The following is a 144179-nucleotide window of genomic DNA, read 5'->3' on the forward strand; positions in this document are numbered from 1 at the left end:
GCCACCTCACCCCCTCGTGTGCCGTTCCGTGCCTTAATAGGTGCTCGCGAACAGCACTCGCCCCAACAGTCTGTTACAAGGCTACACAGAGTGATCTTTGTGTGTGTGTGTCACGGTCGTGTACACGCGGCCAGGGCTCTGAGCTCCAAAGCTGAAGGCAATTAAGCCCCCCCCCCCCCCACCGCGGAAACGCGAGAGGCCATGAAACACAAATTACAGAAGGCGACAGCGCTTCGCGAGTCTAATTGTTTGCAGGAGCGCGTTCGTGCGCCGAGCCTGGGCGCATTTGAAATGGGGAAAAAGCGATGGCAGAGTGGAGCTCCGTGAAATATGGAGCGTATTAATTATGATAATGTCAATTAGGTGTGTCGTGCCCAAAGCCGCCGCCGCCGTAACCCTTGTACCCGTATACGTTTCACTTTCAGTTTCTTTGAGTTTGGTGCCGTTCAGCGTCAGTTGCCCCCCGGGGCTATTTTACACGGGAGGAGCCCAACAGCAGCAGCAGCAAAAAACAAAAAACATCACCATTGCGGAGAACGCGTAAAGCATGGGGGGGGGGGGCTTAAGGAATATTGCGCAACTCGCATTTTGCCCGTCCAACGATGGGTGTATTGCAGTAAATCTGAAATTTGCAAGCGAAAGGCACAGACCGCGACGTGATATATTCATTGCATCAATTCGTGAGCAATTTGTAAGGGCGCGGTGACACAGAGCGATTTCATTTAAAGGTTATAATCCCTTGTTCATCGTGACGTCCTTTTTACTTTGATGTCTCAACAGCGTTACGGAGATCACGTGATGACGTGAGGGTTCTGTCTTTGTAGTGAGGGTTGTGAGTTGACGCCGAGGGGGGAGGAGGCGCCTCGCCCCCCCCCATGTGGAGTGACGTCACCCGCTATTAATGTTGGGGGGGTGTCCATTTGGAAGACGTCGCCTCTTTATGATTATTAATGTGGGGGGCTGTTCGATGTAGAGTGAAATAGCTCTGTGTCACCGCGGCCTTACAAATTGCACACGAATGGATGCAATGAATGTCACGTCGCGGTCTGCTTTTCGCTTGCAAGTTCCAGATGTACTGCAATACACCCGTCCTTAGACGGGCAAAAGGCTGGTATCGTAATGAAGAGCGTTCTGGACAGCAGCAGAGGCGCATCTGAAAGCACTCGAAGACGAGAAGTTTCAAACAACGCGCAGAAATATATTCACCTATTATGATGATGATGATGATTAGAGTATTATGATAACGCTTCCTTTATTCAAGAGAGCCTCACTAAGTCTCAAGGCTCCTTTTTTTCAGGAGGGTCATGCCAGGCTTTCGGAGCAGAGGTGCAGCCTGTCCATCGACACGTGCATCTAACCACCTACGCAACGGCACCGCGTATACACATATTAAAACAGTTTAACACATAAGCTTTCGAGACCAGTATTAGTCATAATAAATAAAAATTGTGTTAGATCGCGTTATTTATAAATGTGTCGCAACTCTCCACCACCCGACACGGCCAATCAGTAAAAAAGTGTCACGTTGACAAAAGACAAATAGTTCACTACTTTATGTTGAAGAGTGAAATCACAACATTTACAATTTGAGTAGTACGACGTTTCGCTGGTAATTACATCCGGCATCTTCGGGCGATTTGCCAGAAGAGTGAAGCGTTTTATTAACTAATACGCAACACATTGCAATTCCGTACAGGTGAGTCACATGCTAAGTGGCTGATTACTGATCTATTACATAATTGCATCCCCCCCCCCGCCTCTGATCTCGAAACCTGATGGGGTTCAATGATGATGACGTCGTCCTTCTGCACTATTTAAGACCGGAAGCAGGTGGATGGCTTCACTATTCTGGCAAATCGCCCGAAGATGCTGGATGTAATTACCAGCGAAACGTCGTACTACTCAAATTGTAAATGTTGTGAAATCACTCTTCAACACACCGGTGGGCTAAAGTAGTGAACTATTTGTCTTTTGTCAACGTGACACTTGTTTTTTCTGATTGGCCGTGTCGGGTGGTGAAGGGTTGCAACACATTTAAAAATAACGCGATCTAACCCAAAATTATTTATTATGAAATCTTAAAAACGTCTACAACTTGTATCTTCGGTTTAACAGGTAGTTATCATAGTAGTAGTATGACTTTCGCGACCAATATTATCCATAATAAAGCTTGTTTGGTTAGATCGTGTAAATATGAATGTGTCGTTAAACCCGCCACCACCCGACACAGCCAATTACTTGTAATTGCTGGCGAAACGTCGTACTCGAATTGTAAACGTTGTGGGTTTACTCTCCAACACACCGGTGTGCTGAACTAGTAACGAATTGGCAACGTTTTTCTAGCGCGACAAACCTTACTAATTGGCTGTGTCGGGTGGTGGCGGGCTTAACGACACATTTATATTGACGCCATCTAACCCAAACACCTCTAATTACTAACTCCATTTTCGCTCGGAGGTCATGGCTATGCCGCTGCTGCACGCGGGCTCTAATCCAGCACTGTGGAGGCAGCAGCGAGGTTTGGAGGATCACACACACACACTCGCACACATGCTGTGAAACTCTCTTCACCCAGCAAGAGTCTGCAAAGCGAATGTGGTGGGGCTCCCACCAGTTCAATCTGTACGGGGATCGAGCGTTGCCTCCTAGCGCGCGTGGGGTTTTTTGTTTTTTCCCAGTCAGCTCCGGTTTACGCCCCCGTGTATAAACAACTCCTTGATTGCCCGAGAACAGCTTCGTACATGGAGGACCGCAGAGCTCGGGCGATTGTGAGTGCCGGCTCGCCGCGTGGTGGCCGCTGCTTCCTCCTCGCATCTGAGTCGTGTTCTCTCTCTCACTATCTTCGTGAGTGAGTGAATTTGTGTGCGGTGCGTTACGAGTGAACATTATTGTAAATTTTTACTATTATACAGTCCATGTATACAATGTCAACTAAAAAATGTATGCGTGAACGTTTTGAATGACTTAGTCGTTATCCGAATGGACACCACATGTTACCATCGGATTGTGTATGGCACCCATCATCGTATTTATAACACCTCCGTCATCATTACCATCCTGGGTGTGTGTGTGTGTACATAGGATGAGCCGGCCTACAAATTATTACCAGGCATGGTGCGTTTTCAACATCAACAGTGGGGGGGGGGGGAGACAAATGCGGCCGGGCGTGGTTCTCGCCACACCCACCCCCCACTCGCGTGCCCGTGACGGCCCTAACAGGCACTCGCTAACAACATCCCTTTGTGCCCGCGACGCGTGATCGCGTCCTGTTTGTTGTTCAACTGAGCATCACGCAGGCCATGATGAGGAGCCACCGTGGGTGGGTTTAGCGATCTCGCGAAAAATCGAGATCGTGGTATCGATCGTAATTGTGTTTTCAGTTGGGGGTGTGTCGTTAACCCACCACCACCCGACACAGCCAATTACACCGGTGTGCTGCAGTAGCAATTCATTGGCACGTTTTGGTTTACGTGATCAACCTTACTAATTGGCTGTATCGGTTGGTGGTGGGTTAACAGCACATGTATATTTACGCGATCTCACCCAAAGCAATCATTATTGGCAAAAATTTGGTCGTGAAAACCGCCTGCGTGTTAAACGTGTTATTGGCTTCGTAAAAAAAACACAAGTGGGCGTTGGACAGACGCCTCTCTTAGAAGGGCACGACGGCCGACGGTGGAGACTGGCGACGGATCGACAGCCAAAAGAGGGAGGGAGCACGCCCAGGGAGGACCACCTCGGGATTGCGATCGGAGATGGATGGACCGCGTCATCGCAGCGCCGTCAGAGATGGTCACGGCTTGGGGAGGGGGGAGGGATGTCCACAATCCAGCGGTGGAGAGGCCGCGTCCTGTCACGATGACGCAAACGACGATTGCCGTCAATTGCGAGTTGCTCACAACAACAACAACAACAAAACAACAACAACAAAAAACGACGTTGGGTTTACAAACGCAGAGGCTCGCTCGCTCGTCCCAGCCACTCGCTCGCCGACGATGTCCTGTGGGCCCCCGTGTCGCTCTGCCATCGCTGCCGGCCACGTGGACTTCGCTCGTTGACTCGGTCCGCCCGCCCATGCTGATGAACTCGATCCACCCGACTGACCGTTGCGTCTCCACCGCCGCCCTTTGCTGAACCGCGACCGCACTGCGCGGGTCAAATCAGCACATCCACCACTCTCACATTCCCCTGTACATTGAGCAGCCCCCTCTCCTCCGTAACCTCCCGCCGCTCCTCTCGGCGTTGTAGACTAAGACTACCTGGCCGTTATAAATCTCCGCGCGATGATTACGACACTTTGTTGAGCTATCATTTGTGAAGGCCCGGTCGCTTCTGACAAAATAAAAATCAGCTATAAAGCTCGGTTGGGGGGGGGGGGCCTTAACATGGTGGAATAAAATATAGTTTCGTTAACATTCAAAAAAGCTGAACCTCGGGGCCGTTCGCGCTGAGGCCGATGCGAGGTGGCGAGGTTCGTATGTGGGGGTGTGGAGAGTTGGAGAAAGAGGAGGGGGGGGGGGTGTTCTCCAGGGTCGCTTTTGGGAACAAAGAGCGGTATTGAGGAGGGGGAGGCGGTGGTGCCGCGTGTGGTGAGAGCGGCCGCGTTTGTCAAGAGGGGAGCAGGTGAGATACAATGAGAACCCTTGTCATTAGCACACACACACATACTACGACAAAGATCCCCCGTGTAGTCTTTGCAGACTGTTGGGGCAAGTGCTGTTGGCGAGCACCTATAAAGGCCGGCACGGCACACACGAGGGGGTGGGTGGCCAACACCACGCCCGGCCGCCTTTGTCTCCCTCGTGGCGATGTTTACACACCGCATCAGGTACTCATTTAAGGCTGAGTCTTAACACACACATACACACACCGCATACCCGTACACACACGCGTGCACACGAGGCCCTACGCTCGCACACGGGGACCTGCCGAACACAGCGGAGCAATGCTCCTCTGCAAGCCGTGTGGTTTGCGTGCGGGGAGCGGTGGCGCAGGGGTTAGCGCGCTACGCTGCGCTACGAACTCCCCGGTGACCCGAGTTCGATTCCCGCTCACATCCATCGGCACCAGTGACGATTTATCAGAACCGGTCCTGGGTCTCCCCTTGGTCGACTCAGCTTCAAATGAGTACCTGGTGCGATGCCTAAATATTACCACTGGGGAGATAACGGCGGCCGGGCGTGGTGCTGGCCACCCACCCACCCCTTCGTGTACCGTGCGGACCTTCATAGACGCTACTGCCTAACGGCACTTGCCCCAACAGTCTGCCAAAGGCTAAACGGGGGGATCTTTGTCTTTGCGCGCGGTCAACAAGTTTCGAGGATCACGCTCTTGATTTAGAGCAGTCACAATCGTCACGATTGTCGTCAGCCCTCCTGTCAGTTCCCAATCTGCACGGAGGTCTCACGTCGCTCACGATCGTCATGAGCGAATGGTTTATCCACTCGCGGATGAAGCCCCCAGCAGCCCCTTGTCCCCCAACTCCGCCGGGTCGGTTGGGTGGAGGAGAGGCGTGACGTCGGCACGCACCAACTCGACCTCAACGCCGTGGGATGCGCGTGACGTCATCACGCAGACGTACGCCGTGACGTGGCCACCCAGCGCGCCCAGCCAGGGCCAGCCCAGCCAGGAAGGCCGCCAACCAGCCAGCAAAACTTTTTTTTTCTCTCCCGAATATTGTACAGGCAGACCTCACTTAGCGCGACTCCATAGAACGCTGGGTCGTTCATAGTGCTCTTTGTCCTGGAGACATTTTTCGTATGAACAAAAATAAAATTATTTTAAAAAATCTAAAAATCTATAAAGCGCTGGTCGAGGAAACGTACCCCCCCCCCCATCATCCTCTCAGCCAATGACAGCGACGCACGCTTTGAGTCAGCCAGACCAGATCACCCCCCCCCCCGACCCGCGATTCGATTATCACGATTCGTAAAGTTGGACGTGTGTGTGTGGGGGACGGGGTGCTGCTCATCGATAGAAACACGCGCAACGGATGAACGCTCCCAGATTATTTTTTTCTTTTCTTTTTTAAACCACCTGCCTCCTCGTAAATGCAAGTGAACACGGAGCGACGAACGTGGCTGTACCTCACGGGCCGAGGGACAGAGATAGGTCACGTCACGCGGTGACCCCAGCGGCCGCGTTGCGACGCGATAATATTGCCGGCAATGACAGCTCCTGTCGGCTGCGCTCATTAGTTGACATTTATCAGCTGCGCTAATTAATTGGCGTTTATCAGCTCCGCAGGGAGTTTACGTAATCGTCGCTTTACGAGGGCGCAAGCGATGATTTGTCCGTGACATTTTTTTTGTCAATAGTTTTTCTTTTTGGTGATCAGAATCAGAATATGTATTCACGCTCCTCCGGTTGGCTACGTAGGGTGCGAAAGAAGTTCAACATACATATAAACATACAATCCGATGAGCTATAAAGCTCTTTTTCGCGTTGGCAGCGGTGGTGCAAAGCCACAAACAACAAACAGCACCTCAATAACCACCGTTGCGGCCTTAAAAGGATTTATATATATAATAGGCGACGTTTCGGGCAATGGCCCTTCTTCATAGGTACACAGGTAGAGATGCCGGACAGGTTTGTCTCTCTCGTTGACGATAAAGCGGTGAGTGGAGGGGGGGGTTGAGGGGGGTGAGCGGGGTGGGTGGGTGGTGGTGTTACAATGGAAGGTTTCTGAAATAATTCATTCGACAACGAAGCAACGCGTTGCGCCTACGCTCGCTCGGCCTAGAGGTCACATGTACACGCGACTAGTCACCGTGTGCACGTGCCTAGAGGACACGTGTACACGCGCGCACAGCTCCCTCGGCGAACGCACTGCCGGGGGTGGGGGTGGAGGTGACGGCATTCCCCGCGCCGTGCGGCACGCTACGGTGGGAAGCTTCATTTGGACAGACGAAGCCGCGCCGATCCGCGCAGTGCCGGGGGTTGCTGAAGGAAGACGGTGGGGGGGGAGGTAACACAGCCGTGGGAGCATAGAAGTACTGCACAACGGTGGATTGTTTTGATGCTCCTTCCTCTAATGCCCACCACTGCGTCGCTCCCCGTCAGCCTGCAACGCCTCCTGTGCGTGGTAATTGGCCCATGTTTCGTACAGGCTCAAACACCCCCCCCCCCACACACCGCGCTGAGCCTTCTGAGATCTTAACGGGATCGGGTACAATGCGGAGAGACGGAATATCCACGGGTCGGGATATATCACGTACAACAAGAAGAAAAAACAAACCAGTCCATTAAGTGAGCAAGCTTAGACCCGTGTGTAAAAAAAACACACACACATATCCCTACAGGCATTCGCCAATCCCGCTGGTAGGCCAGAATAGCGTTAAACGCTTTTAAAATATTATATTCCTGGTTTCGAGATCCGTTGCCAATGATAATATTTCGCTGGCAATCTTTGGCAAAGGGAAGGGGCGTGGGGGGGGTGAAAGAACCACGCAGGCTTAGGCATTGGTGCTGGAGGGTTCCGTGGTGAGTTGGGCTATAGAGTTGGTGAGCTGTGTGATGAGTCTAGTATCGGTGATGGTGAGCTGCGTGGTGAGTTCAGTATTGGTGTATGTTGGCTTGTTGGCTTCCTATGAAACGGCACTTGCAGCAGCTGATAGCTGCCCACAGTGGCAACGAGAGGGCACTGGTAATGACGTCTGGAACAAGGAGCCCTCTGTGTATTTTGCACGGCTCGCTCTGCTGATGAGGCCTGGGAAGGCGAAGCCGATGCCAGAGTTATTGCGCTTAATCAAATGTTCCCGGTTAACATAAGCGAAGGCCGATAGGCTTCAATAAAGATCGTATTCATTTTAAGCTTTCGTGACTGCAGGAATCCATACTCTTTGGTTCCTTCGGTAAAAGTCACGTAGGTCGAAAAAATAACAGATCACGACGTTTCGATCGCAACACAAGCAATCGTCATCAGATCGTCATCGTCATCACCTGATGACGATTGCTTGTGTTGCGATCGAAACGTCGTGATCTATTATTTTTTCTACCGACGTTACTTTACCGAAAGAACCAAAAAGTAAAGGTTGTTTTGCTGAGGAGTTATGGAACAGCAATAACTAGTATCGCCCATAATATCGCGCTATGGATACGGCTCGTGGATGCTTTGATCCAGCGGTGGACTGATGTTGGCTAACGATGCATGCATTCTGAACTTTTTTCGCACCGTACGTAGCCCAACGGCGCCAATCGGAGGCGCCGAACCATGATGATGAATCATCAGCCGGGGTATGAAAAAAATAAGAATCGGGGTTTACCTTTTCTGGCAATAAAACAGTTGTCGAGATGTCAAACACCAAACCTTTACCCAAGCAATCATCAGCCGGGGATCAATCCACTGCTGGATGAAGGCCTCCCCACGCTCCTGCGAAGCACCCAAATGCTGTTGCATTCCGCACTGCAGCCGAATCCATCGCTCCGTCTCCGTGTGAGATTTCCCTTGTCGGCTCGCTCGCTCGCTCTCCCTGCCGCCTGTCCCTTACGTTGTCAATTTGCGTTACTTTATGTTCGTCTGACGCCATTGATTTATTTTAAAAAAAAACTAGTCACTTATTTTTTGCAAGCAACATTAAATCTCAAAAGTCTCCCTCCCCCCCCGCCCCCCGCGTCTCACCCAACCACACCCAACACTCCCCCACCTCGCAACCACCCACCTACCCAACCACTCACCCACCCACCTCCCTCTGCCTCACTCATTCTGCTCCCCTCCTCACCCTTATTCTTAACACCCCCACCTCTCTCGCCCCCCCGCCTCCCCCCTCTCAAGCCACCAGTGGAACGAGTGAGTTTAGCGAGCAATCCAACACACGCCCCATCTCCCACCCACCCACCCACCACTCTTCCAACCCCCTCTCTCCCCCCCTCTCTCTCAAGCCCCTCCGCCCACAAATTGCCGTGACCTCCCATGAATAAGAGGCGGCTCGCCTGTAGGAGCGTGGCCAGTGCACTAGCCCTGCCAGTCCCCCGCCAGGAGAGACAGAGAGAGAGAGAGGCCAGAGTGGAGACCTCCAGTTGTGAGCGCGAGCGCGCTGAGAACCGACGAACATCGCCCGACGAGAGAGAGATAGAGAGACGCGGAGAAGACAAAGAGAACGAGGGAGACAAGAGGAGGGAGAGACACGAGGAAGGATCCACGTGGGAAGGTGGACTGGCACGGCACGGCACGCGCGCGCACGCGTCCACGACCAGGGCTCGAGAACGCCCGAACATAACCCGGCAAAAAAAAATCGGTAGAATTCAATAATTGAAATTTCTCATTTTTTTGTTTAAGTCCAGCGCGCGCGTCCCCTGCACCAGCCCTGCGTCTGCCCCTCTCTGCTTCTCGCGTGACCCAGGTGAGCGCCTCTGTCGGGTGCATCTGTGCGGCTATGATGGTGATGGTGCTGATGATTATCTGTGACGATGTGCAACAGTGCATTATTCAACCAGGTGAGAAAGAGCCCATTCAAATGAGAGTATTGCAAAGGAGGCATTGGCTTGATTGCTGATGATGGGGGTGTTGGCATGTTGGTGAAGTCGTGGTGGTGATAATTGATGGCGTTGTGGTGGTGGCAATGGTGAAAGTGGTCGTGATGACAGTGGTGGTAATGATGATGTTAGCGACAAATGACCATAGATGAATGAATGGAGGATGATGGACAGCGATACTATTAACGACCGGTGCTAACTTTCACGTGCGTCAATCAAAACAGCCGTTCGTCTCCACCGGATTGTCCCATCAATGAATCATTGCCACGGCCACGCGCCTCGTCGATTGACGACGATTGCTCATTCGCGTTGGAGGTGGCGCGTGTCTCGGACCGCAGGGCACCCCCGGGGGGGGGTCCCTCGGCCGCTAACGAGAGGCGCGTCTCATTGCGATTTCACGGGGCAATTTGGAGAAGCCCCTTCACATCTGGAGAGAGCGGAGCACACTCAGGATGCAGCCCTCTCGATTCCGTCCAGGCCCTGCCGCTTCGCAGCGTTGAACATCTCACGCGGCCCAATAAGATCACCCCCCCCCCACCCACCACCACCACCACCCCCTACCCACATCTCGCGCCAAGTAGGAAAGAAGACGCGTGTGTAGTGATGCGTCTACAATGTACACACGTGCCGCATTCTCCGCGTGTGATTCAAATCGAACTTGCAGCTCGCGCGTTCTTTGGCCGTGCCCGTCCATCGGTGCCTCCATCCCTGCGGATGTGGCGCCGTGCCAGCCAGCCAGCCAGCCGGACAGACAGTGACACGTGTGTTTCTCATGCTGTATGAAGTTGCGGTTACGTCTTTATAATCCGGTAGATGTGTGCGTGTGCGATCAAATTGCGATCGCTGTATTGGACACCGGATGCACTTTTCGGGTGCGTCCAACTCTCCGGGGTTGTCTTATGATCCATAAAATACGATCATGAGGAAGTTAGTATTGCTATAATCTACAGTAGAAAACCCCGATGTTAATAGTAACTTTCAACAATTTTCCAATTCCACTGCTGGATGAAGGCCGCCCCACGCTCCGTCGGTCGTGGGGGCTGTTTGACCATACTTCACCACGCCGGCCAGTGTGGGGATTGGTGAATGTGGTCGAAAGAGAGAGAGGGGGGGGGGATTCCGAGGACTGCCCAGATACCACTCGCTGCCGTTGATGCGAATCCGAGGCCACGGATCGAATCTCACGTGGCCGGGTTCGTAGCGCGGTCACGCCAACCACAGCGCCACCGTCTCCCCACAGTATATCTCTCGCTCTATATATAGGCACACAAACACACACACACTACACACGATGAGATGTGCAGATTAAATTCCACCGCGTTCCTAGCAAAGAACCCCCCCCCCCCCCCCGAATTTAATTTCGGAACGAAACAAAGGAAACGTTAATTGGGCGGTGTTTGTTGGCCCGATCCGCGCGTAACGAGGAAGCCGTGCGCCTGTTTGCTCTTCTCGGGGGTGCTCCGATTTCAAAATTTGAAATTAAAACCAGGACGAAACGAGGATTTGTAGAGCGCGCAATTGCGCCCACCCACGCCGCCTCCCTCCTATCACAGGATGCGTTGAGTAAACCACAGCGGTCAGATAGATGTGTTCACTCGTACAGGGAGATCCACTCAGTCAGGCATGGGCAATAGATATGAGCGTGCATTTCTTGAGCTTGGACTTGGAAGGGGGGCAGGTAGTTGACAGCTCGGATGCCTGGGGGAGGGATGAGGGGGGGATGGAGCTTCCAGGCGATTGGGTGCAGCAAAATAGAAGCAGCGACCTCCCCACTCGTTGAGTGAAGGCTGATTTGGGGGAGCTTCGAGAGAAAGCCTGGGTTGCTGGAGCGGAGAGCACGCGGAGGGGATTGGAGTGAGATGAGAGGGGAGAGGGAGGAGAGTGCGTGGAGGGGAGTGGAGTGAGATGAGAGGGGATAGGTAGGAGAGTGCGTGGAGAGGAGTGGAGTGGAATGAGAGGGGAGACAAAGGAGAGTGCGTGGAGGGGAGTGGAGTGAGATGAGAAGGGAGAGGGAGGAGAGTGCGTGGAGGGGAGTGGAGTGAGATGAGAGGGGATAGGTAGGAGAATGCGTGAAGAGGAGTGGAGTGGAATGAGAGGGGATATGTAGGAGAGCGCGTGGAGGGGAGTGGATTGATATGAGAGGGGATACGTCGGAGGGTGTTTCACCTTGGTGAGGGTTTGTGAAGTCTGCAACTCCTAGGCAGGAACAGTTCACATCGCCGTGGCCTGGAATAGAACTCGGATCGCTGGGTCCATAGGGCGTTACGACAACCACTGGCGATGGCTTTGAGAGGCCTTAACCCAGCAGTAGATAGACCATGGCTGATGATGATGATGATGAATACTCTACCGCCCACGTGTGTAAGCGCTGCTGACCGAGACTCGCACGCACGTTGCCACAATTCATTGGTGATTGAACGAGTCTCAGTGAATGGGTTGGGGTTGGTGGATCAAGCACGGATTTAAGACTACTATGGCTGGAGCGCTGGCGAAGGTTGGCGAGATGTTTGGGGAGATTGTGTTTCTTTTTTAATCCAGCAGTGGATTGGTCATGTTTGATCGTGATGATGATAATGATGCCCACTCGGCTGGGCAAATAGTTGGTTGTCTGTAGTAGGCAGTACAGCAAGTAGGTTCGTGACACGTCCTGACTGAGAGGCCGTGGTGCGGACATCGTTTGAGCACGTGTCCCCGCGCATGCGAAGTGAATCGTCATAATCATTGATTCATCGTTAAATCAAAATTTTCAAGCATCAAGAATCATCTCATCATCATCGAATTATTAAATCATCATCACATCATCTTTATTAATATTGCACATATTGTAAGTATGTTGAACTTTTTTCGCACCGTACGTTGCCAACCGTGCTAATCGGAGGCGCGGGGGAGCACGTTCGTTGCTCGTTGCAGAATTCCGCGGTTCCAACCCAGCGGCCGCTCCGATTAATACTGCTGCGGGTGTTGTATTAACCGCAGTAGCACTTTGCGCCTATTTTTTCATCGGTGGACTTTTAAATATCCCCCTGGTGTTATTCGCAAGAGTAGGCCATTGGGTGCCAGGCGCCACGGCGCAAAATGTGGCAACGTTCGAAAGTTCCCCGCAAATTTTCCTAAATTGGGACCTCACGAACACACACAGCCGCAGCAGCAGCAATCAATGCCCCCTACTGGCAGATCCATGCTCCCCAGGTCACTCTCGCAAATTATTTCGTATGGAATTGTGAAAAGCAGCAGTGTTTTTGTCTTAACGATCGTCATAAATTAATGCAAAGGTTCCTCATCCAGTCCAATGAGGTGGTTGACGCAGTGTGGATTTCAGCGAAACCGCCAGGATGTGCATGGATGGAGCGTTCGTCGGTGCATTCGTCGCAAGTGAAACTTCCCCATCCCAGTCTCGTCGCCTTCTCGCCTGTGTCAACAAAAAATCAACTCGAATTTTCCGTAATAAGAGTAATAAAAAAACGCTCGCTTCCCTCCGCAATTTGAAATCAGCGCGCATTTCGAGCAGTGGTTCTTAACCTTGACTGCAGCCTTCACCCCCCCCCCCCTTGGTTCTCAGAAGAGGCATCTGGCAACCCCAGGTTAAGAACCACCGGTTTAGAGTTGTGTTGTGCTGCTGTGAATGGCCTCACACGGTGAGCCGCCTCGCTGAGCTCTCATCTGTGATCGCCAGGGTCGCTTCTGAATGAAGAACGTCATAACTCAGTGGGCCTTACCTGGTGAAATAAAGCAAAGAATAGTTAGACGCACTCACCCGCACCTCTCCCACTCCCCCCCCCCTCTACTACCCGCCTTGTGCCCTGACCGCAACACGAGGAAGGGGATTAGGGGGTGTATGGGGTCATGGGGTAGGGCTGGGGTCTCGGCCGCGTGTCGGTGTTTGTGTCGGATATTAAAAACGCGTGCATACTCGTCCAATCCAGGCAATCGGCAATCAAAGTAACAAGAAGAACCATGTTTTTTCGCTTCTTCTTTTTTAATTTTCCGCACGAAACTCAAATATTTCAAGAGCCGCGCAACGCACGTGGCGATTACGAGACGCTGACGTTCCTTCAATAAATCACCGTCACGCAGCGGTCCTTGAAGAGCCACACGCGTTTCCCGAGCTGCAGGTTGCTGACCCCTGGTGTCGACCCCCAACTTTGGATCCCTCTCGTGCCCCCTTCATCCTCCTTCTCCTCTCCGACCCTGGCTCTATCTCCCCCTCCCTCCACTGTGGCTTAACAGACGCGTCGATTCATCGATTAGTATCGATTATAAAAGCTCACGTCGCATCACGTGCACGGGGCAGCTTGCGCAACGAATCGCGCATACAAGTACGGTGCAGAGACTCATCTACTTACGAACACTCGACTTACGAACTTTCAGAGATACGAACAAAGCTGTCCGTATGTCCAGTTGCCTGTTCGGACCGAGAGTCGTAAAGCTCAACCGCCGTGCAATAGACGGCGGTGGTGGAATCTACATCTGCAGAACACGAAGAACCTGTGGCATCTATATCTACAGAAGATTATGCAACTTTTAAATCCATTCCTCGTGTTTAGTGTGCACGTCGTACAACACGTTTTAGAATGGACGGGAGTAAAGTTGGACTCAGGAACACATCGACTTACGAACAGACCTCTGGAACCTAACTCGCTCGTAAGTGGAGGAGTCCCTGTATTTATTTCAGCCTCGTGTGCGTACGTGACGAGTTTTTATGACGTCAATCCGCCAGCCACGAGAAGCCGCTACATTCATCGGAGTGTAGAAAACCAAAAAAACGAGAATCATCTGCGTCTCGACCGTCCGCCAGTAGAGGGCCGCTACGTTCGCCACAGAGCTGCGGGGGATTTCAATCGACGTTTCAATCGAATCGGGCCATCTAACGGAATGAGCGGGGCGTGAAACATGACAGACGCGTTGAGTGCTCCACAGCCTCCTGCCTCCTCTCCCCTCCCCGCCCCTTGCGGAGCCTCCCCACCTCCTCCCCTCTCCCCCCACGCCCTGCCAGGATCCTCACCCCGACAGCCACCGGGCTGCCGTGTCGTCATCAATCTGGCTGACTCGATAGGGCACAGTCACCGAGCTCGGTCGTGACGCGTTCCCTTCCCGTAATTATCACCCCCCCCCCCCACTCACCCCACTCCCCCCACCCCTCTCTCGACCCCCCCCCCCTCCACCGTTCCTCAACCCCCCCCCCATCACCATTACCCCCTCATCTCGACTCTTGCATCCATCTCTCCCCCGACCCGCGAAGCCAGCCGCGCGTGTTAAAGTGCGAGGTTTGCTTGCGGCTCCACTGAGCAGCGGTGGTTGCTGGTCAATTGGGGGGGGGAAGGAGGCTAAGGAAAATCCCACTCCCCCCTCTCCCCCCACTTTAAACGTATAAACTCCTAGTGAGATGACATGACGTCAACGTGAGTTCTCGCTTCAATTGAAGCGAGGCTCGTCTCTTTACATGCGCTGAGCCAGCGGGTGAAAATTCCGCAACAAAGTGGTACTAACTTTATCGACCCCTAACCCCCCCCATATTGATGATTGGCTGAGTCGATGCCCTAGCAGGATTTTAATTTGCAATCTTGGCATTGCGAGCCACCGCCTGGCCTGTGAGATGACAGAAGAGACATCGACAAGCAGTCCCCCCCCCAAGGGCAACAATCACAACTAAGTACACGCGAAGGTCCCCAAGGAGCTCAAGGGAATTTAATATCGCTCTCTCTCTCGCAATCCCCATCTCCTCTGTGATTTATTTTCGCTCGTCTCAATCACATATCGCGAGCTTTTGTCCACATTTCTCAAGACTCCCTACATTTCTCTCGTCGCAATGCATCACTGCCTCGTGTCTACATCTCTTCTGTCAACTCACTGCGAGTGTGTGATATCGAAAGAGGCCCCACCCCCGCCCGCCTACCCTCCCCTCCCCCCCAAAAAACAATTGCTGCATCCAGTGGGCCAGCACCACCACCACCGCTGGCAGAGAAATGCGCCTCTAAATCCTCACACGTTTTGTCCCGAGGCCGATGTTTGCCTTGTGCCAACATTTGCGTGCATTTCCAGGACCCCGATTGAGTTGACCTAATGACCCCTGCACGGGAGGGGGGGGGGGGTGTGAGGGATGTTGGGAGGGAGGGGAGGGGTCACACTCTGTCCACATCACGACGCCAGGCGACGGTGCCGCGGTGGCGCAGTGGTGGTCTAAAATGTCAAAAGGTTAAAGGCGCAGCCCTGCAATTGCGCGTGCCCATACCACTGCTGGCGGGAGGGCCTCCACTTAGAGCAGTGGTTCTTGACCTGGGGTGCACGCACCCACTGGGGGTGCGAGACGTGGCCAGATATTTTTTAGAAGGTAAATCATCGAAAGACAAATTAAGCACGGACACGTGAGTGCAACTTACTTTGTTGCACCAAATGCTACGTATTTATTAACATTATTTTTCTTAACGACTGAGAATCAAAGGGGTGCAAGGCTGCAGTAAAAGTTAAGAACCTCTGACTAAAGAGGGAGCATCCAGACTGTCGAGAACGCATCGCTCTAGGGTGTTTATTATTTTTGTTGCCTACTTTACCACGCTGGCCGCAGTGGTTAGCACGCAGAGAAAACAAACTCGTGAGACGTAAAACAAAGGCACGAAAAGCGGAACGAACCCACTTGCTGTACTGCCATCTGCTAGCTACCTCACATCCCAGTTACTTCTATTCACTGCCACTGTGTTCATCCACTCTTGGATGAAGGCTTCCCCACATCGTCATGTTACCGACCTTGCCTAGTATACAGCAGTTCATGGGTTCGACCCTGACGACTGCTGTATAGTTGAAGTTAGCGTGTCTCTCTCTCTCCCCGTGGTCGCGTGGATTTTTCTCCGGGCCCTCCCGGTTTTTTCCCTTCCACCATTTAGAATCAACATCACGCGTTTAGAGTATTTGGCTTGCTGTTAATGTCCACACGACAATACGCCACTTCGTTGAGCTATCACTTGTGATATCCAGGTCGCTTCTGAAAAAGAGCCATGTAGCAACAACGGGCCCTTACCTGGTAAAATACAAAATATAGATCTAATATACATTTAGGGTTGCTTGACCATATTTCACCGTGCATACTTTGGGGTCAGCGTGGTATGGTGATGGTGGGTGGGGCGACGGGGGTGAGAGAGAGCGGGGGGGAGTTTACCCAGCATCGGTTCAGATAACATTCGACACTGGCACGAGCTCTGGCCGGGATTCGGCCTCAGATCGCACGGATTATGAACCAAGTGTACCTCCGCTAAGGATGCTTATTATGCTCACCACAAATTCCCAGTGCTCCCACGCACGTGCCACGCGGCCCCTTTAAAATAATACGTAATTGCCCGTAGAGCTCGCAGCATTCAAAGCCTCTAAATTGGAATAATTTTCCTGTCTAGTTTTCTAGGGATTTTTTTTGTTGTTGGCTAAACGCGAACAATGAGAGCACTGTTGTTACGACCCCAGGACTATATCTCCAATTGGCAACTTGCGTGGAATGTAACGAACAATAAGCTCTGTTGTTTCGACCTAGGGACCATCTCTAGAATTGGCCACTTGCGTTGACTGTAACGAACAATGAGAGATCTGACTATTTCACAGCTCTTGTTAGGAGTTGGCCGTTTCTTGTGTGCCGATGGCTCGGGTGAAATTCATTAATTAGTTTAGCAGCTGCGTGCATCGCCGAGTCTCGAGACTCAGTCGCAAGCAGGGCCACAAGAAGACGTCTTCACAATTATCGCCAGTCGCCTGATGAAGCTGGTCGTTGTTGTACTCACCAGAGCAACGTCAGAGTACTCGAATTGTGAATGTTGTGGGTTTAGTCTCCAACACACCGGTGCGCTGAACTAGTAACTAATTGACACGTTTTGGTTTTGGCGACAAACCTCACTAATTAGATGTGTCGGGTGGTGGCGGGATTAAATACACATTTATTCTTACGCGATGTTACGAATTTTTTTTATTATAGTGCCACTGATTTAAATGATTGGCCTATGCCTTTTAAAAGTTATATATTGCTATATATTTGTACATTCCTACAGATTGATATCAGGGAGTTTGACTTTCAGGACAGACGTGACGTTAAATAATGACCAGCACAGCGATAGGAGAGCAGCAACTTCCAGCGTGCAAACAATTGAACAATCAAACACGGCAAAAACGCCACCCGGCAATTTGAAATGTTACAAAATAAATTATTTTCATAATAACCTCTGATAGTGTGGTCGGGGTTGTACCGCGTGTTGTTCGGCACATGGAACGAAACGTCGGACATCGTGCCAAACACACACGCGGTACAACCATCGGGGAGAGATACAGGACAACGGCGAATGCCTCCATATCAATTTGAGTAAGTATTACTTTTTTCCACCATTGGTACCTCATTTGCCATTAAAAAATGATAATTGTTTTTTTACCCTTCTATCTGGCAACAAAACTGACACCTTTTTTACAAGGAGTCATGTTTGCATAGACCACAATACCTGCAGTCATAATGCAAACAAAAAACACAACTCTAATAATGTATGCACTGTCCTTGAAGTTGATTGGTTCAAGGACAGTGCATACATTATCAGAGTTATGTTTTATGTTTGCATTCCGACTGCAGGTATTGTGGTCTATGCAAACATGACTCCTTGTAAAAAAGGTGTCAGTTTTGTTGCCAGATAGAAGGGTAAAAAAACAATTATCATATTACTTTATTATTTTTTGAGGTTATTAAAGCCATTCATGCTGAGGCTGTTTGTTGTCACCCCCCCCCCCCCGGCGTTATTGTACCTGTGCCATCGACGTCACGTGACGAACAATCCGTTTGGAATTCTCACGGAAGTGTAGGTGCAACGCCGCGCGTAAAAGAACGGCTCTTGCGGAGGCCACGGAACTACATCCGAGAGCCCACCACGTGACCCCCGATCCACATGCTAGGGGGCAGCACTTTACAAAGTTCGTCTTAGTCGCAGAACCAAATGTACGATCATTATTGTTTTTCGATTTAAAGCTTTCGTGACTCCAGGGATTCATCTTCTTGGTTCTTTCGGTAAAGTCACGTAGAAGGGAAATAAAAAATAATAATAATAATAATAAAATAATTCTCACGACGTGTCGGCCACAATGCAAGCAGCCGTCCTCAGGTGAAGAACAGGTCTGTCGGAAAGACAGCGTGTCTTTCCGACCTGAGGACGGCTGCCGAAACGTCGTGAGAATTATTTTATCATGTTTTATTTTTATTATTTTATTATTTCCCTTCTACGTGACTTAACCGAAAGAACCAAGAAGAATGATTGTTTTGTGTGCAGTCATTGGTGACCATCGGGATGACCCGGTTACACCACAGGCAGCGGCTGGAACTTGGATTCGAACCCAGGATCTCAACGGTGCTAGCTCCGCGCTCCGACCTCTGAGCCACCCGGTCACCTCCAAATCATGAATTATTAAAGGTTATAATTGTTCTTTGTAACAAAAACTAAATTGGCTCCAACACGTGCGCCCTTTATGTTAATTACTCGCAAATTATATTTTTTGCATAATTGCCAAATTTGACTTCCATTCAATGCCCGCAAGTAAAGTATTAGGGTGGGGGGGGGAACTTAACCCCCCCCACTCCCCCTGTCATCCCCCCCCCCCCGTCCTTGCCCTCTTTCTATCGACACTCACGCGCGTGTGTTCGCGTGTTCGTGCGCAGCGCGCTTGCCAACTCACTGTTGGCTAAGTTGACTCCCCACGCCGTTGCTGCGGGTCATGGTGGAAGGTGGTGGGAGGGGTGGGGGGTTTTCTGACCATACTTCACCACGACGGTCAGTGCGGGTTGGTGAAGGGCCTGGGAAGCCATAGGCGGTGGGGCATCGTGAAATACAACAATGGATTGTGATTCACTGCCATCAGCTGTCCACCGCATCGCCCCGCGGTATAAACAATGCACGCTGCTAAACTTTGTGGCAAGTGGGGGTAGTGTGGCTGGTATGGACAGGGAATTCACGATTAACAGGACAAATTTCCCCCACTTGTTCCCCAGTGCAGATGCACCGCCTGCACACTCGATAGCGATACCCCCCCTCCCCGCTCCTTTCCCCTCCCCGACGTTCCTCTCCTCCTCCTCCTCCTCTCCCAGGGCCGCGTCTGGGCTGACCGTCACCATTCCTCTTGAAACGCGACACGGACGGAGGGCGACGGGAAACAAGCGCAATTTTGTTTAATAATGGGGCCGAGATGAAATCTATCCGCTTATCCGACCGCTCCCGCCACCGTTGGTTTGTTCATTGGGCACAGATGTGGGGGGGGGAGGAAGGAGGGGAGTGATCAGGAAGAGGGGGGGGGTACAAAGTTTACATCAGCGCAATTACCGCCAGATCCCCTAAGCCTCCGGAACAACGCGACGCAGCTTGCGTCTGGGCGCGCGTTTCATTCTGCGTGGCCTTAAACCTCCTGATCTTCCTGATCTTCTTCTTTCCTCGTTCTCCTGGCCGGGCCCGAATGTCCTCGAAGGAAATTCCACTGGTTTGTAACACAACACAGAGGGAATGTATCTCTTTGTTTTAACGCCCCGGGGAACCCGTTCAGATAATCGTCACGGGTGTTGGGGGCCGTGAGCCGGCTTCGAACCTCGGGGTCGCCAGGTTGGTCCGTAGCGCAGCGCCGCAACCGCTGCGCCACCGCTCCCCGACACGCACGGCACGCGCGCACACCCAAACACGCACACGCGCACCCCACCCTGGCAGTGGTGAGAAACACAACTTTTTAATTTTTGGGGGGGAAGAAGAAAAATATTTTTTTAAGAACACAAAATTATTTGCGCATAAGCAAGCGTCGTGTTTTGCCTCGAGTCAGAGTTGGCGCTAACTACCTCGTTGCATGTCTCGTGGTCTCAAATGGGCTCTTACCTCGTTATAAAGGTCACATATTTGTCCAAACACATGCGCGCACATATATCACTAACACATGCGCGGGCACGCACAGACTCACTCACACACACACACCACACACACAGAGACTCGCATATCCTGTGCAACGAGCAGCCAAATGGCAAAAATTCTGTCAGCGTGCATCTATTGAGCCCGTTACGGTGCAGGAAGGGATGAGGTGGGGTGGGGAGTGGTGTGGCCAGTACCACGACTGACCACCCTTTGTCTCCCTACCGCTGATATTTTCACGCCACGCCAGGTTCTCATTTAAGGCTGAGTCGACCTAGGAGAGGCCCAGGACCGGTTCGGATAATCGTCACCGCTGTTGGCCGTGAGCGGCAATCGAACTCCGGGCGCCGGGTTCTTAGCGCAAGCGTAGCGCTAACCGCTGCACCTCCGCTCCCAATACCCACACACGCACGCACACGCGTGCGTGCACGCAACAGACTCTTCAATCTGCCATCAGGAACGTGTTTTTTTTCCCCCAAGCTCACTTAACTCTTAATAACAGTTTGAATAAAGTTAACCTGCGTGTGTCTTGTTCCCACCACCCAACCACCTCTCTCTCTGTCTGTCTCACGGTGACATTCCCAGCACCCACCCACAACTCTCTCTCTGTCTCACCGTGCCATTCCCAGCACCCACCCACCTCTCTCTCTCTGTCTCACGGTGACATTCCCAGAACCCTCCCACCTCTCTCTCTCTGTCTCTCGGTGACATTCCCAGCACCCTCCTACCTCTCTCTCTGTCTCTCGGTGACATTCCCAGAACCCTCCTACCTCACTCTCTGTCTCTCGGTGACATTCCCAGCACCCACCCACAACTCTCTCTCTGTCTCACGGTGACATTCCCAGAACCCTCCCACCTCTCTCTCTCTGTCTCTCGGTGACATTCCCAGCACCCTCCTACCTCACTCTCTGTCTCTCGGTGTCATTCCCAGCACCCTCCTACCTCACTTTCTGTCTCACTGTGACATTCCCAGCACCCTCCTACCTCACTCTCTCTGTCTCTCGGTGTCATTCCCAGCACCCCCTCACCTCTCTCTCTCTGTCTCTCGGTGTCATTCCCAGCACCCTCCCACCTCACTCTCTCTGTCTCACGGTGACATTCCCAGCACCCTCCCACCTCACTCTCTCTGTCTCACGGTGACATTCCCAGCACCCTCCCACCTCACTCTCTCTGTCTCACGGTGACATTCCCAGCACCCTCCCACCTCTCTCTCTGTCTCTCGGTGACATTCCCAGCACCCTCCCACCTCTCTCTCTGTCTCTCGGTGACATTCCCAGCACCCTTCTACCTCACTCTCTCTGTCTCACGGTGACATTCCCAGCACCCTCCCACCTCACTCTCTCTGTCTCTCGGTGACATTCCCAGCACCCTTCTACCTCACTCTCTCTGTCTCACGGTGACATTCCCAGCACCCTCCTACCTCACTCTCTCTGTCTCACGGTGACATTCCCAGCACCCTCCCACCTCTCTCTCTGTCTCTCGGTGACATTCCCAGCACCCTCCCACCTCTCTCTCTGTCTCTCGGTGACATTCCCAGCACCCTTCTACCTCACTCTCTCTGTCTCACGGTGACATTCCCAGCACCCTCCCACCTCACTCTCTCTGTCTTTCGGTGACATTCCCAGCACCCTCCCACCTCACTCTCTCTGTCTCTCGGTGACATTCCCAGCACCCTCCCACCTCACTCTCTCTGTCTCTCGGTGACATTCCCAGCACCCTCCCACCTCACTCTCTCTGTCTCACTGTGACATTCCCAGCACCCTCCCACCTCACTCTCTCTGTCTCACGGTGACATTCCCAGCACCCTCCTACCTCACTCTCTCTGTCTCACGGTGACATTCCCAGCACCCTCCCACCTCTCTCTCTGTCTCTCGGTGACATTCCCAGCACCCTCCCACCTCTCTCTCTGTCTCTCGGTGACATTCCCAGCACCCTTCTACCTCACTCTCTCTGTCTCACGGTGACATTCCCAGCACCCTCCCACCTCACTCTCTCTGTCTCTCGGTGACATTCCCAGCACCCTCCCACCTCACTCTCTCTGTCTCTCGGTGACATTCCCAGCACCCTCCCACCTCACTCTCTCTGTCTCTCGGTGACATTCCCAGCACCCTCCCACCTCACTCTCTCTGTCTCACTGTGACATTCCCAGCACCCTCCCACCTCACTCTCTCTGTCTCACGGTGACATTCCCAGCACCCTCCCACCTCACTCTCTCTGTCTCACGGTGACATTCCCAGCACCCTCCCACCTCACTCTCTCTGTCTCTCGGTGACATTCCCAGCACCCTCCCACCTCTCTCTCTCTGTCTCTCGGTGACATTCCCAGCACCCTCCCACCTCTCTCTCTCTGTCTCTCGGTGTCATTCCCAGCACCCTCCCACCTCACTCTCTCTGTCTCTCGGTGTCATTCCCAGCACCCTCCCACCTCACTCTCTCTGTCTCTCGGTGTCATTCCCAGCACCCTCCCACCTCACTCTCTCTCTGTCTCACGGTGTCATTCCCAGCACCCTCCTACCTCACTCTCTCTGTCTCTCGGTGACATTCCCAGCACCCTCCCACCTCACTCTCTCTGTCTCTCGGTGACATTCCCAGCACCCTCCTACCTCACTCTCTCTGTCTCTCGGTGTCATTCCCAGCACCCTCCCACCTCACTCTCTCTGTCTCACGGTGTCATTCCCAGCACCCTCCTACCTCACTCTCTCTGTCTCTCGGTGACATTCCCAGCACCCACCCACCTCACTCTCTCTCTGTCGCACTGTGACATTCCCAGCACCCTCCCACCTCACTCTCTCTGTCTCTCGGTGACATTCCCAGCACCCTCCCACCTCACTCTCTCTGTCTCTCGGTGACATTCCCAGCACCCACCCACCTCACTCTCTCTGTCTCTCGGTGACATTCCCAGCACCCTCCCACCTCACTCTCTCTGTCTCTCGGTGACATTCCCAGCACCCTCCCACCTCACTCTCTCTGTCTCTCGGTGACATTCCCAGCACCCACCCACCTCACTCTCTCTGTCTCTCGGTGACATTCCCAGCACCCTCCCACCTCACTCTCTCTGTCTCTCGGTGACATTCCCAGCACCCTCCCACCTCACTCTCTCTGTCTCTCGGTGACATTCCCAGCACCCACCCACCTCACTCTCTCTGTCTCTCGGTGACATTCCCAGCACCCTCCCACCTCACTCTCTCTGTCTCTCGGTGACATTCCCAGCACCCTCCCACCTCACTCTCTCTGTCTCTCGGTGACATTCCCAGCACCCTCCCACCTCTCTCTCTCTGTCTCTCGGTGACATTCCCAGCACCCTCCCACCTCACTCTCTCTGTCTCTCGGTGTCATTCCCAGCACCCTCCCACCTCACTCTCTCTGTCTCACGGTGACATTCCCAGCACCCTCCCACCTCACTCTCTCTGTCTCACGGTGACATTCCCAGCACCCTCCCACCTCACTCTCTCTGTCTCACGGTGACATTCCCAGCACCCTCCTACCTCACTCTCTCTGTCTCACGGTGACATTCCCAGCACCCTCCCACCTCACTCTCTCTGTCTCACGGTGACATTCCCAGCACCCTCCTACCTCACTCTCTCTGTCTCACGGTGACATTCCCAGCACCCTCTCACCTCACTCTCTCTGTCTCACGGTGACATTCCAAGCACCCTCCTACCTCACTCTCTGTCTCACGGTGACATTCCCAGCACTCTGCCTATCTCCATGCTTCTTTGGGCACATTTCAGGTCTCGCTCAACGTTTGTCGGTCTCCACGTTTCCCGTGTCTGATCGGTGCCCTCGCGGGTACCATGCCCTGATTGCAAAGCTGTCTTGTCGCCGTTTTTTCAATAAGAAATCCCAATTCTAAGGATGTAAATGGCAGCGCGTGGTTTTTAAATAACGCAATCGGAATGTTGACAAGTCGAATCCTGGTTAGGGATGGACCCAGACCGTCATCCTCGTAGGGTCGATAAAATTCGTACCACTTTGCGGGAAACTCAAAAGCGGTTGTCCTATAAAGAGACTCGTCCCCGTCCACGTAAGGTGGAATTTTCCACCCAGAGCTGTAAACGTGAAGTGAAACTTTGCCTTCTTTCGTACTTTTTTTGCTCCAATTCAGGTTCTCGGATGGCGGGTCCCAGGATGAAGCCTCTCCATTCTCCCCACGGCGCGAGCGGCCGGCCCCGCTCCTCTGCCGCCCTCATCATGGCCGTCGCCACTGTCGGCGTGGTAATCTTCAACGTCGCTGCCACGGCGGGTGAGATGCGCCCGATCCGCGTGAGGAAGCACGTGCATCAGCAGCGCGTGTTGCATTGAGTTGTGTGTATGCGTGTGCGCGTGTGTGTGTACCTAGTGCCTTCATTAGGTGCTCGCTAACAGCACTTGTCCCAAAGTTCGTTAAGGCTATACGGGGGGGGGGGGTTCTTTATATTTGTACCTGCCACGGTGTGTAAAACATCAGTGCCGGGAAGACAAAAGAAGCCGGGCGTGGTGATTGTCCACGCAGAATAGGCGCTCGCTAACGGCACTCCATTGGCTACACGAGGCAAGCATCAAGTATGTTACGATGACGTCGATAAAAAATCGATTCCCTGCACCGAACAACACGTCCATCGAATCGATCATGGTTCTAGCCCCCCTCCCCCCCATCGAGCCCCATCATCCCGTTTAAAAGTCTACAACCAATCGTGCGGCAGAGGCAAACCTTTGTCTTTGTCTCGGCCGTCACGTGTCCACGCATACGGGGGGGGGGGGGCGATGTGAGGGGGGGGGCGTGTGCGCACGTGCGCGCGCGCGTGCCTGGGCGCGAGCGAGACTGGTCACGCGGAGTGACTGTGACGTCATCACCACAGTGCCACGTCACCGCTCGCACCGCCTGCCGCCGCGTTTTGCAAATTGCGTAAACGGCCGCCGGAGCGTTCTGGCAATTATTATTTCTTCATCATCATCATCCTGATTGTTGTTGTTGTTGTTAAGAAGTTTGGTTGCAGCTGTCGCTGTAGCGGGGCGGGGAAGGGGTGCTCGCTAACAGTGCTTGACCCTCCAGCCTGTGAAGGCTATATGGGGGATCTTTGTCTTTGTTGTCATGAGTGCGGGTGAGACACGAAGGCGGAGGAGGGCGGATTTTAAGAAACCTGCCCCAGCACTTTGCAAGCGGCTGCGTCGGCTACTTGAATGGGTGCGCTGTGCGACCTCTGTGCATTGGAAGCCCAGCGTGGTGGTGCTGGTGGTGGTGGTGCTGCTGGTGGTTCTGGTGGTGGTGCTGCTGCTGCTGCTGAGAACCCATTCACACCGGCGGCATCCCCTCGTCCCGCTGCTGCTGTTACTCGAAACTCCTACGGACCTCCGCCTCGTGGTCGGGATCGCTTTACTCGGCGGCAAGCTGACGCGGCCGCATTGGCATGAGATGAGACGCATGCGCGCGCGCGCCCGTGACACGCGCCGCGCTCCGGGGCTGCTGCTGCTGTTGTTGAAACAGCTGGCGCATTACGCGCGTGCTCACAAACGAGCGGCGAAAATTATTTGGGGGGTGGGGGGAGTAGGTGGGGGGAGTGGGGGGGCAGGGGCACACAACTACATTGACAAAGATCCCCCCCGTGTAGCCTGTTGGGGCAAGTGCTGTTAGCTCGTAGCAACGTAATGAAGGCGCGGCAACCGCGGGTGTGTGGTGGTTCTGATGCTCACTACACACCGCACCAGCCACTGCTTTGTTTTTTCACCTAGAGGAGGCCCCGGACTTGCACGAAGACTTCGTCGCCGATGTTGGCCGTGAGCGAGAATCGAATTCGGCTCGCCGGGGCTCTGTTGCGCTGACCGCCGCGCGCCACCGCTCCCCACGCATCCAGAACGCGTCCAGCGCAGCGTATACAAAGACAAAGACCCCCCGTATAGCCTTAACAGACTGTAGGGGCAAGTGCTGTTAGCGAGCACCTACGAAGGCCGGCACGGCACACGAGGGGATGGGTGGCCATCACCACGCCCGGCCGCCTTTGCCTCCCTAGTGGCGATGTTTACACATCGCACCGGGTGCTGATTTGAGGCTGAGTCGACCTAGGGGAGGCCCAGAACCGGCTCAGATAATCGTCACCGGTGTTGGCCGTGAGCGGGAATCTAACCCGGGTCGCCGGGTTCGTAGCGCAGCGCGGCGCTGACCGCCGCACCGCCGCTCGCGCTCCGCTGAGTTGTTGTTGTGCGTCAACGCGAGCGTGGCAACGTCTTGGCAACGTCGTGGAAACGTCGCGGTGCTTTTATTTAATTGTTGCTGCCGGGAAGCAGAGGGAGGCACGCGCGCACGCACGCACGAGCCGCCGCCACCCACGAGAGTGACGGACGCAGAGCGGTCGGCTTTGCGGGGCTTATTGCAAACACGTGGTGGCCGGGCGCACATCGCTCGCTCATCGGCCATCGTCACGCAGACATCGCTGATGAGGAGAAGAAGTAGAAGAAGAATAGGCTGTAACCATTCCCGGCAATGGTGCAGGCGTTAAGGTCCTTGTTTTTTCTCATCATCATCTTGATATCGACCAGACAAAATGGGGGTCTCGTTGATATCGAAATCGCTGTCTCTGTGCCTTGGTGATACACTCCATCATCATCATCACTACAATAATCATAATCGCCATCAATACATTTGTAATCCGCGCATTCTGTCATCGATGATTATGGTCATTGGTCGTCATCATCACGACCTCGATTCAACTTGTTTTCATCGTAGTCGATGACGATAATGATGATAGTCGTCATCATTATTATAATTGACTCAATTCTACTTCGTAAACAGAGAACGCTGACGATGACTGAAGGGCGAGGTGGATAACGCAACGATCTGTGTTAACACGTGCTACGATGGTGATGGATGGATGGTGATTATTAAGACCATCACGAACATGTTACTGATGATGATAACGACGATGATGCTTTTGACGTTAAAGTTGCTGCGAATGATTCCTCTACCGCTGATGGTGATGATGATTGTTGCTGCTTCTGCTACTGCCACGGTTGTTGCTTCTGCTGACGTTGCTCCCGCTTCTGATGACGACGCCCACCATCATCATTATCATCCTCATCATCATCTTCGTCTCACCATCATCGCCCCCTTTCTCCTGCAGCCTCGGGCCACGTGCCCACACCGAAGGCCATGAAGGTTCGCGCGGCCCGGCAAGCGCCGGTGCGCGGCGTCCTCGCGGGGACGGTGACCCTCCCCTGCAGCTACGCGCACAACCCCCACGACGACGAGGAGGAGGTGGCGGCGAGCCACCCTCCTCCCGACCGTGACCACAAGCACCACCACCACCACCACAAGCACCACCACCACAAGCACCACCACCACCACCACGGGGACGACCACGTCGACCGAGGCACCGTGCCACCGACGCCGGCCGGCACGCACTCGCGACCGCGCGTCAAGTGGAGCAAGTTGGGCGCCGACGGACACTGGGCGGACGTGATCGTGTCGCAGAACCTCCACTCGCGCGCGGGTCCCGGGTTCGAGAGCCGCGTCTCCCTGCCGCGGTTCCTGGCGCCCCACGGTGGCGGAGACGCGGCGAGCGGAGACGCCTCGCTCGAAATCTCGCTCCTGCGCGACTCCGATCGTGGCACGTATCGCTGCGAGGTGATGGCCGGCATGGACGACGAGAGGGACGTGGTGGAGCTGCTGGTCGATGGTGAGCGGTGTGGTCGTCGTCGTCACCCCACGAGCAATTGTCGTCATCGATGTCGTCACCATCATCGTCGTCGTCATCATCATCATCAGTCGTTGCGATGTACCTTGTTTTACCCTTTTAACATCACAAACTCCCTCTCACGGTCATCATTTATCCTTCCCATCCACCCCTCTCTCTCTCTAGCTCCCTTCTCTCCTCCATCTCTTTCCTCTCCATCCATCCATCCTTCCCCCCCTCTCTCTCACTCTTACATCTCTTTCCTCTATCCTCCCCCACCCACAGCCCTCTCTCCCCTGTATCCCCTCCACTCTCCTCTCTCTCTCTTACGACTCGACGCTATGTGCCTCCCTCTCAACTCTCTCCCCCTCCAATCTCCAATCCTCTCTCTCGCTCTCTTACATCTCCTCCCCATGGCTGCCTCCCCTCTTCCCCTGCCCCTCCGCACTCTCGTCTCACCAGCGCCACTTCATGTTTCTGTTATCATAGAATATTTTCCGAGCCCCCATCCTTCCGGACCCCCCACCCGCACACCCAACTACCCCTCCCCCCCCTCTCCCCCCCCCTCTCCCCCCCCAATCATCATTCCATTTCTCCCACACCAACGGGGAAAGTCAGAGGGCAGCATTTTTTTTTCACCGGGTAAGGCCCGCTTAGCGACGTAGCTCTTTTTCAGAAGCCACCTAGACACAAATGATCACTCGACGAAGCGGGCTCATCACGTGGACATTTACAGCAGCCGAATACTCTAAACGCGTGATGTTGATTCTAAAATGTGGAGGGAAAAACCAGAGGACTCGAAGAAAAATCCACACGACCATTGGGGAAAGAGAGAGAGACACGCAAACTCAAAATATACAGCAGCAGGCATCGGGGTCGGGATCGAACCCACGACCTCCTGCATACCAGGCGAGGTAGTTAACATCTCCTAGCCACCGTGGTGCACAGCCTCTCCCTTCCCCCCCACCCTGCACACCCAACTCCCCCCCCCCACCAACGACGAAAGGCGGGGTGGGACAACATTTTCCAGAGCTCTGCCCCGGGACAGCTCCGGCTGGAACGAAGCAAGCCCCTGTCGTCTCCCCCCCCGCGTCTCCCTCCCGCTCCAGGTGTGGTGTTCCACTACCGCTCGGCGCAGAGCCGCTACACCCTGGACTTCGCGAGCGCGCAGGCGGCGTGCGCCCAGAACGGGGCGCGCCTCGCCTCGCCGCAGCAGCTGCAGGCTGCGTACGAGGACGGTATGGACCAGTGCGACGCCGGCTGGCTCTCCGACCGGAGCGTGCGGTGAGAGACTCGCTTTGCATCACGGCGCGCCGCCCGTCCGGCCAGTGGGCGACGGGTCGCTCGGCTGGCAGAGTCGTGCGTCTCTCAACTCGCCTGCGCTTCGCTCCCCCCCCCCCCTCGCAATGCCGCGTGCCTCTCACCTAGCGTCACCTGCACAGCCACGTGGCATGTCCTTAGTCTGCAAAGTCACGCATCGCTCGCCGAGCCTCGCCTGCAAAGCCACGTGGCATGTCGTTCGCCTGCAATGCCGCGTGTCTCTCACCCCTGTCTCTTCACCTGTTCAGCCACGTGTCTCTCACCTACGCCCGGCATGACGAGCCACGTCGCTCATCATGGCTCTCTCCGAGCATTGCTCGGCTCTGGAACTCCCTCCCCGCCATCTCCCTTTGCCGCAGGTCTCTCGATTGACCGACGCGGGCGCGCGTGAACTCGCAAGCGTTTATCGCACCCTCTCTAATCCGGCGCCCGCTGTTCTCCCTGGTGCCCTCAACCCTCCACCCTCCACCCCCCCCGTTGCCACCCGCCTCTCGCAGGTATCCCATCATCCGGCCGAGGCCCGGCTGCTACGCGGACAAGAACGGCAACCCGGGCGTGCGCTCGTACGGGGAGCGCGCCGCGCACGAGACGTACGACGCGTACTGCTTCACCGAGAGGCTCGCAGGTTTGTGCGCGCCCACGTACGCGCGGGTTCAACTTCTTTCGCGCCGTGAGTAGTCGACCGTGCTAATAATCGTGGGTGCGGGGGAAGGGCAACGCCACTCCCCCGAAGTCCGTAACGACAGCAGCCAGTTCGCCACTAAGTGACGGTGAAGTCACCACGGCGCTTGTGCCAGGATAGGTGCGCTTTGAGGCTATCGCTTGAAGCTGTTGTCAGGAGGTCACGGGAACAGACCCAGCAGATGGCATGGTGTTGACCGACTGAGATGACTGGATAGATGCACCATCTGTGCCCCCCGTTGTTGTTGTTAGAGGGCGACTGACTCCAACTGTCCAGTAGAGGCCTTCACGAACCTCATCCACTTACTCTCACTCGCTCTCGCTTCACCTACACACACCCATCACTCGACACAAACACACTACGATAAGAGACAAAGATCCCCGGTATAACTTAAACAGGCTGTTGGGGCAAGTGCTGTTAGCGAGCATCTATGAAGGCCGGAATGGCACGCGAGGGGGTGGGTGGCCAGCACCCATGCCTGGCCGCCTTTGCCTACGCACCTCGCCAGGTACTCATTTGAGGCTGAGTCGACCTAGGGGAAGGCCCAGGACCGGTTCAGATAACCGTCACTGGCGTCTGTGACCGTGAGCGGCGATCGAACTCGAGCCGCCGGCAGTGCCGGATTAAGCTAGTGCGGGGCCTGTAGCATATGTTATAAATGGGCCCTAAATTAAAAAAATATGCATAAATATGAAAACACAATTTTTTTACTTGCACAGTAAAATTATTGTATTCTTTAATTTGCTATACAGACAGATAATACGACAAATCGCTAACCTAAAAGTTGAAGGCGGTATAGTACTATAGTAATAGAGCAAGTGCAGAATCACTGATCCGGAATTGATAGCTTGAAAGCATTTAGCGCGTGGCCCTTGAAAGTGCGGGGCCCGTAGCTACTTCATATGCAGCTACTTGTGCTACTACGATAATCCGGCACTGGACGCCGGGTTCGTGGCGCAGCGTCGCGCTACCCGCTGCACCACCGCTCTCCCTACACACGGCGCCGCGTATCGACGCTCGCGCTCTCCCACCCACCCACCCCGTCCCGCCCCTCCTAGTCGAGGTGTTCCACACGACCTCCCCGGGCCGCCTGACCCTGAGCGAGGCCCGCAGCGTGTGCGAGGCCCTCGGCGGCGGCCTGGCCACCGTGGGGCAGCTGTACGCCGCGTGGAAGTTCGCGGGCCTCGACCGCTGCGACGAGGGCTGGCTGGCGGACGGCAGCGCGCGCTACCCCATCGTGTGGCCGCGGCAGAACTGCGGCGGGCCCGTGCCGGGCGTCCGCACCAAGTACCGATACGCCGACCAGACGGGCTTCCCCAGCCCCAACTCGCGCTTCGACGCCTACTGCTACAGAGGTGAGGGGTGTCGCGTGTGCGCGCGCGTGTGTGTGTGTGTGAGCGTGTGTGTGTGAGCGTGTGTGTGTGAGCGTGTGTGCGTGTGCGTGTGCGTGAGCGTGTGTGTGTGTGAGCGTGTGTGTGTGAGCGTGTGTGTGTGAGCGTGTGTGTGTGAGCGTGTGTGTGTGTGAGCGTGTGTGTGTGTGAGCGTGTGTGTGTGTGAGCGTGTGTGTGTGTGAGCGTGTGTGTGTGAGCGTGTGTGTGTGAGCGTGTGTGTGTGAGCGTGTGTGTGTGAGCGTGTGTGTGTGAGCGTGTGTGTGTGAGCGTGTGTGTGTGAGCGTGTGTGTGTGTGAGCGTGTGTGTGTAAGCATGTGTGAGCGTGTGTGTGTAAGCATGTGTGTGTGAGCGTGTGTGTGTAAGCATGTGTGTGTGAGCGTGTGTGTGTAAGCATGTGTGTGAGCGTGTGTGTGTAAGCATGTGTGTGTGAGCGTGTGTGTGTAAGCATGTGTGTGTGTGTGAGCGTGTGTGTGTGTAAGCATGTGTGTGTGTGTGAGCGTGTGTGTGTGAGCGTGTGTGTGTAAGCATGTGTGAGCGTGTGTGTAAGCATGTGTGTGTGAGCGTGTGTGTGTAAGCATGTGTGTGTGTGTGAGCGTGTGTGTGTGTAAGCATGTGTGTGTGTGTGAGCGTGCGTGTGTGTGAGCGTGTGTGAGTGTGTGTGAGCGTGTGTGTGTGAGCGTGTGTGTGTGAGCGTGTGTGTGCGTGTGTGAGCGTGTGTGTGTAAGCATGTGTGTGTGTGTGAGCGTGTGTGTGTAAACATGTGTGTGTGTGTGAGCGTGTGTGTGTGTAAGCATGTGTGTGTGTGTGAGCGTGCGTGTGTGTGAGCGTGTGTGAGTGTGTGTGAGCGTGTGTGTGTGAGCGTGTGTGTGTGAGCGTGTGTGTGCGTGTGTGAGCGTGTGTGTGTAAGCATGTGTGTGTGTGTGAGCGTGCGTGTGTGTGAGCGTGTGTGAGTGTGTGTGAGCGTGTGTGTGTGAGCGTGTGTGTGTGAGCGTGTGTGTGCGTGTGTGAGCGTGTGTGTGTAAGCATGTGTTTGTGAGCGTTTAGGGGGCACCTGCGTATTTTGCGCTCGCGTGCCACTGCCGAGCACAGTATCACCACGTAACTTGCAATTTCAAAGTGGGTAAATAGTTTGGCAATAAATGAACAACGACAAAAAGTGGGTAAATAATCGCAAGTTAATGCATTCCCCCCCCCTCGTCGAATTAATGCCGCGTTCCAAATGCGTGTCAGGAAACCAACCCGCTCTGCCGGAGCCAGCGCTGGCCTCTCGGGCCGAGGAGACGCAGCAGGCCCAAAACGTGGCCCCTCCAACTCCTCCTGCTCAACTCGCCAGCGACCCCGACCAAGACAAGGAGGTGACACCGCCGATGAGCTCCTCCTCTTCGAAGGAGGAGGTGGAGGAGGTGGAGGAAGAAGCCAGCGTGCAGGCACAAGCACCGCCACTCGCGGTCGAGCAGCAGCAGGAGGAGGCGACATCGCCACGAGATGAGGTCACAGATCACGAAGAAGAACATTCTGCTACTTCAGAGCCATCATCTCCGTTACCCGAGGAGGAGGAGGAGAAATCACCTGAAGTCGTGCTAACTGGTCATGAAGAACTGTCGTCCGCGACACCTGAAGAGACGTCGCCGGGACACGTGGTCGCAGATCATGAAGAATCTTCATCTCCTATACCCGAAGAATCGGCATCTCAGACACCTGAAGAACCATCACCTTTGACACATGAGAAGATATCGCCAGATGTGGTCACAGATAATGAAGAACCGTCACGTCTGACACCTGAGAAGACATCACCTGAGGGTGAGATCACGGGTCATGAAGAACCTTCCTCTCTGACACCCAAAGAATCGGCATCTCAGACACCTGAAGAACCATCACCTTTGACACATGAGAAGATATCGCCAGATGTGGTCACAGATCATGAAGAACCATTACCTGTGACACTTGAGAAGACGTCACCTGAAGGTGAGGTCACGGGTCATGAAGAACCTTCATCTCTGACACCTGAAGAATTGGCACCTCAGACACCTGAAGAACCATCGCCTCTGACTCCTGAGCAGATATTGTCAGATGTGGTCACAGATCATGAAGAACCGTCACCTCTGACACCTGAAAAGACATCACCTGAAGGTGAGGTTACGGGTCATGAAGAACCTTTATCTCTGACACCTGAAGAATTGGCATCTCAGACACCTCAAGAACCATCACCTCTGACTCCTGAGAAGATATCGCCAGATGTGGTCACAGATCATGAAGAACTGTCACCTCTGACACCTGAAAAGACATCACCTGAAGGCGAGGTCACGGGTCATGAAGAACCTTCCTCTCTGACACCTGAAGAATTGCCATCTCAGACACCTGAAGAACCATCGCCTCTGACTCCTGAGAAGATATCGCCAGATGTGGTCACAGATCATGAAGAACCGTCACCTCTGACACCTGATAATACATCACCTGAGGGTGAGGTCACGGGTCATGAAGAACCTTCATCTCTGACACCTGAAGAATTGGCATCTCGGACACCTGAAGAACCATCACCTCTGACTCCTGAGAAGATATCGCCAGATGTGGTCACAGATCATGAAGAACCGTCACATCTGACATCTGAAAAGACATCACCTGAAGGCGAGGTCACGGGTCATGAAGAACCTTCCTCTTTGACACCTGAAGAATTGGCATCTCAGACACCTGAAGAACCATCGCCTCTGACTCCTGAGAAGATATCGCCAGATGTGGTCACAGATCATGAAGAACCGTCACCTCTGACATCTGAAAAGACATCACCTGAAGGTGAGGTCACGGGTCATGAAGAACCTTCATCTCTGACACCTGAAGAATCGGCATCTCAGACACCTGAAGAACCATCACCTCTGACTCCTGATAAGATATCGCCAGATGTGGACACAAATCATGAAGAACCGTCACCTCTGACACCTGATAAGACATCACCTGAAGGTGAGGTCACGGGTCATGAAGAACCTTCATCTCTGACAACTGAAGAATTGGCATCTCAGACACCTGAAGAACCATCGCCTCTGACTCCTGAGCAGATATCGTCAGATATGGTCACAGATCATGAAGAACCATTACCTGTGACACCTGAGAAGACGTCACCTGAAGGTGAGGTTACGGGTCATGAAGAACCTTCATCTCTAACACCTGAAGAACTGTCGTTCCTGACATCTGAGAAGACATCGCCAGGAGATGTGGTCAAAGATCATGAAGAACCATCACATCTGACACTTGAGAAGACATTGCCAGAAGATGTGGTCACAGATCATGAAGAACCGTCACCACTGACACCTGAGAAAACATCACCTGACGGTGAGGTTACGGGTCATGAAGAACCTTCATCTCTGACACCTGAAGAACTGTCGTTCCTGACACCTGAGAAGAAATTGCCAGGAGATATGGTCAAAGATCATGAAGAACCATCACATCTGACACCTGAGAAGACATCACCTGAGGGTGAGGTCACGGATCATGAAGAACCTTCATCTCTGACACCTGAAGAATTGGTATCTCAGACACCTGAAGAACCATCGCCTCTGACTCCTGAGAAGATATCGCCAGAAGATGTGGTCACAGATCATGAAGAACCGTCACCTCTAACACCTGAGAATACATCACCTGAAGATGTGGTTGCAGATCATGAAGAACTGACACCTTTGACATCTGAGAAGACATCACCTGAAAGCGAGGTGATGGGTCATGAAGAACCTTCCTCTCTGACACCTGAAGAATCAGCATCTCAGACACCAGAAGAGCCGTTACCTCTGACACCTGAGAAGACTTTACCTGAAGGTGAGGTCAGGGGTCATGAAGAAGCTTCATCTCTGACACCTGAAGAACCATCGTTCCTGACACCTGAGGAGACATTGGCAGGAGATGTGGTCAAAGATCATGAAGAACCATCACCTCTGACTCCTGAGAAGAAATCACATGAAGATGAGGTCAGGGGTCATGAAGAACCTTCGCCCCTGACACCTGAAAAGACATCACCTGAAGGTGAGGTCATGGGTCATGAACAATCTCAGATACCTGAAGATCTATCACCTCTGACACCAGAGAAGGCATCACCAGGAGCTGTGGTCATCATTAATCATGAAGAACCATCACCCTTGACACCTGAAGAATTGTCGTTCCTGACACCTGAGAAGACATTGTCAGGACATGTGGTCACAGATTATGAAGAACCTTCGTCCCTGACACCTGAGAAGACATCATCTGAAGGTGAAGTCACCAGTCATGAAGAACCTTCATCTCTCACACCTGAAAAACTGTCGCCTCTGACACCTGAGAAGACATCGCCAGGAGATGTGGTCACAAGTCACGAACAAGAAACTTTCACGCCACCTTTGCCATCATCTCTGATACTCGAGGAGAAGACATCACCCAAAGATGACAGCGAACATCATGAGCAAGAACCTTTCCCCTCAGAACCATCACCTTCTACACCCGAGGACGATAAAACATCACTTGAAGACGAAAATCCTTCTTCAGAGCCACCATTTCCAATTTCAGAAGAGCAGAGGACACCACTACCCGATGACGATGATGACGATTCACCTCCTCATTCAGGGCCGGAGGTCGTCATTGCGGGCGATACGCCGGTGGAGGCCGAACCTCCCGTCGAAACGTCGACGGGCCCAGAAACGGCCCTCGTGGACGTGCTGACTGAAACGGAGCGACCCCATGACGAATCTTCTCCTCCTCCTTCATCTTCGGACGTGGCTGAACACACCGAGGCAACTCCCTCGGCAGCGTTGGTAGAAGAGGCAGTCAGCCACGTGGAGGGAGACCTCGCAAATGACGAGGTCGAAGCTACGACCGTCAAAGCTCTGGGGAAAGTTGAAGCGCCAGGAGGCGATGAGCCAACGCCGGCGGAGCTTCCCGAAACCTCGAACTTGGCGGGGGGAGTAGAGTCGCCCGGTGAAGGCTCACCAGTCGCTCAGCCGGACGTGCTTATCTCCCAAGACTCCGGGGTGGAAGAAGAAACCACGGCAGGGCCTTCGCATGCCAGCTTGCCGGCGTTGGCCGCCAGCACGGACGGCGAAGGTAGCGGCGTCGCGGTCGAAGCGGTGGACGGGGACGCAACGACCGAGCTGCCGGAGGAGTCGAACGCCATTGTCTCACTCGCCGAGCACCAGCAGGAGGATGACTCCGGCGATGCTGCTCCCGCTCCCTTGCCAGACGAGGCCAAGGGCCACGTGGAGGAGATGGTGGCGCCGACTCTGTCAGCACTGATGACGACCGTGCAGAGGCTGCCTGAGTCAGTGACCGCGAGCGACGACGACACGACTGACGGCTCGGGAGGCCACGTCGACTCCGCACCGATATCGCCGCCAGTCGTGGTCAAAACCGCGGAGCCCGAGGCGGACGAAGAGGAGGGGCCGGCACCGGCGCCCGCGTCCGAAGTGGCGGCGGGGGCGACGGCGGCAGCGGCACTTTCGGAAGAATCGCACGAACCGGAACGATTTGCGCCGGACGCCGACACGGAGGAGGCGCCGCTAGGCTCCGACGCCGATCACCCCACCACGGCGCCGGCCGGTGCTCACGCAGCAGCGGCCCCGGCGAGCGGCGAGACGCATGGCGCCTTCCCCACGCTGAAGGAGCAAATCGCAGCGCAGGCCCGGCTGCTGGACCCCGGCCGAGACGACTACGCCGGTTACGCCATCATCGCCGAGTCGACCGCTGCACCGGTGGATGGCGATGAGGGACGCCATCCATCGTCGCCACCAGAGACGCAGGACATCGACGAGGGCTTCGTACAGGTGCTGCCATCCGTGGCCGTCAAACCCACGCCGTCTGGTGCCACGTCTTCGCCGGCCGCTCACGTAGAGATGCCAGGAGAGGGGCCGGCCGGGAGCGAGACGTCTCCGGACGAAGCTCAGGAGCCGTCCACACTTCCCAGCGCCCTGCAGGAGTCTGCCCCCGAAGGTAACCGCCGCCCCCCCCACCCGCATCCCTCTAACCTGCCCCCTCCCGCCCCCCCCCCCCGTCCACCGCAGTAAAGGACTGGCGTTGTCAAATAACGAGGGCGGCTGTCTCAGTGGTGCGGTTGCTGGGCAGATTCTCGCATCGCAGGAGAAGGACAGGTGGCCGGCGGTTTGGGGGGGCGTTTATCCAGCAGTGGATTGACCATGGCTTCTTATGATGATCGTGGTGGTGACAGTTAGTCGTGTGCGGTGGGGTAAAGTGTAGGTTAGGTACGCCCACCTCCTTAAGATGTTCGGCAAGACGCGTGACAGATTGGGCCATTTAATTAGATGGGGGGGAACTGCACAACACGAATGGGCGCACACGGCGTAGGCTTGCGACCTGCTTGCCCGACCGTCAACTTTTGCATCTGCACGTACGTTGACAATTGATTGGACCACAAAAGTTGTTGCCTCCGATAAAAAGTTAAAACGACAATAAAAAAAAGACCGCATTTCAGCAACGGCACGCTCCATCCATCGCGGTGATCGACTCGGCTCTGCCGACGCGCCCTGGCGTCGTTCTCGCACCGCGACGCTTATAGGAGAAGGAGCGAAACGTCGGACATCATTGCCCGAACCACACGCGGTACGAGTCGGTGCGGCGTTGTAATGTTTGGTGAGGGAGAGTTATCCTTTAGTTTGTTTTAGTTTTCTGGGCATGGGCGGGGTGGGGGGGGAACGGGGGAGGTTGTTTTTTATTTTTTCCCAATTATTGTTTTTTTGCTTTGGAAAACCGCTCATTATTATTTTTAATTAATGCGCATGGCACATCTCATGGCGGCTGTTTGTTTCAATCTGTCAGCCGAAAGACCGAGAGGGGCTCCGCATAATCCACGTGGGAATTTAATGTTTTTCCTTCTGCAAAGCGCTGTCAGTTCTCTCTCCAAATAAACGGCTCCCGGCGCTGCCACGAACGGCGAACCTCGAGAGGGAGAGGCGGGGGGGCGGGACACTTCTGAAATCTCAGTCACCGGATAAACGAAGCGTCGGCGTGGCCATCCTTGTGGAGCACGACTCGTTCGCGACCGCTGTTTTATTCGCCGGTGAACATTGAATCGGCGTTTCCTGTTCCGTAGGTTCCGGAGACGTGGATGGGACGAACAAGGAGGCCGAACCTCAGCCTCCGTCGTCCAACGAGTCCAAGGAGTCTGAGGAGCTGTCTCCTCTTCTGGAGGCTTCGCACGGCGTAGAGAGCATCGTCCTGGCAACCCCTCCCACCCCGGTGGAGCCTCTTGCCCCAGAAGCTTCTGCGGGGATCGACCTCAACAGCGACGTGGTCACGCTGCCACCCGCGTTGCTCGCAGAGCCGGCGAGCAGCGGCGGCGACTCTTCTTCTTCTTCCGAAGAAGAAGAGAAGCCGGTGCCAACTTCACCGTCCGGGGAGGAGCAGGAGGAGAAGCAGGAGGAGGAGCAGGAGGTCGCATCGACGGAGTGGTCCGGTCTCCCTGAGCTGCAGCCGGGTCCCCGCATCTCCCCCGTCGCCGATCTGCCCGACGAGAAGCGCGCGGGCGAGGGCGGCGAGGGGGGCGACAACGATGATGACGCTTCGAGCGAAGCCTCCACAGGCAAACCCGAGGTGACGATGCCAGAGGACGGGATCATAGTCACTCCTCATCCGGAAGCCGCATCGGAGGCGTCTGGCGCAGAGTGGCCACACTTCGCAGGAGAGTCGGGGGCCGAGGGAGGCGAGGGAACAGACATCGCCACGGCCGCAAGTGACGTGGAGACGTCGCCCGAAGGCAGTGGAGAGCCGTGGACGGTGGCGTCGCCGCAACTCGAAGATCCTTTCGTCGAGCCTCGGGTGGAAGGCGCCGCACCTGCCGATGACACGGACGTGGGCGCCCCCGACAGAGAGCCGTCCCAGGCGTTGGAGGTAGCTTCGCTGACGCCGGAGACACCGCAGGGCCTTTTCATCTCGGCTAACCCTCCCGCCGAGAGGGGCAGGTCGCACGCCGATGAGGAGGAGGAGTCGAGCGGAGAGGGGGCCCTGCCGAACGTGCCGCTGGTCCTCATCGCGTCGTTCACCACCCCCGTTCCCGCGGCGCCGATAGAGCCGAACGGCAACAACGGCAACAGGAACGAACCCCAGGAGGCGGTGTCACCCATCCTGTCCCAGATCAAAATCCCCGACAAAGAGCATCCGGGCGAGCAGTACCCGCAGGGCGAGCAAACGGAGGGGCGGGCCGACGGTGAGCGCTCGACCAACGAGCCCCCTCCCCAAACGTCGGACGACGTTTTCCCAGAGGGAGCGCCGCACGACCAGCGGCCGGCCGAGTGGGTAGAGGAGAAGGCCTACGAAGGTTTTGTAGAGGAGGCGGATGAGAAAGAGGCTGCAGAGGTCGACAAAGAAGCGAACGGACCCGCCGGCACCGCGCCGACTGCTCGCGCCGACCGGGAGCCGGGCGGCGTTGATGGCATCACCGTTCCCGACGAGCCGGAAACGACTCCGGCAGAAGAGCCCAGCATCTCCTCTACGCACGGAACGTCCCCGAACGCGGCCGCGAAGCTTCCCGAGCACGCGCCCGCTGACGACAAAGAGGAAGAGGAGAAGGAGGAGAGGGGCGATGGTATCCCGTTTGGAAGGCCAATTCCCGCGGACGAAAACAACGCACTGGCGAACGAACTGCCGGGAGAGACCGCCCTAGCTTCCGCGGTCCCGTCGGCTGGACAGCTGTCTACTCAGTCGAGCGTAGACAGCGACGACGATGGCGAGAATGAAATCGCTGCAAACTCACCGGTCACTCCGGCCCCTCTGGGGGACTTCCACGAGCCCTCGAGCGTCGACGAGCGGCCACAGGGAGCCGAGACGGACAGCAACGCGCCGGAGGAGGAGAACTTTTGGAACTGGCCCTCCGTCGTCGACCCCGAGGCCGGGGTCGACGACGGAGGGGCGTCTGCGGAGGCCGCGGGCGTCCCGGCATCTGACACGCCGGCCGTCGGAAAGGACGAGGGCGAAGAGTCGGTGGAGCCATCGTCAGCGACGACCGCCACCGGGCCTCCGGTGTCGGGCCACGCCGTGGGGCCCTCGGAGGAAGACATCGCAGTACCCCATGCCTTCACGCCATATTCCATCGTCGAGTGGGAGGAGGACAGCTCGGTTGCCGGCACGCCATTCCCCGACGAGAGCCTGGTTCTCTCCCTGCCGGGTGAGCGGGGCGGCGTTCGAGAGGGCGGACACAGCGCAACCTCACAAACGACCCGGCGAAGTCGGTCACCCTCACTCGGGGGCCTCTCACGCGGCATCGGAGCGGTCGGCGCTGCTGGCGAACGTCGAATTAATCATTGGCACCATATCCCTCTCTCTTTCTGTCGCCTCCGCTAGACTGCGAGCAGAACCCGTGCGAGAGCGGCGGGCGCTGCGTGTCCTACGAGGGGCAGCACCACTGCGTCTGTGAGCCGGGCTACTCCGGGGACCGATGCGAAGTCGGTGAGTCGATGGGGGGGGGAGTTTAAAAAAAGTTAATAAGTGAATTATTCTATTTAAAATACATCACAGTGTCACTCACGCGACTCAGCGGCTAGAGGCTGCTACGTTTCCTCTGATTAGCACGGTTGGCTACGTACGGCGCGAAATAAGTTCTACATATCTTCTTGGTTCTTTCGGTAAAGTCACGTAGAAGGGAAGTAATAAAATAATAAAAATAAAACATAATAAAACAATTCTCACGACGTTTCGGCTACAACGCAAGCAGCCGTCTTCAGGTGAAGAATGAGACACTGCCAAGCTAGGAGCTTATATATAAGCTGAGTTGGAGGTGGAAGAAGAAGAGAGCCTTAACAAAAGAATGTGCATATCAAGAGGAATTTAGCATATTCATGGGAAATGCGTAGGAGGTGGGCGGGGGGGTTTCAAAGTCATATTATGCCCATGCATTATGCAGGATCAGCAGCACCAAAGGGAGGGGGGGGGGTAGCATTAACAAAGGGTGGGGCATGTTAATAGTATGTAGAAGCAATGAAACATGTGAATGGGAAAACGGTGGCAGGAGATCCGCAGCGGAGCAAATAATGCATTCCCTGTGGAGAACACAAGATACACAGTTAATGCCAGTGAGTGGACTGCGGTCTGAAAGTCACCATAAACGTGAACAACAATCAGTTAAGATCCGAAGTGGTTTATTACGTCCTTCCAATGATTGCTGAGCCAGAATCCATCTTCTCGGTTGAAATTGTCTCTGTGTTTGTATATGTGTTCTACATACACACATACTCTGAGTTGAAACAATTGATTGAACCGGCGGGTGATTGTTACTGCGCTAGTTTAATAACAATAAAGACAAAAGCCCGATCGCCCCTGCAGACACAGAGCCTTGACCTCGTAGCACTTAGAAGAAGGCAAGATTCACTGTTGGTCCCGTTACCAACAATGAGTCCAAATCAACAACCAAGGGCAAACTCGCGGACTATCGGTCCAATCGCCAACGAACAGGCCAATCGAGAACGATCGGGGCTAATCGCCAACGATCGATAACTATCGGTCCAATCACTAACGATTGGTCCAATCGCCAACAATGGGGGTCAATCGTCAACCGAGATGTTCATCTGGCCGAGCGAGGCACCGGGAATGGCGTCACCACGTGGGGTCCCCCCGCGCGCGCTCGCACGGCGTGCACGCGCAGACGATCACTCAGGAACCGATCTCGCTGCGTTCACAGAGGTGGACGAGTGCGAGTCCAACCCCTGCCACAACGGCGGCACGTGCGTGGACCACGTGGCCTCCTACTCGTGCCATTGCCTGCCCAGCTACGCCGGCAAGCACTGCGAGGAGGGTGAGTCCGAGATCTCTCGTGGGAGATGTTCTTTTTTCACGAAGACTGGCGCGACTTGAGTCCCCGCGCGGAAGGTGACGTTGAGAACAAACAAAAAAAATGCTCTATCGCCCCCTGCCCCTAACTCCCGTGAACGCAACACGCGTACCCGCAAGCCTTAATCGCTGCACTCGAAACCTGGGACTCGGGGACGGCACAGCGAGCCCGGGCAATGAATCGGACCGCTGCCACGTGGAGCGCGAGCGAGATTTCTGGCGCCGCGTGACCTCGGGACTCGCCAGGGGTGAGATTGCGCTCGACCCTTGCGACGGCGATCGGCACCCCCGCCCGGGACGCCGTAGCGTGACCAGGCCGTGATTCTGCAGCTATCCACATGACGACAAGGCACTCCGTTGACCTATCATTGCGTGTGGCCAGGTCGCTTCTGGGAAATAAGTTGATACCTCCAGTGGGCTTTACCGGGTAAGACAAAAACAAGTTTGGTATTGTTTGTACTTTTTTAAGAGTGATTTTGTATTGTTCTGACCACGTGCCCCTACTGGACATCTGTGCTGGGGAAAAAGTTGTATAGCTCGTAGGATCCCTCCGGTATAAATAAAAATTCTGATTCTGATGAGCCATGGAGCGGAGGGGGAGAAGGGGGGGGGTTCACTCGGGCGCTGATCATCGTGACTAACGCTGCCGCCGCTGTCTCTTCTCTCTGTCCCTGTTCGCTGTCTCTGCTCTACTGTCTCTGCTCGCTGTCTCTGCTCACTGTCTCTGCTCGCTGGCTGTCTCGACTCTGCTGTCTCGACTCTGCTGTCTCTGCTCGCCGTCCGTCCCACGCTCACTGTCGCCAGACACGGAGATCTGCGAGCCAGGCTGGCAGAAGTTCCAGGGCCACTGCTACCGCTACGTGACGGAGCGTCGTGACTGGGAGCGCGCCGAGCGAAGCTGCCGCACCTTCGGGGCCCACCTGGCGAGCGTGCACTCGCGCGAGGAGCAGCGCTTCCTCACCAGTACGCCTCCCCGGGGGGTCGGCGGGGGTCAGTCGGGGTCGGGGGGAACGGGAGAGGGGCGCTCGGTGTGTGGGTCAAGGAAGGGGTGGCACAGGGCGGAGTGGTGGTGGTGGGGGGGTCACAGTGTGGGGGGGCGGTAGTGGTGTTGCGGTCTGTTGAAGGTCACACGTGGGCATTTTTGTCTCTTGCTGTGTGTTTGCTGCACTACTGAACCCGGCGACCCGAGTTCGGTGATTTGTACCTGGTCCAGGGCCCCCACCAAGTCGACTCAGCCTCAAATGAGTACCTGGTGCGGTGTGTAAACATCGCCACTGGCGAGACAAAGGCTGCTGAGTGTGGTTTTGCCCCCCACCTCGTGTGCCGTGCCGTTCTTCACAGGTGCTACTCGCTAACAGCACTTGCCCCAACAGTCTGTTAAGGCTATACGGGGGATCTTTGTCTTTTTTTGGGAGTGGGCGGTCACAGTGGAGGTCGGCGGTCAGGGGGTCACAGCCACCGCCGATAGGCTCTTCACACGGCTAGCGCGAAGCCAAGCCGCCACTGCCCGCCAATGGAAACGCTCGCTACCCCGCCCGCCCGCCTTTGTCTCTCTCTCTCTCGACAGGTCTCGGCCAGTACCAGTGGATCGGCCTCAACGACAGGATGTACGAGAACGACTTTCACTGGAGCGACGGAAGCCACCTGGTAAGGGACTCCGTCTAGACGGACTGCGTGCGCGTGAGAGGCAGCGAGCGGGGAGAGGGGGTGGGGAGACACGTGCGGGGAGCGGGGAGAGAGGGGGGGAGTTGAGGGGGAAGAGGGGGGCGGGGAGACACGTGGGGGGAGCGGGGAGAGGGGGGGAGTTGAGGGGGAAGAGGGGGGGGGAGACACGTGCGGGGAGCGGGGAGAGAGGGGGGGAGTTGAGGGGGAAGAGGGGGGCGGGGAGACACGTGGGGGGAGCGGGGAGAGGGGGGGGAGTTGAGGGGGAAGAGGGGGGCGGGGAGACACGTGGGGGGAGCGGGGAGATAGGGGGGGGAGTTGAGGGGGAAGAGGGGGGCGGGGAGACACGTGGGGGGAGCGGGGAGAGAGGGGGGGGAGTTGAGGGGGAAGAGGGGGGCGGGGAGACACGTGGGGGGAGCGGGGAGAGAGGGGGGGGGAGTTGAGGGGGAAGAGGGGGGCGGGGAGACACGTGGGGGGAGCGGGGAGAGAGGGGGGGGAGTTGAGGGGGGAGCGGAGAGAGGGGTGCGGGAATGCACGTGGGGGGGGGAGCGGGGAGAGGGGGGGGGAGTTGAGGGGGGAGCGGAGAGAAGGGGGGCGGGAAGACACGTGGGGGGGGGGGGGGGGGAGCGGGGAGAGGGGGGGGGGTATTGATGATGGTGGTCGTGGGCCCAGGTCGAAATTTCGGCGACGGCTGGAAGGGTCCCCGTCGCAGCGGCAGAACTAAGTGGGGGGCGTGGGGTGGGGGGAGGGGTGATTGCCCCCCACCCCCCCCCACTACTTGATCCCCACAAATGGAGTACTGTCTTATTGATATTTGTTGAAATTCAGGGGGATGAACGACACCGAACGTGGCCTCAATCTAGACAACTACTAAAACATTGCGAGTGTGTTCGCATTGAGCTGAGCCTACGCGTCAGGCGAACGGCGACTAGTACGATGATGTTGGCGATGATGGTGTTGATGACGACAAAGTTGATGCCGACGATGATGTTGACGATGATGATGACGATGTTGATGATGTTGATGATGTTCATGGTTTTGATGACAAGGATGATGATGTTGATGATGTGCATGGTTTTGATGACAAGGATGATGATGATGTAGATGATGTGCATGGTTTTAATGATGTCGATGATGATGGTGTTGACGATGACGACAAAGTTAATGACGATGTCGATGTTGACGATGATGATGACGATGTTGATCATGTGCATGGTTTTGATGATGTCGATGATGATGGTGTTGACGATGACGACAAAGTTGATGTCGATGGTGACGATGACGATGTTGATGACGTTGTGCCACGTGGCTGCGCCAGGACTACGAGAACTGGAGGCTCAACCAACCCGACAGCTTCTTCGAACCCGGCGAGGACTGCGTGGTGCTCATCTGGCACGAGAACGGGCAGTGGAACGACGTTCCGTGCAACTACCACCTCACCTTCACCTGCAAGAAGAGCGCAGGTAAGCAGGCGCGCGCGCGTGTGTGTGTGCGCGCACGTGTGTCTGCACGTGCACGTGGACGTGTATCACCGGCCTGTGAACACGTGTATCACCGGCCTGTGAACACGTGTGTGCGTGCACACGTCCGGGGGGCGGTGTGGGTTCGTGGTAGTGTAGCGGGTTAGCGCGCCGCGCTACGAACCCGGCGAGCCGAGTTCGATTTCCCCGCTCGCGGCCACCCACCGACAACCAGTGACAATTATTCTGAACCGGTCCTGGACCTCTACTTAGGTCGACTCAGCCTGAAAAGAGTAAGTACCCGGTGCGGTGTGTAAGCATGGTCACCGGGGAGACAAATGCGGCCGGGGGTGGTGTTGGCCACGCCCACCCGCTCCGTGTGCCGTGTCCAGCCTTCACAGGCGCTCGCTCGCTAGCAGCACTTGCCCCAGGAGACAGCTAAAGGCTATACCGGGGTGGGGGATATTTGTGTCTTTGAAGACGCGTGAAGTGCGCGTGTGCATGGCAAGGGCGTGGGACTGTCCACCCAGCATCTTCCTCGTGCCTTGCCGGCTTTACAAAGGTGCTCACTCACTCACATCACTTGCCCCAACGGTCCGCTGCAGGCTATCCGTGGGGGGGCATCTTTATCATTGCCTCTGTCTGTGCCCCCCTCCCTCCCCTCCCGCCCGGCTGCCAGTGTCGTGCGGCCCGCCCCCCGTGGTGCCCCACGCGCGCTCCTTCGGGGCTCTGCGCGGCCGCTACGAGCTGCACGCCCTGGTGCGCTACCGGTGCCGCGAGGGCTTCGTGCAGCGCCACCAGCCCAGCGTGCGCTGCCGCGATAGCGGCCACTGGGACGAGCCGCGCATCACCTGCGTGCGACGTGCGTGCCTCGGCCGACGAGCCGCTCGCACACACGCACGCACGCACAGCCCACGTGTCCCCACGCAATCCACGTGTCCACACGCAAACCACGTGTCCCCACACAATCCACGTGTCCACACACAACTCTCATAACGGTCATGGGACCTCCTTTGCCAGTAGCAAAATACGAGAGAATGTTTTCCCCTTTTTTCTGGCAACAAAACAGGTGTTAAGATGTTAACACACCAAATCATGTGTGCATTAACCACAATACTTGTGGTCGGAATGCAAACAGAAAACATACTCTCATAACGATAATGACCATCATGACGATGATGAGTTGACCATGACTATGGTGATGACAATGATGATGTTCCAGCCCCCCCCCCCCCCCACAGCAGGAACCACTCACCCACACACCACGTGTCCCCCACCCACCCCTCCCATATACAACCCACTTCTTACGCACCCACCACACAAACCACGTGTCCACCCCCACCGCCTTCCAGCCCCCCCCCCCATGAAGGATGACAATCATGACGATGATTATATTAACTCATAACGATGATCATGACGACACACGATCTACGTACGTTGAACTTCTTTCGCACCGTACATAGCCAACCGCGATAATCGAAGGTGCGGGGGAAGGACAACAAACTTAACACACGCAAAAAGGAGTCCTAAATAAATGAGTTTTCAAACTAAAAATGATTTCATGATGATGATGACCGTTGTGACCATGGTGATGTTGATGATAGTGGTGGTGTTCCCCCCCCCCTTTCCCCCCACAGCCGGCACGATCGCGAGGAGCACGAGCCAAGGTCGTGACCCCGCGGCCCCCCACCAGCACCTCGCGTGGTCGCGCCTGCCGAGGCGTTCGCCGCACCGGCACCGCTTCCTGCACTGAGCCCCCCCCCCACCCCACGTGCCCCCCCCCCACCCCCCCGTGCCCCGCCCTCACCCCCCGTGCCCCAGAGCCTCCAACTTCTCTCACCCCCCCCCCCTGCAAACCCAATCACGACGGCTTCCAGGCTACAAGAGGAACGCATCGACTAAAATCATCGATATTTCCTTTTTACGACACGTCGATTGAAATCATCGATGTTTTTTAATTGATCGATTTTTATCGATCGATTCCTAGGAATACGACACACGCAAATGAGTTTCGTGCGTTTGAGAGTGGTGCATGTTTAATGTTCGCGTGCTTTTCGTATCTCACAGGGAGCGCGTGACCTCTTCCTGCCGCCACTAGAGGCCGCTACATTCACGACGGTCGAGAATTTTTTTTTTTATAATTTAATCGTGACTGATAATCGCTACTATGCAATTCAACGCTGGGTGGGGAGGCGGGAGGAGTGGGAATCGTTACACGCCTGCTAAGATATGCAACGGACGATGACGCATCGATTCACATCGATTATTCGGCTCACGGACACACGCATCGAATCGCGCGCGTTCGGATCTGCCTAAAGATTATTATTTTACGATCCGCAAGCAAGAATGCGTAAGGAGCCGGTGAAAAAATGAGACTAAGAAAAATATTGCTTGATTGAATTCCTTTCATCCCGAATTGTGACATTGTCAGGGCCCTTGCATCGCGGCGTCGTGAGCCGTGGGCGCATGGTGCTCGAGAACATTGGGTGCCAAACATTATCAGAGTTGTGTTTTTTGTTTGCATACCGACCGCAGGTATTGTGGTCAATGCAAACACGACTCCTTTGTGAAAAAAGGTGTCAGTTTTATTGCCAAATAAAAGGGTAAAAAAACAATTATAATATTTTGGTACTGGCAAAGGATGGTTCCAATGGTGGGTGCCATACTCTTTGGTTCTTTCGGTAAAGTCTCGTAGGTAGAAAAAATAATTAAAGATCACGACGTTTCGATCGCAACACAAGCGTTTTTTTCCTTTTCCGCCTGAGGACGATCGCTTGTGTTGCGATCGAAACGTCGTGATCTTTTATTATTTTTTCTACCCACGTGACTTTACCGAAAGAACCAAAGAGTATGGATTCCTGCAGTCACGACAGCTTCAATCTATATTGGGGTGCGGCACGTAATTTGCAGACTAGCACGGAGGGCGAAGTAGAGAGCACGACATGTCCAAAGCGCAGAACAGACTCGCGGTTGAGACGCGACGGATCACGAGGGATGAAAATATCTGGCAAATAGTTTGTCGTTTTACAGCTCAGCCGTCGCTGCCACGACGCCAGTGATTTTCAGCCAACGCCTGCAGAATGTCCAAGTTTCTGCGTCGGGGAGAGCTTCGGTTTCATTCGTAATCGCTCAGCAGTCTCGTTTAGCGAGGGAACACTGAGAGTTTTGAATTTTCACGGAAATTTCTTCAGTCACGTTTATGGAAAGGGTACCCGGATATACCAATCGGTTTCGGGTTTTTTTTAGTGACGTCGTGAAAAGTGAAATGTTCACGAATGGAATTCGTCAACCATCTTAAGTGTGGCAGGACCCTCCCGATAAACATCCCTGAGACTCAGATGAGGCTCTCCTCGGATAAATGAAATCACCGTATTGTCCGGATTATAACACACACTTGTTTTTTTAAATATTTCTTTATTTTAAAGAAAACGTTGGTCACCGTGTGTGTGTGTGCGCGTGTGGGAGTGTCAGGCCATATCCTCTAGATCTGAATAATACGGCAATACCACAACACTGGGCCGATAGCCCATCGATAACCAGAGGAAGTGACACGTGACTGCCGCTTTATGACGTAAAGAGAACGTGTCTCGTGTTCACGGACGAAGACAGCTTTAAACTTCAATTTTTATATACCTTACCGTGGCTGTGAGTATATGTGTATGAATATTTTTATATATATAAATACACAGTATATATATTTTTTTGAGAGAGAAGAGGAATGGGAAAAAAAAATAAGTACATTTCATTGTTGTAAATCTGTTTCTTTTGGAAATGTCAGAGCACTTATCATGCTTGTCCGCAGGAGGGCGCTGTGTCGCTGTGTTCGACAACGTGAACCCTTCGTCCAGACTTAGGCCAACGTGGCCCAAAGTCACCACCAAGAGGGTGGGGGGGGGTTGATTGAGATCTCGTAGAATGTATTCCAGCCCCCCCCCTCGCCTTACTCATTCCCCCGTCAACATGGGCGGGCTGGGGAAATATTTTCAGGAGCTCAGCCCCGGCTAGCTCCGGCTGAAAGGAAGCTCTGTTTTATTACGGACGGAGAAGAAACACCACAAACCCATGGCTGTTCCGCTTTGTTTAGAGACGTTTTGTTAGAAAGAGAAGAAACAAATAAGGTGGAGTGGTAGCGCAGTCGTTAGCGCACTGCGCTACGAATCCGGATACCTCGGTTCGATTCCTGGTGGCTACGGCTCACATCCGTGCCGAGCGATATCCGCGGCTCCCACACCCCCCTCCTTTCCCCAATTCGTACGGCGTGTGTAGGCCATCATCCAGCAGTGGAGTGACACTAGACTGTTAATTGATCATTAACTTTTAAGGGAAGTGAAATCGACCTGCTCGAAATGGAATGCAATTTTTGTTACATCGTGTTGAATGGGGTCACGTGATTTCCACAGCCACTAGAGACCGCTATCTTCACCGCGGTGCAAAAAAAGACCTCCTTTTGAATGGCGAATCCTGAATTCATATTGAATCGTGGGGGAGGATGAACCGTCATATCCCTTCGCCACGCGATTTATTTTTGTTACCCTGAAGAAGACTAAGTGGCTGAAACGTCGGCTTTTTTTATCTTCCTCTCGGCGAAATGACTCTTTTTTTAAGTTGAAATGTTGGGGTTGTTTTTCGAGTCCAGTGCAAAAGGCCCCTAAAATATCGGGACACGTGTTAAGGGGCATCGTGTAATGTGCCTGTACGTTGCGTGTACGTGATCATGTGTGTGTATGTCTTTGTATCTTTGTCTTTGGGATGGGAGCGTTGGAGCAGTGGTTAGCGCACTGCACTACGAACCCAGCTGGGTTCTTAATTCACACAGCCTAACATCAGTGACTTTTGATGTAAACTGGTTCCGTGGCCCCAATAGGTCGGCTCGGCCTTAAACGAGTACCGAGTGCGGTGTGGAAAAACATCAGCAGTCGGGACACAAAGGCGGTCGGGCGTGGTTCTGACCACATTGCTTCTTGATGTTCCGTGCAGGCCTTAATAATAGGTGCTCGCTAACAGCATCTTCCCCAACAGCCTCATGCGGCGGTACGGGAGATATTTGCCTTTGTGTGTGCGTGTGTGTACGTGCGTATACGTGCGTGTGTGTACGTGTGTGTGTACGTGTGTGTACATGCGTTTACGTGTGTGTACGTGTGTGTGTGTGTGTGTGTCATTTGTTTTGGTTAAAGATATATCTCACGAGGTTTAAGTGTCGGTATGCATAGGATGGTGTTACAAATGAACGTACGCGTAACTTTCAATTGCGTACATCTGTGGATATATCGTGGCGTTGTGCGGCAGCGGTTGGTAGCGCACTGCGCTATGAAGCCGGCGGTTGAGTTCGACTCCCAGACACGGCGACGTGAAATCTGAACAACCCCTTAGCTATTCTTCACCAACCCGCACTGACCAGCGTGGTGAAGTATGGTCAAACAACCGCTACCCTCCTCCCACCCACCCCCATTGCGCTTGGCGATGGGGGTGGGGGAGGGGAAGGAGTTGCATCCAGCAGTGGATAGACAAATGAGTGTAAATTAATTTCAAAAACGGGCTTTTAAAATAACCTTTTTAACTAACACGTTACAATCGTTCCACGTGTGATGTTGCTGAAGGCATCACAGATAATAGTATTATTATGATCAGTGTCCAAATCTCAACAGCCAATGAGGAACCTAAATGCTTGACTAACTCTTTATTAGTTTTTGTTATGATTTTGCTTCTAAATGTTATTAAACAAAATAAGAGGGTTGCAGCGTGGGAATAGCTTTTGACTTTTGTTTGGGGAAAAAATTGCTCTTTAAAAAATATATAAGGCATGTAAAATGCATTAGCGTGTATATTATGTATACGGCATGTTATCATAATATCAGTATTATTATATATTATATATATATATCCGCTTTAATTAAAATGCGCTTTTACCAAAGAAACCCATCATTTGCCTATAGCTGCCGGTTCGATATTGGGGTGAAATATTAATGTTTATATAATTCAAACGACAAAGTTGGACGAAAAACAACAACAAAACTAAACTATGTGCAGTCTATAGTTCCAATTTTGTTCATGCCTTCTGCTTTTCTTGAAATAACGTGTACATTATCTTGTAAGTCTGATATCCCCCCCCCCTACCCACATGCACACCCATTCTCGTACCGCCTTATATACGTTACAAAGCAAGAGTCATATTCCTAATCGCCTCGTCTTACACGTCATGCCTTACGTTAATGTGTATGGTGTATTGACTGCAAGACGCACGCTCTGAAACGCACATGCTGGGCAACGCATGAAGTCTGTAGCACTCTCCTCCCCCTAATATCCACGTTAAAATCGGACAATATCTTGAGTACGTCTGCCGGATTGGCCCTCCCAGACTCCCCGTGTCATTCGTTCAAATGCGACAACTCCGGACCGGTTTCGCCCTCTACAGGGACTCATCAGCGGGGTTTTGTCTGGACTGGTTTCTGTTCTCGTTGCGACTCTTCGGCAGTCGGCCTAGACATGGTTTCATCTTTCTACGTCTTATCAGCAGAGTCGCATGGACCAGTTTTTTGCCTGCATGTGTCTCATCAGCAGTCACATGAGCCAGTTATGACATACACGGGGCTCATCCAGCAGAGTCGCGTTGACTTTTCGTGATGAGTCTCAGAAGGGTGGAAACCAGTCCATCGTTTGCCTCGTGTAATTTGCGGAAGTCGTCGTGAGTGAAACTACTGCCACATGTTAAGATGACGTCCCGACCCAACTGTGGTGCACGGCGGCGAGAAGATGATGGATTTTGATGCGGTTTGAAATCGTCGAATGCAACGTGCTTTGGTCGATTTGGTGGGCAAGGGGGGGTGGGGGTGAATGAAATTATCATTCATTATTTTATGTTAGTTCATTCATTCAGTCATTCCTCCGGGACGCTTGTAAAAAAAATAAACGAGATGTTTTAGCTCACAAGATTTGTGTTTTTTTTCCTGGTTAAATATTTTCAATAAACAAAATCAATTGGTTAAAATGTTTGTTGTTATTTCTTTTTTGCCGTCAGATTCATACGTATTTAAGCGAGGCCCCGTTCAGATTCAAAGCGTCGTCTTGCCGTGGACTACGAGCGTGTTCGCGAGCTTCGTGGATGGGTGTGATCACGCTGTTTTCGTGACGAGTCGCAGACTGCACTTGTTTACACCATGGGACTCGATAAATAATTAAGTTAAACTAAAAATCAATTACATTTAAAAATGCCACTCGCCAATGGTATCCCAAGCAGAGCCCTCTCAGCGTCGATCTTGACTTAAAGCTTTCGTGACTGCAGGAATTCATATTCTTTGGGTCTTTCGGTAAAACGCCTGAGTCACCGGGTAATCAACATCATCAGCAGCAGCAGCCATGCTCAATCCGCTGCTGGATGGAGGCCTTCCTAACCCGTCGTCATCTCTCGCGGTCGGTCCCACGATGCAAAGCGATCGGCACGGCACCTTCTGCGCCCAGCCGATTTTTGTTTTGTTATCGCTCCGTCTCTCCGCCGGCGGTTGACCTCTCTCTCAGACACGATCGAAGGGCTCACAAAAATCGATCAATAAAGTTTATTCAAAACCAGGTGGGACAGCTGAAGTCACATTGATTCATCTATTCGACGAGATACAGCTCTTTTTTTTCCACTGGCCACATCCGAGCCGAGCCAGCAGGAGGCGCCCCCGCAGCACGGATGGTTTTCACAACTGGCGATTCCGCAGTGCTGTGCCGCAACCTAACTATGCTAATCTGGCCCCAAGGGCAAATGTTGAAATTCTGCATCTAGGCCAAGCAGCGCCAGCACGGCCCGTCGTGACGACGTGCTCACCGAGCCTGACGGTCAGCCGGCACACGAGCCGAAGGCGGCGTGTAACGTTGTCATCACTGACCCACAACGCGTCTTCGAGTGGACAAACAAAACCTGGGGGGCCCCCGGCTCCTGAAGCCGCGCAGGGCTGGGGCTGGCTCGGCACGGCCCCGTCGTGGCTCGGTTATCGGGGGTAGTGGAGAAAAGAGGAGGGAAAAAAGAGGCTAAGAGACACCGAGGTGGCCGGGAGTCGTGCGTAAACATCCTGTCCGCGTCCCTTCGCGTCTCAAACAAACCAACAACAACAACACAACGCTACTGCTGCGGGGGACAATGCCACGTTTGCGTTTAAAACTTCACAGTAAAGTAGACGGCTACGCGCGCCTGTTAAAAACACGGCGAACGACGGGAATGACAACACTGGCGGCCGCCAGGCCGTTTGCGGCATTCCGCCTCTCTATCTCTACAGGAACAGTTAGGCACTGTGGTTGAGTGTTTGCGGTGGACGATGGGGTGAGAAGCGGTGATGTCTGCTACGGGATTTGTTCATTGGTGGGGATCATTTGAAATGGGTGCGAGGGGGGTGCGACGTGGCTGCGAGTGTTTCTGGGGGTACAGAGTGGGGCCGAGTGTTTTCGGAGGTGCGGCGTGGATGTGAGTGGTTTTTTGGGGGGGTACGGCGTGTGGTTGCAGGTGGTTTTTGGTTGTACGTCGTAGGTGCGAGCAGTTTTTTTGGGGGGGGGGTACGGCGTGGGTGGTTTTTTAGGTGGTATGGTGTGGATTAGGGTGGTTTTTGGGGGGATACGGCATGGGTGAGGGTGGATTTTTTTGGGGTACAGCGTGTATGGTTGTTGGGGGGGGGGGGGTAAGGCGTGGGTGCAGGTGGTTTTTGGGGTGGTATGGTGTGGATTAGGGTGGTTTTTGGGGGGGATACGGCAGGGGTGAGGGTGGATTTTTTTGGGGTACGGCGTGTATGGTTGTTGGGGGGGGGGGGGTAAGGCGTGGGTGCAGGTGGTTTTTGGGGTGGTATGGTGTGGATTAGGGTGGTTTTTGGGGGGGATACGGCATGGGTGAGGTTGCATTTTTTTTGGGTACGGCGTGGGTGGTTTTTGGGGGGTTACGGCGTAGGTGCGGGTGTTTTTGGGGGGGGTACGGTGTGGGTGCGCGTGGTTTTTGGGGCGGTACGGGTTGGGTGCGGGTGGTTTTCGGGGGGCGAGCGAGCGCGCCCATTCAGAGGGCAGTGTCCTCGCTCTCCCGCGAGCTGTCGAAGAGCTTGGCGGCCGTGGCTTTGCCGTCGTACTTGGGCTGGTTGCCCCGGAAGTCCTCGGGCAGGATGTCGGCGTCGAACTCGGCGTAGTACTGCACCAGATCCTCGCCGTGCACGCGCACCTGCGGGAATCCCAAAGACAAAGGATCCCCCCCACGGTGTAGCCTCCGCAGGCTGTTGGGGCAAGGGCCGTCGTGGGTGACGGCACCGCAAAGAATGGTGGCCGACACCACCAGCGCCCGGCCGCCTTTGTCTCCCCAATGATGGATGATGTTTTTGCACACGTCACCGCGTAAGGGGCCGTCCATAAATGACGTCACGCGATTTTGGACGATTTTTACCCCCCCCCTCCCCTTCGTCACACGGCGTCACAAAAATTCAGACCGCCCCTCAAATTTGACGTCACAAAGCTCTGCCCCCCCCCCCCCCCCAAAAAAAATTAAACATGCTTCAAATCGCTTTAAACGATTGTCATTGTAGTGCGTATTTAATGTGGCGCTGCACTCTGATATTGTAGGAGAAAACATGTATTAAAAGTCTATTTAATTAAGTAGAACGTGTTGTCTTTATTGATTTAAAGTTGCGCATTTTGATGTGACGTCACATTTCTCAAACCTCCCCCCCCCCTCGTCACACATCGTCACAAATGTCTGACCCCCCACCCCACCCCTAGGTGCGTGACGTCATTTATGGACGGCCCCTAACTCGTTTTATGGCTGAGTCTACCGAGGGAATTGCGGTTCGGATAATCACCACTTAAGCTGGACCTAGCCGGGAATCGAACTCGGGTCGGCAGGTTCGTAGCGACGTACGCTCGTCACAGCGCCACCGCTCCCCATTACGTCACACAAAGATCTCCCATATAACTTTAAACAAGCTGTTAGGGGCAAGTGTTGTTAACGAGCAAAGATAAAGATCCCCGTAGCTTTTAACAGACTACTATGGCAGGTGCAGTTTAGCGAGCATCCCACTCTGTCTCACACATAAAAACAAAGGTCCCCTGTATAGCCTTTAACAGACTGTTGGGCCAAGTGCCGTCTCGTACAGAGGCAAAGATCTCCCATGCAGGATAGCCTTCGACAGCCAAACGCCTCCCACGATCCTCTGCAGTTCTGGATTGGGTGTTAAGAGATTTCAGTCACCCTGCGCCTCCGATTAGCACGTTTGGCTACGTGCGGTGCGAAAGAAGTTCAGCATGCACACGTACAACACGCGATTGGGGGCAAGTGCTGTTGGCGAGCACCTATGTTGGGCCGGTGAATGTGCGTACACGCGGAACGTGGACGTCGTAATTACATTATTGCAGTGACGTGCGGTGAGGTCAATGGCTGGGGAGGCACTGGCTCGTGTCAGAGCCAGATTCACACACTGAGGGGGGCGTGTCCTCGCCGAGGGGGCATGTCCTCACCGAGGGGGGCGTGTCCTCACTGAAGGGGGCGTGTTAGACACGTCCCCCTCAGTGAGGCAGATGTGATAGCTGCCTCCCCTAGTGATTTTTCATTGCAGTTTCATGACGAGACCAGCGAGCCTAAATATATCTATACACATACGTGAAAAAAGTTACCTGGAGTATGGAAGGCGAGGATATGAAATGAAGGGGTCTACAAACATTACATTGGTGACATACTGAGATAGTAACAGGCACGCGCTTATTCCCCGCGCTCCATCCAGTTACTGAGGGGTTGCGCAATCAGAGGGGAGGCTGAGCTCGTCGCTGCCTCACCTCTCGTCTCTTCCTGTATTTGCAGCGGAGCTCCGCAAATTTGGCGATTTTGACGATACAATTATTGGAACCGTACAGAAATTACATTTCTAACACAGATCAGTGGAAAAATCTTAATATTTATTTTATTTGATTATTCTTTTTTTTTACTTATCGTAACAGCTATTTTCATTGGAGTATGGCAGGTGAGGCTCTGCCTCCCCTGCCTCCCCTGACCGCACGTCCCTGGTTGTCAGCTCAGCGGGTGCCGGTACAATCGGTCCGGTGGGGCCCCAATATTTAATTTGTCTCGTACGGTCACACCCCGGCTTATTATGTATCTCTCTGCGGCTCCTCCTGCCCTAATCACATCGTCGTTACGCTCACGGTCTCGCACATTTAGCGCTGTGGGGGAGGAGGGGGGGCGCTCCATCCCCGCAGAAAATGCAGCAACGACTGAATGAAAGCATTTTCATCCAACATTTTAAATTAAACCTGATCTTTTAAATACTTTACTGTGTTTTTCTTTTACACTGCTGTCGAAGACATATGGTGGTTGTCAAGGGGGGGGGGGGGGAGGTCCAACTCGTCGCTTTGGCCATCATGGGCCACGGCACCCCCAGGGTGCCCCCACGCTCGTTACGTCGCTCCTAGACCCCAGCACTTACCCTGTCCAGCAGCTTGGCCTTGAGGAAGGGCTTCACGATGTTGTAGGTGGTGGTGAAGTACCACGGCTGGTTAATGAAGTGCACGGCTTTGAACCGCGCGGGGAAGGAGTCCTGTACCGCACGGCGGCGTGTGCGAGGAGGAGGGGGAGGAGAGAGGTGTTGATGTGCGATGGAGGTGTGTGGAGGTGGTGATGATGGGTGGAGGTAGGTGGAGGTGGTGATGATGGTGGTGGTGGTGATGATGTGCGATGGTGTGTGTGGAGGTTCTGGAGGTGGTGATGGCGTGTGATGATATGTGGAGGTGCGTGCAGGTGTGGTAATGGGGTGTGGTGGGGTGTGATGATGTGCGATGGTGTGGGTGGAGGTGGTGATGGTGTGTGGAGGTGGTGGTGGTGTATGATGGTATGTATGATGGTGTGTGCTGGTGTGTGGGGGTGGTTCTGTTGTGCCACAGTTGGGTTTTGCGTGTTGAATTGCTTCGTGGGTATTTAAGTGCCCCTATCGGTGTTCACGTTACACGTTTATCTTCAGTTTAACACGTAGGCTTTCGTGACGAGTTGTATTCATAATAAAAAATGTTTGGATTAGATCGCGTGATTTATAAATGTGCCGCAACCCTCCACCACCCGACACGGCCAACCTTGCTTGACCAGGGTGAGAACTCGGGAGACCAGGATAGAGTCTCATTAGCAAGAGAGCCCTGGGGGACAATGATGCAGTCTCTGCAGCCAGTATGCGGCAGCTGGCCTGTACCACAACACATTCCGGTGATGCCAATGGCAAAGAGCATCCCAGCTCCGACACCGCTGAGTCTGCCGTCTTCCTAGTGGCGTAGTTACGATATTTTCAGCAGCTCAGGTTGGTGCAGCAATCGGTCAGGGGGGGCCTACAATGTTTGATTTGTCTCGCACGGTCCGCAACCCAGGCTATTATAGATCTACGGATTCTCTTGCCCTGGTCACATCATCGTTATGCTCACGGTCTCGAACGTTTAACGCTGTCGGGGGGCGCGCAATCTTCGCCTAATATATAGCCACTACTGTGCCGTGCTTAACTCGTTCCAATAGAATCAGCGCGTATCCAAATTCAATAAATATCCCTGAAACGGAGTGCTATGTCCGATTGTCATTTTAACTCGAGTTACCGTCGTTCAAAGCAACATACTTTTCGTTACGTTACATTTACGTTTCTTTACTCTGTTGCTTCCAGTACTAAAACTGTTGCAAAATATATCTCATCGTGATTGTCTAGAGGAGCCTCCAACTCGTAGCTTTGGCCACCAGGGAGCGGGGGGGGGGGGTGGAAGGCGGGGGGGGGGGCAAGGCACCCGTGGCCCCCCACGCTAGTTACGTTACTGCGTCATCCCAATTGGATGCAAAACAACAACAACAACAACAACAGCAGCACGGCCAGCCTAGAGACCTGCAGCATGTCCACCATCTTCTTGAGCTCCCAGGGTTTGATGCCGGAGGCCTGCTGCATGCTGAAGCCGGTGAAGTTTTCGATGATGCAGAAGCCGTTGATCTGGGTCTCCTCGTTGACCAGGAGGTCTTCCAGGATGATGCAGTACGCGCGCAGGATCTGCGGAGAGCGACGTGAATGAAAAAACAACAACCATCAACAAACTCAACACAAATAAGAAGAGAGAAAAAATATAAAAGAGGAAGGGAATGATGCGAGATGGACGCTGTGGTGGTGGTGGCAGTGCCATAGATCAGTTCAGACGTTAATGGGAGCGGTGGCCTAGCGGTCAGCGCTACGCTACGCTTCGAGCCCGCGACGACCCGAGTTCGATTCCTGCTCACGGCCAACGCCAGCGACTATTATCTGAACCGGTCCTGAGCCTCCCCTAGGTCGATTCAGCCTCAAATGAGCACCTGGTGCGGCGTGTAAACATCGCCACTACAAGGGAGACAAAGGCGGCCGGGCGTGGTGCTGGCCACCCACCCCCTTGTGTGCCGTACCGGCCTTCATAGGCGCTCGCTAACAGCACTTGCCCCGGACCAACAGTCTGTCAATGGTTATACGGGGGATCTTTGTCTTTGCCATACATCAGTTCAGAAGTTTATTTCCCGAGTTTTGCTGCTTGTCGTACGGCTTGCTGGTGTCGATGGCAGCGCGACGGCTACAGTCTCACATGCAGGTGGGCAGTGGAGTGGCATCGTCGTCTCTGTGATGTCGCCTGCGTGTTTGTGGATCGGGGCATTGCGTCATTGCACGTTGCACGTTCTCTGTTCGGGATGACCGCCATCGCACACGGGAGAGTTGTTGATTTTCACATTTCATTTCACAAACTTAATTTCACATTTCATTGCACCGACTTAATTTCACAAACTTCAAATCTAGATCTTCTTGGTTCTTTCGGTAAAGTCACGTAGAAGAGAAATAATAAAATAATAAAAATAAAACATAATAAAATCATTCTCACAACGTTTCGGCCACAACGCAAGCAGCTGTCCTCAGGTGAAGAACAGGTCTGTCGGAAATACAGCGTCTGAATGGGCACCACCATGCTTGGCAGCGTATATTTAAGCTGGGTTGGAGGGGGGAAGGGGCGCCTTGACAAAGGAATTTGCATATCAAGAGGAATTTAAATCGAAATTCAAATCTAGAATTTAACATTTGTGCAACAGGTATCCGCATCTACTGCCATGGTTTGTGCAGTGGATGCGGTTTGGGGTGGATCATGAGCTTAGTGGAAGATCAACCCCAGGGTAAAGCCCATTGAGCTAAGAAGCAGGCAGACAACATCAACGCATTCCACGATTACAGGCGTAAAATAGAAGCAATTATTTCGTAAAATTGCATTCACGCTTAAAGCGTAGCGATATTAACAAGAGAGTCAGTTTAAAGTAAACTCCCCCGCACAGCCGCTAACCGGACTGCTCCCGCTGAGATCAAACACCGGTGGCTCGAGTCGGCCGCAGTGGCCAATCACCTACCTCGTCACCTACCTCGTCTCGTCACCTACCTCGTCACCTACCTGGTCATCTACCTCGTCACTCACCTACCTAGTCACCTACCTGGTCATCTACCTCGTCACTCACCTACCTCGTCACCTACCTGGTCATCTACCTCGTCACTCACCTACCTCGTCACCTACCTCGTCACTCACCTACCTCGTCACTCACCTACCTCGTCACCTACCTCGTCACTCACCTACCTCGTCACTCACCTACCTCGTCACCTACCTCGTCACTCACCTACCTCGTCACCTACCTCGTCACTCACCTACCTCGTCACATACCTCGTCACTCACCTACCTCGTCACCTACCTCGTCACCTACCTCGTCACCTACCTTGTCACTCACCTACCTCGTCACCTACCTGGTCATCTACCTCAACCACCTCCCTTGACGACCTACCTCGTCGCCCACCTCATCACTCACCTACCTCGATAATCACCGACCTCATCACCTTCCACGATCACCTACCTCGATCGCCTACCCCGATCACCTCCCTCCGCAAACACCCACCACGTCGCCTACCTCCATCGCCCATCTCGTCGTCGATCTCAGCACCTGCGGTGGGTGATCGCCCCCACACCTCGTCGACCGCCTCACCTCGTCGAAGGTGATCTCCTGGTAGTCCCAGTGCTCGATGTTGAAGAGGAGCACCACGCGGCCCTCTTTGTCCCTGGAGGGCAGCACCCCCGGGTAGCCGGCCTCGATGGTGCTGCGCAGCGCCTCGGGGCACAGGTTCTCAAACAGCTCCGGATATTGCTCCCTGAAGTGCACGTAGCCTGGCACGGGGTGCAGATCGAGGGGGGGAAGGGCGGCACTCGTGTGGAAGGGCAGTCGGTCACGTGTGCGTAAGAGGGGGGGCGTGATTACGCAACGGCAGTCGCGAGGGCATTGTAAGGGAGTGTTATGGGAAAGGTAATTCATTTAAATTACGGTGGTTAGGAGATGTTCACTACCTCGCTTGGTATACAGGAGGTCGTGGGCTCGATCCCGACCCTGACGCCTGCTGTATATTTGGAGTTTGCGTGTCTCTCTCTCTCTCATCATCATCACGATGGCTAGGAGATGTTCACTACCTCGCTTGGTATACAGGAGGTCGTGGGTTCGATCCCGACCCTAACGCCAGCTGTACATTTGGAGTTTGCGTGTCTCTCTCTCATCATCATCATGGTGGCTGGGAGATATTCACGACCTCGCCTGGTATACAGGAGGTCGTGGGATCGATCCCGATCCTAACGCCAGCTGTACATTTGGAGTTTGCGTGTCTCTCTCTCTCATCATCATCACGGTGGCTAGGAGATGTTAACTACCTCGCCTGGTATACAGGAGGTCGTGGGTTCGATCCCGACCCTAACGCCAGCTGTATATTTGGAGTTTACGTGTCTCTCTCACCCCGTGGTCGCGTGGATTTTTTCTACGGGTCCTCCGGTTTTTCCTTCCACATGTAGAATCAACGGGCGTTCAGATTATTTGGCTGCTGTACATTTCCGCATGATAAGCCACTTCAGTTGAGCTATCAGTTGTTACCAGGTCGCTTGTAAAAAAACAACTATATAGCTCAGTGTGCCTAACCTTACTCGGTCAAATAAACAAATTGTACATCTTTTTTTAATCAGGGTTTTATTTCGTACGGAGCTGTCCGGGGCTGAGCTCTGGAAAATATATCCCCTGTCCCGCTCTCTGCTGTCGGGGGTGGGCACGGGGAAATTCCTTCACTGCCGTGAGCGATTGACACATAAAGCCGGACAGTTAGAGATGACCACGGTAGACCTCCATCCAGCAGTGGATAGGGCCAGGTTAGGTATATGCACCTTATGGCGGGACCCCGGGGTCCCATAAGCCCCCGGCTCTCGCACAAACTGCGTTGCGACGTCATTTTATGTCTGTTGAAGGCGAACGACACGGCAATCTATTCCTCTTGACGGGCTCTACACGATGCGCTAATTGAAGTTTAAAAGTTTTGTTTCTTCTGCGCATTCTTGCTCGCTGCTGCGCTTGGGCACGACGTGACAACAGAACGATCCGCGCCAGGCGGGTCGCGGCGTTTGTGTGCGCGGTGGGACGGAGTCGTCAAAAGTAAATAGATTAATTACGATTTTGACTTCCGTTTATTCGGGACCCCGGGGTATCCGCCACGAGGTTCATGTGTGTGCTGCATGTGTGTGTGTGTGTGCCGCGTGTGTGTTGATATCGCTGATGTACGTGTGTCAGGCTTTGTGCGTTAAAGAGACCACGTGCGTCTCTAATCGGATCTCGCATCTGCCCCAGAGATGGCTGAGTGGGCGGGGGAGTTGGTGGGGGGGAGGTGGGGGGGGGCAGTTGGTGGGGGTGGGGGGGAGGTGGAGGGGGGTGGTGGGGGGCAGTTGGTGGGGGTGGGGGAGGTGGGGGGCGGCTGCACCCCCCCTCTCCTCCCCACGTCGCACCAACAATTCCGTAATTAGAGAGTTGCTCATTACGAGCCCAGCTCATTGTGGTACGAAGAGGTGTGTAGAGATGCCACCAAAGACAAAGATCCCCCTTATAGCCTTCAAACAGACTGCTGGGGCAAGTGCTGTTAGCGAGCACCTATTAAGGCCTGCACGGGACACGAGGGGACGGGTGGCCAGCACCACGCCCGACCGCCTTTGTCTCCCCAGTGGCGATGTTTACACACCGCACGAGGTACTCATTTGAGGCTGAGTCGACCTAGGCGAGGTCCGGGACCGGTTCAGATAATCGTCACTGGTGTTGGCCGTGAGCGGGAATCGTACTCGGCTCGCAGGTTCGTAGCGCAGCACTGACCGCTACACTACCGCTTTGCCAACACCTACCTACCTACACACACATACAACGCCGTATTACTCTCTCTGTTAGCGAGCGCCTATTAAGGCTGACACGGCGCACGATGAATCGTTGTGTTGTGGCCAGCACCAACCCCCGGCCACTGCTATCGCTTTTTTCTGTGGCTTCTCGCTGGCCGGGCTGCCTTATAATGATGACAATGCTTTGTGCCTTGTCTCGATGAAGCAAATTTCTTCATGACGAAGCGCCCTTTGCGCCGAGGCTTCTCAGAGCACCTCCCGCCCCCCTCCACCCCCTGTCCCTGTGCGGAATACACCGTGGGCAAGGGAGCACGTGCCTCCACGTACCCTTGACGAGGTCGTACGCGCGCGGAACGTCGAACTTGCGCGCGCGCACGAAGCGCAGGAGGAAGGCGTCGTCCTTGGCACGCATCTTTGCCGCCACGGTCATGCAGAAGTCCTCGTCCGTGTCGGCCCTCTCCATGATCATCTCGCGCAGCTCCTGAACGGCAGAGCCGCGGCGCTCGTCCGTCTCGTTCAGCTCGTCGCGAGCCTGCCGCCGACGGTACCGGCGTCATCAGCGTCATCATCAGCAGCAGCGGCAGCATCATCAACAGCAGCATCATCAGCATCATCATCAACAGCAGTGTCGTCATCAGCAGCAGCAGCATCATCACCAGTATCATCATCAGCAGCATCATCATTATCACTAGTCGAGTATCGTTATCATCAGCAGCAGCGGTATAATCATCAATCATCAACAGCAGCAGCAGCATCATCAGCAGCATCATCATCAACAGCAGTGTCGTCATCAGCAGCAGCAGCATCATCATCACCAACATCATCATCATCAGCAGCAGCAGCAGAATCATCAGCATCATCATCAGCCTCTAGCATCACCATCATCAGCAGCATCAGCATCAGCAGCAGAAGCAGCATCACCATCATCAACAGCAGCAGAAGAGGAAAAAGAAGCACCATCAGCATCATCGCAAGCAGCGTCTTCAACAGCGGTGGCATCAGCAGCATCAGTAAAATTGGCAACATCAACAGCAAGCATATTTCACACATCCCATCGGCCGCACGGCGTTCTGATGGGCGCATCTCATCTGCAACATTGATTCAATACAAGCAAACTCTGCACCGGTTTCGGCATTCGATATCTCATCAGCAGAGCCAGGGACTCACTTAAACCAATGCCAGGTTGAACTGCATGATGGTTACAGGCAAGGGCCCTCCTCTGTAAGAAATGTATCCCGACCTCGAAGCAAAATCACGCCACCATGGGCGCCACGGTGGCTAGGAGATGTTAACTACCTCGCCTGGTATACAGGAGGTCGTGAGTTCGATCCCAACCCTGACGCCTGCTGTATATTTGGAGTCTGCGTGTCTCTCTCCCCGTAGTCGTGTGGATGTTTTCTCCGGGTCCTCCGGGTTTTGTCTTCCACATTTATAAGAATCAACATCCACGCGCTTAGAGCGTTTGGCCGCTACACATTTCCACGCGATAAGCCACTCTGTCGAGCTGATCATTTGTGGTGGGCCAGCTCGCTTCTGAAAAAAAGCAACATCGCTCAGCGGTGCCTTACCTGCTAAAAATAACACAAATTAAAAACGAGTTTTTCAGTTTTATCACCACGAATTACACTCCTGAACGCGATCAGCGCCTGGCCGCGTCACCTTCTGCAGGGTGTGCGCAGGGACTTTGCTGCAGGGCCCGAAAACGGGCCCGTGGTCGCGCGGGGTCAGGCGGTCCATCTTGGAGCGGAGAGCCTGCTCCTCCTCCGAGATGACTCGGAACGAACCCATCTGGGCGGACACGCGCGCACGCATCAATTCCGTACGCGCGCGCGCGCACAAGTTAGCCTAAGGCATCACGTGTGCACAGAGATGGACACACAGAGGGACGCAGAGACACACACACAAAGACAAAGATCCCCCCGTATAGACTGGTGGGAGAAGTGCTGATAGCGAGCACCTATACAGGCCGGAACAGCACACGGTGGGGGGGGGGGGGGGGCAACACCACTCCCGGCCGACTTTGTTTCCCCAGGATCGGATCAGATAATCGCCACAGGTGTAGGTGGTGGCCGTGAGCGCGAATCGAACTCGGGTCGCCGGGTTCGTAGCGCAGCGCGCTAACCGCTACACCACCGCTCCCCATACCTCGAGACACACACACGCACGCGCGCGCGCCTAGGCACACGGAGTCACGACACCCACCCACACTCACTCAGCCGTACGTACGCGCGAGACATTTCAATTAGACTCCGCGGCGGCTGGGCGCTCCCTCCCACGCGTTCGCGTCGAGATGAATAACGCGACGCCACGCGCCCTCCTCCCTCCCCAGGAGTGCACGCTGGGGACTCACCACCTCGGACATGGTCGTCTGGCGCGACGGGAGGCCGCGAGTTGCCGCGAGGAGTCAGGCGCCTGCGACAAACACGGAGCAAGCGAGAACGACTTAATCGCATGCGCAACAAGACCGCCTCTCTTCGCCGTGTGTGTCTCTTTCTCTCTCTAACTCCGTGTCTCCTGCGTCTCTGTCTATATCTGCATGCATGTTGGGCTTCTTTCGCACCGTACGTAGCCAACCGCGCTAATCGGCGGTGCGGTGGAAAGACAACAAACGAAACACGAGCAGCAGTTTTAAAGAAGCGAGTTTCCAATCGAGATTTAAAAGTGCATAGCTCCAGTGGCTTTTGATGTCTCTTACTGCGCCTCATAGGCCCTGTCTCCATTTCTGAGTCGCTTTCTCTGTCCCCTGCATCTTGATGCCCTCCTGCCTCAAGTGTCTGTGCGTCCCATGTGTCTCTGTCAATACCTATCTGAGTCTCATCTCTGTCTGCCCACCCCCCCCCCCCCCCCCTTGTTCGATCTCTTTGTCTCTCTGCCTCGAGTCCGATTCCCGGTCGCGGCTATAACCATCGGTAGCGAAACACGTCAGAGTCGGTCCCAACATCTTCCCTGCGTCATCGACTCAGCCTCGAAACGAGCACCTGGCGCGGTGCGCCAACATACGTCAGCACTGGCGAGACAAAGGCGGCCGGGCGGGGGCTGCTGGCCACCCCCCCCCACCCTCTCGAGCAGATGCCGCGACCCTTAATAGGTGCTCGCTAACACCGCTCGCCCCAGCAGCGCGCGTACGCAACGCTTACGGTGGCACTCAGCGACGCGCGCGTCTAGCACAGAGAGCGCGCTCGCGCGTTCCCAGGAGACGGAGCGGGAATTCGGAACAAACCTCGCGGGGCGGAGCTGAGCGGCACGGCGCACTGGCTGTTGTTAGGGTTACCCCGGGGACATGGCACGGCGCGCCGCTCTGAATGGGGGCTCATGCCGATCGCCTCTGCGCTTAGCGCGCCCGTTGCTCCCTATCTCCCTCCGTCTTCCCCTCTCTTGCGCGTGCGTCGTTAACTCTCCCGTCCCTCTCCCTCCCCATCTCCCTCCGTCTCCCCTCTCTTGCGCGTGTGTCGTTAACTCTCCCGACCCTCGCCCTCCCCATCTCCCTCCGTCTCCCCTCTCTTGCGCGTGTGTAGTTTACTCTCCCGACCCTCTCCCTCCCCATCTCCCTCCGTCTCCCCTCTCTTGCATGTGCAGTTTACCTCTCCCATTGCTCAGCTTCAAACTCCGTCAGCGCCTCTCGTTACCTCTCACTCGCTCTCCCTCCATCTTTCCTCTGCGTGTAAGTTACCGCGCTCTCCATCTCCCTCGCTCTTTCTCTCTCTCCATCACACTCCGTCTCCCCTACTGCGTGTGTGTGTATCGTTACCTCTCCCTCGCTCTCCCTCCATCTCTCTTCTGCGCGTCTCGTTACCGCTCTCTCTCTCTCTCTCTCGATCTTGCCTCGAGCGGAGGCCCTTCCCCCAGCAGTGGAGTGAGCATGACATTTCAGGGGCTGCGACTTCACCCTACTCCAGCTACTCATCCGCAAGCCTGTCACCGTCTGATTGTAGGGTTAGGGAGTCTGTTGATGTCAAAGTTTCAGCCGAGCGAAGACTTTATTAAAGTCTAGTTTTGTTTTAACTCTGCCAAATGACGTATGGCCGAGTTGCAATAATGATCTGTCATGGCGTCATCCATAAATTATATCCCCAGGAGCTCACAAACCAATGGCCTTGTAAGTTAGATTAACCAGATTCGTTTTGTTGGTGCTAATTTCTCAATTGTATTTTGGCCATTTCAGCTGCCACGCGGCGGCCGCAGTAATAACGCAATACCCCGATTTACGTCGGGGATGCGTTCCTAAAAAGTGCTGCACGTGGGGAGACAGCGGCATGCAGGTGGAGCAGGATGACGGTGATGCAGATGGTGGTCTTGATAGTTGAGTGTGCGATTAGGATGATGATGATGATGACGACGACGACTGTGATAGTTCAACGTACATAATGATGGTCATTTTTAAAATCTACATTGCAAACTCGTTTCTTTAAGACTGATTATTGTGTTTAGTTTGTTGTCCTTCCCCCGCACATCCGGTTTGCTTTGCACAGTGCGAAAAAGTTCAACATCCATACGTACATCATCATATGTATGCAAATGATTGTGATGATGATGATGATTTTGGTCATCATCATGACAGGCATGTATGCGAGTAGGATGATAATGACGAGAATGATTAAGTTCATGATGGAATGTTGAAATGAAGTGATGATGATGACAATCATGATGATGATGACAATCATGATGATGATGACACTCGTGATGATGACAATAATGATGATGGCAATCATGATGATGATGACAATCATGATGATGACAATCATGATAATGGCAACACTCATGATGATGAAAATCATGATGATGGCAATCATGATGATGATGACAATCATGATAATGACAATCATGATGATGACAATCATGATGATGAAAATCATGATGATGATGACAACCATGATGATGATGGCAATCACGATGATGACAATGTGCAGGTATGTACGACACGACGACCTCCACGTTAATGGCAACGATCGTGATACTCTGACGTGGTGTGCAAGTAATTGATGATCACGACGACGGTGATAATGACCGGCATGCATGCAATTATCATCGACACAATATGACACTGATGACGTATGCAATTATCATCGACACAAGATGACACTGACGACGTATGCAATTATCATCGACACAAGATGACACTGATGACGTATGCAATTATCATCGACACAAGATGAAACTGATGACGTATGCAATTATCATCGACACAAGATGAAACTGATGACGTATGCAATTATCATCGACACAAGATGACACTGATGACGTATGCAATTATCATCGACACAAGATGAAACTGATGACGTATGCAATTATCATCGACACAAGATGAAACTGATGACGTATGCAATTATCATCGACACAAGATGACACTGACGACGTATGCAATTATCATCGACACAAGATGACACTGATGACGTATGCAATTATCATCGACACAAGATGAAACTGATGACGTATGCAATTATCATCGACACAAGATGACACTGATGACGTATGCACTTATCATCGACACAAGATGACACTGATGACGTATGCAATTATCATCGACACAAGATGACACTGATGACGTATGCACTTATCATCGACACAAGATGACACTGATGACGTATGCAATTATCATCGACACAAGATGACACTGATGACGTATGCAATTATCATCGACACAAGATGACACTGATGACGTATGCAATTATCATCGACACAAGATGACACTGATGACGTATGCAATTATCATCGACACAAGATGACACTGATGACGTATGCAATTATCATCGACACAAGATGACACTGACGACGTATGCAATTATCATCGACACAAGATGACACTGATGACGTATGCAATTATCATCGACACAAGATGACACTGATGACGTATGCAATTATCATCGACACAAGATGACACTGATGACGTATGCAAATATCATCGACACAAAATGACACTGATGACGTATGCACTTATCATCCACACAAGATGACACTGATGACGTATGCAAATATCATCGACACAAAATGACACTGATGACGTATGCACTTATCATCGACACAAAATGACACTGATGACGTATGCAAATATCATCGACACAAAATGACACTGATGACGTATGCAATTATCATCGACACAAGATGACACTGATGACGTATGCAATTATCATCGACACAAGATGACACTGACGACGTATGCAATTATCATCGACACAAGATGACACTGATGACGTATGCAAATATCATCGACACAAGATGACACTGATGACGTATGCAATTATCATCGACACAAGATGACACTGACGACGTATGCAATTATCATCGACACAAGATGACACTGATGACGTATGCAATTATCATCGACACAAGATGACACTGATGACGTATCCAATTATCATCGACACAAGATGACACTGATGACGTATGCAATTATCATCGACACAAAATGACACTGATGACGTATGCAATTATCATCGACACAAGATGACACTGATGACGTATGCAATTATCATCGACACAAAATGACACTGATGACGTATGCAATTATCATCGACACAAGATGACACTGATGACGTATGCAATTATCATCGACACAAGATGACACTGATGACGTATGCACTTATCATCGACACAAGATGACACTGATGACGTATGCAATTATCATCGACACAAGATGACACTGATGACGTATGCAATTATCATCGACACAAGATGACACTGATGACGTATGCAATTATCATCGACACAAGATGACACTGATGACGTATGCAATTATCATCGACACAAGATGACACTGATGACGTATGCAATTATCATCGACACAAGATGACACTGATGACGTTCAAAACGACGAGTAACCTCTCGTGATCGCTCTCACCCAAAATGACAAGTGATTTCCTCTCTCCACCTCTCTCTTGCTCTTGCTCTCTCTCTCGCTCTCTCGCTCTCAGTCTCTCTGTTTGCGAGACGACCACGTGGCTGGGCCCAGGAGGTTACCGGACTCCGTAGGCGAACGGAACGTCTGGGCTGGAAGAGTGACGCGACGGGGAAGATTCGTTCCAGAGACCTCCGACTTTGTAGGACCTGCCCTCGTGATTGTGACGAGTTTGGGGCGTAGGGGGTCGTGGGGGTGCGTTGTGGTGGGGGGGGGGGGTAAGGTGCGGAGGCGGAGGGGCGCTTTGTTTTTGGTTTGGTAGAAGGTGGTGGGGGGAGGTGTTGGGGGTGGGGGGCTCTGCAGCATCCAGTCACTGCGGGGATTATCCCATCACACGGCGCGAGGAGGGGGATTTGCCCGCGTGACGTCAAGCACGGCACGGCTGGGCTCCTGACGGCATTGCCACCTCCTCACACCTCCTCCTCCTCGTCGCGGGGAGGATTTGTCGCGGCGCGGTCCTCCGGGGCTCTCTGTAAATGGCCACAGGTGTTGTTGCGATTTGTAATCGGATAATTGCGCAAGGTGCCAACTTGGTAGGAATTTGTGTGAGATGGTTAATGGCTTGCGGGGGGCGGGGGGAGGGAGGGAGGTGGGGGATGAGGCCTTCATCCAGCAGTGGATTGATGATGGCCTATGATGATGATGATGATGTTAATGTCTTCATTTGAAATTGCCTACCTCGTCGTGGGTTCAATCCCGAGCCTGCCCGCCTGTATATTTGAAGTTTGCGTGTCTCCCTCTCCCCGTGGTCGCGTGAATTTTTCTCCGGGTCCTCCGGTTTTTCCCTCCACTGTTGTAAATTTCCACATTTTAAGCCACTTCGTTGAGCTATCATTTGTGGCCAGGTCGCTTCTGAAAAAGAGCTACATGGCTCAGTGGGCTTTACCTAGTAGAATAAAATAAAAAATCCGGTTTAGTTTTATAGAATACAGGCGGATCGCCACGTATATTTACGCGCGACGGACGTATCCTGCGCACCACATCTCCCGCACGGTCGGCTACGTACGGTGCGAGTTGAGGTTCAACATACAAAGATCCCCCGTTTGGCCTGAACAGACCGTTGGGGAGATTCTACTTTAGAGCGCTCTCTACGTCACGTGGGAGGTGGTTAGCAATCATCAGGCGCGAGCAACGACTTAATTCGCCTTCAAAAGTGTAACGTCGAAAGTGGCCAGGCGTTCGTACGCACGGTTCACCGAATTCCAAACAACAGGTAGCTTTCGAATGGCTCGTCGCACTGCAGATTGCTCGTGCAATCCTGAAGATGCTGACGTTTCAATTCAATTTAGAAACGTCCGTTTAAAGTTATGTTTACATTTAATTTAAAAGCGTCCGTTTAAAGTATACATTTCCACGTGAAAAGCCACTTCATCTTCTTGGTTCTTTCGGTAAAGTCACGTAGAAGGGAAGTAATAAAATAATACAAATAAAACATAACAAAATAATTATCACGACGTTTCGGCCACAACGCAAGCAGCCGTCCTCAGGTGAAGACTCTGTCTTCTCGACAGACCTGTTCTTGGGATTTTTGCACACAGCGTTGGTGTACGGTGTTTTTTCTGCAATATTTTGCTGTCTTTTCTTGGATTTTCTGTTTGCACTTAGTCACATATTCACTTTAAGATGTTTTTTGTTCATGTTTTTGTTTTTTGTTTGTTGCGGTTGCACCCGATTCAAGAGCCGAATGGCTCACAGGGCTATACCTAATAAATGAACTTGAACTTCATTCGTCTCTTGAAAGAAAATTAACAAACAAGCAAAATTGCGTGACACTGCGTTTGCCAGTGGTGCACAAAGCAAAACAACAATAACTGATGGGTCATTTGCCTTATGCTATGAAGGTGGCCCATTGCCTGAAACGCCGCCTACCATATATATTTGTTCCCTATACGAGACAGCTTTATTGGCAAATGTGTTGCGTTTCTAAATAAGACAACACGTGTTGTTCCCGCGTGACCTTCGTGTGCACCTACATGCCCGTGTGTCACTCCACTGCTGGATGATGAGAGGCCTCCCCCATGCCTGTTCGTGTATGTGGCGGGGAGCGGTGGCGCAGTAGTTGGCGCCCTGCATTACGAACCGGCCATATTTTGAACCGGTACTGGCTCTCCGCTGGGTTGACTCGGCCTAAAATGAGTATTCAACAATGCCAAGTGTAAACATCAGGACTTGGGCGGGGGGGGGGACAAAATCAGTTCGGGCGTGATGTTGCACTCACACCTCCCCCGTGTGTGTGTTTACCGCTCTGCCCTTTATCGGTGCTCGCTAGCTGCACTTACCCCAACAGTCTGTTTGGAGGCTATCGGGGCATCTTTGTCTCTTGCTGTGTGTGTGTCACAGCGCGGCAGTGCAATGGTTAGCGCGCTGGCTGCGCCACGAACCCGGCGACCCGAGTTCGATCCCCGCTCACTCCAGTGACGATTATATTGCACCTGGTCCTGGGCCTCCCCTAGGTCGACTCAGCCTCAGATGAGTACCTGGCGCGATGTATAAACATCGCCACTGGGGAGACAAAGACGGCCGGGTGTGGTGTTGGCCACCCACCCCGTCGTGTGCCGTGCCGGCCTTCATAGGTGCTCGCTAACAGCACTTTCCCCAACAGTCTGTTCAGGCTATACGGGGGATCTTTGTCTTTGTGTGTGAGCGTGTGTGTGTCTGGGGAGCGGTGGTGTAGCGGTTGGCGCGCTGCACTACGAACCTGGTGACGCGAGTTCGATTCCCGCTCACGGCCAACACCACGGTGACGATTATCTGAACCGGTCCTGGGCCTCCCCTAGGTTGACTCAGCCTCAAATGAGTACCTGGCGCGATGTGTAAACATCGCCACTGGGGAGACAAAGGCGGCCGGGCGTGGTGTTGTCCACCCACCACTTCGTGTACCGTGCCGGCCTTCATAGGCCCTTCTCATTTAACAGCACTTGCCCCAACAGTCTGCTAAAGGCTACACGGGGTGTGTGGGGAATCTTTGTCTTTGTCAGAGACGCGGCGCGCACGTGGCCCCGCGTGACACACAATGGGGGGGTGGTGGGGGGGGTCACGCTGTGCTCTTGCCGTGGAGTTCGCGAACGCCACAAAAAAAAACACCAATTAGATGCGGGGCTCCCTGAGCCTCGCTCCCTGAGCCTCGCTTCAGCAGAGGCATTGACCGGGACGTGTCCCCACTGCTCCTCATTACCGTCATTATTATCTCACCCATCCCCCTCTCTCTGTCTCTCTCCGCCTCGCTGGGAACGCGGCTCGCGCACAGCGGAAGATGATGGCGAGTGACACTGACGCTCAACGCTTTGTGTTCGCAGGAATGCTGCCGTTATCCGTTGAATGGTGGTCAGCCGCTGCAGGACTTTGCGATCCAGAGGGCCTCCTCATTAGTTTTTCATCGAGATTAAAAGTGCATTGCTACCGGCGGCAGACTAACGCACAGGGGAAGCTGCCACTGAGGGTGCCCCTAGGCTAAACCCACACAGCAGTAATCATCGCACGCTCCCTACTGGCAGCAGACTAACGCACAGGGGCAGCTGCCACCTACTGCGACTACCGCTGTTTCCCCCCGCCTCCGATTATGCACGGTTGGCTACGTACGATGCAAAAAGAAGTTGAAACATACAAGTTAAACAAGTCGAAACATACATGCGTGCATAGGAGGCCATGCTGCTGCTGTGTAGTCTAAGCCTCCTCCTGTACGATCTCTCCGGTGCGGCTGTTGAATCAATGGGCACATTTATTCAATTACCCCTCCACCACCGCCTCTGTCCACCCGAAGAAATAAATGAATTCACCCCAGATTCGGCAAGAAGGGATGATGGGCGAAGGTGAAGAATAATAACGGAGGATTGGAACCCTGTGTATGTACCATTTCGAACTACATTCGCGACCGTGCTAATCGGTTTGCAATGCCAACCGAACGGCGCCCGATAGGACCGCCACCGAGGAGACGGAGCGACGAACTCAGTTCCCGCGCACGTGCTCGGTGAATTCTTACATCGTGGGATCGCGAGGGGTGATGGCGCTGCCTTTTGTGGAACAGCCATGGCTTCCGATAACGATGCGAGTGAGTCAATCGGCGAATCGGATGTGGTGGGATTGACACCCGTGACTACTGCTGCCTCTTGCAGTGGATCCCGAGCCGAGGTTGAAGATTCGGTTGAAATAGCCTCGAGATGAATGGGATCTCGAGAGAGAGGCCCTCTCGAGGGAGGCCCTTTCAGGGCTGCACCTTTACCTCTGCAGTGGTTTGCTGAAGTGGAGACTCGGCTAGACCGCCCCATTAGGCACGGTTGGCAACGTACGGTGCGAAAGAGGTTCAACATACGCACATACACAGTACGGGAGAGTCGTGTTGCGCGCGCCAGAATCTTGGAGTGACATGGGAAGGAAGGAAGAAAATCTTAACAAGAGCAGTCGGATATGTAGTCCGTATTTTGAACTCATTTCGCAGCGCACGTAGCCCACTGTGCTAATCGGAAGTGATGGAGAAAAGGCGAAATAACAATCGAGGTAAGGCCACACGACCCACGGAAGCGGACATCAGAGAGCTACCCGTGAGATCCCTTATTTCAGGTGCTCTGCGGTCCACTTTGCAAGTTGCGTTCATTCCCAGCGCTGTGGTTGGACCAAATTAATTGCAACATCACGTTTGACGTTGTGGCGTTTGATGTTGTTGTTGTGTGCGGTGATGAGTGACCGGGCTAAGGCCATCACCTCCCTTCACCTGGGAACGAAAATCAAAGATGCCCCCCCCCCCCCACCGTGCAGCCTTAACAGACTGTTGGGGCAAGTGCTGTCAGCGAGTAGCACCTATGAAAGCCGTCACGGCACACGAGGGGGTGGGTGGCCAGCACCACGCCCGGTCGCCTTTGTCTCCCTCGTAGCGATGTTTACTACACCGCACTGGGTACTCTTTGAGGCTGAGTCGACCTAGGGGAGGCCCAGGACCGGTTCAGATAATCATCACCGTGGTATTGACCGTGAGCGGGAATCGAACCCGGGTGGCTGGGTCCGTAGCGCAGCACGTAAACTTCAACACTGCCGCTCCCTGAGAACCCACAAGTATACAATAACAACCAGGTTTCATCCCAGGCAGTGGCTCAAATCTGGATTTCGAAACCCAGGTTCAGCTCTCTACGCCCTGGGCCCTTCCCCATCCCGCCGCTGTTCATGATGCACGTTCGTTAATCAGCTGGCTTGGCGAGTGGCTCTACGTGGTGGGGAGCGGGAGGGCCGTGCAGCAAGATCCAACGTTGTACTATACTTCCACGCTGCCGCGTCTAATGCCCCTAGCCTTCACCAAACCCGCACTCGAGCGGCGGTGAGACTTCGTACGGTCAAATCACCACGGTGGCTAGGAAATGTTAACTACCTCGCCTGGTATACAGGAGGTCGTGGGTTCGATCCCGACCCTGACGCCTGCTGCTCTAAACTTAATAACCAGGCTACAGTCTACATTATAGACTGCCAGTACACTTACGCCGATTAAGAACCAGGTTACAGTATTTCTTTTTTCTTTTTCTATCTATGTGATTTTACCGAAAGAACCAAGGAATATATATTAAACTCGTTTTTATTTTACCAGATAAGGCACACTGAGCTATACAGCTCATTTTCAGAAGCGACCTGGCCACAAATGATAGCTCAACGCAGTGTCTTATCATCATTTGGACATTTATAGCAGCCAAATACTCTAAACGCGTGACGCTGATTCTTCATGTGCAGGGGAAAAACCGGAGGACCCGGAGAAAAATTCACGCGACACGCAAACTCCAAAGGTGCGACTCGCTGAACAGCACTTGCCCCAACGGTCTCTTCAGGCTACACGGGACACCTTTGTCTTTGTTATCACTTGCAAAGAGCGATGTTCCATCTCGAAGGGGATTATCCAGGTAAAATATGTTACGCCACCCCAACGCCCGCGAAGGACGTCAAGACAAGCGATGTCTTTGTTCCTTTCGGGGCAATTAATCCCTCCCAGCGTCGGCCACCACGTGATGGCCCTCGAGCACAATTTACAAACTTGGAAGCGCATTTATTTTTTGTGTTCGAGATTGTTCACGCGCGAATACCCAACCCGCTCGAATGTGCCGCCCGATTACAGCGGCGGAGGCAATTAGTGGTGCATTCCGCACGTACGAGAAAAAAAAGGGCTCGTTGTCCGAAACGTTAGTCTGATTGTATATGCTACGTTTGTATGCTGCTGCAATCAAAACACACACGATACGTGGTCTTTGTAGCAGCGGTTGTGTACGTGGTTGGCGTACTGTGTGTGACGCTACGAAGCCGGGAAACCCGAGTTCGAATCCCGACCACGGCTAACGTGGTGAAGCATGGTCAAACAACATCGCCAATACTTCATCAATCAGCGGATTTACACCAATGTAAATTAGTATATTTCGATTTAAAGCTTTCGTGACTGCAGGGATTCATCTTCTTGGTTCTTTCTTATTATTACTTCCCTTCTACGTGACTTTACCGAAAGAACCAAGAAGATAAATTAGTATAGTTACTCATTATTATTATCGGGATCTCGCCGAGTTGATGAGTTGAACAAGAGAACTCCGTGAACCGAATGGATTGGACTTGGGGACCCTACAAATCGAAGGCCTGGACGCTACTGGACATCTGTGAACTGCTACAGGACATCTGTGAACTGCAGGACATCTGTGAAAAAAAAAGCTGTATAGGTCATCGGATTCCTCCAGTATAAATACAGATTGTGAGTATGATTGGTCTCACGCAATCGGCAGGGGTCAACCTAAAGTTCTACATCACTTTAAAGTCTCACGATACCTCCCCACCCCGCGATCGATATACGATCCCCTCCCTCGGTGCACCAAGTAATTCGCCTCCCGTCGGAGTGCGACGTTGAACGCCGGAAAGCACTCCGGCTCTCCCACCGTTGGCCAATCCACTGCTGGATGATGAAGTCCTATCCTACGCTGCGCTTACCCACGCGTGGGATGGTTTGCCATGCTTCACCCACGGTGCGCAATGGCGATGGTGGCGCGAGGGAGTGCCCAGGACCGGCTCAGATGCGACTCGCCACTGACGGTGACAGCCGTGGTGAACCGAGTTCAAGTTTGAGCGGTCCGTGGTGCAGTGCGCTAACCACTGCGCCACCGTTCCATCCACACACGCGCACACGGGTACATCTACAGGTTTCCCTCGCTCCGCGCGGGTTCGGTTTGTGCGAATTCGCTCTGCGCGGTTTAAATTCACTCGCGTGCGGCTATGCGGTCGGACGTGGAACAACGTTGCATGTACTGTGCATGTACTGTGTATGTGCTGTGTGCGCTGTGCGTATGCACTGTGTGTACTGTGTATGTGCTGTGTGCGCTGTGCGTATGCACTGTGTGTACTGTGTACACCACTCGGCACGCATCTACCACATACCGCGTACAGCGAGGGAAACCTGTGGAGTGCAATTTGTCTGTATTGAATTTCGTCGAAATTATATAAGGGGACTTGTAACGCGCTGGGAACAGGCTGGCTTTGTCCACGCAGGCCTGATTAGAGACGGGGGGTGACACACGGATTAATCTTCGCGTAAACCACTTAACGCGTTATGGAATTGACCAGAAACTCACCAAACAACATCCGAGTTTTGTGAGCGGCAAGGGGGGGGGCTCTCCACTGCGTTTCCAATTGGCGTCCTCGAATGTCCGCTTGCAAGCAGGCTCCCCGTCGTGTTAAAGATGTGGAGCTGCGGTAGCGAGATGTTAACTGGGGCTGAACGATTTGGGGGAAATATCTAATTGCGATTTTTATTACATTGCGATTTGTTTTGCGATTACATTTTTTTAAGTCAAGCTTCAGTTCAATATTCACCGTGTAATAGATTAAACACATGTGATGGAGCATTACCACATGATACCATCAAAATATGAACTGCTTTATATATTCTAATGCAAGGATGAGAACTTAAAATATATTAATTGCTTCCAAAATGTGTTTGTTAAAAAACATGTATTGAAATAGAACAATCAAACAGAACAATTGTTAGGTTAAATAAAGAAAGTTATAATTTAAAAAACAATTCCAATAAGTAAACGGACTTTAAAATCGAAAAAAATCGCGGCCTTCGCGATTTTCTAATGGCATTGTTTAAAATTGCGATTTCGATTTGAAATCGATTAATCGTTCAGCCCTTGTTAACTGCCGGGACTTGTGTACAGGTGTTTCGTGGGTTCAATCCCCACCCCTGACGTCTGTATATTTGGAGTTTTGACGTCTCTCTCTCTCCATGGTCGCGTGGATTTTTCTCCGGATGATCACGTGGCCAGGTCGCTTCAGAAAAAAAGAGCTATATAGCTCAGTGAGCCTTACCTGGTTAAATGAAAATATAGCCCAGTTAGTTTTAGTAAATTGTTGGTGAGCGCGATGGACTTGCAGTCCAGGTCGACAGTTCTAGTGCATCTCTTGGCGCGGCAGTTGCAACGAATTGAACGTTTTCATTGGCCCGTTGGATGGATGAACCCTGACCCCTGGTGGCACCTCTGGGTAGCGACTTATGCTCAGCTCCACGCACCGAAACGCAGTGGGGACTCTCTCCAACGTCCCGTCCTCCTCCACCCCACGTCTTAATAAAGTTCACTGGGCCCTCGATATCTAGAGGCCGAAAACATCTTCCCACCTGGCACCAGCCGCAAAAGCACCGAGCTGTACGATTCTTAAATTAGTTACTTTGGGCGTAGTAGGTGTCTGTACGGATGTTGTGGTGGCGCAGTGGTTTGCCCGCTGCCCCTCACCACGGCTAACATCAGTAGCAAAGTTTTTTTATCCAAGGCTGCCCCCCCCGAAACACTACCCCTCCCCCAACCCACATAGTCCAGTGTATGTTGAACTTCTCTCGCACCGTACGTAGCAAACGGTGCTAATCGGAGGTGCGGGGGAAGGACTAGATGGTGTGTGATACTAATTTTCAAATATACAGCTCCGCCATCCAGACGACAGAGCCAATCAATCAAGTTGGCATGCGGGCAAACATGCCAACTGATTTGGGGGTTATTCAGCGAGCCGGGGGGGTTGAAATGCAAGCAAAATTTCTACAATTTTGTCCCGACATTTCGCTGGAGATTACATCCAGCGTCATCAGATTTTAACAGAAGCAATCGTATATTTAAAAAAATGTAGTTTAACTCGAATCGGATACAAATCTGCATGTAGACCTCAAATTTCACATGACCCGCCGAATCCATCACATCTTTAGATTCGTGCCAGGTCAGAGGTTTGTACCTCCAAGATAAGCACCTTGCAGTCGGTGGTGGAACAATGAACGCATTGCGTTCATTGTAACGGAAATGCACATCACACACGCACACAAACACCGGTCTCTCACACGGCGACTAAAAAGTCCAGACCGTTTATTATTGCGCACACGTCACAGAGATGAAGATTTGTCAAGCGGATAATGTTCATGACACTTTCGCACAAAAAACTGTCGTTGCAAAGTTTTCTTGCTTTAATGGCAATAATTTAACTAAATAATATCATTTTGTTAAATCAAGCAATTCCTGATTCTCAAAACTCATCATCAGTAAAGTCCTGAACTTTGCCACGTTTGGCGAATTCCACCAATTTATTTAAAAATATAAACACACCAGTCGATTATATCTTTACTAAGTCTTGTGCTTTCTTTTCTTGGCAGTTTTGGCCGAGCGTTCATCGCTCCGGGCGATGCTCTTCTCCTCCGAAGAGCGTCCTGGTTTGCGCTCATTCGTCTCTCCCGCCGGCGAGCCTCGCCTCTCCACGTCGTCCTGCCGCTCTCTCGCTCTCTTTTTATTTTTCTTCTTCTTCTTCCTCTCAGACCTGTCCACCTCTTCCTCCACCTCGTTATTGCTATTGCAACCATCCCCGACACCATCAGTCCCATCTCTGGTATCCAACTCAGCAGCATCACCATCACCACCGTCACTCTCAGACCTCACCGCGGACTCATTCCGCTTGCTCTTCTTGTGCGGCTTCGCGCCGTCACGGTGGCCGGCGTCCCGCGCCGCCGCCACGACCGTGCCAGTCTCGTCCGGAACGATGCCGCGGCCGGGAGACCCTCTCTGCCGCTCGCCCGCCGATTCGCGCCTCCTTTTCTTCGGTCGGCTTCGTGCGTCGCCGCCGCCGCCGCCGCCGCCGACTCCCGGCTCCTCCGTCCCAGGCCCCGGTCCGTCCGCATCTGCGCGGTCGTTGTCGTCCGGCGGCTCGCGTTTGGACTTCTTCCGTTTCCCGCCGCTCTTCAATCGCGCTCCGCACGCAGCCGCAGCCATCGTCACCGTTGCTGCGGCCGCTACCACCACGGTGTTGTCGCTCGCCGGTCGGGGCGACCCTTGGTCGGTGCGCGCGCTGCCGCCCCCCCCCCCAGCGGCTCAGGAACTCGCGCTCCTGCTGCTCCAGCCTGGCCAGCTTGGCGCTCATGTTCACGCCGTGACGGGCGCCCCTGCGAGACGGGAAGGGAGGCAGAGACACACGTGGCAAGGTTGGGCAAGGTTGGCGTCACTTTCAAGTCGTCGGACAACCAAGCAAATGCACACAAATTGGATTCGGACACCGCTGTCGATAACGTTTGGCTGTAATCCTCTCAACATGAGTTTTTTTTTCCTCCGAAGTATTTAAATGAACCTCATGGCGGTACCGCGGGGTTGCATAGTACCCCGGCTCTCGCACAATGTCGGTGATGCAGTCATTTTTAGTCTGTTGATGGTCGGCGATGCGGCAATCGACTCATCTCGACGAGCTGTACACGATGCACTATGGTGCGTACGAGCGTTCAGGGTTTCAGCGCAATCGTCCTCGCTGCGTTTCGACATCGCGGAGTGTGGCACTGATTTCGGATTGATTGGTACCCCAGTCGCGGAGTTAAGTACACCCCTGGAAAAAAGTAGTGTCCCAGAAATTAAATATTTAATTGCCTCGGCCATTTTGTATTATTTGGTACCCTGGGGTACCGCCATTAAGATTAAATAGCGGTATCAAAAGAAATGGTCCTTTTTGCCCTGTTTTTTTTGTCTTCCAGGTGTTGGGCAAAGTCTTTGCTCACCGTTGCTGCTTTTCAATATAGCCAAGTCCTGAACAGCAACGCAACTTTTACAGCAAAGGGTGGTGGTACGTATCGGATCATCTTAACGACAACGAAATCTCCTGCGCATCCACGCATTCATCCGTAACGTTGGAAAGCGTTCACAAATGCCCGGAATCTAACGTCCGCTTTTTAAATTGTAAACTCCACTTCTCGGGTAGCACAACGCCGCACCCGGCCCCACCTCTGCAAACTCACTTGTGTGCCGTCCTCCCGCCGCACGCTCTCAACAGCTGTTCGTCCGTCATCCTGCGGAGTGAGACGACGAGGACGTTAGAAGCGGCGCCGATCGCAAACCGCGAGCGACACGAAGGTAACGCAATCAAGATCACCCGTCACGGACTACGCAAGCCGGACGCAAATCAAACAACGCTCCCGATGCAGTGCTCTTGTGATTACGGCCTTTGTCAATCCACTGCTGGATGAAGCCCCCCACCCCACCCACCCATGTAGGTGGTGGTGGCAGTTAGATGAATGGGGGAGGCTCACACCAGTTCAGATAATCGCTCAAGTTAATGGTGGTTGGGTATGGAACTTAGAGGCCACTACTGGGTTCGTAGCGCAGTGCATTCACCACGGCTCCAGCTCTGTCGTATCGCCTAAAGTGTGAATTAGCAAAGTTGATCGTTATCCCTTATTTAACCAGAAGATGCAGTAATTTTGATTTCAAGCTTTCGTGACTGCAGGGATTCATATTCTTGGTTCTTTCGGTAAAGTCACGTATTGTTTTATATTTATATTATTTTATATTATTTTATTATTTCCCTTCTACGTGACTTTACCGAAAGAACCAAGAATATGCAGTAATTTGTTAAGTCGATTCTAATGTTTACAATGCAAGCATCAAATCGTGAAAGGATCAATTACTTTCAAAGTAAATTCTAAGCGAATGTTACCTTGAGGATAATGGAACGACTGAGACCACAAGCACCAAGGCAATGCAAACGAGACGGTGAAGTACAACTTAAGACGACAATTCGGCAAAAAATCTAAACCGCCGTTCTTGGGCCACGTTTCAATCTCATGACGGAACCAAGGCCAAGCGTGGGTAGGGTCTACCAGGGTACAAGGCCTGAGGGTGTCAATAAGGTGCACCTATCCTGGCACAAGCACCCTGATGATGTCACCTCCCTAGTGTGTTTACTGTCGAACGAATGAAGCGAGCACCAAACCTGGTGGTGGAAGACAGGTCGAGTTTGGCGTCCTCATCCTCCGAGCTGCTGGTCTCATCCTCGGAGCTCTCCTTCTCATCGCGCACCTCCTCTCCCGAAGTCAGCGTAGCGGCCTGCTCGACGGCACAGGCGCGGCGGGAGACACGTCACGCACCACCTGTAAGGGTATGACTTCACCATCGCCGTCGTAACCACCAGCGGTGATCAATCTACATGATAAGGTCGCACTCATTACACGCAAAGTGCTTGCCACAAATGAACCACAATGAGCGCATCACCCCGTGTTGGCGAACGGCCCACGCACGGAAAGGGCACGTCCCAGAGGTACCTCTCGCCGTCACGCAAAGGAACTCCTCTGGTCCACAGTAGAGGGCAGCACGTGCTCACCCGTACATGAGAGTAATGTTCGTTGTGCGTCTGCCAAACCGGTGCGCAGAACCAAACTAAATGCGATGGGATTTTTCTGTGCGGTCATTGGCGACCGGGTCGATGCCGTAAACTCGTGCCATGGTGGCGAGATGTTCACTACCTCGCCTGGCATCAGGTGGTGGGGGTTTGATCCCAACCCCTGATACCCGCATATTTGGAGTTTGAATGTCTCTCTCCCCGTGCTTGCGTCGATTTTTCTCCGGGTACTCCGTTTTTTCCCTCCAGAAACATGCATTTCAGAGTATTTGGCTGCTATATATTTCTACGTGACAAGCCACATAGTTGAGCTATCGTTTGTGATCAGGTCGCTCTTGAAAAAGAGCTATATAGCTCAGTGGGCCTTACCTACTAATATAAAAATGGTTTATAAATAGAAAAAACTTGTTTTCATTAACCCGCTGCATTCGACAACAAACTTTTAATACCACAGGCGGCCGAAACCTGGATTCCAACCCAGGCTCTGACCTGCGAGGCTGACCTGTTCACCTCGCAGGTGTCGTACCTTGACGAAGTTGCCGTAGAGCGCGTGCGTCGTGCTAAGGTGCGCCTTGCGCGGCTTCCGATTGCTAATTGGCTCCTCCACTCCGTCAGCGCGATTTCCCATCACCTTGGCACCTTCCTGCCGAGTGGCGTTCATTGCGTCAGCAGAATTAGTGGCGAAAGGATTCAGTCGTCGCAACCATTTTTATTTCATTTAAGCCGCCGACGGCAGCTCTATCCACCTACAAAAGCGAAAAAGCTCAAATCTGACGAGAGATTAAATTTACAAAGATACAGGCTAAGAAAATTCAGATAATTCATTAATGTTATTAGAGACAACCGTGCAATGAGGCTGTCCAAAAATGGTAATTGAGTAATTTACACAAAAATATTTACAGTGTTCATCAATTGGCCGAGCTGATAATATACATGCGGCGGAACAAATATCACGCCGACTTACACTAACATTTCATAGCTAACAGTGGACTCAATGTTTTGACCACTTCAGTCGACTAGACTTAAGAGGGCGACTAAAATAAATCCTGCGACTAAGTCGGTCGTCGTCGGCGACTCGAATTAAGACAAAAAAAAAACGCTGACCAAATAAAACGGTTGCCAAGGGAACGGCCACAGTTATGGCCAGCGAGGCGCTCATAAAACAGGGCGGATGGGCAAGGTCAAGGGCAGACCAAGGCAAAGTTCACGGAGGCAAGTCTGTCAAGATGGACCGCCGCCCAAACGTCCTCCCCCCATCACGCGAACCAGGTGGCGAGATTTTATCGCCCTCAACCCCTGACGCCTCTTATTTTTCTGGAGCTCGCGTGTTTCTCCCCGTGTTCACGTTTTTTCCCCTCACGTTTAGAATCAACATGCGTTTAGAGTATATTTGGGTGCTGTAAATTCCCACGTGAAGATAAGCCCCTTTCGCTGAGCTACCATTTGTGGCCAGGTCGCTTCTGAAAGAGCGCTACAAATATATAGCTCAATGGGCCTTACCTGGTAAAATAAAAAATAGCGATATCGTTTAGTTTTAGTTTACCTCTGTGCCCTCCACCTCGATGCTGGCCGCTGCCTTGTTGAAGACGTGGTCCCACCAGTGGAAGGTGAACTGCTCCGCCATGTCATGGCCGATCTACGCACATGCACACACAACATCGCCGGCGAGTTTCAGAATTCTGCCGCTGGTGGGTAAAGGGTTTGGGCTCACTCGATGGATCGGTGAAGTATGTTCAGAAAGCTTTTACGACGGGACGGATGGGTAAGATGGATGGCGTGGCGTGCAGCCAAGCGGGTGTTGGCCTCTTGCCGAGCTCACCCCGGCTGTGTCGTGCTTCACCTTCACCTTGACGGCCTCGGCCCGGCCGTTCTCGAAGCGGCCCAGGCCCTTGCCTGTCTCGGGGAAGACCAACAGGGAATTAAACACAACACGCGCGTTCGTTTAGCAGCACACGCGGCACTCTCCCGCACCCCACATCCTCCTGGCCACACAAAGGCCGTCACACGGATGCGCTAATGTTTACAGGGCGCGCGCATTCCGACGGCAAAAGTGGGCGATTTGGCGACGTGGGTTTTTCGCTCAATGAAAGTAACCCACGGGCGATTTTTTGCAACTCTGCCAAATTTGGAGCGTGACGCCGGCAACACGTGCCCTTACTTTTGGGTACAACGCGAAGGCGTTTTTGACGTCCACTGCTAAGCAAACGGCGCGCATTTTTTTATTGGGGTAATACACCGCGGTATTAACCAGGATAGCCGTCGAGATTGAACCGCGAACGGCTCGGCCACGGGTCAAGCAGGGGGCATAGTAGGGTTAACTTGTGCCTCACGGCAAGAAGGACCTGGGTTGGATTTGTGTTTGTTTGATTCGGGTCGTCCTTCCCGTGTGGAGTTTGTAAGCTCTCACACTGTTCTGCAGGATTTCCTCCGCCATCTTCAGTTTCCTTCCACAGCAAAAACATAGAATTTTGAAATTGGTGTCGGCCAAACTGTTCCGTTGTAGCAGGACCCTCCTGAACGTGAGGCGCTGGAGTCGTAGTGGCTTTCCTGGGTAAATAAGTAACTAGTTTACGTTGCGCGCTGTGCCATCTCTTCATCCAGTGTTCAGGACGCAGATTATTTTGAACTGCAGCAGATTAAGAGTCCACGAGATAACAGAAAATGCAAATAAGCATGAGGAGTTTGCCAAGAAGTCCTGGTGCAAAGTGACAACACATTGAGTGGTAAAAACGATAACGACCCTAATTTAGCAACATGCACAACCAAGATCGGATAACAAGAGTAATGTGCATTTCTGTTCACGCAAAAAAAAGGCAAGATTACGCAATCATCATCGCCTACAGCACACGACACGGGCACATAACCTTGACACTTGGAGAAACCAAAATCTCTCTCTGCTGCACAAAAATATATATTTGTGCAGCCGTTGACAGAAAATCACCCGGACCACACATTCTGACAGAGGTAGTAAAATTATACAATGTTGTTTTAATTAACTTTCCCACCGGGGAGTACTAATGTGGCAGGATTTTTTTTTTTTTAAACATTCTAGGACATCAATATACTTTGCATGTGTCAATTAGATGCGCCGGGTGGTCACGAGACGAATACATTTCCACGCGAAACTCGGCACCGGCCGCGTGCCAGTAAAATGGCCTCGGGGAAGTAGACACCGCAAAACTACTTCGGAGCGCTCTCCATCCGACGGCTCTTTATTCCACGCTTGGGCGGCGCATCCTCCCGACTGGCCCTGCCCACTCTCTCCCACTACACACGGCCATGAGACGCGGATCATCTCATCATCTGAGCTGGAATACATCCCAAGTGACGGGGTTTTTTTCGTACACGGTGCAGCAGAACGACATCGCTGCGCTGTACTTACGTGCGCCTATAACGCCGTCGTCAAGCCCCCCCCCCCCCCCCCCCCCCAGTGACCGGCGCGGTGAAGTATGGTCAGTGGAAAGGGGTGGTAAAAAAAACCACGTGCGAACCTCGTGTCCAGCCGTGCTTCAGCAGCTGGGCCTCGGCGAAACGACGGCCAGAGCCGCTCTCCCGTGTCTCCATTGCACACCCCCCCCCCCTCCTCCTCGTCGCGGTGTCCCTCGTCTCCGGTGTGCTCCCTCGTCTCCGGTGTGCTCCCTCGTGTCCCTTCTCCTCTGTCTCGCTGAGTCCCTCTTTGTATCCCCGCGGCTCCTTCAAGCGACAAGGCCCGGGTCGCACTGTACCACGCCGGCTCCACGTGGAGGGGGTTGAATCGGTGACGTATACCGGAACACAAAGAATCGATTCCTGTTTGTTTGTGTTTAATGGAAAATCGAAATCGATTCTCCAGACTCCGTTGACGTGCAACGCAATTTTTTTTCGATTAAAGTGGAATCGATTCTGCGGTACAGGATTCAAAATCTTTCTTTTGCTAATTTCGCCGCCTATTTTTGCTCTGTGTTACTTAAAACATGTTTAGCAACCCGAATTTATTCCTTGTCATCCTTGTGTTCATAAAATGAAATACACTTATATATATAATAAAAAATACATCTTAATTCCTCAGTACTTAGAAGGTAAATATATCGTTACAAGGGTAATTACTGTGTAGGAAATACATATTTTTTGTCACGAATAATCTGGCCACTGTCATGGGCAATGTTGAATTTCCACTAATTACTCAGAACCCTATGGCAATTTTCTTCGTGAGTAAAACGTTGACCTACATTGCTAATATTAGCCTGGGGTAATGAATTACGTAAATATTACTCAGTATCAGGTATTTGCACGCAAATATTACTCTCATAGTATCAAGTACTGTAATTACACGCATTACCCGTATAGTATCATGTAATTGTACGCAAATATTACCAGAGGTGGGACAAAGTCATTGTTATGCAAGTCCAAGTCGAGTCGCAAGTCATCAAATTCATGACTCGAGTCTGACTCGAGTCCAAGTCACATGACTCGAGTCCACACCTCTGAATATTACTGTTATAGTATCATATAATTGCACGGAAATATTACCGCTGTATAGTAATTATAAGGGCGAGGTAATAAATAACATGTGAATGTAATCTGCATTATCGCAACTGTTCAAGGTGTTTACAGGTTTCTGTGATCCAATACATTTAAGTGTAACGCACTGAAGAACTATGAACAAAACAATGTTGACTATGAGACCTCCTTTACCAGTGGAAACATATAGTAGTAGGTTTTTACCCTTTAAACTGGTAAAGCTGTCAGTTTTGTACCAGTTTAAAGAGTAAAAACCTACTACTATAAAACAATGTTGCTTTCAGAAAAGTGTATCAACCTGTTCAGATGTTTGCCTCCCATTTGAGTTTCATCGCCAATCTTGGACTCGTAACAACAACAACAACAACCCTTTTGTTGAATCTGCTTGTGGTTGAGGGGAGGACCTTCTCAGGCTGGTCAAGTGTGGGTCAGTGAATGTGGGAAACATTGGTTGGGAGAAGAGCAAACCTGTCAACCCATTATCAGTGCCCCATCTTATTACAGACCAATTCAGACCTTATCGGTCACCCCGTGCCCTTATAAAGCTCAACGTTCATCCTGCAAAGTCCCATCACAAGGGAGAAACTCAAACAAATAGACAAACAAAAAATGTGCAAGGTATTGAAACGGCTGTACGCCGTATGGACCTGAAAACTCAATTTGGACAAGAATACGGGGTAAACCGTATGGGTTGACAGGTACGAGGCATAGCACAGGACAACAATGTCAGCTGTAGCACCGATGTAGCAGCCTATGACATCGGGTTTTTATCCTAGAACGTTCCAGACGGCTCAAACCTTTGCTTTAAGCCACTGACCTCTCACGAGAGGGTGGGCGAACTGCTGAAGATTTGGCCATGGTTACAGCTAATTTTAATGCGGGACAAAACACATTCCCTAGTTGAATTAAAATACGTGTTTTATTGTTTCTTTGCGCAAACTGTCATTTGTTGAGCAATGCACCGTATCTTACGTGTCAAATTGTTGTTTTCACAGTCTTTTTCGTAATGGAGGATATTAAAATGAAAACGCTTAGCCCATAAATAAACATTTAACCATGTTGAGGTCCACTGACCTTCAAACAATGATCTTGCTGTATATACTGTATTCTTCAAGCCATTAACTTAATTCCAGCAAACACAATTTATATTGATAAATTCAATTTGTAATAAGTAATATTTAAAAATACTTTTTAAAAAACACGCTTTAATGAAATGTACCGTACGAGTAATGGCAGAACTCCACGACTCCAGGAAGTGGCCCCGAGGCTTGCCATAACGTAAGGGGGGCCGTGGTGATTTACAGCCAACGTCAGTTGAGCGTCGACAATTAGACCCAAGCCGAAATATAACATATAAAAAAGATTGTTGAAAAATATTTGTTTTTAATGATAGAATATAGTATTGTCATCAGTATGATATAAGTATACCAAGTTTGCAGTCGATACCATATTGGGAAGTAATTAAGATTATTATGCAGGAAGGCACCACTCAGACTCTTCTGTGTTAAGCAACTTTAATCTCTAAACAAAATGATAACACTCTAATATGCGAACTCTTATGATAGGAATCTCAACACAGTCCTCCTGGAGATGTCCTCCTCATTGGTCCGCACATTTAACCCTCAATGATCAAATTTGTTAAACTGGGTAACAACAATCGGTTTATTCCTCAGAGGAAAGCGAGCATTCACAGCGATGGGAAAACGTCCTTAAAAATCAATGTGACAATATTCATACAAACAGTAATAAAGGAACATGTGCCTAAAGCAAGAGTAGTTATCAATTAATTCATTGGCAAAATTATGCAATTAACGAAAACGAATGACTAAAATACTTCTACACAATCGTATTCATGTAACTCGACGGGCAGCAATGCTTTTCATGATCAGCTGATATTTAACGCACCACCTTGGAATGGCAACCCTTCTTGAAACACAAAGATAACTTTTTGGAACAATCTTATTAGTCCCGATATGCGTGTTATGTGTGTGTGTCTTCTTTGCCACTTGTTGACTTGGCGGCTTACGCGGTACGGCGTTCCTTGTGCTGAAAAAACCTCGGGTTCTCAGCAGGAGCTGCTGGGAGGGTGTATGTGTGTGTATACCTGTGTGTGTACGTGTGTGTGTATTGAACACACGGCGCTCTTGCCTGTGCCAACACTCTTCCTCTTCTTGGTTCTTTCGGTAAAGTCACGTAGAAGGGGAATCATAAAATAATACAAATTTAACAATACAATTCTCACGAAGTTTCGATTGCAACACAAGCAATCGTCATCAGGTGTGAAAACCACAGCAAGAATTTTTTTTAAAAAGTGGTGGTTATTTCTTAACGTCAGCACCACGGACAGCAACTGGCGGTTGTTCAGACGGACGAGTCCATCTATGCTCGGAACGGAGGAGGGGGCAGAGAAAGAGAATGGAATGCGGTCTGAAAGTCACCGTAAGCGTGAACACAATCAATTAAGACCCGAAATGGTGTATCAAATCCTTCCAATGATTGCTAAGCCAGAATCCATCTTCTCGGTTGAAATTGTATTATTTCCCTTCTACGTGACTTTACCGAAAGAACCAATAATATGAATCCCTGCAGTCACGAAAGCTTTAAATCGAAATGTACTCTTCCTCTTGGCGTTTCCAGCTCTCCCCACTGCTGGTTGGTTGAGTTGGCACGATGCTCGCCGTCGGCGGTGCGCGATGATTCCGTCGTCAGATAGCGCTCGCAACTCGTCCGCTGGTCGCTGTCCCTCACTCTTGTCTTGGTTCCCAGCTGGTGCTTGTCGGTGTGTGTGTGGGTCGAACCCACGACGCTCTTGCCGGCGCTGACACTCTTGCTCACAGGTGGCTGGTTAGGCTCTTTCCCCTGCTCTGTGCTCTTTTTAAATCCTTTATATTAAGTTCGCTTGCTTGCGTGCGTGCTTGCGTGCTTGCTTGCTTACGACCGTGCAAATCTTTCGGTCGTTTTTTAACCCACTTCCCGTGATCCAATCGAGCTGACATTTTCCACACAGACTCGTTGTGCGTGACAATTCATTTTCGTGAAATTTTTTTTCCAAAATTTTACACTGTTTAGGGGAAAATAAATAAATATTTAATTACCAATTGCTTAATGCTGGCAGACAATCATCTGACCCATAGGTGGCAGCCATCTCAAGCCAGAGGACGAGAGGACTCTAGCCGCCACGTATATAAAGGATTTATAGTGAAAAACTTTGTTTTTACGGGTTATTTTTTTTATTGTGCACCTGCCAGCTTCACACGGACACCCGCCCTTACTTCAGGGCTACGCTGGCTCAGGCTCTTTCCACTGCTCCAGTCTCTCTCCTTTGACGTGCAGCTGCCGGCTTCGCACTGGCATTCAGTAATGCCTCTGCCACCCTTCCTTCAGGGCTTCGCCTTGTGTCGTTGCTCAACTTCCGTGCTCTCCGCCCCTTCCTCCAAGAGGGCTCCTGCTGTGAGCTGCTCGTCGCTGGCTGGTTCACTCACTCTCACAACTTGTAAATTGTATTCGCACACCTCTTACACAACTCTGACAGCTTAGTACAATACAACTTATCGCAATCCTTGACTCTGCAAGCGACTCAAAACATCAGGATAAATGTAGAGTACAACTTTCAGCGATATTCTGTCGGTCCATGCCGAACTCAGCACCTAGCATCACCTCGCCCCTCTTTTGTTGATCTCGAGGCCATGCCCCGGAGCCTGCCCGCCGCAGTACTGACTTGCATGATCTGTGTCCTTGCTTAAGTGTGAAATTCTCTCCCCTCTCTGCGCGTCTCTTGCGAGAGAGAGAATAAAACAGATGCCCTCTGACACCGTTCTCCTCCCGTGGCCGCTGCCCCCCCCCCTTTTGACCTTTGATTGGCTGCTTTCGATCACCATGTTTCTGTTTTTGTTTGAATTCCCCCCCCCTCTACCTTCGTGGTGTTTGCTATATCGAGGGGAGACGCCCTTAAATATGTATTTTATTGCTACCCTGTGTTGTGTCAAATTGTTGGACAAAGGCGGCCGGGGAGGCTCTGAATCCGTGGAATACATATTATCTGGTCGTGTGTGTTTGACCTATTTTCCTTGTATCTCTTTTGAGTTGCCCTAGGTCTAATACCTCATGATTATTACTTGGTTTATGTTTAACCGAGATTTGTAATGTACCATTAGTTGTTACCACCGCGATTCCGAGGGTTTTGCTCAGCTTTGTTCTCAGTCTGTGACGCCAGGGATCGGTGTTTTATTCTCGAGTTATATTTTGATATCCTGAGGTTGGAGATATAACTAAGTTTTCACTTTCTTGACTGCCGGAATTCATATTCCTTGGTTCTCTTGGTAAAGTCACGTAGATAGAAAGATACAATACGAAAATATATATATATATATGCGGTGAATACGAGTAAAATAAGGGAAGTAATAATAAAGCCACTAATGTAGACTGCAGTCTGGTTCTTAATATGGCAGTCTATAATGTCGATCTTTTATTGTCGCTAAGTTTCGAACTTTTATCGTAAAAACAAAACGCCAGTTGTAACGTCCGATTGTCCCTGCTATGTGCCTGTGTTTTACGGCTCTGGAGATTTGTTTGTGAACTGTCCAAAACGTCCGGGGAGGTCATGTCATATGGTCCTTTGACAATGTGGAGATTTTGCAGATCATCGTTAACCTCCCTTTGCCTCGGAGTTTATTGTTTAATGGCTCTTTAAGGCCTCCTCCCTCGAGTTGTAAGGCAGCTGGGTGTGAGGGGTGGGGTGTGCCTCACCCTTGCATGCCCCATGCTTGCCCCGATCAATTATTTAAAAATATATATTGGCAGAAATATTCTTAACATTAATATTTGGAAAAAAGCCTAAATATACAACACTCATGAAAAATGTTTACATTTATATTTCGTCAAATAAATGCACTTCGGATGCAGTGAATATATTTTTTACACCAAATTATTTATTTGAATAGAAACTCATTGCAGACGGTGAAATATGTTTTGTGTCATCCCGTGGGCTGTGGGCCTCCTATGGGCTGATGTTGGCGATGAACCATTCGCCAATCCGTTTCTCGTTGTCTGCACGCCATTTGATGTTGGCTTTGGTGCGCTCCAGGGCCTGCTCGAGGGCTCGTGTTCCGGACCCGAAGCCGACTTCCTGGTTGTCGACCTTGAACTGCTCGAGCTGAGCAGAGGCGAGAAGGGAGAGGTGAGCTCAGTCGGGCGGAGATAATTAGGGACTCGAAAAGCGTTGTATTGTGCGGTGGCATGGACCCTGGTGCAAGGAATAAAATAGGGCCCCATATCCAATTTTTGCTCTCTTTGTAGCTTGGGACCTAGGTCCCTTTTGGCCCATGGACCCCTGTGCAATTGCACCACCTGCACGCTCGTTAACTCTGATACTGGAATTAACGTAGGCAAAATGTGAGAAATAACTAAGTGAAGGAAGTGATTATTCACTTCATCTATTCTCATCACACCTCTAAAATAGTAATAGGTTTTTACCCTTTCAACTGGTACAACAACTGAGACCTTTATACAAGGGATCATGTTTGCAATAACCACAACACAAGCAAAAATAATTCACGTACATCGTGTATGTACTCACTCATACGCACAGTATATGCGTGCACTCACGCAATGAATAACATTGATGGGTATTTCATGAGTCCATGTCACTGTGGCTTAGCGTGTGCTTTCCTCACCTGCTTGAGCTCATATTCTGTGGAGAATCGTCCCGTAACTCCTTCAATGAGGCGTGAAAAGGAAAAGGAGCCTCCTCCGTACCTGCGACCAATCAGAGGACACGCGTACACACATCAACACGTGAAGCAGGAACGCACGAGCCTTGATCTCCGTACACCCGTCTGGCAATGAAAGTGGGATGCAGTGCGCATGAAGTTGAACTTACTCTATGAAGATGTACTTCCAGTTGGCTCGGATGAAGTCCCAAGCCAGAGACTGCCCCACAACGTTTCTGGCAATCCTCACGATGGTATTGGTTGCGTCCTGTTTCCGAATCTTCGTGGGGTCCAGGGTGTACTCCAGATACCTGCACAGTGCACACAAGGACGAGGATCTATAAGATAGCAGTTTACTTTCAAACGTACGCACCATCACTCCTCCATAATACAGGTTTTGTTTTATATATTGTTTATCAAGGGTTATTGTAAACTTTTAACCAGGAGAGTTAATTAATATAACATGTCCTTTTTTCCTGGGAGGCATTGTGTTTACAAAGCATAATGTAATATAATACGAAGACATTTAAAGAAAGTAAAACAAATGGGCAAAAATAGATTTTAGCTTCCTACATTCTGCAGACACCTCACTGCACGTGCTAATGGTTGTCGAGTATGTGATTATCTACACAACTGAATACTACACAACTGATAAAATATCTGTGCTTATCAGCTAGGTCTACTGCCACTATCACATTTTAGCCCAGGAATTGCATCAGTTATTGGTAATACATGGTAAAAAAAAACTGACAAAAGGAATCAATCTCAGATTTAAATAACTGTAATTTCTATCACTTGCAGAATAAGCATGTTGTTCCTTTGTATGACTGGAATGTTTTTTTTCCGCTGCACACTCCTATTTTCCCATACTGGAAAGAAAAAAACCTCTGGGTATTCACTAAACATCCCGGGCAGGGATATCTTGAAAAACATTGTTGGGTTGACACGTGTAGTTGACGGATCCCGGGTTACTAAACGTTTCCGAGAGACGTCAGAAGAATCTACGTGTATGTTTGCAGCACCGGTTGAGGATCCAGGTCTCCTCGCTGCAAGCCAGTGCATCCCGGAGTTTATCGGCCTCCGTGGCGAGCGACGTCTCCTTGAACATCTTCCAACCAAAGTCCCACTCGGCCTGCCCACCCGCGGCAATCGCCGCGCAGTAAACCGTCGACTTGAGGTTCGCGTGGATACTGCACACCGCGGCCACGAAGGCACAAACAGAAACAAGACAATGCGTGAAGAAAAATCACTTTTAAAATTTCGTTTGTCTTCGAAAGCAGCTGTCGGTACAGAAGATGTCAGAACATAATGTATTTTCGGGAGAGGGCCACATTTTTTAATTCTTTTTTTATCTATTCGGTTTGAAAGGATTCTATATGCCAACAAACAAAAAGTTTAGTTTTTTACCTTTTCAATGGTTATTTTAACAATACATTGTTTTAATTTAAAACATACATAGAAAAAACTTAATTTGGAGCTTTTGTGACTGCAGGAATTACTCTTTGGTTGTTTTGGTAAAGTCACGTATAAAGATAAAATAATAAATTAAATACTAGCATACGAAGTTTTGTTGCAATCGAAACGTCGTATGCTAGTATTTAATTTATTATTTTATCTTTATACGTGACTTTACCGAAATAACTTAAGAGTAATACATAGAAAAAACAAACAAGCATTTATATTTGCAACCACCTCGTATTATAAATTGAGAACGAATTTCTTTAGAACTGCTTTTTGTGTTTAGTTGTTTTTTTCCCACCCCTCCGATTAGCACGGTTGTCTACGCACGGTGCTAAAGAAGTTCAACATACATACATTCGTACTCTTTGGCTCTTTTGGTAAAGTCACGTGGGTATAAAATAAAATAAATCACGACGTTTCGATCGCAACACAAGCAACCGTCATCAGGTGAAACAAACAGCAGGAGAACTTCTGACACAGGAGAAAGAGCTGCTGCAACAAGAGTTTATATAGGATTTTGGTGGGCCCAACCCAAGGGTAAGTGGGCGGAGCTAGAGAAGTTGAGTTTTTTACCTTTTCAACGGTTATTTTAACAATACATTGTTTTAATTTAAAACATACATAGAAAAAACAAACAAGCATTTATATTTGCCACCACCTCCTATTATAAATTGAAAACGAATTTCTTTAGAACTGCTTGTTGTTTTTGTTGTTCTACCAGGTTTAGCTTTCTTCTTTTTTCACACTTTTATTATGTAGGCTAGGCGTAGTCACAAACCGAACCTCTCCATAATAAAGGCTCAGTCTTTTTTTATGCAGTCTATTCTATTCATAGTCTCAAACCGCACCTTACCATAATAATAAAAAGTGGGCCATCCCTGCCCCTTCCCCCCCTTCCCCCCCCCCCTCAACCATTATATATACGGAGTGGTATCTCCTGTAATCTCTCATTTACTTGATACAGCTGTCGGGCTGTGACGGTTCCACCTGAAGACGGAAGCTTGTGTTGCTTCCGAAACGTCGTGATTTTTATTTTTTATTTTATTTTACTTTTATTAATTTTAATGTTTTACCTACGTGACTTTACCGAAAAAACCTAAGAATATGAATCCTTGCAGTCACGAAAGCTTCAAATCTAGAACTAGAGAAGGAACTTGCACGCAAATGTGAGAGATTAGCGTGTCAATGTGAGACGGTCTCAGCCACCAGAGGTGGTGGGGATCCTCCTGTGGCTGGGCCGCCTCACAGACATTTAACCTGGTGATGTACTCAGAGAGTCGGAAATAACAGCTGACATTGGCAGGTAGGATGGAAACATCACAGTAAGTTAAGACTTTACCTGGTTAATAACGTCCTTCCGATGATTGCTCAGTTTGTACCCATCTTCTCGGTTGAAGTTCCACAATCAGTCTGAATTATTGTTTTTTTCCCACATCTCGGCCGTAAATTCTACTAATATTACCATTCCAATATTGTAGTCTTATCACAATGTTTGTATAATGTCTGGACTGCTTTTCAGTATCATTTACATATACTATTATAAACATATTCAAGTTTTAATTATATTTTTTATTTTTATTAGGCCACTTTGTACATACTGTCATCATAAGTTACTTGACATTAAATTACAAATTAGCCGTTGGATTTATTTACAAAATGTAGAATAAAGATGGAGCTTTGTGAGTATTACATGACTTACATGAAGGTGGAATCTTGCATCCATGCATGGTAGATAGCAATTGCCTTCTGCTTACAAGGGGCATGGTTGTAGGAGCATGCGAGCGAGATAGCGTTGACTTGGTTATACCTGCACACCGAATGTTGTGGGAAATGAAGAGTACGAAAGGCACACAACAGGCATCATTGCATACAAACACTTACATTTACTAACATCACAATTTTAAATGTTTGCTATTTTTATTGAAATGGAAAAGTTATATATTGGCACTTGAAACTAAATTTCAAATTTGGTCATAATTTACAGGTAAACAATTTACTTGTCAGTACAGGGTCGTGAAGCAAAACGTCCTTTAATCCACATTCATACTCTGTACACAGTACTGTTCATCATGTTTCCAACTTCTGAGCTTAATTATGAAGGGAAATTGCACATACTATATCTGCCAGCACAGGCACAAAGTAATGTTAAATTAATATTAACTTTCAAGTTTCAAACTTTTTGTTATTTTGCTGCCAGACTTGCTTGCATGTACTGTTTGCAAGTGTGGCTGAGAGGTTTGCAACTCACTGGTCAGCATGCCCTGGTGGGACATCGTTCCAGTTGCTGCTCACAAGGTTATCGTAGTGATTGTACAGTGGTAAGACTTGCTGCAGGATGTATTTCTGCATAAGGACCGAGAGTTTTCACACGAAATAGGCTCATCAACATTAACATTCCAAGTCGGCTGAAAAACACACATTTACAAAGAGCCGAATTGGCTGGCTTTTACTATTTACAAAAATGGATGGCATTAGCAATGCTTTTAGATTTTGCATTTATTCAAAGGCTATTTACAAAATGACTATTTACATCAGCTACACTAAGACTGTATGAAGAAAGCATCAAAATGCATATTAAAAAGGTCGTTGGCCGAAGTGATACTCTTATACCCAATTTATTCACAGAAAAATTAGAAGGAAGATATTTTCCAATTATTCGATGAGAAAAACAAAGGCATCTACATTCATGGAGAAAATATTAATAATCTCAGATTTGCTGAAAACATTAATTCAGTGGAATGAACTACAGGAAATGTTATAAGGGCCTCGTAAAAAAATGCAACAAAAATTTGGGCTCAGGATAAATGGATAAATGTCACGTGTGATGAGTTTGCAAAATAGTTTGAGATGTCTTGAGATATACACGAGTGCAAAACGCAGAAGGATATATGTGTACTGACGTGGAATGAGTGACTGGAGCGCGTGCCGCTGGGAGATTGATAGACAGTAGAATTGGGGGTAACAGCCCGTTCTACCAGTTGCACCTGTGGGCAAGGCACGGAGCCCTCTGGGCGATCCAGATGGGTGCAGGGCCGAGGGTGGAGCCTGGCCACGCTGGGCAGGAGATAAAGTGAGCTCCGACTCAAAGTCGAGGCTGCTACGATGGGGAATGGAACTGGTCGTGATCTTTGCCACATGAATGCTCACATTGATAACACTGGTCAACACACTTTTTCTGGCATAAGGTATTCCAACGGTTTTAATGTAATTTTGGGATGCTGATTCCAAATCTGGCATCAGTTTTTGTCTATCACATCAGGCTTTTGAGATATCAAATATTGCATTATCAATAAAAACTGCAGAAGAAAAATATTAAATAAATGTGGATATCTACATAAAATTATATTATAAACACACTATCCTAAAAATATAGCACCATATTTTAACACTAAAGCAGTCACTGACTCGCAACAACTTGCAATCATAAGTGACAGTTAATTTCGGGTAAAATCAATGAAAATGGGGTGTGCCGATAGCATAAAAATGATGTGATAGAGCATAACTGAGATCAGATTTGGAATCGGCACCCTGAAATTAGTCTAAAACAGCTGCAAAAGTCCAGGCCAGAAAAAAGTGTTTTTTTTGTTGACCAGTGTAATGTGTCCGGTTTATTATTTCAAGCTTCATTTGCATGAAGACAATAGTTAGCACATTTCCAGTGTAGCTTTGCATGCTGTAAAAAAATGTAGTTAGCGGGGAGATTTTTTTTATTTTTTATTCTTTGGAGGTGTGTCCCAACAAAAACCCAGTTATTTGCATGACGTGGTACAAGTATGTCTGCCAATGTTTTTCGAGAACACATTGTTCCTAACACTGTTGTACATTTCGATTTAAAACTTTCGTGACTGCAGGGATTCATCTTCTTGGTTCTTTCGGTAAAGTCACGTAGAAGGGAAATAATAAAATAATAAAAATAAAACATAATAAAATAATTCTCACGACGTTTCGGCCACAACGCAAGCAGCCGTCCTCCGGTGAAGAACAGGTCTGTCGGAAAGACAGCGTCATTCAGACGCTGTCTTTCCGACAGACCTGTTCTTCACTGTTGTACATGTTATGTATTATACATGCGCTGATGCTTGCATCAATCGGCATCGGATGTTTGCGTGTGTTATACCTGCATGTTTCCAAATACCGCAGAGCGGTCAAGCATCTGCTTGAAGTAGGAAATGCTGGAGATGGTCGCCTGCCAGGGCTGGTACTTGCGCTCATTGACCAGGTAGAGTGTGGTTTTCAGAGCCAGCTCCACGTCTATGTGTTTTGCCCTGCAGTGGGTGGGTAGGAGGAAGAGGACCATGAAATCATATTCTGGATTAGGTTTGCTTGTAATCCATGTGTTCCTATTTCTGTCTCTTAAGTTGAATTCCAAGCCTGCACCTCTCTATGCTTTGTGCAAAGCCAAGAGAGATGGCAACAGCTTGGGGGAAGCTTTCATCCAGCCGTGAACAGATCAAGGGTGATAATGATGACTACATATGTACACATTTATTATGCAGCTTTACGTGCTACAACTGTGCTTCTTGTTACCTTATTGTTGTTCTCACCTGGCCAAGTTAAAGGCATCGTCAATGATTTGTGCTCTGTTGATCACGGGTATCATCTGAAAATAAAATGCAATCAATTGTGAAATGTAATGTACAGCTCGGAAGAGTACCTCTTAAATGTCACCATTCCTCTGTATTTTTCTCATTTGAAATATATGACGTCCATAGGTTTTTGTGTTATACAGGGTGATCAATGTATAGATGCCCCTCTCACTGATGTATAATGTATGTTGAACTTTTTTCGCACCATACGTAGCCAACCGTGCTAATTGGAGGTGCGCGTGTGTCTGCTACAAAGCCAAGATATATCAATTATCTCGGTTTATGCATCAATGAATGTTGTAAACAAAATAATACTGACTGTGTTGAATAAAGTGTATCAGGAGCTTGTTAACAGATATAATTCGTGTATTGACGTTAATAGGAGACATGTACAAGGTTTAAAAATCTGTAGTTTACCCTAATGCCTATGATTGGATGAAGCCGAATGCGCCCGATCTCGTGAGATCTCAGAAGCTAAGCAGAGTTGAGTCTGGAATATGCTTGGAATAGGTGACTACCTTGCACAGCAGGTTATTATAGGCTGCTGTGGGGTTACGTTTTGGGTAGCAGAGGGTAGTGCTGTAACATCCATTGGTGGACTGTTCTCTATGCTCCCACGTTAATGCTCCCTGCCTTCACAAAACCACACTGAGCAGCATGGTGAAGTATGGTGAAATAACACGTGACAAGGAGAGTATGTAGAGGCCTTCATTTTGCAGTGGATTCACAAAATTGTTCTAAAAATACATTGTATCTTCATGTTTAGGTAAAAAAAATATGTTTGATTCACATACTTCGAGGTCAGTTTCCAGCTGAGCCAGCAAGCGATTCCAGTTGGCAACATCGTAGTTGACACGGTAGTATCCCTGTTCATCGACGTTGAGCAGGATCCATTTGTCAGTACTCTGTAGCTCGGTAAAGGTAGACTCTGGCATCATGCAGAAACCAATGGATGGCAACAAAGACATAGGTAACAGGGACCAGAGTGACATTACAGCTTGCAGTTTGATCATTTCACAACTGTATGATTAAATGAGAAAATGAAAGAGGAATGCACAGCAAGTTTATCTCCATACATATATTTAAAACAGTACAATGTTGAAAGTAGAATTGAGAAATTATGACATTAGTCGTTTTTCTATTAGCATCACTTGCATTGGACAAAGTATGAATTACTCAATCCCTGTCATAGAATATTTACACAAAAATCAAAACACGATGAGAAAGTGCTTACCTTGAACTCCCAGTAACCACACAGTGTTAGTGGGTCCATCCTTCTTCCATGTGATGGGCACATGCCACTGGTAACTGTAAACATATATTGGTCATTATATTTTATTCACATTTATAATTCAGTTTTTGCAGGACATTACTTTTTTCAAATGTATTAATATGGGATAGATTCTCAGAGACCTATATATAATTTACCCAGTTCTCATCGGAGAATTGTTTTATTGTATTCCATAATACTGTAATCATTGAAGGTGAATTTTACATTGTGAAACTATGCACCATCATAAAACAACATTGGCTTACACTTGAGTTTTATAATGACACAGATTATTTTATCTCGATGAATGTGTACATCCCTTTGTTAATCCACTGCTGGATGAAAGCGTCCCCATGCTGTCAGCCATGGGCGTTGTTTGACCATAGTACACCACGCTGGTTGGTCAGTGTGGGTTGGTGAGGCAGAAGGGATTGGGACTGGTTCAGATATCTCTCAGCAGTGATGGTAGCCGTGGATGGGAATCGCACTTCGGTAGTTGCGCAGATTTATAGCATAATGTGCTAACCACTGTGCCGCCACGGAATACGGTACAATTTCAAAGTAACTCGCCAAAAAAATACCGACCATAGAAACATTGACTCATTCAAACTGGCTCATTGGCTTTACCCAAAGGTCTTAATGAAATGCTTGTCTGGGCTCCCTTGTTGTCTGAGGTTAATTGTACAATGTGTTCATCCTGTGAGCAGGAGGTACAGGGGGATACTCACTTGAAGGGTGATGGCCGCTCAACGACCGCTTCGGGGTCGATCAGGAAGTGGTTCTGGGTGACCTTGCCGTTGCTCGTATCGAGCTTGATCACAGGGTAGCCCATCTGAAGCGTCCATGTGTCCATGATCTCTTTCACCATTTTTGGGAGATTCACGTTGTTTTTGTCCACCGCCTGCATCGGCAATCGGACATTTGCGGTTGGCCAACTATCCAGTAAAATAAATCACATTCGTGTGCATTGTGACTGAGAAGTAGGTTGAAATGAGGGATACTATTCTAGTCAATAAAACTGAGGACCAAGAGAAATGTCTGGGATAATGTTTTGATGTCACCACACCTCACCTTCATCAACTTCTTTGTACCAGATCTCCCAACGGTTGTAAAGTTAACCCCTGCTCTTGTAGCATCCCACTTGTTGTCTTTACGTTTTGCGTTAAGTGCAATTCTTCATCTAAGTGCAACTCTCCAGGTCATGGAAGCAGATATCAGAGTTACCTCTAAGATCCTTTCAAGTGACCTCTGTTCCACACAGTAGGATCAGCACTTTCCTACCCATCTTCATACTGAGAGTAATGTTTATCGTATGAAAGTTAAATTAATATATTTGATCCTCAGAGATATACATTTTCAAAATTACCTGCAGAACCAAATATAATGTAAACAATTTTTGTGTGTGCACTAATCGGTGATCGAGCTAAGACCATTAAATTCTAGATTTGAAGCTTTCGTGACTGCAAGGATTCATACTCTTAGTAAGACCATTAACTCACTACATTTGATAATCTGGCTGCCTTGATTTAAACTCAGGATCTCAATGGTGCCAACTTGGTGCTGTTACCTCCTCCACTACCCGGCTACCTCATGTGATTTTTATGTTAAGTGCGAGTCCAGGGTTTGATGCCATGATCTCATATATGTTAGTGGAACACTCACGATCCTGTTCAGTACTCTACCTCTGCCGCTCAGCCACCTCTCCTTTGGACATTATTCTCACTTTGTTGCAGACAGGGATGGATGTTGTGTGTGCATCACGGTGCCAGTGTGACTCTTTACCTGCTGCTGGTGAGCCCACAGGTCATCCACTGCTGCATTGGTGAGCTGGTTAGCCAGGAGGTAAGTCTGCATGCACACATGCAAAGCTTCCATCAACATATACTTGGGACACCACAAACTGACAATGCACGCGCACATTATCTGAACGTTGTTGACTAAACTAATTATTGTCCAAGAATTCAATGGCTCTTTGTTATTCATGACAGACTTACATTTAGTCCTTCTACAAACACAGGCTCGGTGAGAAATGATGACAACATACGGAGCACAGATCCACCCTGAAATGAGAAATATAGAATACACACTCTTTAGAACAAGGCAGCAGGTCAAATACATAGGAGATGTTTCTCCTAAATTGGTAAATACCTTATTTAGGATCAGGGTTTTGGAAACTTCCACTAAAACTCGATAATCATAAACATTTTAGGCTCTCGAAATCTTTGGAGTGTTAAACTAATTCTGCAAATTTTTACCTTAAGCTTATGCAAAGCATTGAACATTTAAACAAATGTATGTCCACTCATCTAATGTGTATAGCCCAAACGTGTAACAATATCAATTTATCAGTACTGTTTGTAAGGTCACGATACGTGAATCAAATCAACATTTTGTATTAGTATTTTGAATGGAATGTGTCAAATCGCAACCCTGAATAATGATAATTCATTGAAATAGCAAAGAAGAGGAATCATTAAACCCATCCTTATAAATCCGGTGGTTAAAACTAGCTTGAACTATAATCCATCGTTTGAATCGAGTATTATTTTGGGGTTTCCTAAAATGCTATGTGGAGTCAAAACATATCATGCATTCATTGACAATGGAGACCACAAAGCTTAGGAAATTATTGGCCCGGTTTCTTGCTGTCTTCCAGCTTGTCTGTGATTTCCTGCCATATTAATCTATATGGACTGAATTGACCCCCTCTTCTTGGTAACCTGTCTGATGTTCTAACAAAGTTTGTACAGATATTTTGTTCTCTTAAGTTATCTGACCATGGGCAGATCCACGGCTGAAGTTCCCGCAATCTTATTAGATCCTATGCCCTCCTCTTTACCTCTTAACATCACAATCTGTACTTGGGTTGTCAAGGCAAAACAAGTAAAGTATGGTTAATGATATCTGCCCTTGCCTCTAACAGCAGTTATTTTTTAGGTGACACTATCACCGATGCATTTTTTGCATAATATCTAGAATTAATATTACATACAACTGTTTGCAATTACCTGATTTTAACAGGGGTTTAATTATCCACGTAAATATTTAGTATTCTTGAAAAAACAGCTGTCACTATAGGCACTGAGGTGATTTTGAGATTAACACTGGTCAACACACTTTTTCTGGTATTAAGTATTCCAACGGTTTTAAGGTAATTTTGGGGTGCTAATTCCAAATCTGGCATCAGTTTTTGTCTATCACATCAGGTTTTTGAGATATCAAATATTGCATTTTCAATAAAAACTGCAGAAGAAAAATATTAAATATATGTGGATATCTACATAAAATTATATTATAAACACACTATCCTAAAAATACAGCACCATATTTTAACACTAAAGCAGTCACTGACTCGCAACAACTTGCAATCATAAGTGACAGAGTTAATTTCGGGTAAAATCAATGAAAATTGGGTATGCCGATAGCATAAAATGAGATGTGATAGAGCAAATCTGAGATCAGATTTGGAATCGGCACCCTGAAATTAGTCTAAAACATCTGCAAAAGTCCAGGCCAGAAATAAAAAAAATTTTTGTTGACCAGTGTAAGAGACCAGACGGGATTGTACCTTGCTGTAGGAGATGGAGTCGAAAAGCTCACTGATTTCTTCCGGTGTGTTGATGTCTGATTCATCAGAAGACAGAGGATGAGAGGAGGCCAGGCTGTCCATGGAGAACACATGTTGCAGCTCCGATATCGCGAACAGTTGTTTCTGTTTGTCGCAAACATGAGACATTCTGTTTGTCATTTCTGAACCGTTCACCTTTTTATTTCCTTTGTAAAAGAAAGTAAAATTTCAAAGCGATTAGCTGAACTGCATCATAAATGATATGTTATGCAAACGGTGATATGAATAGGGAATTTGATTGGGTGGATCAGAAGTCAGATTTTGGTTCACGGAGCTGGCACTGCTGAGAACCTGGGTTGGAATTCGAGCAGCTGCCTGTGAGTAAACCGGGTTTGTAAGTGTCGCATGTTGATAATCTCGGCCACATCACCAATAACTATACAAAAGAAACATGTACATTTTTTCGATTTAAAGCTTTCGTGACTGCAGGGATTCATCTTCTTGGTTCTTTCGGTAAAATCACGTAGAAGCGAAATAATAAAATAATAAAAATAACAATAAAACAATAAAAAATATAATAATATGAAAAAAATATTATTTGTACCTTTTTGTTTTATACTTTATTTGGATAAATTCCAACCACCGAGAACTGAACATATCAGTTTGACTGTCATGTATCGAACATTACTTTCATATCTGGAGCGAGTTGGAAAGTGTTGCCCACCACCTGTGTAGACCAGCGGTCACATGAAGAGATCTCAGAGGGAACTCTGTGGTATCAGATACCATAGCCTATTCTCTCACATAAGATGTTGCATTCCTAAGCAAGAGGTGCAAATTCATTATTCCTCTCATGACATGACATTGATAACACATATTCTTGGGTTTTTTCGGTAAAGTCACGTAGGTAAAAACGAATAAAATAAATCTTCTTGGTTTTTTTTCGGTAAAGTCACGTAGAAGGGAAGTAATAAAATAATAAAAATAAAACATAATAAAATGAAACAATTCTCACGACGTTTCGGCCACAACGCAAGCAGCCGTCCTCAGGTGAAGAATGAGACACTTCAAGCTAGGAACTTACATATAAGCTGGGTTGGGGGTGGTAGAAGAGCGCCTTAACAAAAAGAATGTGCATATCAAGATGAGTTTAGCATATACATGGGAAATGCGCAGGGGACGGGGGGGCTTCAAAGTCATACCATGCCCACGCACTATGCAGGATCAAGAGCACCAAGGGTGGGTGCAGGGATTAGCATTAACAAAGGAAAGGAATGCCAATGATATGTAGCTGCAGTAACTAAACAACACCGTAGAAAACTAAGGTATAAACTACATACAAAGACTAAAATATAAACTGCATAGCACCATCAGTATACTTACTATACTCTACAATAAGCTGAGTTACTAACAGCAAGTAATACATTACAATACTACGTCGTAAAAGTTATATAATATGCTTCCATCTAAACTTTATTCTCTTACATCAACCGAGCATATACCGTACTATATACTGCCATAGATAAACCCAACATTAAATTATATACTGTATTGCAATAAACCACATTTCAACATAACACTATGTATTATTCTACCTACCCTAATGTGTATCAAAATGGTTTATTACGTCCTTCCAATGATTGCTAAGCCAGAATCCATCTTCTCGATTAAAATTGTCTCTGTGTTTGTATATGTGGATCGCCTCATGAACGAATCTCTCATGATAGCCAGGTGGCTTGCAGAGAACCTCTGTCTTGGAGAAGTCAATGTCATGTGAGCCCACTGAGTTGTAACAGTGATCTGCCACGGCTGAGGTGATTGTCCTACCGTGTTTCAGGTCAGCTTTATGTTCACGGATGCGGTCCGAGACATGTCGTTTGGTTTGTCCAATGTAACTGCTACCACAGAGGCAACTTAGTTTGTAGACACCAGGGTGCTGTATGTCTGGAACCACATCTTTTACAGACGGTACCAGATCACGGATTTTATGTACTGTGTTGAATCGGACCTGGATCTTGTGTTTAATCAGGATTTTGGAGATCTTTTTTGTGACCCCAGCAATGTAGGGTAAGGTGATGGTCTTGAAAGGCTCCTCAACAGGATCTTTCTTGATGGTTGGAGAGATGGCTTTGCGGATTGTATAGTCGGAGTAACCATTAGCCTTAAGAGCAAAAAGGTACATCTTCTTGGTTCTTTCGGTAAAGTCACTTAGAAGGGAAATAAGAGAATAAAGTTTAGATGGAAGCATATTATATAACTTTTACGACGTAGTATTGTAATGTATTACTTGCTGTTAGTAACTCAGCTTATTGTAGAGTATAGTAAGTATACTGATGGTGCTATGCAGTTTATATTTTAGTCTTTGTATGTAGTTTATACCTTAGTTTTCTACGGTGTTGTTTAGTTACTACAGCTACATATCATTGGCATTCCTTTCCTTTGTTAATGCTAATCCCTGCACCCCCCCTTGGTGCTCTTGATCCTGCATAGTGCGTGGGCATGGTATGACTTTGAAGCCCCCCCGTCCCCTGCGCATTTCCCATGTATATGCTAAACTCATCTTGATATGCACATTCTTTTTGTTAAGGCGCTCTTCTACCACCCCCAACCCAGCTTATATGTAAGTTCCTAGCTTGAAGTGTCTCATTCTTCACCTGAGGACGGCTGCTTGCGTTGTGGCCGAAACGTCGTGAGAATTGTTTCATTTTATTATGTTTTATTTTTATTATTTTATTACTTCCCTTCTACGTGACTTTACCGAAAAAAACCAAGAAGATGAATCCCTGCAGTCACGAAAGCTTTAAATCGGAAGAAGAATAAAATAAAATAAAATTTTTCAATTAATAAAAGGAAAATAAAAAATAAAATGTAAATAAAATCACGACGTTTCAGAGGCAACACAAGCTTCCGTCTTCAGGTGGAACAGTCACAGCACGATAGCTGTGACTTTTTTTTTTACCTACGTGACTTTACCGAAAAAACCTAAGAATATGAATCCTTGCAGTCACGAAAGCTTCAAATCTAGAATTGATAACACAGTTGGGATAAAGTTGAGAAGTATCCTTAGAAATGAAAACATAAGATAAGGATAGATAATGTGAGTGGACTGTCATGATCATGATTGTTACCATTTCCCAAGATGGTTCAGCATAGTCTGCTCCCAGGTACTGCACATAGGTAGCAAAGCCCTCGTTTAGCCAGAGGTCGTTCCACCATTTCAGCGTGACCAGATTCCCGAACCACTGCATTCAGCGGTGAACATAAAAATATGCATGTTATCACAAACTCTATTATACATATGTGTGCAATATTCGATATGATATTTTATTCTCCGACATCTGTGTCATGTGATTGGTACAAAGGTCGGGCCCATCAATGTGGGATTCCAAATGTGTGGAGTTGAGAAGGCAAATATGCAATGTGCAAAGATAAGTACACCGTTGTGAAGGCTTGGTGATAGGCATTAAAGATTATTGGCATGAAGCTGGGTTGGCATGATCACAAGTTTGTGTAAATACTGCTGCCATGAGATATGCAGATTGAAGGTCAACATCTCTGTAAGCGTTTGGCCTTGGCCATCTAAGCAAATTTGAACACACCTGTTTTCAAATTTTCTTTCTGCTGAGTCAAGTACCGTAAGGCTTTTTAAAATGCTGCCCATCTCTTTCATGGCCTTTGGAGTGGGAAATGAGTAACCTGTGCTTTATGATGGCAACAAAGGTTTGTTATATCGGCCAAAAGCATTTTATTTATTGCCTGTAGTTTTTTTTAAACAAAATATATCCCAAGTGTACTTAATAAACATCACAAAGTAAAGCATGTTTTTATACTAAAACTCCCATTATGAACGCCGAATGTTGCAATGGGAAATCACCTGACAATTTTCAAGGCCCGAGGACCTTTTTCACCACAACCTCTGAATGTAGCTTTTTCAACTGTATACTCAGCGGTTAAATTCGTATCTCTTTGTAAAAATATCCCTCGGAGTTAGGATACATTTATGTACACATTTATGTTTATTGCCATTTGTGTTCATTTGATTTCACCTATAGTTATGGATAGTATTATTCAGTACAGCCCATTGTCCATCCACTCTTGGATGAAGGCCTCCCCTTGCTGTGTTGGTCATGGGGTTTGACCATTCTTCATACTGAGTCAGTGCGGGGTTGGCAAGCTAGGCTGTCCAGGACTGATTCAGACGTCACTCTCCACTGATGTTATCCGGGGCCGGAAAATGTACAAAGCTATTTGGAAGCAGCAGTCTCTAAGAACAGCAGCGTTGTTCACCACAGTGCCTGTGTGCGGTACCTGATGCGCCAGCTCGTGCGCCACTACCGAAGCCACCCACTCCTTGTTGCCGTTGGACGACTGCACCGGGTCGTACAGCAGCGCCGTCTCGCGGTACGTCACCAGGCCCCAGTTTTCCATCGCGCCGGCGGCAAAGTCCGGCAGCGCGATCTGGTCTGAGGTGCATGGACAGCCGAGATTTGTGAGCCGCCGGCCAGGAGCTTGGCACTCCTTAACAGATATGGTCGATGGGATATATTAACTTGGAAACCACTTGCAAACGAGAATGCCCATCAACCGACTATCCAGGTAAAATGTTTGAGTAAATTACATTTTTAAGTAAAACTGCTTATGTGCCTGTGCAGACTAAGGGTGAAAATCCTATCTTTACAAAACGGCCAAAACACATGACCTGGCAATTTGCTGCACCATGGTTGGTGATTAAGACATTGGTGTGCTGTTGATAAATAGTGTCTCACAATTGAACATCTTTCAAGATATTAATCTTGTTCTTTAGCTTTATTCTAGTGGAATATAGTGTTCCATTTTTTCTAACATTACAATTCTGTGTAGAAATTGGAATTTATGTATTTTGGATGCTCATTTATACGCATTGAGGTAATTCAAAATAATGAATCATGTCATCAAAAACTCCAGTTTCTGTGATCCACCAAGATGCAGGATTCATATTTATCAATAATCAGGTGTTGGGCATTGAAGAAAAGGTTCCGTCAGAAAGTGTTTCAAAGAAATGCTGTATTTGGCCACCTGAGTTTCCATGGTTGAATACCTACGACAGATACCGTACATTCATTTATAGTCCATTATTAGTCAACAACCAGCCTATGCAGTCTGTGGTGTGGAACCGCGCCACCGCGCAATGTCGTGTAATGCACATTACACCAGTGAAGCACGAGCGATACTGCCACAGTTGTCCGTGAGGACTGGAGTTTGAGAAGGACCCTGAGTTGGTGCGCACACATCGTGGCAGTTAGTTAGGTGCCTACCAGACTTGGGAAGCGGGTAGGCCACTTTGTAGTAATCCGCAAAGAAGTTGAGAATGTTGCCGGTGATATTGAGGGCATAGTCTGCCTGGCCATCTTCCACCGCCTGCGGCCGTGCCCAGATGCGAATCTGCACACACACAGGTGATAGAGTAACGTTAGCCGATGATCACTGTCTCGTTCTTCATGGAGTTGAGCACATTGTGGGGATTTTGAGAGACACTAATGATAGCTGCTCTTGTGTTTTGCTTCAGTTTTACCTTCAATACAAGTATAGCAAATCCATTGGGTCCTGATGACAGTGTACTGCACACTACATTACCAAATAAGGATAATGCGTACATGAAATATTCATGTTGGCCATGCTAATGATTTTCAGGTACCTCAATTGGCCACATCTTGTTTGGCGTGAATGCAACACGGAGCAGACAGCACTGTTTCCTCCCAACTGGACTTCTACCGTGACATTGTCATCAAGGGTGTAAATTATATTTACTTTGGGTATTTGACCTGTGGGATTGACTTCGGTGATTTAAGGTGAGGAATGTTCAATACACACCTGTGCGCCATTTTCTTTTTTCTCTATGTTAGTAAATTCACACACGATGAAGGCCAGCAGGTAGGTGGACATCTTGAGAGTTGTGTTGAACGTGGTTTCTCTCCAGATAATTGTCCCAACTGTGATGTTTTTTTCATCTGGAAATGTATAATAGGTTCATCATCATGTTAACGAGCTCTTTGTCTTCGTGAAATTAAATTGCATTTTTTTAAACTTTTCTGTTTTGTTAGTATTTTTCAATGAGCCCAGGAAGCCAAATAGTCCAGTGCTCTCATGGGCTTTGGTATAGGAAATCAGTGACTGGTGTAGTGCATTATGATAGTTACCATATTTTTCTATTCTTGTTTAAAACAATGAAATTGTTTGCGATTATTGTTTGTTTTACCATTTTATATCCCAAGTTTTCTGTCTACAACACAACATTAAGCATTTTCACTTCTAATACGTCCTACTGAAACAAACATTAATTCCGCAAGTCCACTGCACATTCAGTGCCCACACTTTCTTCATACTAGCTGCACTTGTAGTGAAATAATGAATATGTGCAAAGTGGCTTCACGTGTTTTGACTTGGGCCTCGGTGTAGGAAATGAAATGTGGCTCCCTGTTCAATTTCCCTTCCTCTTTGTAACCCAGCGCCGAGTTCCCTGCACCCCACAAGCCCTGGTGCAGTTTCACCGCCTGCACTCTCGATAGCAAGGCCACTGGATGAGCATGACAATAATTGTGATCGTGGGGTTTCTCACTTATTATGGGCATGTTTGAGATGGCCTTGTACTCGGGTTTGTGTCTAATCGTCACGTCAAACGTAGCCTTCATGGCCGGCTCGTCGAAGCACGGGAAGGCCTTGCGTGCGTCCGTGGGCTGCATCTGCGTGGTGGCCACAACCCTGTGAGGGAAGGTGAGGGACAGCATAATAATTTAGAGAGAAGTGAAACATGATCGGTGACGATGGGTCCGCATTCATGCAGTGATGGGAGTGGGTAGAACAACTTTCAGCTCAAATTAGCAAGATTCAGTATTATACTTGAAGGCTTCCGTTTGGAAAGCAACTGCGATAAAATGTATTATGTGCTGCCATGATGGATTGTGGGTAAATGATGCAAAATTAAACAAACAATTTAGCTGTTTCTTTTTTTATCAACTCCCTACCCCTGTTAAAGGTCAGGCCCTTTCTATACCTATCATCAGCCATTGTCTATCCACTGCTGGATGAATGGCGGTCTACACTGTCGCCATCTGTCACGGGTTCTGCGATCCCCCAATCCATCTCACACCTGGACATAGCTCCGATTCCAAGTTGATTGTCCTCTAGGCAATGTTTCTATATTATTATCACTTTAAATTTTACTGATATAACCATTCACAACATATCTTGTTCCCATGCATAACATATATTTTTTAAATGCAGTGCATACCAATACAAGTGTAAGGCCGCGCAGGGGTGACGTACCAAGCCGCCAACGCCTCACACTGGTGGCTAGTGACCACCAAGATGGCGGTGTCAGAGGTGACTACAATTGGTCTCATAATGTCACAATCCCTTTCTGGGTCTTGTGCCTTTCATGCGGTATGGTAAGGGCAGTCAAGAGTTTGAAGCATCAGCAAATGCATGAGACTTTTTAGCCACCGCCCCCTAGTGGCGGCGGGGGAATAAATTGCAACGTCTTAATGGGTGTTAAAGAAGTGACACGTTAATGGGCTGTGAATTGTGAAAGTTGCGTGTGCCTGCGCGTGCAATCGCGAGAGTTGTGTATTGTGCTTGCGAGCGGAAGTGGATTAGGATGGGTAGTGGTGACGGTGCAGTATAGTTGCCCTGAACCTTTAAAATGTGTGTGTGCGTGCGATTGTAATGTGACGGCGCTGGATAGAGTAACATGGATTAGTGGTGGGCTAACTCCGAGATGTGAATAGAGGTGCTGCAGCCGAGGTGACAGGTCGCGATGTGCCACGGTTTAGTGCACCAAGGTTACAAGGTAAGGAATCTCCGCAGCAGATTACAGAATCATTTTAGTCATGGGTGGAGTTTGGGGGGCGGGGGGGGTAATGGTCCCCCAAACCGGGCACCTTTATTTATTTTCAGTAATTTACAATTAAGATAAAAAATAATAATTATAGGCACATTCCTAAAAAAAAATACGTCATCTCTACCTATGATTTGAGCTTATTTAGCCTGTCCCCTCAGCTAGAGTGGCATTGTCACTTAACCTACTGTAGTACATTACAGGTTTTGATGTTACATTTAGTTTTGCGTGCAATTTAATGATTTTACAGAAATGGACATGCAAATAGTTGAATGACACATTCTACTGGAAAGTTTTAAGTCAATCAGTTTATTCCTCTTGTGCACGCGGATTTTAATGATGGGACTAAACTATTTGTGTGAGGGTTAGACTACCTTAAAGTGTCTTCTCCCTTCCCCCACCCCCCAAGTTTCTAAAGTTAAGGGGGGCTAGAGCCCCCTCCATTCCTTGTGAGAATAAATCCGGCCGCACACACACACACGTACTTGCGAACTCCACCCTCCGTGTACTCGCTGCGGTAGAAGCCCGCGAGGTCATCGGCCAGCTCGCCCACGAACTCGGTGGCCATCGTGTAGGTCGCATCCTTCTGCAGCGGAGCCTTCAGCTCCAGCACCAGGTACTGGTTCTTGGGCTCCAGCCAGGAGCTTGTCACCTCCAGATCGTTCCCCGAGGAGTCTTTGAGGAGGGCCAAGCGGTCGCCCTTCGCGGTGTAGTTGAGTTTGTTGCTGTGGATGACGACGACGCTCGTTGGGACCAGACACTGGAACTCGACGGTCGAGTCGCCGCTGAACGTGTAGAGTTTGGTGACGGGGTCCGGTTCTAGCTTTGGCCAGAGCTTCACCTTGTAGCTGATGGGCACCAGGTCCTTAGGGAGGCGAATGTTCTTCCAGGGATCGGGGCGAATGGTCGGAGGGGGCTTCTCGGTGGGTGCAGGAGCAGCTGGCTCTTTGTTGGCGTTCACCTCGTTGGAATAGAGTACGGAAAGAGCGATGATAGCGGAGAGCATCCCCACGGAAAGGACCCCCAGCAAAACCAGCAACAACTTGCTCACTGTGATGGTCGACATTATTTTTTTTGAGCACGCAAGCCTAACTATACATATACAAAACACTGCACGGGGAAGGAGGAGGACCCGTTAGCACACGGAGTCGGTGGGGGTGATGAGTTATGAGCAGAGACGGATTATGTCAGAGCCGGCTGCTGGTGTGACCACCAATAGCTGAGTGCCGGTGTCACCACCAGGAGTTCGAGGTTGCGGTAGTTTTCAACTGATTGTGTTTGTGAGCGTGGTTAATGTTTACCCACACCGATTTCTAGAGCAACCAATAGTGGCCCAGAGTAGGGCTCTAAATAGTCCTCGCGAACACAGATGATTTGCTGAGCCCTCAAAGCATTCTGAGAATGAATTAAATTAGTTGGGGAGGTGCAGGCCTAGATGCTGTGAGTCATGGCTTTGTGGTCGTTTGTATTTATTATCAAGGCAATGTTCCCCACTACCATATCTTGTGTTCAGCATATCTGTTAGAGTATATCTAGAGTTATTTCGGTAAAGTCACGTAGGGCTAAAATAAAATAAATCACGTTTCGGGCGCAACACAAGCGTCCGTCATCAGGTGATGACAGGTGATGACGGATGCTTGTGTTGCGCCCGAAATGTGATTTATTTTATTTTATCCCTACATGACTCTACCGAAAGAACCAAAGAGTATGGATTCCTGCAGTCACGAAAGCTTCAGATCAAGATTATATTTAGAGTCTTGTGTCTTAATGCAGATGCAGCTTTTCTTTGACAGGAGTTTCGTGAATATTCTGCGATCTCTGGCGTGGTCACCAAACATTGCTTAATAACAGATTATCTATGTTTGCGAGAGCGGGTTGTGAAGTGATATATTTTTTATGTTGATTTTAGTTTTTAAGCCTAGCCCTGAAAGTTTATATTGGAGTTTTTGAAGGGCACTTAATCAAAATGGCACGATATAAAAAAAAACATTCATTTGAAAACTAGCACTGCCCACGTATTTGCGTGGGATACATGGCCGAGTTGGAGGGTGGATGGGGGGGGTATCCCATCAGCATGCAGGAAAACCGACTCAGCACTATGGGATGCAGTGAAGTCATCACACAGATGGGCACGATAACGTCACCACCAGATGCTTGTGTGCCCATGCGCCAGCCAGAAAAAAACTTTTTTCTAATATAGGATGAAAAATATGGTGGTGGAATTCGTGGTGCATTGGTTAGTGTGCCGTGCTATGAAGCTGACGATCTGAGTTGGACATCATTGGTGAGCCATATCTAAACTGGTCTGGAGCCTCCCTTTCGTTGACTCAGGCTTAAAATGCACACCTGGTGCAGTATATAAAAACAGCAGCACTGGGGAGACAAAGTTGGACAGGTGTGGTTCTGGCCATACATGCCTAAATAGGTGCTCGTTAACAAAATGTACTTCAACAGTCTAAAGGATGAGAATAGGTTTTCCCATTTTTTCTGAGTATGAGAGTGCAATCCAAAGGGTATTTGAGCATGAGAGTGCAATCCAAAGTGCATTTGAGCATGAGAGTGCAATCCAAAGGACATGTGAGAGATCTAAGAGAGAGGCATAGAGAGAGAGACACAGAGTCGGAAATAACAGCTGACATAGGCAGGTATGATGGAAACATCACAGTCAGTTAAGACTTTACCTGGTTTATAACGTCCTTCCAATGATTGCTCAGTTTGTACCCAACTTCTCGGTTGAAGTTGTGTCTGTATTTATATATCTGGATGGCTCCATGAACAAATCTCTGAAGGTAGCCGGTAGGTTTGCAGAGTACCTCCATCTTGGAAAAATCAATTTCGTGTGAGCCCACAGCGTTAAAACAATGATCAGCAATGGCAGAGGTGTTGGTCCTACCGTGTTTCAGATCTGCCTTGTGTTCACGAACGCGGTCCGAGACATGTCGTTTCGTTTCCCCAATGTAACTACTGCCACAACCACAACTCAGTTTGTAGACACCAGGGTATTGCATGTCAGGAATCACATCCTTTACAGATGGGATTAAATCACGGATTTTGTGTACTGTGTTGAAACGAACCTGGATCTTGTGCTTGTTTAAGATTTTGGAAATATTTTTGGTAACCCTTGCTATGTATGGTAAGTGATGGTTTTGGTTGGATCCTCAGAAGGTTGTCTCCCCATGGCTGGGAAGGCAGCTTTGCGGATTGTACGGTCCGAGTATCCGTTCATCCTGAGGGCTTGGTGTACATGCTCCAACTCACTGGCTAGGTGGTGCTGGTCGGAGTAGTAAAGGGCCCTATGGTGTAGTGTTTTAATGAGGGAATTCTTCTGGGCTGGATGGTGGTGGGAGTCAGGAGGCATCCGTGTGGGTGGCTAGTCTAGTCTGCTGTGGAAATTAAGTGCTCATCTCGGTTCTACAACTCTTAGCCAGTGGTGGGAATTCCTCCATTCTTATGGTGGGCACGGGTGTGTTCATACAACAACCACTGTTGACTTCCCCGAAGAGTCGTATTTATTTTAAAGACTCAGGAAGGATGATAATTTCGTCATCCTCCGATCAGAATTTGATCTTGCAATATATTTTTTTTTATTGCGGGGCTGCTCACTCTACCTCTTAGCAACAATCACATATGTGGTGGGGTTTTGGCTGATAAGTCAGACTGAGTAAATGTGCAAAGATAGTATTTATCATCCAAAACAACCTTATATCAGTGTTTAGCAAGTGGGGATTGTGAAAGATATAATCTACCGAACGCACAGCAACAAAAATGCATAGTCTGATACAAAGGTCCTTTGGCCAATCTATTTATTAACTTATTTTTGGACTCTGAGAGAGATGTTCACGTAGCAGGGATCAACGCTTGCGGGAGAATAGTTCAATGTGTGCCTCCACTGCATATGCAAGAGTGACCTGGGCCACCCAATAACAAAAGCCAACGTGTTAAAACACGTGTAGTGCTGAACTTTACGCGGACAACTTCTTCCTTTTCTGTCGTCACTTTATTTTATCAAACTCAGCACATTTCGCCACCATTCTCCAGCGCGTTCTCCGCTCGCTCGCCGCACTCCGTTGGCCTTGCTCGCTCCGTTCCTCCCTCGCTCTCTCCATCTCTCCCGACTCCCTTCTCTGCCCCACTCCAGCCGTCGCTCTCTCTCGGCTTCTCCGTCTCACTCCTGCCCGACTCCCTTCTCTGTCCCACTCCAGCCGTCGCTCTCTCTCGGCTTCTCCGTCTCACTCCTGCCCGACTCCCTTCTCTGTCCCACTCCAGCCGTCGCTCTCTCTCGGCTTCTCCATCTCACTCCTGCCCGACTCCCTTCTCTGCCCCACTCCAGCCGTCGCTCTCTCTCGGCTTCTCCATCTCACTCCTGCCCGACTCCGTTCTCTGTCCCACTCCAGCCGTCGCTCTCTCTCGGCTTCTCCGTTTCACTCCTGCCCGACTCCCTTCTCTGCCCCACTCCAGCCGTCGCTCTCTCTCGGCTTCTCCGTATCACTCCGACTGTCTCTCTCGTTCCCGATCCACTGCGAGCCGCCTATCCGTCCTCTCGTCACATCTTCTTCCCTTGCGCCACCGCTACCCTATTCTACCTCTCATACCTTCCTCGTCTCCGTCTCTACTGCTACCCTATACTTCTTCTTCTACTCCACACTTCTTTTTCTACTCCACTGCTACTCGTATACTTCTTCTCGCGTCTTCTTCTTCTGCTCCGACCTTTGTCCAGTTCGCAGCACCACACCCTGTCTCACTCTGACGTTCCCGTATTTATCCCCGTCCCTATTAATTTCCAATAAATTAACTGACCTCCCCCCAACACCCAGCGCCCCCGGCCCCCGCCGCCACCTGTCCCCATTCCCAGACTTAAAGGCGCCACCCTGTCCCTGACAACAACAACCGGCCAATCACTGCCCTGCATCCATAGTTGCCTAGCGGGCCGTCTCCGTCTCACCCGTTGTCCCCAAGCAACACCAGCATGTAGGACCCCACTGTTCCCAACCCGCACGTGTTTACAATTACCCCCCTTGGCGCGCGTTAAACCACTACACAAGTATAACAAAGAAGCTATTACAAATTGGCACAAAACAACCATGTTATGGAATCAATCAAAAGCGATGCATAAACATAAATCAATAATATAATAAACAGCTTGTAATTTAAAGATTGTTTGGGAAAATTATTTTTAAATGCCATTCAGAGTACAATTACATTACAGAGACATGAATATGTATTAGAGTGATTATTGCACTAGGATGTATACAGACAAGGATATATGTCAAATATAATTGCAAGTGAAGTTATACTGAATGAACATCTCGTCATCAAATTGAGACTTAGGTGGAAGAGTAACCAACTACCTTATCGAAGCAAGGAAATTCTAGATGTTTGGGGCATTAACAAAGAATGAATAAGAACCATGTGAGTGTTTTTTCCTGGTTACAATGCACTTAAGTGTTGTGGGGTGTCTAATATTTCGTTGGGTTTTTGTCTTAAATACATACTTTGGATAGGTAAATGAGTTACATGTATTTGTATTCAAGATTAATTTGGCCAAATGCATCTGACTTGAAAGAGGGGAATAACTGGTTTTGGAGTAAACACACACTGCACAGAGTAATCTGCAGACTAACATATGTAGTAATACATATACAGTAACACAGAGTTGTTGTTTTAATTGATTGTAATTCGTTTTAGTTTTACAGATAACTGGACGAGAGCTCCCACTATTAGTCCTGCTAACCAAGGTTTTACTTTTTGTTATCCATGCATCCATGCCATCAGCATAACCCACACTTATTCGTCTATCGGATGTCATTACAAGTACACGGTTTGACTGTCGTGCAACAATCAATACTCAATAGCAAGGTGGGTGCGAGCGATCTACGCCCCTCGTGTGCATTAGAAGTCACTCGTGGGGATTTCAGGGGTAGTTATGTGACATCTGCTTTTTGTCTGTTCTCTTAACGTGGATTGTTGAGCCGGTTCTGCAAGAGTTTGGAATGGATTATTTGTCTCATGACAGTACCAATAGTACAATTGTGATCAAATTCGTGGGGGGGGGGAAAAAGTCCTTAAATATTTTCCATGGCCTTGCTGACTGCCGCCCAACTTCCACACGCATGGCCTCTATCTAGACCAGGGGTCGGCAACCTACGGCTCCGGAGCCGCATGCGGCTCTTTGCGGGCTGCTTCTTGACGATATGTACGTATGTACATAGATGCATTGCGGCTCTTGAAATACTGAATTTTGTACCGAATTGGAAAGAAATGGCTCTTCTTGTTATTTTGGTTGCCGACCCCTGATCTAGACCGTCGCGTGCAGAAACTCTTTGACCTGCCTCGCCCATTGATATCATGTGTCTCTGCAAACTATTTGCTGGTGATTCACATTCAAAGCCAAAACCAAGATAAGTCCAGGACAGTACATGATAACGATTCCTTACACAATGAGATAAAGGGTTCTTTGAGCTAAATTTGATTACACGATGTCCTTGTAGAGCCGAGTTTTTGTCCACCCCATGTCTAGGTCCATGCGATAAGATAAAACGGTAAAGTTGCCTAATGTGTGCAGCAGATCATGGTTTCGGCAAAAATGTTCACGCGCTCAATTGCCAATGTCCGAAGTCTGTTAGTCACGAGACGGCTTCAGGAGAGAGTTCGTGTCAGTTTTGCGATTCCTTCACAGAAGGAGCGCAAGACGGACGTCGTTTACGAGATGCTTCATAGTTAGGGTTCCATATGCCGCAACCACACTGCTGTGGCTCGCGTCTTTCATTTTGACATTGACGAAGAAGGTGTGTGCGCATCGGCTAGTTGGTTCATGGTTACACAGGTGTCTTCTAGGAATGTCAAAGTCAGCATTCAACCATTTGCCACATTTCCCCTTATCGTCATTATCCGCCATGATCATGGCACCTCCGATTAGCACGGTTGGTACGGTGCGCGAGAAATTCCACGTACATACATGATTCCACTGCTGAATGAAGGCCTCTCCAAGCCACCGCCACGTCTCATGATCTTGTGATGCAACAATCAATTTAGCACATGCATGTACTATTCCTCGGCTGCCACTCCATTAATCTTCTCGACCTTTGTCCATCGTCCCTCCGAGCAACGTGTCCTGGTGTGAATTATGTAATTAACCTGCTTAATGTTCTGTGATGCATTTCCTTAACCTAATTCCAAGCATGTATTTCTCCATTACATTGGCACGGAAGTCGTCCTTATTTTAGTGTTAACATTCTGTAAATCAAAACTATTGATTCTGAGGATCGATTTCTGTGCATGTGCACAGTAGTTGATTAATTGTACTATAATAATTTTATATCCTTCAGTTATTTATAATCGATGAAGTTAATAATTCCACGCACAAACGGCATGTATAAAATTCATTATTCTAAATCCAAAGCCATTCTGATTGTCACCGAACAGTAACTCACCACTGGCATGCTTCCTGCTAACATATTAATTGCTCACCACGGTCAGACGAGCTGCTAACAAATTCATCGCTGGCACCGCTATCCGTTTCTCCACCCACATTAAGTTCCTCAGCGTCAATTTCGACTCCCATCTTATCATTCAATGGCCACACCAACCATGTCATAACATTTTGCAACTACAACTTAGTCAAGACGTAATGCATTTCACGCAAATATTCCATTGCTATCACTTGGCTGAGGTGATAAATTGCACAAGTGTGACTATTATTAGGCTGAGGTCATACATTCCACCTAAATATACGTCGTATATGGGCCGTCCATAAATGACGTCACGCACCTAGTGGGGGGGAGGGGGGTCAGATATTTGTGACGTGTGACGAGGGGGGGGAGGGTTGAGAAATGTGACGTCACATCAAAATGCGCAACTTTAAATAAATATAAACATCACGTTCTACTTAATTAAATAAAATCGTTATAACAACTCTAATTTTGATTAATTTTCATTATTAACTATTTGATTATTTAAATTTACTTAGGTCACCTTTTTTATTCCATGAAGGAGCATTTTGCTTCTCCACGGAAGACTAGAGAAGCATAGATTTTGTATTTTTTTTTATTATTATTGTTATTAAACATTTTTTTAAATGAGGGCTTTTCATTCTGTGGAATGAATATGTGATTCTTATAATTGTACTCTCCATTTTGCTTAGTTCTACTACAAAGTTTCAAGTATTTTTTATAGTTATAATTACTTTTAATATTTAGAATTATAAGAGAATTTCAATATAATATTCTGAACATCTGCAGTTTTAGTTAGACGTTGAATAATTTCAAGTAAATTTTATGCTAAATTTCAACTTTCCAACGCCTTTTTAATACGTGTTTTCTCCTACAACATCAGAGTGCAGCGCCACATTAAATACGCACTACAATGACAATAGTTTAAAGTGATTTGAAGCATGTTTATTTTCAAAATGGAAATATGGTTTACGGGAGGGGGGCAGAGCTTTGTGACGTCATATTTGAGGGGGGTCTGACTTTTTGTGACGCCGTGTGACGAGGGGGGTAGGGAGGGGTCAAAAATCGGCCAAAATCGCGTGACGTCATTTATGGATGGCCCCATATGAAAAGTTCAAAGTGTATATAGGATTCATATGGGATCCTGCCATCAGTAATTGTTGAAATTAACTCAATGAAGACACATGAAAGTTATTAAAACGATTTTCAAAACGTTCATATTTTTTAATTTGGAGTGTTACAAATAATTTTGTATGTGTGCATTCCCTTTGTTAAGTACACTGCTGAATGAGGACCTCAAGTCATAGGATACCCTTGGAAATGAGATGTTTAATCTCGAGGAATTTTATTGGTGAAATATTTAAATTATATTTTTCTTTTATATAAGAATTGTTTCATCATGTCTCCATACTTATCGGCGTGGGTCAGTGCAGATGGGGTGCATAGACTTTGAAGGATAGTACAGTATAACAATTTATTCTGCTGCTGTGCACTCTGCTGCCCATGATGTAGCCCCACAGCAGCCTATATCACCCATTTTTTAACCATTGTGGTCACACAAGAGGTTTTTTGGGTTAGATCGCGTTAATATATAAACGTGTCGTTAAAACCCACCACCACCCGACACAGCCAACTAGCAAGGGTTGTCACGTAAACAGAACCTGGCCAATTCGTCACTAGTACAGCACTAACCGGTGTGTTGGAGAGCCAAGCCACAACATTTACAATCTGAGTACGTTTCGCCAGTATTTACAACTAGCTTCATCAGGCGATATCCAGATTTGTGGAGAAGTCCACTTCAACATTATCTGTAACAACCCTTAGTATTTGTGTCGGGTGGTGGCCGGTTTTAACGACACATTTATATATTTACGCGATCTCACCCAAAAAACCTCTATTATGGATATTGGTCGCGAAACCCTACGTGTTACACCATTGTGGTCACCTCTACAAGCACTATCCAGGCTCATTGACTGCTGAGCCTCTTGAGGTCTGATGAGATGTGGCACATTGCAGATCATTTGGCCATGGGCACCACTAATTTTAATACAGGACAAAACAAATGTTCAAGTTGAATTAAAAATGTATTGTATTGTTTCCTTATACTAATCATCTTTTTTGAGAAATGTAGCATGCCATTTGTACAATTGTCATTTTCACATTATACATTTTAATTACAACCGTCTTCAAGTTCAGATGCATTGACTTTCATCAAACAACGAAGTTATTCTCCAAGTCATGAACTTACTTTATTACAGTAACCACAATTACTATTAACGCATTGAGATTTTAAAATACATTTATATAAATGTAATACAATGAATCAATCAGACATGATCTTTATTAAGCTTGGAAAACATCATGAAAACCTTTATTTACTTCTTATACTGCGTGTGCAAAAGTGATCTTCTATATGAAACCAAATGCTTTCTTCACCACCACCTAAAGTATACAAACATTCCACATGTGCAGTCTGAAAATTATATTTTGATTTACATGTTTGGACATTTTAACTTTTGTAGTTCTTGAACATTGGCCAGAGTAAAATGCAACAAAAGACGTTCTCTTACTCATATCGTGTATATTTAGTTGTACGCATTTAAGATGCAGTGAAGAAATATTAAGTTGAAATAATATACAAGTGATGGATTACACCCAATTACAGGTTACAGACCGGATGGAAATTTTTGTAACAATTAATTAATCACAGCACATGTTTCCAGTAGTGCCATTTAAAGGCAATTCTCTCTTCTCAGAATAGAAACTCATTGCAGGCAGTGAAATGTTTTTTGTGTCATCCTATGGTCTGATGTTGGCGATGAACCATTCGTCAATCCGTTTCTCATTGTCTGCACGCCACTTGATGTTGACCTTGGTGCGCTCCAGGGCCTGCTCAAGCGCTCGTGTTCCGGACCCGAAGCCGACTTCCTGGTTGTCGGCCTTGAACTGCTCGAGCTGAGCAGAGGCGAGAAGGGAGAGGTGAGCTCAGTCGGGCGGAGATAATTAGGGACTCGAAAAGCGTTGTATAGTGCGGTGGCATGGACCCTGGTGCAAGGAATAAAATGGGGCCCCATATCCAATTTTTGCTCTCTTATAGCTTGGAACTTGGTTCCCTTTTGGCCCATGGACCCCTGTGCACTTGCACCACCTGCACGCTCGTTAACTCTGACACTGGAATTAACGTAGGCAAAATGTCGTGTATGTACTGACTCATACGCGCAGTATATGCGTGCACTCACGCAATGAATAACATTGATGGGTATTTCATGAGCCCATGTCACTGTGGCTGAGCGTGTGCTTTCCTCACCTGCTTGAGCTCATATTCTGTGGAGAATCGTCCCGTAACTCCTTCAATGAGGCGTGAAAAGGAAAAGGAGCCTCCTCCGTACCTGCGACCAATCAGAGGACACGCGTACACACATCAACACGTGAAGCAGGAACGCACGAGCCTTGATCTCCGTACACCCGTCTGGCAATGAAAGTGGGATGCAGTGCGCATGAAGTTGAACTTACTCTATGAAGATGTACTCCCAGTTGGCTCGGATAAAGTCCCAAGCCAGAGACTGTCCGACGACATTGCTGGCAATCCTCACGATGGTATTGGTTGCGTCCTGTTTCCGAATCATTGCGGGGTCCAGGGTGTACTCCAGATACCTGCACAGTGCACAAAAGGACGAGAATCTATGAGGTAGCAGTTTACTTTCAAACGTACGCACCATCACTCCTGTTATTTTGTTTAATTTTTAATTTACGGAATTTATTGTTAACTTTAAATCAGGGTAGAGTTCATGAATATAACATGTTCATTTTGCCTGGAAGACCTTGCCCTAACTAAGCATCGTATAATCTAAGCACATCATATTTCATGAATTTAAACAAAAACGAAATGTGTAAAAACAGATGTTAGCTTCCTACTTTCTGCATACACCCACACTGCACTTGCTAATAGGTGTCTCGTATTTGATGATCTGCACAACTGACTGCTGCACACAAGTGTACTTCTCCTGAATTGAACTTCATTGATTAAATATCCACAATGGATAAAATGCTTGCATCTGTATTAATCAGCTCTGCTTCTGCGATCGAATTTTAGCCTAGGAATTGTACAACTTTTTGGTAATACATGAGGACCATTGTCAAAAAGATATCTTGACGAGCAAGCAAAAGCTATAATTCTCCAATTTTAAGAACTAGTTAATTTACTGTAACTTGTATCACTTCCAGAGTACAAGTCATTGCATGTTTTTTCTTTGTTTTTTTTTCTTGCACGCTAAAATGTTCCCTTACTGGCAAAATTAACTTAAAATTGGTCTTCACTGTCTTGACAAAAAAAACAGCGTTGGGCCATGACACTTTTAGTTGACTCTTCCTGAGTTATACTGGTAGGAACCTCCTGGTTACACCAGCCCACAGGGGACTATTGTGTCCGTCGTGCAGGGAGGGGCTGGGTGGGGATGGAGGGGCTGGGTGGGGAGGGGAGGGTGGGGAGGGACTGAGTGGGGAGGGTGGGGCTGGGTGGGGAGGAGCTGGTCACCCCGTGGTGCCCTTATAAAACTCAACGTTTGACCTACTCACGCCGGCTTGTGCCCGCCCTCACAGTCGGGCATATTTGCGGAATACACCACGCCGCCGTTGACCCTGGCCATTGACCGAGCAACCCAACGTTCCTACCAGCTCCCTCCGCAGGAATGTGTTAAACGATTCCGAGAGACGTCAGAAGAATCTACGCGTATGTTGGCAGCACCTGTTCAGGATCCAGGTCTGCTTGCTGCAAGCCAGTGCATCCCGGAGTTTATCGGCCTCCGTGGCGAGCGACGTCTCCTTGAACATCTTCCAACCAAAGTCCCACTCCGCCTGCCCACCCGCGGCAATCGCCGCGCAGTAAACCGTCGACTTGAGGTTCGCGTGGATACTGCACACCGCGGCCGAGTGGGCACATACAGAAAAAAAGAGAACGCGTCAGGAAAAATCATGCACATGCAGTACGCACGCACGCATGTATGTATTGTGTAATTAATTGCAAGGTGCGTTTGCCTTCGGGAGTTTTCAATTGTCAGTACAGAAGCCGACCGGTAGCTGTCAAAACAAAAAGCGTTTTGCGGGAGGGCAATATGGCTTTCTCTAACTGACCCGGGTGACCCATATTTTGATTTAAATTTGAACCTCTTCAATCCGAATCGATTCAATATGCCAAAAAACTTGGCTGAATTTCGTCACTTGGCACACATATTTTTTTAACTTATTATTGGTTATTTTAGCCGTTCTTTTGTTATAAACAAGTATAAACACACTATATATTTTATTCTTCTTTTATGGAGATGGGGCACCGACTTTTGTTCCATGACCATTTTTCCCACACCTTGGCCACGAAATTTATAAAATTACCATGCCAACATTGTGGTCTCATTTTATCACTAAGTGGTGGGTGATATCACCAGATTGTTTGTGTAATATCCGGAATTACTCTTTCAGTATCATGTCCAACTCCTCCTGCTCTCAACACATTCAATTACGTTTTAAAGTTTTATGAGCCCACTTTGTCCGTGTTGTGTTAATGAAAAACAATGTTGATTAAAAGCTTTCGTGACTGCAGGGATTCATCTTCTTGGTTCTTTCGGTAAAGTCACGTAGAAGGGAAATAATAAAATAGTAATAAAAATTCATAAAATAATAATAGTAAATTATGTTTTATTTTTATTATTTTATAATTTCCCTTCTACGTGACTTTACCGAAAGAACCAAGATAAACAATGTGACAAGCAGCATGCTTGTCAACAAATGAAATACAATCGGACTTGTTTGCAGTTACAAATAAGGAAGAAAGAAAGCTCTGTGAGTGTTGGACGGCTTACATATAATTGGCAGGATTTTCCATCCAAGCTTTATATATTTCGGATGCCTTCATCTCACAGGGGAGATGGTTGTAGGAGCACGCGAGCGAGATGGCGTTGACTTGGTTATACCTGCACGTCAGTTGTTTCAGGAAGTGAAAAGCATGTCGGGTCAAGCATTGCACACAGACATTTCCAGTTACGATTATGAACGAGAGAGATATATTTTTGGCAGTTCAAACTAACTTTTGACATTGGTTATAATTTATAGGTGAAACTGTTTACGTATTTAAAGCAAAGTTATTGGGGAACAATTATCACAGCGCCCATATATTGGAAGATAAGTCCTGTAATATATATTAGTAGTCAATACACAGTGTCTAGTCACCTTGTTTCCATCTTCAGAACCGAACTCTGAAGTGCAATAGTATACGCTACATCTGACACCACAGGTAGAAATTCATGTTATACCTGTAAATTAATATTCATTTTCATGTTTCAAACAAAGTTTGTATCTCTATGGGACCCTTTTGCCAGTATCAGCTTATTGAATGATAAAAAAGGATTAGCATTTTCTGGCATAAAGACAGGTGTTATAATGTTCAAACACCTGTAGTTGAATGTCTTAACACCTGTATTTATAATTCAAATGTTGTTTCTTTTTTGTATGTTGCTACCAGACTTGCATGCTTGAGTGTATTGTTTGCGAATATGGCTGAGAGGTTTGCAACTCACTGGTCGGCATGCCCTGCTGGGACATCGTTCCAGTTGTTGCTCACAAGGTCATTGTAGTAATTGTATAGTGGTATGACTTGCTGAAGGATGTATTTCTGCATACGGATTGAGACGCAACATTCAAAGTCGACTTAAAAACACACATTTAGAAACAGCTGGATAGGCTGGCTGTTACCATTTACAAATATGGATAAATTTTCGATGATGCAGGGATTCATCTTCTTGGTTCTTTCGGTAAAGTCACGTAGAAGAGAAATAATAATTCCTTTGTCAAGGCGCTCTTCCCCCTCCAACCCAACTTAAATATACGCTTCCAAGCCTGGTGGTGTTCATTCAGACGCTGTCTTTCCGACAGACCTGTTCTTTACCTGAGGACGGCTGCTTGCGTTGTGGCCGAAACGTCGTGAGAATTATTTTATTATGTTTAATTTGTATTATTTTATTATTTCCCTTCTACGTGACTTTACCGAAAGAACCAAGAAGAAAAATATGGATCAAATTATCGAGATGCTTTTAGTATGATTTAGTACTTATTCAATACTACGTACAAAATTGCTATCTGTCACACATGTTAACGTGTTGTACCTGCGCTGATGCTTGCATCGGCATTAAAGATGTTTGCGTGTGTTTGTACCTGCATGTTCCCGAATACTGCAGAGCGGTCAAGCATCTGCTTGAAGTAGGAAATGCTGGAGATGGTCGCCTGCCAGGGCTGGTACTTGCGCTCATTGACCAGGTAGAGTGTGGTGTTCAGGGCCAGCTCCACGTCTATGTGTTTCGCCCTGAAGTGGGTGGGTAGGAGGAAGAGGACAATGAAATCATATTCTGGATTAGGTTTGCTTGTAGTTTGAAAATTATGCTTTTTTGGGGGGATCGAACATCCATGGCCTTTGCTCCATCTGCCGAACTGAGCTCATCGCTCCATCTCTGAGTGGGCCTTTCTCTCAGGACTCTTCGCTTCTTTGGCTGCCATTCTGTCACCAGTCTCTTCCGTTGCCCACCTTCCCTTCTCATAATAAAGTGTCCTGCCCGAAGCCCAAGTACATTTATGAAGTCAATATGATGTCTACTTGCATATGTTCTCTCATGCACGTGTCCCTGTTTCTGTCTCTAAGTGCAGTTCCAAGCCTACAGCTCTCCATCCTTCGTTATAAGAGATGGCAATATCTTGGAGGCCTTTAATCATCAGTGAATAGATTATGGCTGATAACGTTGACGTGATATGTACAGGTTTATGATGCAGCTTTATGTGCTGCAGCTGGGCTTCCTGTGACCTCGTTGTTGTTCTCACCTGGCCAAGTTGAAGGCATCGTCGATGATTTGTGCTCTGTTGATCACGGGTATCATCTGAAAACAATCAAATGCAATCGGTTTTGAAATGTCAAGTACAGCTCAGAAGAGTTCCTCATAAACGTGACCATTCCTCTGTATTTTTGCATTTTTTATATATACCATTGTCAATAGGCTTTTGTATGATCCATGTATACAGCTCGAATGGATTTTTTTCCTTGTCATAGAGCACTTGCGTCGGTCAAAACATCCACGATATACCAATTATCTCTGTTTACGCATCATCGAATGTTGTAAGTAAAGCACACTGGCTGTGTGTGAGGAGCGTGTTAACAGATCTAATTAACGAATTGAGATTGTTGGGAGATATGTTGAAGCTATGAAGATGTTTTCTCTATAATTGATATGAATCTACGAGCTTTACTACCCGGCTTCGCCCGAGACTTGGATTCTTGTCTTGGATTAATACACGGCCTACGCGGATGGTTGGGGGGAAGGATGCGTGACGTCAGCAGGCACACTGCGTGACGCTGCCGCATGCGGGTGACATCACAGATGTGACGTCACCGCTCACTTGCCGTGCAAAATATATCCATTATTGCGCCCCGCCCCCCCAAAATACAAAAGTCTATTTTTATACTTGTTGCATTGTGTACAGTCTGGAAGTTACCCACATACCAAATTTCAAGTTTGTTGCATGTCGGGAAGTATACTAAACATTTCGAACAGACACACATATTCCTACATTTCCCTTTCATATATATAGATACAAAGATAACCCGATTTAATGCCGATGGCAAGATCAAACGTAATGCGCCATATCTGTGCATAGTGACCACCTTGCACAGCAGCTTCTTATAGGCTGCTGCAGGGTTACGTTTTGGGTAGCAGAGGACAGTGCTGTAACACCCATTGGTGTACTGTACTCAGTGCTCCCACGTTTATTCTCCCTGCCTTCACAAAACCACACTGAGCAGCATGGTGCAGTATGGTGAAATAACTCTCATGACCAGCACAGCATCGGGAGGTGTTCATCCAACAGCGGATTGTCAAATGTTTCTACAAATACATTGAATCTGTTTTGATCTATATTTGTCGTAAAATCTTGGCACTCCACCGTGCCCTCCTGTAAAGGTTTCCTGGCTTGGTTGGGACGGTGGGATTGTGGTCTGTGAAGTTGAGACTTAATGGACTAATTTCTTTATTTTTATACCTTTTTTTGTTATTTGTGCTTTTTGTTTTGGTGCCATTTGGTAATTTGTTTACTCATTTTTAATTTTGCTTGGTAATAAGGGTTATCATTTGCTTGGTGTGTAGGTGTGTGTTGGGCTTTTTTTGCACCATGTGTAACCAACTTTGTGTATGGGATTTGGTCCTTAAATATAATTAATGTACATCGTTGTGGGATGCTGTTGGCATGAATGACGACGATATAGAAAATGAAGTGTTATTATTGTGCTTAATTCACGTACTGCGAGGTCAGTTTGCAGCTGATTCAGCAGGCGATTCCAGTTGGCAACATCGTAGTTGACGCGGTAGTATCCAACTTCATCAATGTTGAGCAGGACCCATTTGTCAGCACTTTGTAGGTCGGGAAATATAGCATCTGACGTCATGCAGGAACCAATGAGTTGCAACAAGGACATGGGTAACAGGGACCAGAGATATATTGCTGCTTGCAGTTTGATAAAGTCACAACTGAATGATTGAATGGGAAAATGAAAGTGACTGCGCAGCAAGTGTTTCTCCATACACATGTTTCAAACATTTAAACGTTGAAAGTAGAACTGGCTCACACGTTGTAATAGTTACTTGATAAACAATTACAGAACAATTTTTTTTTTAATTAGCATGACTTGCATTTGACAAACTATTAATTACTCAATCCGTGTCAAAGAATATTGACAAAAAAAACCGAAACATGATAGACAAGTGCTTACCTTTAACTCCCAGTAACCACACAGTGTTAATGGGTCCATCCTTCTTCCATGTGATGGGCACATTCCACAGGTAACTGTAGAAACATTGGTTGTTATAATATTTTACTCGCAATTCAGTTGTTACAGAACATTACTTTTTTCAAATGTCTTAATACTGGATATATTCTCAGTGATATATTTAATTTACTTCTCCCATTGGAGAAGTTTTTTTTTCATTTCAAAATACCCATTGTAGGTAAATTTAACATTTTGAAACTTAGGACCATCCTAAAACAAGATGGTTTACACCAGAGGATTATGATGAAAAAGGATATTTGATGTCTATGAATGTGTATCCCTTTGTCAATCCACTGCTAGATGAAGGCCTCCCCAAGTTGTCAGCCATGGACGTTGTTTGACCATAGTTCACCACGCTGGTCAGTGTGGGTTGGTGAGGCAGAGGGGTTTAGGACTGATTCATATATCTCCTCCTTATGGTAGCCATGGCAGGGACTCAGACCTCCGGTTGTAGCACATATTCACAGCGTCATGTGCCACCACTCCAACTCCATCCACAGAATACTCTACAGGTATTCCTCGATTTTCGAACGGTCAGTTTACAAAATTTCGCAAAGAACAGAATTGACAAATTATGGGCACTTTTCGATTGACCAAATCGAATGGCTACGTTCACGAAGTTTCACACGACACGTGCCATGAGACCAAACAAGAACCACTCGGAAGGCTGCGTCATCTATCTGCGAGAGCGTCACGATATCCCTACAGGGCAACAGTAACGCCTCCACATCACCTTGCCAGTCATTCCAACATGCAGATCTTTTGGTGAGTTCCCAGAAAAGGTAAAAAAAATTTTTTAAATGATTATTCCATCGCTTTCATCTTTCTGTTCTTTATAATTGTTGTATTGTGAAAAGTAACATTGGTGTATATTTGTAGATGTAGGAGTAGAGTTGGAATGACTGTGAAACACGTCCCTAATTTTTCGTATTAAATTAATGAGAAAAGCTTATTCCGATTCACAAAATTTAGTTTTACGCGATTTTTTTGAAGAACGCATCCCTTCCGTAAATCAAGGGACACCTGTACTGTTTCAGTGTTGCGCGCTAAGAAAATACGGGCAACACAAGCACCGATTCTTGCAAACTGACTCAGGTGTTGTCTGAGGTTCATTGTACAATGTGTTCATCCTGTGAGCAGGAGGTACAGGGGGATACTCACTTGAAGGGCGATGGCCGCCCAGCGACAGCTTCGGGGTCGATCAGGAAGTACTTCTGGGTGACCTTGCCGTTGCTCGTATCGAGCTTGATCACAGGGTAGCCCATCTGGAGCGTCCATGTGTCCATGATCTCTTTCACCGTTTTTGGGAGGTTCACGTTGTTATTGTCCACCGCCTGCACCGACAATCGGACATTTGCGGTTGGCCAACTATCCAGTCAAATAAATCACATTCGTGTGCATTGTGATTGAGAAATAAGTTGAAATGAGGGCTACTATTCTAGTCAATGAAACTGAGGACCAAGAGAAATGTCTGGGATAATGTTTTGATGCCACCACACCTCACCTTCATCAACTTCTTTGTACCAGATCTCACGACACTTGTAAAGTTAACCCCTGCTCTTGTAGAGAATGGATCATGGAAGCAGACATCAGAGAGCGACCTCTGCAATCCCTTCAAGTGATCTCTGTTCCACACAGTAAATAGCAGCGCACTCCTACCCATCTTCCTACTTGGAGTAATGTTCATTGCATGACGGTAAAACTGATTTCTTTGAGCTAGAAAATGGTCCATTAATTGCAGAGCTAAATTTTACGTGATAGTTTTTTTGTGTGTGCCGTCATTTAGCAACTGGGCTTACACCTTTCGATTTAAAGCTTTCGTGACTGCAGGGATTCGTCTTCTTGGTTCTTTCGGTAAAGTCACGTAGAAGGGACCTGGTCTTCACCTGAGGACGGCTGCTTACGTTGTGGCCGAAACGTCGTGAGAATTATTTTATTATGTTTTATTTTTATTATTTTATTATTTCCCTTCTACGTGACTTTACCGAAAGAACCAAGAAAATGGGCTTACACCATCAACTTACTACATTTGAGAGCCTGATTTAATTACAGTTGGGTGCCTGGATGAAAGCCCAGCATCTCAATGGCGCTGCTCTTACCTCTAAGCTACTCGACTACCTCACGTGATTTTTATGTTGAGTGCAATTCCCGGGATTGAAACCATGATCTAGGATACGTTGGTTGAACACTTAAGGTGCAATCTTGATTTGAAGCTTTCGTGACTGCAGGAATCCATACTCTTTGGTTATTTCGGTAAAGTCACGTAGGTAGTAAAAATAATAGATCACGACGTTTCGATCGCAACACAAGCAATCTTCATCAGGCCTAGAACTGTCGTGATCTATTGTTTCGATCACAATGCAAGAAATCGTCATCAAGCCTGATGACGATTGCTTGCGTTGCGATCGAAACGTCGTGATCTATTATTTTTCTACCTACGTGACTTTACCGAAAGAACCAAAAAGTACTTAAGGTGCTGTTCAATACCACGGCCGCTTGGCCGCCTCTTCTTGGACGCTATTCTCACTTTGTTGCAGACAGTAGGGCCTGTCAAGGATAGCTGTTTGCGTGCGCATCGCTGTGCCAGTGTCACTCTTTACCTTCTGCTGGTGAACCCACAGGTCATCCACCGCTGCATTGCTGAGCTGGTGAGCTAGGAGGTAAGTCTGCGTGCACACATGCGAAGCACCCATAAACACGTGGTGTAGACATCACATATTGAACATGCACATACGTCATGCGAATGTTGCTGAACTTTTCAAGAACGAATTATCGTCTGGAAATTGAAGGACCCTTTGGTGTTGATGATAGACTTACGTTTAGTCCTTCTACAAACACAGGCTCAGTGAGGAATGATGACAACATACGGAGCACAGATCCCCCCTGAAATTAGAAAGAAGGAACACAGAACAAGGCAGCAGGTCAAATGGACGGGAGATGTCTGTCACATAGGCTCAAAGGGTTGAAAAAACACCAGACATTATAATCTCAAGCATATACACAACACTGAATAATTAAATACATTTGGGTACATCCACTGATCTAAATCTTTAAAAGCCCACACATTCATGTTGCATACATTCACCAATTACTCTATCTTAAGTTCATAATACTTGCATAAAATCAATATGATTTAATTGCTGTATGTAATAAAGTCACATATTCCCTCCAGCAACTTAAGACCACTAAATTGACGACAATGATAATAAAATATTTGATTTAAAAATAAAAACTCAACCCTAAATCATGACACTTGATTGCATTGAAAATTGTTAAAGCCCTACTTATACGCCCGGTGATTAAAAGGTATTGTGCATAAGTTATCTGACCAATGGAAGGTCGACAGATCAGGTTCCCTCCCATCTTATTCAACCCCTAGCCCTCTTCACCTCACAACACCGAACTTTGTGCGCAAGTTCTTGAGACAGGAACGAGGAAAGGATAGTTGATATCTCCCCTTGCCTCTCTCCGCAGTGTTGTTTAGGTGGCACCATCACCAAAGCAGTTTTTGCGTAATATCCAGGATAGGTATCAAATATAACCATGCGTAATTACTTGATTTTAACAGGTATTTGAACCTTATGGCGGGACCCCCAGGGTCCCGAATAAACGGAAGTCAAAATCGTAATTTATTTTTGGCGACTCTGTCCCACCGCGCACATAAACGCCGCGACCCGCCTGGCACAGATCATTCTGTTGTCATGTCGTCCAAGCGCAGCAGCGAGCAAGAATGCGCAGAAAAAACAAAACTTTGAAACTTTGATGAGCGCATCGTGTTGAGCTCGTCGAGAGGAATAGATTGCTGTGTCGTTCGCCTTCGACAGACATAAAATGACGGCGCAACGCAGTTTATGCGAGAGCCGGGGGCTTATGGGACCCCGGGTTTCCGCCATAAAGTTAATTTAATTATTAATATTATTCATATAATTGGTACCTTGGTACCATGCATCATGTGGTATGTATGTTGAACTTCTTTCGCGCCGTACGTAGCCAACCGCGCAAATCGGAGGTGTGCTCATGGGCCGAGGTAAGGATGTACAAAAACAGCCGTCACTTTAGGTCTTGAAGTTGTTTTGCAGTTATCGGAAGGCCGCATGGATGAGTGTGACTGCTCCACTACCTTGCTGTAGGAGATGGAGTCGAAAAGCTCATTGATTTCTCCCGGTGTGTTGATGTCCTTTTCAGCAGAAGATAGGGGGTGAGAGGAGACTAGGCTGTCCGTGGAAAACACGCGGTGCAGGTCCGACATCACGAAGAGATCTTTCTGTTTGTTGCAAAGGGGGAACGAATGATGTTCGTCATTTCTGAGTGGAAACACTGTGCAGGTTTTTATTCCCTTTCATTTTTTTTCTCATGCGACAGACCATCAGAGAAGACAGAGGAAACACTGTTTTTTCCCAAACCTCTTGCGCTAATTCTAGATTTGAAGCTTTCGTGACTGCAAGGATTCATACTCTTAGGTTTTTTCGGTAAAGTCACGTAGGTAAAAAATAAAATTAAAAGTTAATAAAAGTAATCATGGAAATAAAATAAAATAATAAATCACGACGTTTCGGAAGCAACACAAGTGTCCGTAGCTGTGACGGTCCCACCTGATGACGGAGACTTGTGTTGCCTCCGAAACGTCGTGATTTATTATTTTATTTTATTCCCATTATTACTTTGATTAACTTTTAATTTAATTTTTTACCTACGTGACTTTACCGAAAAAAACCTAAGAGTATGAACTCTTGCGCTAAATTTTACAAGCACTTCAAAAGACAATGTCTCTACATATGCTTGCACCTTGTCACGTTCTCATAATTTGCAAAAAATGTCTCATACTCGAGGTATGTTGGCATTTTCAGGTGATAAACTCAACTCTTGAGTATACTTTCATGCAAATAATAGGGAATGCTGATGAGGTGGCTGGGTGGATCAGAGGTCAGATTTTAGATCATTGAGCGAGCATTGCTGAGATGATCGTGGGTTCAAAGTCAGGCATCTACCTGTGGTTACACTGGATTTGGAAGTGTCGTGAGTTAATGGTTTCAGCCAATGACCCCCAAAAAAGCGGCACAATAATTGTGGTTCTACACTTAATCTGGCAAGATTCCATTGCTGAAAATTTTACATGTAAATTTGATGATCATGAATTAAATATTACTCAGATGCCATGGGCCATTATCTAGCGTGTGCAATAGAGACGAATCGTTCCGTGAAAATGAACAAACATAAGATAAATATAGATGATGTGAGTAGACTGTCAAGATCGTGAGTTACCAATTCCCAAGTTGGCTCGGCATAGTCTGCTCCCAGATACTCCACGTAGCTGGCAAAGCCCTCGTTGAGCCAGAGGTCGTTCCACCATTTCAGCGTGACCAGATTCCCGAACCACTGCATTCAGCGGTGAACATAAAACATATGCATGTTATCACAGTCTATATTATTTATGTCAGTATGTTGAATGTCTTTCACCAAAGGTCAGGCCCATCAATGTGCGGTTCCAAAAGCATAGAGGTGGGAATAAAATTATGATACGTAGTGTGCCAAGTTGAGTACACCCCTGTGAAGGCTTGGTGATGGACATTTCAGATTATTGGTCCGCAAACTATGAGCTGGGTTAGCACGACCTCAAATCTGCAAACACTGCTGCCATGAGACATATGGATTGAAGGTCAACATTTTTGTAATCGCCTGCCTCAACATCGAAGTGAAATTGAACTGAATTTGTTTAAACTCAGCTTTTTGCTGAATCAATGAAAGTTTTTTTAAAAGCTATCTACCTCTGCCATGACCTGTGTAATGGGAAATTAATGACCTGGGAGTTAAGATAGCAAAAAAGGTTTGTTCGAGTGGTCGAAGCCCTTTAAATATTTAATTTGCCTGCAACATGATATATTCCTATCTACGTTACATTACCGAAAGACCCAAATAATATGATCTATTCCAGTTTTGCATTATGCACATAGTTGCACACTAAAGGATTTTCATTTCTAAAAATGTCAATTTCTGACAGATTTCAAGAGCCTCCAGTGTCTTTTTCACCGCAACCCCACAGCTTAACTCTTAGCTACCCACGTGCATTTTTTTAATCAAATAAATTAGAATACATTTATGTAGCACTTAACTTTGTATTGCCGTTTGTGTCAAATTGCTGTCAAAGTTACGGATAGTATTCTAATGTACAACCCATTGTCCGTTCGCCCTTGGATGAACAATGGTAAGACCATTGTTCATGCTTGGTCAGTGCGGCCTATTGTTCCTGTGTAGCTGGTGCTCTAAGTGTGTAAAAACATTCACAAATAAATACATAATAGCGTGCTTTGCAAAGGCAGGCTGCCCAGGACCAATTCAGACGTCACTCCCCATTGATGTTAGCCGTCGCCTGAAAACGAACGAAGCTGGCTTGGAAGCAGCGGTCTCTTTTTGAGAGCAGCAGCAGCAGCGTTGTGCACCACAGCGCCCGTGTTGCGGTAAAAATATCCCTCGGAGTTAGGATACATTTATGTAAACGTTTATTTTTATTGCCATTTGTGTTAATTTGATTTCACCTCTAGTTATGGATAGTATTATACAGTACAGCCCATTGTCCATCCACTCTTGGATGAAGGCCTCCCCTTGCTGTGTCGGTCATGGGGTTTGACCATTCTTCATACTGAGTCAGTGCGGGGTTGGCAAGCTAGGCTGTCCAAGACTGATTCAGACGTCACTCTCCACTGATGTTATCCGGGGCCGGAAAATGTACAAAGCTATTTGGAAGCAGCAGTCTCTAAGAACAGCAGCGTTGTTCACCACAGTGCCTGTGTGCGGTACCTGATGCGCCAGCTCATGCGCCACGACCGAAGCCACCCGCTCCTTGTTGCCGTTGGACGACTGCACCGGGTCGTACAGCAGCGCCGTCTCGCGGTACGTCACCAGGCCCCAGTTCTCCATAGCGCCGGCGGCAAAGTCCGGCAGCGCGATCTGGTCTGAGGTGCACGGACAGCCGAGATTTGTGAGCCGCCGAGCGAGCAGGAGTTAGAACTCGTCAGAAGAGGATGTGAATTTACAACAGTCATGTGCGGCATTCGTCGACTCGGGACGTGAATACGATCATGGTTAAGATTATTGTAAGTTTTATTTAGTGTTATATAGTGTCGTTCATGCAAATTGATTATCACAATTGCTGAGGAACACATGCGAGCTAGAAGGCAGCTAGGCAATGAAGTTTTTTGATGGTGATTTTTTTTCGTTCTGGAGAATGCATATCCATTAGTGTTTTTTTTCATTTAAAAATGCGAGAACACTAATGCTGAATATCAAATTAGAGTAAGTTTACATTTGTTTTTTGTTATATTTGCAGTTTTCAATTACATTCTGTACTAAGATTTTCGATAGCATTGTGTATTTTTTTTCTGTAATCCTATACCCCCTGGGGTAACCCTTGAACAAAAGCTTTTATTTTTTCTAATACGGCCAATCCTGGGTGAACAATAAATAAACCAACGACACTCGCTCAAGCTCTGTTGTCCTCTACATATACAATTAATATGTTTTCATCCAATTAATAAGTTGTTCCACACGTGGGAGAAAACCAGAGCACCCGGTGAAAACCCGCACGTGCGAGGGGGCAATACTCTAGCCCACACAGAAGGGATTTGAAATTCATCCGCGTTTTGCTGAACCGCCTTTTGCAGGAAAGCCAGGGTAACGGCACCTCGGCACGCCGGGCGAGGGAGTTTCGCAACACTCGTGTGAGCCATCATACCTCTCGCCTCCACGGTGCTGGATTATAGGCATGCACCACCACTGCCTGGCTTTGGCCTGGTGAGTTGCCTCATTGCCCAAATTTGGTCAGTCAGCTCCTGGTTGCACGTCGTGGGGATTATCTTTGTACCAAATGTTACCACACTGGGCAGTCCACCTTGGTGAATGTGGGGAGCACAGATGTTGTAGTGTGTAGCACAGTCCAATTGAACTTTCTGCACTGCATACAAGGTAAGCCCTAGTGTGGCAATGCAACGTCTGGTCATGCATTAAACGTTATCCAGCACTGGGCAATTACTTTATATACTGTGTGTGATTTTATAGTATGTTCTATTAGCAGTACCCAGCATATAGACTGCACAGCCATGTGGTCATCAGTAAAATACTGCACAAGACGACCCCAACTCGTACAACAGTCGTACAACAATCCTACCCCAAGTCACACACCACCACCAGGCAATCAATCTCACTCGGCATACATTGCACCATTGGAGCACTGGCGATGGTTGTCCGTGAGGACTGGAGTTTGAGAAGCACCCTGAGTTGGTGCACACACATCGTGGCAGTTAGTTAGGTGCCTACCAGACTTGGGAAGCGGGTACGCCACTTTGTAGTAATCCGCAAAGAAGTTGAGAATGTTGCCGGTGATATTGAGGGCATAGTCTGCCTGGCCATCGTCCACCGCCTGCGGCCGTGCCCAGATGCGAATCTGCACACACACACACACACGCGCGCGTGATAAGAGTGACGTTAGCCAATGATTTGTGTCTCGTTTATCGACTAAGCACAATTTGTAGATGTTGAGAGACACCGCTGTCTCCTTAGGCTATAGGTTAACATGCAATGCAAGTTTGGCGAATCCAGTGGGACCTCATGGCAGTGGACTGAGTGATACATTATCACAAGAGGATCATGTGCGTATGTTGCCTCGATTGATCTCATCTTGTGTGCGGTTAATGAAACACGTGGCAGACAAACGCTGTTTCTCCCATAATGGGATTTGTACCTGGACAATGTTAGTTAGAATCTAAATAGTTTTTCTGCTTTTGGATCTTTGACCTTTGTGGGATAAAGAAAGGTGTATCTTTATTTGTGCCGTTGTCCACTAGCCATCTAGTTAGGCATAGATAGTTAGAAATTTCTGTTGGGGTCAAGGAACGTGATGGAGAAAGAATTTTGACAACGGGCATAATGTTCTCGCTCTACCCCTTTACTTACCCAGCTCACAGCAACTAAGCCTCGCTGTTTTTTTTCTGCATCTTGGGACAAGCCATAGACAGGGTTTTAGCCATAGAGTATGTGATTGCAGTCGAGGAAATGTTCAATACGCACCTGTGTGCCGTTTTCTATTTTCTCGATGTAAGTAAATTCGCACACGATGAAGGCCAGCAGGTAGGTGGACATCTTGAGAGTTGTGTTGAACGTGGTTTCTCTCCAGATAATTGTCCCATCTGTGATGTTTTTTACATCTGGAAATGTATAATAGTGTCATCATCAAAGTTGGAAGCCAATTGATGCACCATCCCCGATATAAACCAGCTCTGCATCTCCGTGAACTTAAACTGAACTCGTTTAAACTTTTCAAGATGTTACCGTGAGTCCAGGACAGCTTTTAAAATTGGTCCAGTGCTCTCGTGGACTTTGGGGAAATAAATCAGTGACTGGTGCATGATGACAGGAACTCTTTTCCTATTATTGAAACAATTTCATTTTGTCGTGATAATTGTTTGCAGTTTTTTACCTATATTCCAATTTTGCTGTCTAGAACAAAAGCACAAAGTACTGCATTTTGACTTCCAATCAGACCTACTGTAAGCAGAATCTGCATGCAACATGAGGCAATGATCTGGAAGTGACATTGTAAGCCTTTAACTGACATTCTTCAATGGCTGCGTTGCCACAACCTCTAGGCTCAGACCTCTCAAGTGTGCGCACAACTGAAAAGGCTTTTGAGAATCATGTTTCGTTATGGAAATTTCATGCTGAAACTTAAAGCCTTGCCAGATGCCGGGCCCGCCGTTGATTGTCATCATTCCCGCAATAAGTCTACATTGTGAACATAAAGACAGAAAAAAAACGTGGATTGCCCAAGTCCACTGCACAACCAATGGCCACACTTTGTTCATATACTAGGTTCCCTTGTGAATAAGATAATGGTGGACAGGGTCGTGCTGCTGGGTTGGAATGGGCCCTGGTTCAAGACATGAAATGGGGCCCCCTTAATATCCCTCCCTCTTCATAGCCGAGCACTTTTCCCCTGGTGCAGTTTCACCACCTGCACACTCAATAGCAAGGCCACTGGATGAGCATGACAATAATGGTAATCGTGGGGTCTCTCACCTATTATGGGCATGTTTGAGATGGCCTTGTGCTCGGGTTTGTGAATAATCGTCACGTCAAACGTAGCCTTCATGGCCGGCTCGTCGAAGCACGGGAAGGCCTTGCGTGCGTCCGTGGGCTGCATCTGCGTGGTGGCCACAACCCTGTGAGGGGCAAGGAGAGTGTAGTGGTGCGATATCATCAGTGAGGATGGAACAGCATGGAGGCAGTGATGGGAGTGGGCAGAATAACGGGCAGAAGAACGCGCAGCACGGATTAGTAACATTGAATATCGAACTCGAAGACGTACTTTTGGAGAGCAACTGCTATGATTCATTTTGTGCTTCCATGGTAGATTGTGTGTACGTTTTGTCGACTTCCTACCCCTTTTCGAGACTGGAAAAATTCTGAACATTAGCAGTAGCCTACATGTAGCACCGAGACGGTGGTGGCAGTGTCTTTATAACCATAATTAGCCATTGTCTATCCACTGATGGATGAAGGGCTCTACACACTGTCGCCATCTATCCTCGAGTCCATCACACTGCTGGAAATTGAGCTGATATCATCACTAACATTCGGAGTTGGTTCCACCTTTACTGATATAACCATAATTTTTCCCATGCACACTTAAAAACAAATGCGGTGCGTACCAATGCAGGTGTAAGGGTGTGCAGGAGCGACGTGCCAAGCAGCCTTAGTGTTCAACACCTTGCACTGATGGCGAGTGACCACCAACTTGGCTGTGTGTCAATTACAGGTGCGAACAATTACAGCATGGCCAGAGGTGAATATGATCGGTCTCATAATCTCACGATCCCTGTCTGGGTCTCGTGGCTATTTAAATGCGTGAGGGTTGTGTCGTATGTGTACGAGTGTAGTTTCCCCGTGTTAGTGTGATGTGAAGGTGCTGGGTGGTGTGCACGGGAAAATGGGGTGGGGTGGGACGGCTGACTCCGAGGGTGCCAGTTACCTTCGTTCACTGCGCTAAGGTTACAAGTTGGAATCCGCACCTCTGATTACATAATTCTTTGTTTTTTTTAAACCGCACCTTCATCAAGTTTTTTTGTCCATTGGTCGATGATGTTATTAGCTTTTTCGTACGTAACATTTATTAACCTAATCTTTTTTAGTTTGTATGAGTGTAATGATGTACCAGTAACCAACAAAAATGTGGTCAAATTCTAATTACACATCTTAGTGTTAATTTGCTTTTCTCTCCTTGTGCACAGGATTTTTAATGGGTGTGCAGTTAAACAATTGAATGGAGCTTAAAGTGTTTTATGTTTCTGGCATCAACCCCCCCCCCCCAGTTTTCCATGTTGAGGGGGGCTAGAACCCCCTATCGGGGACTACATCCTCCACCCCTACATTCCCTGTGAGTATAAATCCGGCCGCACACACACGCACACACACACGTACACACACGTACACACACACACACACGTACTTGCGAACTCCACCCTCCGTGTACTCGCTGCGGTAGAAGCCCGCGAGGTCATCGGCCAGCTCGCCCACGAACTCGGTGGCCATCGTGTAGGTCGCATCCTTCTGCAGCGGAGCCTTCAGCTCCAGCACCAGGTACTGGTTCTTGGGCTCCAGCCAGGAGCTTGTCACCTCCAGATGGTTCCCCGAGGAGTCTTTGAGGAGGGCCAAGCGGTCGCGCTTCGCGGTGTAGTTGAGTTTGTTGCTGTGGATGACGACGACGTTCGTTGGGACCAGACACTGGAACTCGACGGTCGAGTCGCCGCTGAACGTGTAGAGTTTGGTGACGGGGTCCGGTTCTAGCTTTGGCCAGAGCTTCACCTTGTAGCTGATGGGCACCATGTTCTTAGGGAGGCGAATGTTGTTCCAAGGTCCGGGGTGCATCGTTGGAGTGGGCTTCTCGCTTGGTGGTGCTGTTGGCTTCCCGCTAGGTCTCGCAGTTGGCTTCTCAGTTGTAATGTCGGAGGGCTTCGGAGTTGTCTTCTCGGTGGGCACAGGGGCAGCTGGCTCTTTGTTGGCGTTCACCTCGTTGGAGTAGACTACTGACAGAGCGATGATGGCCGAGAGCATCCCCACGAAGAGGACCCCCAGTAAGGCCACCACCAACTTGCTCATTGCGATGCCGGACATTATTCTTTTTTTTATTAATTTTTGAGCACGAAATCCAAATTCTTTAGATCTAGAAGAAACTCCACGGGGAGGGAGGAGGAGCAGGACCCGTTAACACACGAGACGGTGGGGGGGGCGATGAGATATGAGCAGAGACGGGTTCTGCCAAGAGCCGGCTGCTGGTGTGACCACCAATAGCTGAGTGCCGGTGTCACCTCCAGGACAACCAAGGTTCCCGTCTTTTTCAATTGATACGTCTGCTCGCGAGCGTGGTTAATGATTACCCACTCGGGTATCGAGAACAGCCAATAGGTTCACCAAACGCGGGCTCTAAATTGTCCTCACCAATGTCGGCGATTCGCATTCTGAGAAAAAAAAGAGTTTAACATTTTTTTTTTGATGGGGAGGTGCAGGTCTGTGTGCTGTGGGTCAAGGCTTTTGTCAATAAACACTTAAAATAGTGTTATATCATTTGAGTTGATGACCCTTGCTGGCATATCTTGTGTTTTAGATATTTCTTTTGATGTTAGGATACATTTAGTGTGGTTAAGAGTACTATATTTTATTACAGTCGCAGTGTCGATTTTATAGGAGTCTCTTTTGTGATATGTGTATGTATTTTGAACTTCTTTCGCGCCATACGTAGCCAACCTTGCTATACGGAGGTTTTTGCGGGAAGGATAACAAACTATGTGTCTCTGTGCGAGTCTATGTGTGTATGTACGTTGAACTTCGTTTGCACTGTACGTCACCAACCGTGCTAATCGGAGGTGTGGGGGAAGTACGACAAACTAAACACTGCAGTGGTTACCAAACATTGCTTCACGCCTTTTGGCGTCCTCTGGTCTAACACCGTTTGAGACTAGGCTCAAAAGAAAGATGTCTCTGGTGTGGTCCAATCAGTTTCAAAGACAATGCATATATTACACTGGTCAACACACTTTTTCTGGCATAAGGTATTCCAACGGGTTTAAGGTAATTTTGGGGTGCTGATTCCAAATCTGGCATCAGTTTTTGTCTATCACATCAGGTTTTTTAGATATCCAATATTGCATTTTCAATAAAAACTGCAGAAGAAAAATGTTAAATAAATGTGGATATCTACATAAAATGATATTATAAACACACTATCCTAATAATACAGCACCATATTTTAACACTAAAGCAGTCACTGACTCGCAACAACTTGCAATCATAAGTGACAGAGTTAATTTCGGGTAAAATCAATGAAAATGTGGTATGCCGATAGCATAAAAATGAGATGAGATTTGGAATCAGCACCCTGAAATTAGTCTAAAACAGCTGCAAAAGTCCAGGCCAGAATTTTTTTTGTTGACCAGTGTTATCAGAGTATGTTTTTTGTTTGCATTCTGACCACAAGTATTGTGGTTAATGCAGGCATGATTCCTTGGTGTTTTAGCATCTTAACACCTGTTTTGTTGCCAGAAAAAATGGGAAAACCTATTCTCAAACATTGCTTTGTAGCAGATATTTTTTGGGTGAGGGTTAGGTGGTGACTTATACTTGTTTGTCTTTATGTTTTTTTTGCACTTGGCTCTAAACGTTTGTATCCGGAGGTTTTGAAGGGTGCTAAGCACGTTAAAAATACACCAGATTTCTAATTTGAACAATGTTAATATCTGAATTCTGGAATGGCGAAGGCTTTTCGATTCGAGGGCAGCGAACAGAGATCCAGGTGTTAGTGGAGCAGCTGTTGAAGGCTGCCCAACAGGTCACTGGACTGCGCTATTGATTTAGTTTTGATTAATGAAAATCGATACTGGCGCCCATGATGGGTTCGTTGAATCTTGCGTGGAAGACACCCAGAGTTTTATATACATGCAAATGTTATCCTACATTATTGTCACACGACTTTATCAGTGTTTTGCAAGTGAGGATTGCGAAAGAGAGATAATGAATTATCTATCGCACAGGAACACAAATGCATAGTCTGATACAAAGGTCTGTTGGCCAATCTCTTAGCAGTGAATATGTAAAATGCACTCAAGTGTCGTCTGGATGCAAGATGTAAATGTCAACACTTGCAAGAGAAGTATATTTTATGTGCGAGTAACATAATAAATAAACACAATACGCTTCTCTCTCCCTATAAAAAGAATGACAGTATAATTGAAACATCCCATCAAGGCATTTCTGGGAGCGCATAATTTTATCAGCATTAATTCAAATACAAGTGAAGTATTTGCCTGTTTCGGCGTGCAGTGTCTCATCAACAGTCAGACTTGACTCTGGAGCTCTGCAACCTATAAATGTCCATGGTGGCTATTATCCAAGAATTGTCCAGGCTCAAGCCTTCTTAGCTTTCGAGATATGATCAGATTGGGCATATTTCGTGTGGTTTAGTCATTACCTAAGTACCGTGGGGAAAAAAAACATACTTCTTGTTTTCTCTTGTGCAATCGCACAGTGAGATAAGTATCCAGATATAATTTGATAAAAAAAAGAAATAACACGTGTCAAAGTACACAGGGGCAATATGTATATTATTTCTTATTTAAGGTACATTCATAACCCCAAACATGCTTTCTATAGTGCAATATATGTTTTACCTTTGACCACCTCACCTAGTTTATTATTATATTATGCAATATATAAGTTGACAGCAGTAAGTCATTGAAATTGATAAGCATGGTACATACAAAGTTTTACTCTGAAGAAATAGTGGGAACATGAGGTCTAATGGAATGGAGTTTGATTTCGCTCTTGTTTTGAAAATTGCCTTAAGTTTGTGTGTTGATGTGGTTGTCATTTTCGGTGCTTCACTCTGCCAGAGGAATGTGGAATTTCCACAACTGACTGTGGACTGTAACCGGTTGGCTTGTAATGATTTTCTCCTCCAGGAATGTAATGAATTGTCATGATTCAGGATCACAATTCGATTCACGATTCCATTCTTTTGGTCTTAGTGTTTCCGAGTTCTTTGTATTGTCTGTCTCGTTACTGTCTTGGTTGTTGTCTCAACTCGTGTCATCGACCGAAAGCGACATTTATATGAAGTGAAATGAATCGCTTCGTATGTGGATGATTCGATAAAAGTTACTGAATGTATTTGAATCAACGTACAAATGTTTACGTGCCTTGTAACGAGTGCATGAGCATTGATCTGTACCTTTTGACTCGAAACCCACATCGTAATTTTCACAAGTGTAACTATCTGATTGGCTGATTGTATATTAGTTTAACTGATTATATATCTTGCATCTGCATACAGACCAGTTTGTTTAATAAAACACCCATTATTGAATTCAGAATTTTACTTATTTTTGCCTAAATTCCAGCTCTATATCGAAAATAATGGTTTGACTGCCATGTGCAGTTCAGAACTCTGTGACAGAGTGGGTGGGAAAGTGCTGACCCCAAGTGTGACTAAGAGGTCACTTGAAGGGTTTCCAGAAGTAGTTCTGTGATGTATGTTTCCACTGACCGTTCTCTGACACGGGGTCGGTGAGCTGCTCTGTCGGAGTTCATCGTGGAGTATTTGTCTCGTGACATGATGCCGATATCACTCTACGGATAAGATTTGGGGCAAAATACATTAAAAATTACCAATCAACTTTCTGACAGCCACTCAACTGCCACTCGCATGGACCCTACTCGAGTGTCGCGTGCATGAACTCTTTGACCTGGCTTGCCCATTCATTCCTTGCAGGTGGTCAACGGCAACATCGAGATAAGCCCTGCACAATATGTGTTGAAACATTGCAGTGTACTATAAAGATTATTTCAGCAG

General features: G+C 48.9%; 5 protein-coding genes across 6 annotated transcripts; 1 reads left to right on the plus strand and 4 right to left on the minus strand.

Moving 5' to 3' along the window:
- Positions 1 to 8945: 8945 nt before the first annotated feature.
- On the plus strand, positions 8946 to 47062 carry LOC144717151 (uncharacterized). 2 transcript variants are annotated; one of them, XM_078592474.1, is made up of 15 exons: positions 8946 to 9341; positions 24468 to 24605; positions 27457 to 28011; positions 29118 to 29292; positions 29826 to 29953; positions 31069 to 31365; positions 32632 to 37341; positions 38459 to 40528; positions 40705 to 40809; positions 42038 to 42151; positions 42991 to 43176; positions 43754 to 43833; positions 45167 to 45311; positions 45988 to 46170; positions 46946 to 47062. In XM_078592474.1, exons 2-15 carry the CDS (start codon positions 24476 to 24478, stop codon positions 47059 to 47061), a joined length of 8994 nt encoding a protein of 2997 aa, XP_078448600.1. In that variant the 5' UTR covers positions 8946 to 9341; positions 24468 to 24475; the 3' UTR covers position 47062. The 2 variants fall into 2 exon arrangements, with proteins under 2 accessions (XP_078448600.1, XP_078448601.1); XM_078592475.1 differs by having other exon boundaries at positions 42991 to 43149.
- A 6888-nt stretch (positions 47063 to 53950) lies between these two features.
- On the minus strand, positions 53951 to 65272 carry RLBP1 (retinaldehyde binding protein 1). The gene is made up of 7 exons (XM_078592476.1): positions 64846 to 65272; positions 64155 to 64283; positions 62823 to 63027; positions 60295 to 60473; positions 58154 to 58312; positions 56732 to 56842; positions 53951 to 54483 (listed from the first exon to the last, which is right to left on the minus strand). Exons 1-7 carry the CDS (start codon positions 64855 to 64857, stop codon positions 54325 to 54327), a joined length of 954 nt encoding a protein of 317 aa, XP_078448602.1. The 5' UTR covers positions 64858 to 65272; the 3' UTR covers positions 53951 to 54324.
- A 13880-nt stretch (positions 65273 to 79152) lies between these two features.
- On the minus strand, positions 79153 to 85812 carry GPATCH4 (G-patch domain containing 4). Its single transcript, XM_078592478.1, has 7 exons — positions 85512 to 85812; positions 83840 to 83913; positions 83564 to 83656; positions 82547 to 82663; positions 81616 to 81728; positions 80642 to 80692; positions 79153 to 79804 (listed from the first exon to the last, which is right to left on the minus strand). Exons 1-7 carry the CDS (start codon positions 85582 to 85584, stop codon positions 79348 to 79350), a joined length of 978 nt encoding a protein of 325 aa, XP_078448604.1. The 5' UTR covers positions 85585 to 85812; the 3' UTR covers positions 79153 to 79347.
- Positions 85813 to 91426: 5614 nt separating this feature from the next.
- LOC144717154 (aminopeptidase N-like) lies at positions 91427 to 112296 on the minus strand. Its single transcript, XM_078592479.1, has 20 exons — positions 111472 to 112296; positions 109709 to 109851; positions 108964 to 109100; positions 108408 to 108534; positions 107422 to 107576; positions 106242 to 106355; positions 103114 to 103257; positions 101540 to 101605; positions 101328 to 101393; positions 100274 to 100446; positions 99510 to 99583; positions 99070 to 99203; positions 98234 to 98289; positions 97807 to 97954; positions 95938 to 96032; positions 95389 to 95496; positions 93251 to 93418; positions 92399 to 92539; positions 92193 to 92274; positions 91427 to 91672 (listed from the first exon to the last, which is right to left on the minus strand). Exons 1-20 carry the CDS (start codon positions 112050 to 112052, stop codon positions 91517 to 91519), a joined length of 2868 nt encoding a protein of 955 aa, XP_078448605.1. The 5' UTR covers positions 112053 to 112296; the 3' UTR covers positions 91427 to 91516.
- An 8203-nt stretch (positions 112297 to 120499) lies between these two features.
- Positions 120500 to 140792, minus strand: LOC144717155 (aminopeptidase N-like). Its single transcript, XM_078592480.1, has 20 exons — positions 139785 to 140792; positions 138356 to 138498; positions 137348 to 137484; positions 136598 to 136724; positions 135083 to 135237; positions 133550 to 133663; positions 132408 to 132551; positions 131105 to 131170; positions 130888 to 130953; positions 129449 to 129621; positions 128231 to 128304; positions 127763 to 127896; positions 126292 to 126347; positions 125635 to 125782; positions 125001 to 125095; positions 124287 to 124397; positions 123179 to 123346; positions 121948 to 122088; positions 121742 to 121823; positions 120500 to 121389 (listed from the first exon to the last, which is right to left on the minus strand). Exons 1-20 carry the CDS (start codon positions 140447 to 140449, stop codon positions 121234 to 121236), a joined length of 2955 nt encoding a protein of 984 aa, XP_078448606.1. The 5' UTR covers positions 140450 to 140792; the 3' UTR covers positions 120500 to 121233.
- Between the last annotated feature and the right edge of the window lie 3387 nt (positions 140793 to 144179).

This window comes from Lampetra planeri, chromosome 3 (assembly GCF_965212315.1).
Source record: "Lampetra planeri chromosome 3, kcLamPlan1.2.h2, whole genome shotgun sequence".
Taxonomy (NCBI): Eukaryota; Metazoa; Chordata; class Hyperoartia; order Petromyzontiformes; family Petromyzontidae; genus Lampetra; species Lampetra planeri.

What these genes read in the sequence shown, in the direction of transcription:
- LOC144717155 (XM_078592480.1), bottom strand. Translation starts at nt 140,449, where the DNA reads ATGTCCGGCATCGCAATGAGCAAGTTGGTGGTGGCCTTACTGGGGGTC. An exon ending in GTACCCGCTTCCCAAGTCTG is followed by an intron (nt 135,238 to 136,597) that starts GTAGGCACCTAA and finishes CGTGCACCTCAG; the next exon opens with ACCAGATCGCGCTGCCGGAC. An exon ending in GGGCGGCCATCGCCCTTCAA is followed by an intron (nt 128,305 to 129,448) that starts GTGAGTATCCCC and finishes ATGTTTCTACAG; the next exon opens with TTACCTGTGGAATGTGCCCA.
- RLBP1 (XM_078592476.1), bottom strand. An exon ending in AGGAGATCACCTTCGACGAG is followed by an intron (nt 58,313 to 60,294) that starts GTGAGGCGGTCG and finishes CGCTCTCCGCAG; the next exon opens with ATCCTGCGCGCGTACTGCAT. An exon ending in AGGCCAAGCTGCTGGACAGG is followed by an intron (nt 54,484 to 56,731) that starts GTAAGTGCTGGG and finishes GGATTCCCGCAG; the next exon opens with GTGCGCGTGCACGGCGAGGA.
- LOC144717151 (XM_078592474.1), top strand. Translation starts at nt 24,476, where the DNA reads ATGGCGGGTCCCAGGATGAAGCCTCTCCATTCTCCCCACGGCGCGAGC. An exon ending in GGAGCGACGGAAGCCACCTG is followed by an intron (nt 43,834 to 45,166) that starts GTAAGGGACTCC and finishes TGGCTGCGCCAG; the next exon opens with GACTACGAGAACTGGAGGCT. An exon ending in CACCTGCAAGAAGAGCGCAG is followed by an intron (nt 45,312 to 45,987) that starts GTAAGCAGGCGC and finishes CCCGGCTGCCAG; the next exon opens with TGTCGTGCGGCCCGCCCCCC.
- LOC144717154 (XM_078592479.1), bottom strand. Translation starts at nt 112,052, where the DNA reads ATGTCGACCATCACAGTGAGCAAGTTGTTGCTGGTTTTGCTGGGGGTC. An exon ending in CGCACGAGCTGGCGCATCAG is followed by an intron (nt 106,356 to 107,421) that starts GTACCGCACACA and finishes CGCTGAATGCAG; the next exon opens with TGGTTCGGGAATCTGGTCAC. An exon ending in GAGCGGCCATCACCCTTCAA is followed by an intron (nt 99,584 to 100,273) that starts GTGAGTATCCCC and finishes ATATGTTTACAG; the next exon opens with TTACCAGTGGCATGTGCCCA.
- GPATCH4 (XM_078592478.1), bottom strand. Translation starts at nt 85,584, where the DNA reads ATGGAGACACGGGAGAGCGGCTCTGGCCGTCGTTTCGCCGAGGCCCAG. An exon ending in TCGAGGTGGAGGGCACAGAG is followed by an intron (nt 82,664 to 83,563) that starts GTAAACTAAAAC and finishes GCCACTCGGCAG; the next exon opens with GAAGGTGCCAAGGTGATGGG. An exon ending in GGCGGGAGGACGGCACACAA is followed by an intron (nt 79,805 to 80,641) that starts GTGAGTTTGCAG and finishes CCCGTCTCGCAG; the next exon opens with GGGCGCCCGTCACGGCGTGA.